The sequence below is a fragment of the Hemitrygon akajei genome, chromosome 2 (assembly GCF_048418815.1).
Source record: "Hemitrygon akajei chromosome 2, sHemAka1.3, whole genome shotgun sequence".
Lineage (NCBI taxonomy): Eukaryota > Metazoa > Chordata > Chondrichthyes > Myliobatiformes > Dasyatidae > Hemitrygon > Hemitrygon akajei.
In genome coordinates, this window is record NC_133125.1 from 195,593,324 (window position 1) to 195,737,502 (window position 144,179).

At 48.9% G+C, this 144,179-nt stretch overlaps 2 protein-coding genes across 2 annotated transcripts; one reads left to right on the plus strand and one right to left on the minus strand.

Annotated features, from left to right (window-relative positions):
- Positions 1 to 10,208: 10,208 nt before the first annotated feature.
- On the minus strand, positions 10,209 to 70,208 carry LOC140721888 (uncharacterized). The gene is made up of 12 exons (XM_073036720.1): positions 69,762 to 70,208; positions 69,589 to 69,684; positions 54,203 to 54,436; positions 53,556 to 53,578; positions 53,350 to 53,468; positions 42,015 to 42,544; positions 23,741 to 24,115; positions 23,567 to 23,662; positions 22,917 to 23,150; positions 21,363 to 21,385; positions 21,148 to 21,266; positions 10,209 to 10,825 (listed from the first exon to the last, which is right to left on the minus strand). The coding sequence occupies exons 1-12, from the start codon at positions 70,170 to 70,172 to the stop codon at positions 10,293 to 10,295; spliced, it is 2,793 nt and encodes a 930-aa protein (XP_072892821.1). The 5' UTR covers positions 70,173 to 70,208; the 3' UTR covers positions 10,209 to 10,292.
- Positions 70,209 to 93,471: 23,263 nt separating this feature from the next.
- LOC140719733 (uncharacterized) lies at positions 93,472 to 110,310 on the plus strand. Its single transcript, XM_073034564.1, has 3 exons — positions 93,472 to 93,930; positions 100,015 to 100,110; positions 106,952 to 110,310. The coding sequence occupies exons 1-3, from the start codon at positions 93,523 to 93,525 to the stop codon at positions 108,044 to 108,046; spliced, it is 1,599 nt and encodes a 532-aa protein (XP_072890665.1). The 5' UTR covers positions 93,472 to 93,522; the 3' UTR covers positions 108,047 to 110,310.
- The last annotated feature ends 33,869 nt before the right edge of the window (positions 110,311 to 144,179 follow it).

Sequence of the window (144,179 nt, forward strand, 5' to 3'; positions counted from 1 at the left end):
GTACACAGAATAACATCAAAACCAAACATACATGGCTATATTTTAAAACAAAAGCAAAATTCCTACTGCCCTTTTACCTGATATTTTGCTGCCATTTTGTTGCTCTGACATTAAAGATCAATGTGCAAATGGAATTGCATCAATATCAAAGTGGGTTGAAAGTACTCCTTCCTAAAAAAAAATTAAACTAGCTCCTATGGAGGGTTTGGGATGCTTGCCTCCAAACTGCTAGACGCATTGAAATGTTTTACAACAGCAGAATTTGAACTCCCCTGCCTATGCTCCAAATCTGTACAGAAACCTTATTGCCCACAAGGATAGGCAAATACAACAGCAAGAACGTAAAACAGCTTTAACACAAGGACAGTATAAGTGACACCACGACAGGGTCCTCTATCCCTTACAAACACACTGGGGCAGGAAAGGTGTAAAAAGGGACCAGCTGTCAGAGGGCAAAGAGGGCAGTCAATTTTATCAAGGAGAGGGCCCTCAAAGAGGGCTAAATCTTATCTACAACAACAGCCAAATCATAGGAGATGAGGGTTGATGTGGGGAGGAAACTGAAGTGGTGCAAACCGCATTTCAACCAAACATCTTATTGTGGTCCACCGAAGACAAGAAAATCATCCTGGTGGAGCTCGCAGTACCAAGGGAGGAAGGGTGCAAGGAAGGCCCGGAATTAGCAGTCCTTACTCCAGGAGCGTAGGGACAAAGGACGGCAGACGTGGCTATTCCCCGTGGAGATCAGCTGTCAAGAGTTCCCGAAAAGGTCGGCATGGAGGTTGCTGTCTGCTCCGGGCCTCGAGTGAAAAGAGAAGGAACAAAGCCGCTCACAGGATGGGGGAGGAAGCAGGAAGAGCCTCTTGCTGGATATGGAGCAGGTGAGAGGAGTTAAGCTGGAAGTCGGGAGCAGTTGGGCAGTAACTTGGCCACCACTGCTGAATTGCCAACTGGAGAGTGCAGTGGTTAACAGTTGAAACACTATGAAGGTTGGTCATCACCTAACGACATCTACCCCTGGAGTATGATCCAAGACCTCTTCAACTTTATATTAAATATTCTATCAATTTGACAAGGTGATGATTACTATGCAACCCTAGCTGCTCATGGTACATTATGATTTTACTATGCTATGTGGAAGTACAATCAAAAATGGATGTGGGTGGCAAATTCATCACATTTCACTGAAATAAACCAATCTGAAAGGATTCATAGTCATTTTCTGGTACTAAACAGCATAGGATTCGACTTGCTCTTAATACCATTAGAACAGGATCTTTACCTAGATACAGTGGGACACATTGGGACAAGTACATTTTGGCCCAATTAAGCAGTTGACCCAATTAGCCAAATTCATGGAAATAGTCAATAAGATGTTAAAAAAAAACAAAATGAGTAACAAATTACGCATTTAAACAGAATACAGAACAAATGTAAATATTACTAGTACTACTACAGTACTATAAAACTGTACAAGTTTGTAATAGTTATCGACAGAGGAATTCACCCAGGTATGTAACGAACAAGATCAGTGCAAACACCTAGAGCTACCAACGATTGCATCGTCAAGATCTTAATTTTCATTGTAAAGATCAAGATGATTGCCGACACCTTCATCATAGTTCCTAACCTGCTGAAATCATTTCATTTTCACTCTAGCCGTTACTGGCACTTTCATGCCTGAATGCTTGAAACCACAGTGAGCCACACAATTGTCTTACTACCTCTTTCTTGCCAATTACTAGTAAGAAAAATTACTGCTTTTGAACAAACACATGCAATTGATATCATTTAAAAACTGTTCCCTCTAAGCACGATATAGTGTCTAATGGCCACTCGGGTATGTGTGACTGAGGCTCTTTAGAACCTATTCAGCAACAGTCTCCTGAACCGATAAAGCTGCAGTCTCGCAAATAAACAAAGGGAATCCTGGCTATTTTCTCAATTAGTTTTTGTCCTTGAAGAGTTGCTTCAAATAAATGGCCATCATGATTAACCAATGACCTAATTAAACAGAATCCACTGTATTTATAATTTACTTTATTCTTATTTTAGGAAATAGTCCTACTATGGTTGTTTCAGCAGCTGTCGAGGAAACAGTCAACAACAACTGACACAGACATGATAGACAGTCAATCTCTTTACGTTCCTGAATGTCAAATTAATGAAATTACATTTACCTGTAAATGATCCATACCCTCCATTCCCTGCCTGTTCATTTCCCTGTTTAAATGCCTGTTTGAACTGAAGAATTTCAGAGCTGTAAACTTTGATAATAAAATGATCCTTTGAACCTCTTAAACATCACGATTGTGTCTGTTTCCACCACTCCCTATTCCGGCTGTTATCCAGGAACAAACCACTCATTGTGGCAGGAAACATTCCTTCAACATCCCGATCCCACTTTGAAACTTTACCCTTCACGTGGTGTCATCAGAGAGATGACACTGACTGGGCCGGTCTCAGAATTAGAAGAACAGTACACATTGGGCAGAATGGCCTGTTCCTGTGCTGTACTGTTCCATGTTCAGTGTTCAAAATATCACAGACAGGGACACAGCAATTTCCTCCCTGGATTCCCACCATGTCAGACGATGCACTGGGTCAGACCCCCAGGTTTATTCAGCTTTATGTGTTTAAGCTGGGCAGCCTCCCTTGTAATGTCAGCATGTTTCAGGACATTATTATTCCCCTCCCGGAATTCCCCAGCTTACGTCGCTTTCTCCACAGTAAATACAGATGAGAAGAATTTATTTCACGAGATGTCAGGGGTAAGTATTTTACACAGAGAGCGGTGAGTGCATGGAATGGTGGAGGCGGAAACAATAGGGTATTTTAAGAGACTCCTGGATGGATACATGCAGCTCAGAAAAATAGAGGGCTATGGGGAAGCCTAGGTAGTTTTAAGGTAAGGACATGTTCAGCACAGCTTTGTGGGCTGAAGGGCCTGGACCGTACTGTAGACTTTCTACAGAATCTTTTGTAGAATCTCCTCTTTCTTATCTGCTGTAGCTATCTCACACCTCCGTTTGGTCTCCTGATTTTCCCCTCTTCATTCCTTCTACTCCCGGATGGATTCACCTGATCCCAGCTGCTTTCATCTGACACACAACTCCATCCTGACCAGATCCTCAGTGACCCTCGTCAGCCAGGGTTCCCTCATCCCTCCAGTCTTGCCATTCACTCTAACAAGGACAGACTGATCCTGAACCCTTCCAAACTCAGTTTCAGAGCCGCTCACTTGCCAGATGTCTGTTTACTTGGGAACATCCTCCATTCATTCCCCGACCCCTTCTATCCTCCCTCAGTTCAGTCTGTTCACTGCTCTGAACATCAGAAATAGCAGCGAGGAAGCTGTTCAGCCCCTCACACCTGCTCTCCCATTGAATAAGATCAAAACCACCTCACTGTGCTCCAGATGCAAAGGACGTGACAGAAGTGGGGGACGGAGAGGAGGGGGAGTTGTGATGTTGATTAGGGAGAACATCACCACAGCACTTAGAGAGATCCTTGTGGGGAACGGCCAGTGAGAGTTTATTGATAGGAGTCAGAAATATGGAGATGGTCACTTTGTTGGGATTGTACTATAGGATCCCAAATGTCAGTAAGAATCAGTAGGGAGAATGCAGATAACTGTGTCATGGTTCCATCTGGTAATTCCCCGCCTTGCTGTTACCTCAGTAATTAGGCCTCAATCCCCTCGTCTAATTTCCAATCATTCCCAGTTCCACTAATTACACAAACCTTACTCAATCAGGCTCGTAAAGCAAGACCTGCCCTTGACAAAGCCATGACTATCCCTAATCAGATTGTGTCTCTCCAAGTGTTCATAAATCCTGCCTCTCAGGATGTTCTCCCACAACCTTCCCACCATTGAAGTAAGATTCACATGGGGCTCCCCAGCACCCAGAAAACCTTCAAAAGGCAATGCCTCAAAAAGGTGGCATCCATCATTCAGGGCCCCCAGCACCGATGGCATGCCCTCTTCTTATTGTTAGCATCAAGGAGAAGGTACGGAGACTGAAGGTACGCAGTCGACATTTCACGAGCAACTTCTTCCCCTCCACCATCAGATTTCTGAGTGGACGATGAACCCATGTACACTTCCTCAGTGTCATTCCCTCCCTCCCTTTTGGCACAATTTATTTGATTTTTTAATAGAAACTACTTACAGTAATGTACATGTTTTATTACTGTGTATTGTAAGGTACTGATGCTGCAAGATGACAGATTTCACAACATGTGCCAGTGATATTAAACCAGATTCTGATTCACAGGAACAGGCTGTCTGGACGAGGTCCCAGGTGAGCTGCCCAACTCGATACTACATTAGTTTGTGTTTGGAGGCTGAGGGTGGTTTTGCTGATTGGAGGCCTGTGACCAGTGCTGAGCCGTGGGTTCAGTGCTGTGTCCATCGTTGTTTGTGATTTATATTAATGTTTGGATGACAATGTAGGTGGCATTGTTAGTCAGTGTGCAAGAGAATATTTGACAGGGAACTGAAGGGCAACACTCTCACACAAAGGCAGTGGGTGTGTATCGAACGAGCTGTCAGAGGAGGAGGTAGTGGCAGGTACAATGACAACATTTAATAGATATATTGACAGTACATGGATAGGAAAGGTTTAGAGCAGGGGTTCACAACCATTTTAATACCATAGACCTCAGGTTGGGAACCCCTGGTTTCCAGGGATCAAGCCAAATACAGACCAATGCCCAGAACAGCATCTTGGTTAGTTTGAAGAAGTAGGGCCGAAGGGCCTGTTCCCCTGCTGTACATCTCAGACACAAACAAACAGAATCAATCTGTCACTCTCCATCAGTCACTTGGGAAACTGGGACATCATGGTCTCCCGATTGTGATGGATTGTGTTCTGTGTGCAGGGCACGGTCTGGACCCAAGCATAGAAATTAAAATATTGCAACACCAGCTGGTATAAATAATGGGATAGGAGTGTGTTTTATTTGTACACAGTCTGAATTTTCAACTGAATTAACACCAATGAAGATTAACATTTCAAAAGAAAATCAGGCAATAATCAGCCGCATACACAAAATGCTGGTGGAACGCAGCAGGAAGAAGCACTGTCGATGTTTCGGGCCGAGACCCTTCGTCAGGACTAACTGAAAGGAAAGATAGTAAGAGATTTGAAAGTAGTGGGGGGAGGGGGAAATCTGAAATGATAGGAGTAGACAGGAGGGGGAGGGATGAAGCTAAGAGCTGGAAAGGTGATCGGCAAAAGGGATACAGAGCTGGAGAAGGGAAAGGATCATGGGACGGGAGGCCTAGGGAGAAAGAAAGGAGGGGAGAACCAGAGGGAGATGGAGAACAGGCAAAATGAAGGGCAGAGAGAGAACAAAAAGGGGAGGGGGGAAAATAAACAAATCAGGGATGGGGTAAGAAGTGGAGGAGGGGCATTAACAGAAGTTAGAGAAGTCAATGTTCATGCCATCAGGTTGGAGGCTACCCAGCCGGTATATAAGGTGTTGTTCCTCCAACCTGAGTGTGGCTTCATCTTGACAGTAGAGGAGGCCATGGATAGACATATCAGAATGGGAATAGGACGTGGAATTAAAATGTGTGGCCACTGGGAGATCCTGCTTTCTCTAGCAGACCGAGCGTAGGTGTTCAGCGAAACGGTCTCCCAGTCTGCGTCGGGTCTCACCAATATATAAAAGGCCACACTGGGAGCACCGGACGCAGTATACCACACCAGCCGACTCACAGGTGAAGTGTCGCCTCACCTGGAAGGACTGTCTGGGGCCACAAATGGTGGTGAGGGAGGAAGTGTAAGGGCAGGTGTAGCAACTCTTACTATCTTTTCTTTCAGTTAGTCCTGACGAAGGGTCTCGGCCCGAAACGTCGACAGTGCTTCTCCCTATAGATGCTGCCTGGCCTGATGTGTTCCACCAGCATTTTGTGTGTGTTGCTTGAATTTCCAGCATCTGCAGATTTCCTAGTGTTTGCTTAATAATCAGCCTGTTAACTTTAAAACAGTTGAGTTTATTCGAAGGGAAATCATTTTGTATGTGGGAGTCCCGATGAGACCACACATGGAACACCCCAGATTCATTCACATCTGGGTGAACGAATGTAGTACATGCCTTCAGACTGAGCTTTCAAACTGAAACACAGAGAAAGAATTGGGAGGGTTGAGAGACTGTGGGTATTTATCGCAAGTGGAATTGATAGATATCTTACTGAAATTATATTCAGCCAGTAATGAATCACATAATTGTATCTTTGTGTGTTTTTCATGAAGAATGAAGATGACATGAGGAGTAAACTGTGAATGACACTGAAACTGGTGACGTGGTGGATAATGAAGATTGTCTAAACTTACAACAGGACCTCAATCAACTGGGAATGTGGGCAAAGGAATGGCAGAAAGAATTCAACACAGAAATGTGAAAAGTGACACATTTTAAGGAGTTAAAACCTGGACAGAATGTACACAGTGGATGTCAGGGCCCTGGGGTGTGTTGTAGAGTAGAAATACCCAGGAGAACAAGTACATAGTTCCTGAGAGTAGAGACACAGGTAGACAGTGTAGTGAAGAAGGGGTCTGGTACGCTGGCCTTCATCGATCGGGGATTAAGTACATGAGATGGTTTGTCGTGTTACAGCTGTACAAGACATTGGGGAGACCACACTCAGAGTACTGGGTGCAGTTCTGGTCACCGAGCTGTAGAAAGGATGACATTCAGCTGGAATGTGTGCAGACAAGATTCACAGGAATGTTACCGGGGCTCAAGGGCTTCAGGAGAATCTGGATCGACCTGGACTGTTTTCCTGAAGCAAAGGAGACTGAGGGTTGACATTATTGTGATTGATGAAATCCTGCAGGGCAGTGATGAGGTCGATGGTCACAGTCTTTCCTCAGGGGAGGGGAGTCTAAAACTAGAGGATATAAATTTAAGCTCAGAGGGTAAAGATTAGCAGGGGACCTGAGTGGCAAATTTTCCACACAGTCAGTGGTCGGTAAATGGGATGAGCTGCCAGAGGAAATGGTAGAGACCGATAGAATTGAAACATTTTTAGGACATTTGGATTGAAAACGTTTAGAGGAATGCTGGCCAAATGCTGTCAAATGGGACGTGCTGAGGAAGCCACCTTGGTTGTCAGGGACATGTTACGTCGAAGGGCCGGTGTGTGTGCTGTCACCTCCATTAGTCTCACTAGGAAGAGTGGAACCTCACATCAGAGCAGGGCTGTACAGGGGGGAAGTCAGGAAGTTTTCCTGCATCCGTGTTTGAGTAATCCCAGTGTATCCGACACCTCACAATCTTCTGCTGCATCAAGATCCCACATTTCAGTGTCAAAGACATTTGCCTGACAATTTCAATAATTGATATTTAAACACCTTTTCACCCTCCTGCTTTACATCTCTATTTATTCCCCAGACCCTTCTATCCTCCCTCTGGTCAGTCTGTACACTGCTCTGAAGAACATCAGAAACCATTACCTGCGTCAAAGGGTATCGGGAGAAGGCAGGGTATGGAGATGGCTGGAAGAATCAGAGCAGCTCATGATTGAATGGCAGAACATTCAATGTGCTTCTATATCTTATGGTCTTAAACTGAATATCTGATTCAATGTAGAGATCCCGGCTCCATTTGTCTCATAAATTAGAGGAACGGCTCCTCATGTTCCACCAGGGTGGCCGGCAACCTGACGGCATCAACATCGATTTCTCAAACTTCTGGTAGTCGCTCCCTCTGTCACTTTTCCTGTTTAATCGTCTCTCTCCTCCAGATCCACCAACCCAATCACCCTAGCTCTTTCCCGTCCTTCCCCACCCTCTCCATCTGCCCATCACCCACACACTCCTCCCCACCCTCTCCATCTGCCCATCCCCCACACACTCCTCCCCACCCTCTCCATCTGCCCGTCCCCCACCCTCTCCATCTGCCCATCACCCACACACTCCTCCCCCACCCTCCCCATCTGCCCATCACCCACACACTCTTCCCCACCCTCTCCATCTGCCCATCACCCACACACTCTTCCCCACCCTCCCCATCTGCCCATCACCCACACACTCCTCCCCACCCTCTCCATCTGCCCATCCCCCACACACTCCTCCCCACCTCTCCATCTGCCCATCACCCACACACTCCTCCCACCCTCTCCATCTGCCCATCACCCACACACTCCTCCCCACCCTCTCCATCTGCCCATCACCACACACTACTCCCCACCTCTCCATCTGCCCATCACCCACACATTCCTCCCCACCCTCCCCATCTGCCCATCACCCACACACTCCTCCCCACCCTCCCCATCTGCTCATCATCCACACACTCCTCGCCACCCTCTCCATCTGCCCATCACCCACACACTCTTCCCCACCCTCCCCATCACCCACACACTCCTCCCCACCCTCTCCATCTGCCCATCCCCCACACACTCCTCCCCACCTCTCCATCTGCCCATCACCCACACACTCCTCCCCACCCTCTCCATCTGCCCATCACCCACACACTCCTCCCCACCCTCTCCATCTGTCCATCACACGCACACTCCTCCCCACCCTCTCCATCTGCCCATCACCCACACACTCATCCCCACCCTCTCCATCTGCCCATCACCCACAAACTCCTCCCCACCTCTCCATCTGCCCATCACCCACACACTCCTCCCCACCTGCCCATCACCCACACACTCCCCCCCACACTCTCCATCTGCCCATCACCCACACACTCCTCCCCACCCTCTCCATCTGCCCATCCCCCACACACTCCTCCCCACCTCTCCATCTGCCCATCACCCACACACTCCTCCCCACCCTCTCCATCTGCCCATCACCCACACACTCCTCCCCACCCTCTCCATCTGTCCATCACACGCACACTCCTCCCCACCCTCTCCATCTGCCCATCACCCACACACTCATCCCCACCCTCTCCATCTGCCCATCACCCACAAACTCCTCCCCACCTCTCCATCTGCCCATCACCCACACACTCCTCCCCACCTGCCCATCACCCACACACTCCCCCCCACACTCTCCATCTGCCCATCACCCACACACTCCTCCCCACCTCTCCATCTGCCCATCCCCCACACACTCCTCCGCCACCCTCTCCATCTGCCCATCCCCCACCCTCTCCACCTGCCCGTCACCCACACACTCCCCCACCCTCTCCATCTGCCCATCCCCCACCCTCTCCATCTGCCCATCACCCACACACTCCTCCCCCACCCTCTCCATCTGCCCATCACCCACAAACTCCTCCCCACCTCTCCATCTGCCCATCACCCACACACTCTTCCCCACCCTCTCCATCTGCCCATCACCCACACACTCATCCCCACCCTCTCCATCTGCCCATCACCCACAAACTCCTCCCCACCTCTCCATCTGCCCATCACCCACACACTCCTCCCCACCTGCCCATCACCCACACACTCCTCCCCACACTCTCTATCTGCCCATCACCCACAAACTCTTCCCCACCTCTCCATCTGCCCATCACCCACACACTCCTCCCCACCTGCCCATCACCCACACACTCCTCCCCACACTCTCCATCTGCCCATCACCCACACACTCCTCCCCACCTTTCCATCTGCCCATCACCCACACACTCCTCCCCACCACTCCATCTGCCCATCACCCACACACTCCTCCCCACCCTCTCCATCTGCCCATCACCCACACAATCCTCCCCACCCTCTCCATCTGCCCATCACCCACACACTCTTCCCCACCCTCCCCATCTGCCCATCACCCACACACTCCTCCCCACGCTCTCCATCTGCCCATCACCCACACAATCCTCCCCACCCTCTCCATCTGCCCATCACCCACACACTCCTCCCCACAGCCCTCCCTTTATTCCAGGCTCCACTTTCCCCTCCTGTGTTCATCCTGTGCCACCCCGTCTCATCTATTATCCCTCACCTGGATCCACCCCTCCCCTGCCCATTTCCCTCCATAGATGTTACCGGACACGGTGGGAGACCCCGGCGCTTTGTGTGTTACCATCACAACATGTCCCGTGTTACCAAGATTCACCCTGACCTCCCTCTCCCAGTCAGCACCCCCACCACTTGCCCCAGTTACCCTGTCAGTCCCGGTGGACTTTAGCACCCGGGGGAGCCGGGGAGCTCAGGACCCGCCGCCCGCGGCTGTTGCTGAATCCGCAGTGTTTCTGTTCCGTTGACGGATGCGGTGAATGAGTTAAAATTAATGGATCGATAATTCTCACATCGTGTTTATTTCACTCTCCGCACATTTATATTTACACTGACTTACTCCTGACTCCGGTCCCGGGACCCGACCCGTTTACAGACCCGGAGCGGAACCGGAGCAGATTCTCAGCCACTGGTTTGTATCCCAAGGCCCGAAGGAAGGATAAAGTTTCTCCGTGAATTTATTCCCAGTGAAGGTGTGGAGATGGGACTTGGTCTCCACGTTGTAAAATGAAACTGTCCCGGACTCGTAACTGAGATAAACTCCCACCCTCCTGGGGATGGGACCGGCAGGGAGACGGGACCGAGGGGAGGAGAAAACCAACATCACGTCATCAATCCGCGCGATGGTCCAGAATCCGGTCTCCGGACTCAGTGTGACCTCTCTCTTCCTGTCCACAGACTCTGCGGCGACTCCCAGACTCCAGCGCCGATTCCCCGTCACCTCCACCTCCCAGTAATGTCTCCCCGATGTGAATCCCTCCGATCCCAGCACACAAGGCCAGTTTGTGAACCTCTTCCCGGTGTCAGGGAGATCCCTCCGGGTCCCGGTCAATCTCACACTCTTCCGATCCTCAGACACCTCGAGCTCCGGATTCGCCGTTTCCACATCCAGGGTGACAGAGACTGGGGGGAGACGCAGAGAATTAGAGAGTCCCCGGGATCGGGGGGAGACTCGGGCAGCGCGGCCCCGGGATCGGGGGGAGACTCGGGCAGCGCGGCCCCGGGGATCGGGGGGAGACTCGGGCACGGCGGCACCGGGATCGGGGGGAGACTCGGGCAGCGCGGCCCCGGGATCGGGTGGGCGACAGGACCCTTTCCCGGGGTTTTAACCAAACACAGCGGATGGATGACCGGCATCTTCCCGGGGTTTTACCGACATGGAGAGCGGATTTTTCCCGATCAATAAACACAAAATTCTGGAGGATCTCAGCGGGTCAAGCAGCATGTGTTAAGGGAGGGTTACAGTCGATGTTTCAACCCGAGATAATACCTCAAAAATGGAAAGAAAAGCGGAGGATAACAGTAGATAGATGAGAGGAATGGGTGGAGCAACAGCTGGATGAGGATGAGGTGAATGAACATTTAAAATGGAGGTGAGGCCGAATTCATTCGTGCTGACCAACTTATTCTATTGGTCTAGTTCCACTTGCCTGTATTTGCCATTACTCCTTCAAAGCTTTCCTACCCACGTACCTGTCCAAGCAACAAATACAAAATGCTGGAGGAACCCAGCAGTCCAGGCCAACATCCACGGAAAAAAGTAAAGTCAACGTTTTGGCAGGACTGGAGAGAAAAGGCTGAGGAGTAGATTTAAAAGGTTGGTGTGGGGAGGGAGAGAGAAACACCAGGTGACAGGTGAAACCTGGAGATCAAGTGTCCCCTCAGATGGAAGGACTGTTTAGGGCCCTGGATGGTAGTGCGAGAGAATGTGTAGAGGCAGGTGTAGCACGTTACCCTTGCAAGGATCAGTGCCAGGATGGAGATCTGTGGGGAGGGACGAACAGAGAAGGGCTTGGTGGTGGGATCTCATTTTGAAGTGGTAGAAGTTTTGGAGAATTATTTGCTGGATGCAGAGTCTGGTGGGATGGTAGATGAGGGCAAGAGGAACCCTATCCCTGGCAAGGTGGCGGAGGATGGGGTAAGAGCAGACGTGCGTGAAATGGAAGAGATACGGTTGAGGGTAGTGTTGACGGTGGAGGAAGGGAAGCCCCTTTCTTTGAAAAAGGAGGACATGTCCTTTGTTGTAGAATGAAAAGCCTCATCCTGAGAGCAGAGACGAAGGAAATGGAGGAATTGAGAGAAGGGGCTGGTGATTTTACAAGTAGTAGGGTGGGATGAGGTATAGTCCAGGTAGCTGTGAGAGACCATTGGTTGATAATACACACTGGTGGATAAGCTGTCACCAGAGATAGGGACAATGAGATCAAGAAAAGGAAGGGATGTATTGGAAATGAACCAGGTGAATTTGAGGGCAGGGTGGAAGGTGGAGGCAAAGTGGATGAAGTTGACGAGTTCAGCATGGGTGCAGGAAGCAGCACCAATGTAGTCATCAGTGTAGTGTAGGAAAAGTGTGGGTGGTCACCAGTGTGGGCTTGGAACATAGACTGTTCCAGATAGGAACAGCTGGGACCCACGTGAGTGCACATGACTCCACCTTTTGTCAAAATGAAGTGGGTGGAGCCAAAGGAAAAATTATTGAGATTGAGGATGTTCCGCTGAGCGGAGGAGAGTAGTGGTGGAGGGGAACTGGTTAGTTCTGGTGTCCAGAAAAAATGGAGAGCTTTGAGGCCTTTCCTGTCCCGATGTCTTTTAAATCATTGTAACTGTACCCACCTCCACGGTTTGCTTTGCAGCCTCCTGAGCTCCAGGAAAAAGACCCAGAATATCCAGCCTCTCCTTATAACCCAAACCCTCCAGTCCCAGTAACATCCTTGTAAATCTGTTTTATACCCTCTCAGTTTAATAACATCCTTTCTGTAGAAAGATCACCAGCACTGTACAGAGTGATCCAAATCATAAAGACAAGAAAGAGTGTGGATGCTGGAACTCCAAAACAACACACACAAAATCTCAAACCGAAACATCAACGGTTAATTCATTTCCAGAGATGCTGCCTGACCTGCTGAGTTCCTCCAACATTTTGTGTGTGTTGCTTGGATTTTCATCATCTGCATATTTTCTCTTGTTTAATTATATAAATGAAAGTATTGAGTACAGGAGATGGGATGTTATGCTGAAGTTGTATGAGATGTTGGAGAGGCATAATTTGGAGTGTTGTGTGCAGTTTTGGTCACCTACCTACAAGAAAGATGTAAAGAAGGATGAAAGAGAACAGAGAATACTTACAGGGATGTTGCTCAGACTGGAGGTCCTGAGTTATAAGGAAAGATCAAACAGGTTAAGACTTTACTCCTTGTAACGTAGAAGACTGAGGGGAGATGAGAGAGGTATACAAAATTATGAGGAGAGTAAATGCAAATGGGGGTAAGAATACAAGTGGAGGTCATGCGTGAGGGTGAAAGGTGAAAAGTTTAAGGGGAACATGAGGGGAAATTTCACTCAGAGGATTGTGAAAAGTGTGGAATGAGGTACCTGTGCAAGTGTAAAATCAATTTCAATGTTTAAGAGAAGTTTGGACAGATACATGGATCGCAGAGGTGGTCATGGTGCAGACTGAAGGGAGTAGGCAGTTTAAATGTGACGGCATGAACTAGATGGGCCAAAGGGCCTGTTTCAGTTCTGTACTTTTCTATCCTCTATGACCCTAGTACAAAGACAAAGTGGTTATTTAGTTAATTGGTCATCGTAAAATGTCCTGTGGTTAGACTAGTGTTGAAGAGCTAGTGTAGTAGGTTAAATGGTCATTGTACATTGCCCCGTGATCAGGCTGGTTTTAAATAGTTGGGGTGCTGGGTGGAGCGGGTCGTTGGTCTGGGACGGCCTGTTTCACACTGTCTCTAAATAAATAAATAACCTCTTCACTGTCCATGAAACCACCAATTTTAGAGTCCTTCACAAACCTACTAAACACGTCACCTACATTCTCTCCAAATCATTCATATGAATGATGAAAAACAGTGGACCCAGCACCGATCCCTGCAGAACAACCACTGGTCACAGGACTCCACCCAGACAACTCTGTATCCTATTCCAGATCGTTCTGTATCCCATGTGATCTAACTCTCTGCTGCCTTGTCAAATCCCTCGCTAAACTCCATGGAGACGATGTCTACTGCACTTTCATCAGCTGTAATTTATTTATTGAGATACAGCACGGAATAGGCCCTTCCGGCCCTTTGACCCCCATCACCCAGTAACCCCTGATTTAATCCGAGCCTGGCCATGGGACAAGTTACAATGACCCCCACCACCCAGCAACCCCTGATTTAATCCGAGCCCGACCATGGGACAAGTTACAATGACCCCCACCACCCAGCAACCCCTGATTTAATCCGAGCCCGACCATGGGACAAGTTACAATGACCCCCACCACCCAGCAACCCCTGATTTAATCCGAGCCCGACCATGGGACAAATTACAATGACCCACACCACCCAGCAACCCCTGATTTAATCTGAGCCCGACCATGGGACAAGTTACAATGACCCCCACCACCCAGCAACCCCTGATTTAATCCCAGCCTGACCATGGGACAAGTTACAATGACCCCCACCACCCAGCATCCCGATTTAATCCGAGCCTGACCATGAGACAAGTTACAATGACCCCCACCACCCAGCAACCCCTGATTTAATCCGAGCCCGACCATGGGACAAGTTACAATGACCCCCACCACCCAGCAACCCCTGATTTAATCCGAGCCTGACCATGGGACAAGTTACAATGACCCCCACCACCCAGCAACCCCTGATTTAATCCCAGCCTGACCATGGGACAAGTTACAATGACTCCCACCACCCAGCAACCCCTGATTTAATCCGAGCCTGACCATGGGACAAGTTACAATGACCCCCACCACCCAGCAACCCCTGCTTTAATCCGAGACTGACCATCGGACAAGTTACAATGACCCCCACCACCCAGCAACCCCTGATTTAATCCGAGCCTGACCATGGGACAAGTTACAATGACCCCCACCACCCAGCAACCCCTGATTCAATCCGAGCCTGACCATCGGACAAGTTACAATGACCCCCAACACCCAGCAACCCCTGATTTAATCCCAGCCTGACCATGGGACAAGTTACAATGACCCCCACCACCAAGCAACCCCTGATTTAATCCCAGCCTGACCATGGGACAAGTTGCAATGACCCCCACCACCCAGCAACCCCTGATTTAATCCCAGCCTGACCATGGGACAAGTTACAATGACCCCCCACCACCCAGCAACCCCAGATTTAATCCGAGCCTGACCATGGGACAAGTTACAATGACCCCCACCACCCAGCAACCCCTGATTTAATCCGAGCCTGACCATGGGACGTTACAATGACCCCCACCACCCAGCAACCCCTGATTTAATCCCAGCCTGACCATGGGACAAGTTACAATGACCCCCACCACCCAGCAACCCCTGATTTAACCCGAGCCTGACCATGGGACAAGTTACAATGACCCCCACCACCCAGCAACCCCTGATTTAACCCGAGCCTGACCATGGGACAAGTTACAATGACCCCCACCACCCAGCAACCCCTGATTCAATCCGAGCCTGACCATGGGACAAGTTACAATGACCCCCAACACCCAGCAACCCCTGATTTAATCCCAGCCTGACCATGGGACAAGTTACAATGACCCCCACCACCCAGCAGCCCCTGATTTAATCCCAGCCTGACCATGGGACAAGTTACAATGACCCCCCCACCACCCAGCAACCCCTGATTTAATCCCAGCCTGACCATGGGACAAGTTACAATGACCCCCCACCACCCAGCAACCCCAGATTTAATCCGAGCCTGACCATGGGACAAGTTAGAATGACCCCCACCACCCAGCAACCCCTGATTTAATCCGAGCCTGACCACGGGACGTTACAATGACCCCCACCACCCAGCAACCCCTGATTTAATCCGAGCCTGACCATGGGACAAGTTACAATGACCCCCACCACCCAGCAACCCCTGATTTAACCCGAGCCTGACCATGGGACAAGTTACAATGACCCCCACCACCCAGCAACCCCTGATTTAATCCCAGCCTGACCATGGGACAAGTTACAATGACCCCCACCACCCAGCAACCCCTGATTCAATCCGAGCCTGACCATGGGACAAGTTACAATGACCCCCAACACCCAGCAACCCCTGATTTAATCCCAGCCTGACCATGGGACAAGTTACAATGACCCCCACCACCCAGCAACCCATGATTTAATCCCAGCCTGACCATGGGACAAGTTACAATGACCCCCACCACCCAGCAACCCCTGATTTAATCCCAGCCTGACCATGGGACAAGTTACAATGACCCCCCACCACCCAGCAACCCCAGATTTAATCCGAGCCTGACCATGGGACAAGTTACAATGACCCCCACCACCCAGCAACCCCTGATTTAATCCGAGCCTGACCATGGGACAAGTTACAATGACACCCACCACCCAGCAACCCCCGATTTAATCCGAGCCTGACCATGGGACAAGTTACAATGACCCCCACCACCCAGCAACCCCTGATTTAATCCGAGCCTGACCATGGGACGTTACAATGACCCCCACCACCCAGCAACCCCTGATTTAATCCGAGCCTGACCATGGGACAAGTTACAATGACCCCCACCACCCAGCAACCCCTGATTTAACCCGAGCCTGACCATGGGACAAGTTACAATGACCCCCACCACCCAGCAACCCCTGATTTAATCCCAGCCTGACCATGGGACAAGTTACAATGACCCCCCACCACCCAGCAACCCCAGATTTAATCCGAGCCTGACCATGGGACAAGTTACAATGACCCCCACCACCCAGCAACCCCTGATTTAATCCCAGCCTGACCATGGGACAAGTTACAATGACCCCCACCACCCAGCATCCCCTGATTTAATCCCAGCCTGACCATGGGACAAGTTACAATGACCCCCACCACCCAGCAACCCCTGATTTAATCCCAGCCTGACCATGGGACAAGTTACAATGACCCCCACCACCCAGCAACCCCTGATTTAATCCGAGCCTGACCATGGGACAAGTTACAATGACCCCCACGACCCAGCATCCCCTGATTTAATCCGAGCCTGACCATGGGACAAGTTACAATGACCCCCACCACCCAGCATCCCGATTTAATCCGAGCCTGACCATGAGACAAGTTACAATGACCCCCACCACACAGCAACCCCTGATTTAATCCCAGCCTGACCATGGAACAAGTTACAATGACCCCCACCACCCAGCAACCCCTGATTTAATCCCAGCCTGACCATGGGACAAGTTACAATGACCCCCACCACCCAGCAATCCCTGATTTAATCCCAGCCTGACCATGGGACAAGTTACAATGACCCCCACCACCCAGCAACCCCTGATTTAATCCAAGCCTGACCATGGGACAAGTTACAATGACCCCCACCACCCAGCAACCCCTGATTTAATCCCAGCCTGACCATGGGACAAGTTACAATGACCCCCACCACCCAGCAACCCCTGATTTAATCCAAGCCTGACCATGGGACAAGTTACAATGACCCCCACCACCCAGCAACCCCTGATTTAATCCGAGCCTGACCATGGGACAAGTTACAATGACCCCCACCACCCAGAAACCCCTGATTTAATCCGAGCCTGACCATGGGACAAGTTACAATGACCCCCACCACCCAGCAACCCCTGATTCAATCCGAGCCTGACCATGGGACAAGTTACAATGACCCCCACCACCCAGCAATCCCTGATTTAATCCCAGCCTGACCATGGGACAAGTTACAATGACCCCCACCACCCAGCAACCCCTGATTCAATCCGAGCCTGACCATGGGACAAGTTACAATGACCCCCACCACCCAGCAATCCCTGATTTAATCCCAGCCTGACCATGGGACAAGTTACAATGACCCCCACCACCCAGCAACCCCTGATTTAATCCGAGCCTGACCATGGGACAAGTTACAATGACCCCCCACCACCCAGCAACCCGATTTAATCCGAGCCTGACCATGGGACAAGTTACAATGACCCCCACCACCCAGCAACCCCTGATTTAATCCCAGCCTGACCATGGGACAAGTTACAATGACCCCCACCACCCAGCAACCCCTGATTTAATCCGAGCCTGACCATGGGACAAGTTACAATGACCCCCACCACCCAGAAACCCCTGATTTAATCCCAGCCTGACCATGGGACAAGTTACAATGACCCCCACCACCCAGCAACCCCTGATTTAATCCGAACCTGACCATGGGACAAGTTACAATGACCCCCACCACCCAGCAACCCCTGATTTAATCCCAGCCTGACCACGGGACGTTACAATGACCCCCACCACCCAGCAACCCCTGATTTAATCCGAGCCTGACCATGGGACAAGTTACAATGACCCCCCACCACCCAGCAACCCCAGATTTAATCCGAGCCTGACCATGGGACAAGTTACAATGACCCCCACCACCCAGCAACCCCTGATTTAATCCGAGCCTAACCACGGGACGTTACAATGACCCCCACCACCCAGCAACCCCTGATTTAATCCGAGCCTGACCATGGGACAAGTTACAATGACCCCCACCACCCAGCAACCCCTGATTTAACCCGAGCCTGACCATGGGACAAGTTACAATGACCCCCACAATCCAGCAACCCCTGTTTTAATCCCAGCCTGACCATGGGACAAGTTACAATGACACCCACCACCCAGCAACCCCTGATTTAATCCGAACCTGACCATGGGACAAGTTACAATGACCCCCACCACCCAGCAACCCCTGATTTAATCCCAGCCTGACCATGGGACTAGTTACAATGACACCCACCACCCAGCAACCCCTGATTTAATCCGAGCCTGACCATGGGACAAGTTACAATGACCCCCACCACCCAGCAACCCCTGATTTAATCCCAGCCTGACCATGGGACAAGTTACAATGACCCCCACCACCCAGAAACCCCTGATTTAATCCCAGCCTGACCATGGGACAAGTTACAATGACCCCCACCACCCAGCAACCCCTGCTTTAATCCGAGCCTGACCATGGGACAAGTTACAATGACCCCCACCACCCAGCAACCCCTGATTTAATCCCAGCCTGACCATGGGACAAGTTACAATGGCCCCCACAATCCAGCAACCCCTGATTTAATCCCAGCCTGACCATGGGACAAGTTACAATGACCCCCCACCACCCAGCAACCCCAGATTTAATCCGAGCCTGACCATGGGACAAGTTACAATGACCCCCACCACCCAGCAACCCCTGATTTAATCCGAGCCTGACCACGGGACGTTACAATGACCCCCACCACCCAGCTACCCCTGATTTAATCCGAGCCTGACCATGGGACAAGTTACAATGACCCCCACCACCCAGCAACCCCTGATTTAACCCGAGCCTGACCATGGGACAAGTTACAATGACCCCCACAATCCAGCAACCCCTGATTTAATCCCAGCCTGACCATGGGACAAGTTACAATGACACCCACCACCCAGCAACCCCTGATTTAATCCGAACCTGACCATGGGACAAGTTACAATGACCCCCACCACCCAGCAACCCCTGATTTAATCCCAGCCTGACCATGGGACTAGTTACAATGACACCCACCACCCAGCAACCCCTGATTTAATCCGAGCCTGACAATGGGATAATTGGATTGTGGGAGGAACTGGAGCAGATAGAGGAAACCCACACGGTCACGGGGAGAATGTACCAGGGAAGTTCAGTCCATAATCCGAATGTCGGTGGTGGGAAAGTTTCTGAGAGACAGGTTCGAACAGCATTTGGAATGACGAGGACTGATCAGGGACAGTCAGCACGGCGTTGTGCATGGAAAATCACGTCTCACAAATTCCAGTTTGTTGAAGAGGTGACAGAGAGGATTGACCAGGACAGGGTGGTAGACATTGTCCACATGAACTTCACCAAGGCCTTTGATGTTGATCACAGACCACACTTGGAGTATTGTGTACATTTCTGGGTCCCGACTCTGGGAAGGATGTCACTACAGGAGGATGTTACCAGGACTGGAGGGCCTGGGGTAAAAGGAGAGACTGGATAAGCTGAGGGTATTTCCCTGGAGCATTGGATGTTGAGGGGGGACCCCTTTTCGAGGTATATAAAATCATGAGGGCAGATGTAAAGTGTATACACATGGTCTCTTTCCGCAGAATAGACTCCAAAAGCAGAGGGTAGAGATTGAAGAGAAAGTTTTTTAAGCGATCTGTGAGGGATGTGGAATTTGCTGCCTGAGGAAGCTACAGAAACAGGTATAATTAAAATATTTTAAAATAAATTTAGACAGGTACACAGATAGGAAATGGTTAGAGGAATATGGGACAAACACACAGAAATGTGTCTGTTTCTCTGGCGATGTGTCCCACTCTGATGGTGCATTTGGATATCTGACTGTGTGTGAGTAAATATCAGTGAGTGTGTGTTCACGTTGAAGGTGAGGGTCACATTGAAGTATTGTATGTTACAGTGTGTCTTCACATGTCCAGTGTGTGTTGGCAATGTGTGACACGTGTGTGAATTGTTCAAGTAAAAAACATTTACTGTGTCTGAAGAGAGAGAATAGTTTCCATGTCACTGAGGGAACGAACAATGTGCGATGCTGAGGCTCTGACTACAGTCTCCCAATCCTTCCTGTGTATGTGTGTGAGGGAGATTTGCCAGACCAGTTATGCTGTGTGGGCTTCTCCCGTCGTTCACCGAGATCAATGCTGATTGTGTGTCCGGGTTCAGTCTGACGATGCTTCAATGTGGTGGTTTGATCACAACAGTGAGACTGGCGAGTCCAGCAGGGGGCAGAGCTGAGTCAATCAGACTGCGGTCACGGACAGGTCAGACAGGGTGAGTGGCCCGAAGGACTGGTGTATTTTTCTGACAATCCCTGTCACCACAGTGATACCAGATTTTATCCCTTTTAATGTCAGTAATGAAACGTTAATTCCAGAGCTACTGTGGCAGGATTCAAGCACATGCATTGACATATTTTTCCAGTATGAATGGGATCAGATAGATAGATAGATAGATACTTTATTCATCCCCATGGGGAAAATTCAACCTTTTTTTCCAATGTCCCATTCAGGATGCAGTGGTTCATCTGACAGTCCCGTGAATTGGTTATATTTTGCCCCAGTGTTGGTGTGTTCAGGGGTCTGACATCTCCAGATGATCATGTGACAGTGATACCTCCCTGCGGGTGGGGTTAGGGCCAGAATAAACCACCTCCCCTTCAGCATATTATTACAGCCAAATGTTGTGTCTAATTATTGATTAATTGTGTCTGAAACAAGAACAAATGAATCTGTATGTTTTACCTCGCTTAATGCCATTAAACGCTTCTCCCAATGCTGTGTCGAACAAATAGGGGTGATAGAATTTTCCAGCCAGTAGGGCACCGTCTGTCACTGACAATGTCTGGGCATCATCACTGCTCCTGTAAATATTATACAGCTGGTTATAAACTGAGCATCAGTGATATTTGAAATATTTTACAAATCCATACAGAGTTTCAGTAAAGACCATGTCCTACCTTCTCTTCTGATGAGCTTCCTCCTGAAATAAATCAAACACAGATCTCAGCTGACTGAGACTGACCATCGGCATCCCAATAGCAGGATTCTGAGACAGGTTATTAAAAGCTGCCGGGAGCTTAGGAGGACGATGGCGCGAACCGGCGACTGCTTTGCTAGCATCTTTGGAAACAGCTCTATTTCTATCTTTCGTATCTCTATTTTTCCCTTTCAGGATTCTTTTGAAGACCCTGACCTGGAGTTACATGCTGCCTTCTGTTCTTTGGGAGAATGAGACCCACTCTCGGGGTCTCACGACTGGCCACTGTTCGATATATCGAGGACACGGCCTAGAAGACTAGCACACCTTCAGAGTTCCAGGATTTCGTGGCTCTGGAAGTGGGCGGACTCGAGGTCGGTGCCTCTGCGGGGGATCGGTGTGTCATGGGAGATGGAAGATCGAAAACAACAAGCTGGCTGATGGGTGAGTGATCCGAGACCCGAGTTGTTTTGGAACAGAGCTTGAGAAAAACAACGCAACAGACTTTCAACATTGTAAATCAGTGAGTTGTTTGTTATGTCTCCCCTCTCGTTGTGAAACGGGTCGCCTCTTCTTCCCTTTTTAGGGAGAGAGAGCCTGTGTTATGTTGAATTACCGGGTGAACGAGTAGACTTTGGGGTACTGCAAGTCTGTGTCTTTACTGACGCTTTGCTGCACGCTTGAGTGCTCAGTGGGGGGTGCTGATGTTTTTTTGCTGGTGGGGGAGGGGGTCGTTGCCTGCTGATGATTATGCATGGGAGGGGGGATCTGGGGGGGCTTTGGGGTTCTAACATTTAACTGTCATTCGTTCTTTGGGGCACTCCTTCATTTTCGTGGATGATTGTGAAGAAAAAGTATTTCAGGATGTATATTGTATACATTTCTCTGACATTAAATGTACCTTCGAAACTTTGAAAACTCCCACTAAACTCACTCCCACTGACACACATGGAGAAAGAGGGACACAGAACCTCGGGAGAAAGTACAAGGAATGTTTATGAAATTTATCCCGTAACTGAGAGGATGAAACTTACAGGAGAGACTGGACAGGTTGTGCATTTTTATCTGGATATGATGTCAGGGAGAATCAGATGCTGGAATTTAACATTCCAAATGGATTTGATTGGGTGGAAGTGGAGAAAATATTTCTGTATTTATGAGCCCAAAAGTCAAAGATAAAACATCATTTGTTTGTTAAGAAATCCCACAAGAAATGTGGTGAAGAGAATATCAGAACCACACTCACAGCCTGTGACCATAACTGGGTGTTACTCTGAGTCTCAGGGGATATTATACGTGGGAATCACAGAAACGAACACCAGCTCAGTGCTCTGATCAGAGTAACTCATTCCCGAGATGATTGCAGACTGTCCTGTGATGTACAGATGTTGTGGGAGGCTGGTTTGGGACAATGACAATCCTGAACAGTCAAGACATTGACATGGTGGAAATCAGTTTACAACTACAGTATTTGAGATAAATTACATCACTTTGTGACTGGGCACTTTTACAGAAACAAACTGAAATCTCTCACCATGAGGAATGTGATATTTTCTTGTTGATCCATTCGTTCCTGTAACTTTGAGATTTCCTCCCGGATAGAATTTAAATTCTCTTGAATCTCTCGAAGATTTTTTTCCATTTGATTCAGAATCCTCTCCTCTTCTTCCCTGAGATCTCGCAGTGCACGCTGCTCTTTCTCAGTGAGAACCCGGCGCAGTTCAGCAAAATGGGATGTGATCTGGGACTGAAGACTGTGTGTCTGTTCCTGTCAATGAAAGGAGAGGCTAGTTTACTATTTGAGGCTATTTTTTGTATTTCCTTCTGACATGGAAGGTAACCATTCAGCCCATTAACGTCTCTGCTGGTTCTCAGAACAATCCCCTCCATCACATTCCCCCATGTCTCCCTGAAACATATACTCCGTCTCTGACCCACTAACTCCGACCTGATTCACAGACCACCCAACGTCACAAGGTTAATTACAGTCGCCAATTTACCGTTCAACCATGCAATGTGGGCTAAAGGAAGGTACTGGTTACGGGGAGAACATGCAAACTCCACGCAGACAGCTCCAGGGGTCAGGATCGAACCCAGGTTACTGGAGCTGCGATATTCTGCTATTCTGCATTAAAGGGAACAAAACTACACAGCGAATTTGTAAATTCTGCTCAGGAGCCTCACCCGAACTCCAGAAATCTTCTCTTTCTGTTGTTGCTCCATTTCCTCGAAGTCCGATTTCTTTTCAGTGAGAGAGACTAAGGAAGATTTAACCCGACCCTGGGAATCAGAGAGTAAACATATTAGACCAAAATATGCAACTAACTAAACAGCTGATCAAAACCTGGTTAGTTTTACCTTGTAGATTTCAACGGCTTCGTTAACCGGCATGAAGTTGTGAGACTTGTGTTCCCGCGCATCTCTACAGATCAGGCAAATCAGTGTCTTGTCCGTCTCACAAAACAACTTCAGGTCTTCCCCATGTTTCTCGCAGTGAAGTTTACTTTCCTCCTCTTTCGGATTCAGGTTTAGTTTTCGAGCTTTCTCAGACAGATTTGCTAAGGCCCGACTGGTCCTGAGGCTGCGGTCTGCAATCTCCTCTCTACATTCCGGGCAGGAGTTTCTCTCCTCCCTTTCCCAACACCGTGTGATACAGGAGCGGCAGAAGTAGTGACCACACTCCAGTGACACCGGATCGGTGAAGAAATCCAGGCAGATGGGACAAATTACCTCCTCGGTTAAACTCTCGACCTGTCCTTTCGAAGCCATGTTAACTCCCGGTACTTCCGGGTTCAGGATCCTTTCACTTTCGGGGAGCTGCTGAACGCCTGCGGTACCGCGGCCCTCCACTAGGGGCGCTGCAGTCTGGGGAATGAATGTTCCTTTTCAGTGAAGCAGGAATCGTGTTCATTTCCACAGCAGCGATCAGAAACACATTGAACAAGTCTAACATAGATAAAGCCGGCGAGAAGAGCTTGGTTCAGTCTACGGCAGAACTGAAAGGGCAAGTCCTGAAAAGAGAGACACAGAGACTGTAAATGCAAGAATCTGGAAGGAAAAGAGAGCTGCTGGAGAAACTCAGAGGGTCCGACAGCATTTGTGGAGGCAAATAGACAGAAGATATTCCGGGTTGAGACAGTCCAGATGAAGGTGCTCGAATCGAATTATCGATTGTCCATTTCCCTCCACAGATGCTGCCTCACCCTCGGTTTTCCTCAAAAACCTCGTTTATTTAGTTTGAGGATCAAAGGAGTCAGACTGAGGTGTAAAAACGGTGATTAATGTAAATTTATAACAACTGTTAAATCAGTTAATGGTATGAAACACGGGATGTGGAGAGAATCTGCTGTGAGGAGACTGATGCTGTGGCGATGACAAAGATGTAGCTGCAGGAATCACCACAGAACTGGACATTGCACGTCACAGTGTGGAAAACATTCAACTCCTGATTTCCATTTCCCTGCTTGATCCGGCCCGGCTCCAAAGGTCTGGTCTCACTTGTTCTGAACAGGGCCCACATGTGGAAATGGTTTCCTTCTGCCTGTCTTCTAAACCCCGTCAGCCCCAGAGAGCAGGGGCACTGGGCTGGAATCTCCACTCACAAACACAAGAGATTCTGCAGATGCTGGAATTCCAGAGCAACACACACAATATCCTGGAGGAACTCAGCCGGTCAGGCAGCATATGGAGAGGAATAAACAGCGTTCAAGGGTCTCGGTCTGAAACGACGACTGTTATCCTCTCCACAGCTGCTGCCTGACCCCCTGAGTTCCTCCAGTATTTTGAGTGTGTTGCTCTGCAATCTCCACGTCGCTGAGTCTGACAGTCTTCATCAGGCAGTGTCCACAACAGCAGCTCGAGGGACAGAGGGACTGGGGGTTGGGTTGTGGGTGTGGGGACCCGTCTTCCACTTAAACACGGTTCAGATGGAACAGCACAGAAAGAACCTGCCAGACAGCGGTGGTGAGTTTCGGGAACAAGTCAGTTTATTCAGACCCTGTTACAGTGAATATCGGGGAACACTTCGAGTGTGATCTCAAAGATACTCCACTGAGTCAATGATCTTACGGGTTCCTGTTAAACAATGGTGACATGTGGATTTCACAAAAAATCATGAGGAATCTATATTTCTCTGTAGTATTTGATCTCAAATTATTTGTCTGTGGTCTCTCTCTATCTCACTGACAGTCATTTCCCAATGCTCTCTGTAATTCACTATTTTCGTTTCTGACCCTGTTTTCCTGCCGTGACTCTCCTTATCTGATGATAAACTCTCCTGCCGTGGTCTGCGATCCAAACTCCACCTGTTTACCTTTGATCCAGAGCTTCACCTTGCTGACTGAACACGTCCACAGTCTAATCACTGACCTGACTGTCATATCATCACCTCTCAGTCACCTTCTCCCTTGGTCTAACTACTACAATTTCCCAAACGGTAAGGCAGCTAGTTTGAATATTTATCAGCTTTCCCAATTCTCATGATTCTCAGAGATTCCTTCCTCAGACATCACTGCCTGACACTGTGTGGTGTGATTGTCACTTGCCTCCTATCAGCCCAGGCCTGGATATTTTCCAGGTCTTGCTGCATTTGTGTTGTGGGCTGCTTCATTACCTGAGGGGCAATTTTATATCAAAGGGGTAAGAGGTCATTACCTGACCTTACGATGGACAGAAGGTCATTGAGGAAGCAGCTGAGGGTGTTTGGGCCGAGGACTCTGTCCTGAGGAGTTCCTGCAGAGATGTCCTGTGGCTGAGATGATCGGCTCCAAACACCACAACCATCTTCTTTGTGCCGGGGATGACACACAGATTCCCACTGATTCCCCCATTATTCCTTCACTTGCACTATTTATTTTATAATTCATAGTGATGTTATGTCTCTGCACTGCACTGCTGCTGAAAGCAACACATTTCACATCATATATAACAGAGATAATTAACCCGATTCTGATTCTGTTTCTGCAGATTAGTCAGGCCCAGTGACCTGTCTGATCCGACCTCTTCATATCATGTGTGTAAACCCTCCCAACACCTCATAATCTCTCCGTTCATCCATTGGGTCACCCCTCCCCACACACACAACTGTAAACACAACTCCTTCCCTCCACAACAGTGAGATCTTACAGAAGGCAGGACTCTCAAGTCAGGCTGCGGCTCCTGCAGGTTGCAATATTTTCTTTCTTTTCAAATCTTTTTATTGCATTATAATCAGTTAACATATCAATAACAATATCAAGAGAACAGGATTACAATAATGGCTATAACACATACAAACATACGTTCCAAATATCACATCCAGAGATGTCCACACGATCTGTTGATAATTGACGCAGGGAGAAGTTCAAAAGATTTGTTCAGAAGAAAAAAAATAAGAAAACAAACATAAAAACCCCCTAAACTGAGCAGAAAACAAAACAAATAAAAGAAAGAAAAACTGGGCTGGCATGATTCGTTAATTAAAATTATTCTGTCCTTGACTCTGTTCCTCCTTCCATAAACGGTTAAGTATTAGGAAAAAGGATTCAAAAAAAAAAGAAAAAAAAATCAACTTAAGTCATATGTATGGAAATATTGAATAAAAGTCTCCCAAGTTTCCTCGAACTTAATCAAAGAATTAACCGTGCCACCCCAATTTTTTTCAAGGTTGAAACAAGCTGTAGTTTGAGAGAACCATTGAAGTGTAGTTGGGGGATCAGAATCTTTCCATTTAAATAAAATGGATCTTCCGGCCATCAGCAGAACAAATGCTATCAAACGGCAGGCTGAAAATGATAAATAACTGGAATCAGTCATTGGTAATCCAAAAATTGCAGTAATAGGATGGAGTTGTAAATCAATATGTAAAACTGCTGAAACAATATGAAGGATGTCTTTCCAATATTTTTTCAAAAGAGAGCAGAACCAAAACATATGGGTTAAAGAAGCAACCTCAGAGTTACATTTGTCACACATAGGATTTATATCAGAATAAAAACGGGCTAGTTTGTCTTTTGACATATATGTTCTATGAATCACTTTAAATTGTATTGAAGTACGTCTAGCACACATTGAAGAAGTATTAACTAATTTAAGAATCTTTTCCCATTCTTCTATGGATATGCTTACTTTAAGTTCCCGTACACATTCATTCTCTACAAATCTCTGGTGAGACCACACTTAATATTGTGTTCATTTCTGGTCACCTCATTATAGGAAGGATGTGGAAGCTATGGAGAGGGTGCAGAGGAGATTTACCAGGATGTTGCCTGGTTTGGAGAACAAGTCATATGAACCAAGGTTTGCAGAGCTGGGACTTTTCTCTTTGGAGCATAGAAGAATGTGAGGGGACTTGATAGAGGTCTACAAGATTATGAGAGGCGTGGATAGTCAGTATCTGTTTCACACGGCACCAATAGCAAACACCAGAATGCATATGTACAAAATTAAGGGAGGGAAGTTTAGGGGAGACATCAGGGGTAAATTTTTTACACAGAGGGATGTGAGTGCCTGGAATGACTTGCCAGGGAAGGTGGTGGAGGCTAAAACATTAGGGGTACTTAAGAGCCTCTTGGACAGGCACATGGATATAAGAAAAATGGAGGGTTATGGGGTAGTGTGGGTTTAGTACTTTTTTTTTTAAGGATTATATGGGTCGGCACAACATGGAAGGCTGAAGGGCCTGTACTGTGCTGTAGTGTTCTATGGTTCTATGGTTCTTTACTTTATCAGATATACCTGAAGAGATTTTCATGATCAAATTGTAGATAGTTTGTATTGCACTCTTTTGTAAGGAATTTAATCTTAAACTTTTTTCCCGTAATTTCAGCTTGATATACCATTGGAAGGGTAGACAAAATAACATTCAAACAATTTCTAATCTGTAGATAACTAAAAAAGTGTGATCTAGGTAAATTGTATTTATTAGATAACTGTTCAAAAGACATAAAACAGTTATCTGTAAATAAATCACGAAAACAGTTCATTCCTTTCATTTTCCAAAGATGAAAGGCTTGATCAATTCAGGATGGTTGAAAAAAAATTAAATAAAAAAGGGCTAGAAAGGGTAAATTTATTCAAATCAAAACATTTATGAAATTGAAACCATATTCATATTGTATTTTTAATTATTGGGCTGGTAATTTGTTTGTTCAATTTAGTAAATACAAAGGGGAGCGAAGCCCCTAAAGTAGACGCCAATGAAAATCCTTGCACAGACTCACATTCAAGATTCAGCCACCTTGGACTTTGGGTCTTATCTAACCCTTGGGTCCAAAATGTTAAATTTCGGATATTAATTGCCCAATAATAAAATCTAAAGTTCGGCATCGCCAAACAACCATCCTTTTTTGATTTCTGTAAATATCTCTTACTCAACCTTGGATTTTTACCCTGCCATATATATGAAGAAATTTTGGAATCAATAATATCAGAAAAAGATTTAGGAATAAATATTGGTACTACCTGAAATAAATAAACTTAGGTAAAACTATCATCTTAATAACATTGATTTGGCCAACTAATGATAAGGACATTGGAGACCATTTAGTTAATAATTGTTTAATATGATCAATTAAAGGTAAGAAATTAGCCTTAAATATTTCCTGATGCTTCTGAGTAATTTTAACCCCTAAATACATAAAGTAATCTGTAGCCAATCTAAATGAAAAAATTCTGTAAATTAAAGTTTGCGTATTTAATGGGAATAACTCACTCTTATCAAAATTTAATTTATAAACAGAAAAGCTACTAAATTGAGCAAGTAACGATATATCTGAAGGAATGGATTTCCCTGGATTAGAAATATGTAATAACAAGTCATCTGCATATAATGATACCTTATGTGTTTCACTGTCCTGCATAATGCCAGATATATTTGGCAAATCTCGAAAAGCAATTGCCAGGGGTTCTAAAGCAATGTCAAATAGTAAAGGACTTAAAGGGCAACCCTGTCTTTAGAAAAGCCTAAAAAAGGGAGATCTCTGACTGTTTGTAACTACAGAGGCCAAAGGAATGTGATATATCAGTTTAATCCAAGATATAAACTTTGGACTAAAATTAAATTTCTCAAGAGCATAAAACAAATATTTCCATTCAATTCTGTCAAATGTCTTCTCGGCATCCAATGAAATAATACATTTTGGAATTTTAGGTGTGGAAGTATATATAATATTCAATAATCTCCTAACATTAAAGTATGAGTAACGATTTTTTATAAATCCTGACTGATCTTCTGAAACAATTTTGGGCAACATGTTTTCCAATCTAATTGTCATTATTTTAGAAAAAAAATTTAAAATCTGCATTCAACAAAGATATTGGTCTGTATGAAGCACATGCAGTAGGGTCTTTATCTTTTTTAAGAATTAAGGAAATGGATGCTTCATAAAAGGATTGTGGTAGTTTTCCTATCAATAAGGCATCTTTAAAAGTTTTACTTAACCAAGGAGAAAGTAAATCAGAAAAATATATTTTAAAAATTCTACAATAAATCCATCCGTACCAGGGGCTTTACCAGAGTTCATTAAAGAAATTGCTTTCTGTATTTCCTCCTCTGTAATCAGTGTATCTAATAGTAAACATTCATCAGATGATAGTTTGGGGATATTCAATTTCCCTAAGAATTCATGCATTGTAGTAGTATCGTCAGGGAATTCTGATTGATATAAAGAGGTATAGAATTCTTGAAAGGATTTATTTATCTCATCATGGTCAACTGTAAAATTGCCATCCTGTTTACAAACTTTAATAATCTGGCATTTAACTGAAACAGTTTTCAATTGATTGGCCAATAATTTCCCCGATTTATCACCATGTACATAAAATTGAGATTTAGTTTTAAGTAACTGGTTTTCAATGGGAGATGTTAATAACAAACTATGTTACATCTGAAGTTCAACCCTCTTTTTATAAAGCTCCAAATTGGGAGTAACTGAATGTTCTTTATCAATTTCTTTTATCTTATAAACCAATATAGACATTTCATTATTGGTTCGCTTTTTTAATCCAGCAGAGTATGAAATAATTTGTCCACGAATATATGCTTTAAAAGTTTCCCATAATATTCCGCTGGAAATTCCTTCAGTAGAGTTAGTTGAAAAGAAAAAAAATGATCTGTTCTTTAATGAAACTAACAAACTTTAAGTCTTGAAGTAAGGTCGAGTTGAACCGCCATTGTCTAGTTCTAAACTTACATCAGCTAATTTAATTGATAATTTCAGAGGTGCATGATCATAAATAGTAATTGCATCATAATCACAAGCAATGACCGATGGTACTAATCAGGAAACAATAAAAATGTAATCAATTCTAGAATAATTGTGATAATCATGAGAGAAAAAAGGAAACTCTTTATCATTAGGTTGTAGAAGCAGCCAAATGTCTGATATTCCAGAGTCCACTAAAAAGAATTAATAAAAAATGCAGATTTGCTTGGTAGGATTTGTTTAACTGAAGACCTATCCATCAAAGGATTCAAACAGCAGTTAAAGTCTCCACCCATTATCAACTTATAATCATTCAAGTTAGGGAGTAATGCAAATAATTTCTTTAAAAATTCAGGATAATCGACATTTGGTGCATACATATTATCCATAACAACTTTTTTATTATAAAGTAGACCAGCGATCAACAAAAATCTACCAGTTGGGACTGAAATTGTCTCATAATGAACGAATGGAATCGAGGAATCAATAAATATAGAAACACCTTTCACCTTTGTGGATGAGTTAGAATGAAACAGCATGCCTCTCCAAAATCTTTAAAAAAAACAGATTGTCCTCCTTCCTCATGTGAGTCTCCTGTGCAAAAATAATTTGAGCTTTCAGTCTATTAATTTTTTTTTTAATTTCCATTTAATTGAATGTTCAAACCATTAGTATTCCATGAAACAAAATTAATAGTCTTACCCATTTTCAATAAGTAAATTATATAATGTATAAAAGGTTAATCCTACTGCAGGGAAGTCATGTTCCCAAAAAAGAAAACCAAGTCAAAAGAGGAACCGGAAATCACGACAGTCAGACATATTTGCAGATGATCTCGAGGGGGAATCGAGATTTCCGGCGGGGGAGCTGGTGAGACCCGAGCTGCAGAAGCTCTCGGTGGTGGGGACACGCCGGGTGGTGGTGAGACCCGAGCTGCAGAAGCTCTCGGTGGTACGGGCACGCCGGGTGGTGGTGAGACCTGAGCTGCAGAAGATCTCGGTGGTACGGGCACGCCGGGTGGTAGTGAGACCTGAGCTGCAGAAGCTCTCGGTGGTACGGGCACGCCGGGTGGTGGTGAGACCCGAGCTGCAGAAGCTCTCGGTGGTACGGGCACGCCGGGTGGTGGTGAGACCCGAGCTGCAGAAGCTCTCGGTGGTACGGGCACGCCGGGAGCTGGTGAGACCCGAGCTGCAGAAGCTCTCGGTGGTACGGGCACGCCGAGTGGTGGTGAGACCCGAGCTGCAGAAGCACTCGGTGGTACGGGCACGCCGGGAGCTGGTGAGACCTGAGCTGCAGAAGCTCTCGGTGGTACGGGCACGCCGGGTGGTGGTGAGACCCGAGCTGCAGAAGCTCTCGGTGGTACGGGCACGCCGGGTGGTGGTGAGACCCGAGCTGCAGAAGCTCTCGGTGGTACGGGCACGCCGGGAGCTGGTGAGACCCGAGCTGCAGAAGCTCTCGGTGGTACGGGCACGCCGAGTGGTGGTGAGACCCGAGCTGCAGAAGCACTCGGTGGTACGGGCACGCCGGGAGCTGGTGAGACCTGAGCTGCAGAAGCTCTCGGTGGTACGGGCACGCCGGGTGGTGGTGAGACCCGAGCTGCAGAAGCTCTCGGTGGTACGGGCACGCCGGGAGCTGGTGAGACCCGAGCTGCAGAAGCTCTCGGTGGTACGGGCACACCGGGAGCTGGTGAGACCCTAGCTGCAGAAGCTCCCGGTGGTACGGGCACGCCGGGTGGTGGTGAGACCCGAGCTGCAGAAGCTCTCGGTGGTACGGGCACGCCGGGTGGTGGTGAGACCCGAGCTGCAGAAGCTCTCGGTGGTACGGGCACGCCGGGTGGTGGTGAGACCCGAGCTGCAGAAGCTCTCGGTGGTACGGGCACGCCGGGTGGTGGTGAGACCCGAGCTGCAGAAGCTCTCGGTGGTACGGGCACGCCGGGAGCTGGTGAGACCCGAGCTGCAGAAGCTCTCGGTGGTACGGGCACGCCGGGTGGTGGTGAGACCCGAGCTGCAGAAGCTCTCGGTGGTACGGGCACGCCGGGTGGTGGTGAGACCCAAGCTGCAGAAGCTCTCGGTGGTACGGGCACGCCGGGTGGTGGTGAGACCCGAGCTGCAGAAGCTCTCGGTGGTACGGGCACGCCGGGTGGTGGTGAGACCCGAGCTGCAGAAGCTCTCGGTGGTACGGGCACGCCGGGAGCTGGTGAGACCCGAGCTGCAGAAGCTCTCGGTGGTACGGGCACGCCGGGAGCTGGTGAGACCCGAGCTGCAGAAGCTCTCGGTGGTACGGGCACGCCGGGTGGTGGTGAGACCCGAGCTGCAGAAGCTCTCGGTGGTACGGGCACGCCGGGTGGTGGTGAGACCCGAGCTGCAGAAGCTCTCGGTGGTACGGGCACGCCGGGTGGTGGTGAGACCCGAGCTGCAGAAGCTCTCGGTGGTACGGGCACGCCGGGAGCTGGTGAGACCCGAGCTGCAGAAGCTCCCGGTGGTGGGGACACGCCGGGTGGTGGTGAGACCCGAGCTGCAGAAGCTCCCGGTGGTACGGGCACGCCGGGTGGTGGTGGTGAGACCCGAGCTGCAGAAGCACTCGGTGGTACGGGCACGCCGGGAGCTGGTGAGACCCGAGCTGCAGAAGCTCTCGGTGGTGGGGACACGCCGGGTGGTGGTGAGACCCGAGCTGCAGAAGCTCTCGGTGGTACGGGCACGCCGGGTGGTGGTGAGACCCGAGCTGCAGAAGCTCTCGGTGGTACGGGCACGCCGGGTGGTGGTGAGACCCGAGCTGCAGAAGCTCTCGGTGGTACGGGCACGCCGGGTGGTGGTGAGACCCGAACTGCAGAAGCTCTCGGTGGTACGGGCACGCCGGGTGGTGGTGAGACCCGAGCTGCAGAAGCTCTCGGTGGTACGGGCACGCCGAGTGGTGGTGAGACCCGAGCTGCAGAAGCTCTCGGTGGTACGGGCACGCCGGGTGGTGGTGAGACCCGAGCTGCAGAAGCTCTCGGTGGTACGGGCACGCCGGGTGGTGGTGAGACCCGAGCTGCAGAAGCTCTCGGTGGTACGGGCACGCAGGGTGGTGGTGGTGGTGGTGAGACCCGAGCTGCAGAAGCTCTCGGTGGTACGGGCACGCAGGGTGGTGGTGGTGGTGAGACCCGAGCTGCAGAAGCTCTCGGTGGTACGGGCACGCCGGGTGGTGGTGAGACACGAGCTGCAGAAGCTCTCGGTGGTACGGGCACGCCGGGTGGTGGTGAGACCCGAGCTACAGAAGCTCTCGGTGGTACGGGCACGCCGGGTGGTGGTGAGACCCGAGCTGCAGAAGCTCTCGGTGGTACGGGCACGCCGGGTGGTGGTGAGACCCGAGCTGCAGAAGCTCTCGGTGGTACGGGCACGCCGGGAGCTGGTGAGACCCGAGCTGCAGAAGCTCTCGGTGGTACGGGCACGCCGGGAGCTGGTGAGACCTGAACTGCAGAAGCTCTCGGTGGTACGGGCACGCCGGGTGGTGGTGAGACCCGAGCTGCAGAAGCTCTCGGTGGTACGGGCACGCCGGGTGGTGGTGAGACCCGAGCTGCAGAAGCTCTCGGTGGTACGGGCACGCAGGGTGGTGGTGGTGAGACCCGAGCTGCAGAAGCTCCCGGTGGTACGGGCACGCCGGGTGGTGGTGAGACCCGAGCTGCAGAAGCTCTCGGTGGTACGGGCACGCCGGGAGCTGGTGAGACCCGAGCTGCAGAAGCTCTCGGTGGTACGGGCACGCCGGGTGGTGGTGAGACCCGAGCTGCAGAAGCTCCCGGTGGTACGGGCACGCCGGGTGGTGGTGAGACCCGAGCTGCAGAAGCTCTCGGTGGTACGGGCACGCCGGGAGCTGGTGAGACCCGAGCTACAGAAGCTCTCGGTGGTACGGGCACACCGGGAGCTGGTGAGACCCGAGCTGCAGAAGCTCTCGGTGGTACGGGCACGCCGGGTGGTGGTGAGACCCGAGCTGCAGAAGCTCTCGGTGGTACGGGCACGCAGGGTGGTGGTGGGACCCGAGCTGCAGAAGCTCTCGGTGGTACGGGCACGCAGGGTGGTGGTGGTGGTGAGACCCGAGCTGCAGAAGCTCTCGGTGGTACGGGCACGCCGGGTGGTGGTGAGACCCGAGCTGCAGAAGCTCTCGGTGGTACGGGCACGCCGGGAGCTGGTGAGACCCGAGCTACAGAAGCTCTCGGTGGTACGGGCACGCTGGGTGGTGGTGAGACCCGAGCTGCAGAAGCTCTCGGTGGTACGGGCACGCCGGGTGGTGGTGAGACCCGAGCTGCAGAAGCTCTCGGTGGTACGGGCACGCCGGGTGGTGGTGAGACCCGAGCTGCAGAAGCTCCCGGTGGTACGGGCACGCCGGGTGGTGGTGAGACCCGAGCTGCAGAAGCTCCCGGTGGTACGGGCACGCCGGGTTGTGGTGAGACCCGAGCTGCAGAAGCTCTCGGTGGTACGGGCACACCGGGTGGTGGTGAGACCCGAGCTGCAGAAGCTCCCGGTGGTACGGGCACGCCGGGTGGTGGTGAGACCCGAGCTGCAGAAGCTCCCGGTGGTACGGGCACGCCGGGTGGTGGTGAGACCCGAGCTGCAGAAGCTCTCGGTGGTACGGGCACGCCGGGTGGTGGTGGGACCCGAGCTGCAGAAGCTCCCGGTGGTACGGGCACGCCGGGTGGTGGTGAGACCCGAGCTGCAGAAGATCTCGGTGGTACAGACACGCCGGGAGCTGGTGAGACCCGAGCTGCAGAAGCTCTCGGTGGTACGGGCACGCAGGGTGGTGGTAGTGAGACCCGAGCTGCAGAAGCTCTCGGTGGTACGGGCACGCAGGGTGGTGGTAGTGAGACCCGAGCTGCAGAAGCTCTCGGTGGTACGGGCACGCCGGGTGGTGGTGAGACCCGAGCTGCAGAAGCTCCCGGTGGTACGGGCACGCCGGGAGCTGGTGAGACCCGAGCTGCAGAAGCTCTCGGTGGTACGGGCACGCCGGGTGGTGGTGAGACCCGAGCTGCAGAAGCTCCCGGTGGTACGGGCACGCCGGGAGCTGGTGAGACCCGAGCTGCAGAAGCTCTCGGTGGTACGGGCACGCCGGGTGGTGGTGAGACCCGAGCTGCAGAAGCTCTCGGTGGTACGGGCACGCCGGGTGGTGGTGAGACCCGAGCTGCAGAAGCTCTCGGTGGTACGGGCACGCCGGGTTGTGGTGAGACCCGAGCTGCAGAAGCTCTCGGTGGTACGGGCACGACGGGTGGTGGTGAGACCCGAGCTGCAGAAGCTCTCGGTGGTACGGGCACGCCGGGAGCTGGTGAGACCCGAGCTGCAGAAGCTCCCGGTGGTACGGGCACGCCGGGTGGTGGTGAGACCCGAGCTGCAGAAGCTCTCGGTGGTACGGGCACGACGGGTGGTGGTGAGACCCGAGCTGCAGAAGCTCTCGGTGGTACGGGCACGCCGGGAGCTGGTGAGACCCGAGCTGCAGAAGCTCTCGGTGGTACGGGCACGCCGGGTGGTGGTGAGACCCGAGCTGCAGAAGCTCTCGGTGGTACGGGCACGCCGGGTGGTGGTGAGACCCGAGCTGCAGAAGCTCTCGGTGGTACGGGCACGCCGGGTGGTGGTGAGACCCGAGCTGCAGAAGCTCTCGGTGGTACGGGCACGCCGGGTGGTGGTGAGACCCGAGCTGCAGAAGCTCTCGGTGGTACGGGCACGCCGGGTGGTGGTGAGACCCGAGCTGCAGAAGCTCTCGGTGGTACGGGCACACCGGGTGGTGGTGAGACCCGAGCTGCAGAAGCTCCCGGTGGTACGGGCACGCCGGGAGCTGGTGAGACCCGAGCTGCAGAAGCTCTCGGTGGTACGGGCACGCCGGGTGGTGGTGAGACCCGAGCTGCAGAAGCTCTCGGTGGTACGGGCACGCCGGGAGCTGGTGAACATCAGGAACAACGTGGAACAGGAGGTCACTTTTAAACGAGGGATGCCCCTGGCGCATTTGTTCCCAGTGACGGTGATGTATAGTGCCCCTGTGAGGCTCACTGGGGGAGGGTCATTAGAAAACAGGGGTAAGTTGACCGCGGGGGCGTTTAACTTTGGGGCCTCGCCTGTGCCGGAGAGTTGGAGAAGATGTTGATGCTGAAAGATGTTTTTTCCCTGGACGAGTTTGACGTGGGCTGTTCCAGGAGCCACACCATCCGGGTGACTGAAGACACCCCGTTCTGAGAAAGGTCGCGGTGACTGGCCCCTGCTGACGTGAAGGATGTACGGCAGCATTTATGTAAGTTGTAAGAAGCTGGGATCATTTCGGAGTCCCACAACCCTTATACGTCCCCGATAGTCATGGCCAGGAAGAAAAATGGGAAGATTCGTATGTGTATGGACTATAGGACCCTAAATAGGCGCACCATCCCTGACCAGTATACGGTCCCCAGGTTCGAAGACGCGCTGGCCTGTCTGAGTGGGGCGAAGTGGTTCAGTGTGTTGGATTTGAGGAGTGGATATTACCAGATCCCGATGAGTAAGGCGGATAAGGAGAAGACGGCCTTTCTATGCCCTCTGGGGTTTTACCAGTTCGAAAGGATGCCCCAAGGCATATCGGAGACCCCTGCCACCTTCCAGAGGATCATGAAGAAGACCGTGGGGGATATGAACCTGCTTGAAGTTCTGGTATATATGGACGACCTGATAGTATTTGGATCCACCTTGGAAGAACACGAAGCGAGGTTAATGAAGGTACTCAACCGGCTGAAGGATGAAGGGTTAAAACTTTCCCTGGACAAGTGCCAGTTTGCCAGACGTCTGTTTTATATGCTGGACATATAATCTCGCGGAATGGAGTAGCTACAAACCCAGCTAAGATCGAAGCGGTGACCACCTGGCCAAGACCCCAGACTGTGAGCGCTCTGTGCTCGTTTTTGGGGTTCTATGGATACTACCGGAGATTCATGAAGGGCTACGCCAAGGTGAGGCATCCCAAAAACCACCTTCTACGTGGCTACACCCGACCCCTGGGACAGAAAGAGAAAGGGAGAGGAGGACGGGAGGCTGGAGCATATTTGAACTCGGCAGAGCCCTTCGGACAGAGATGGGATGACCAATGTGAAGCAGTTGAAGGAGATGCTGACTCAGGTGCCGGTGCTGGCTTTTGCGGACCCCCGATTGCCCTATCTGCTACACACCGATGCCAGTCCGGAGGGTTTACGGGCCGTCTTGTATCAGGATCAGGGGGCTGGGCTGAGGCCGGTAGCGTTTGTCACCCTCCGAGAGGAACTTCCCCACCCACAAGTTGGAGTTTCTGGCGTTGACTTGGGCGGTGGTGGATAAGCTGAGTGGCTATCTCTACAGGGCCAAGTTTGAGGTGAGAACGGACAACAACCCGTTCACCTACATCCTGACCTCAGTGAAACTGGATGCCACCGGTCATCGTTGGTTGGCCGCCCTGTCTGCATATGATTTTAGCCTGAAGTACCGGGCGGGGAGCCGTAATGTTGATGCAGATGCTCTGTCTCAACGGAGGCATGAGGACCTGGAGGGGGACGAGGAGTGGGAGAGCGTTCCTGCCTCTGGGGTGAAGGCCATGTGTCAGTTTGCTATCACCGTGCAGGCCGAGGAAAAGGAGAGGCCAGATCGAGCAGTGGATCCATTGGGGGTGTCCGATGACGTCCTACCCCTAGTTTACTGTGACATGACTGCTCTGAAGACCCCGCAGCTGCCAGAGTTGAGTCCTGGGGAAATTGCAGCTGCTCAGCGAGATGACCCTGGCATTGGCACTATTTGGGACGCAGTTGAGAAGGGGGATGTGGCCCGGGTGGAGAAGACACAACACGGCTCAGTGTTTCTGTTACTGAGAGAGTGGCCTCGGTTGAGGTTAAAATCACCCCCGGACCGACCTCGGCGTTGGCAGCTGGTCCTGCCTGGGAAGTATCGGAGGGTTGTGATGACTCTGGACACTTGGGGGTGGAGAAGACCAATGAGTTGCTCAAGGACCGGTTTTATTGGCCCCGAATGAGGTCAGAGGTCGACGAGTATTGCAAGTCCTGCATACGTTGCATACGCCAGAAGACACTGCCCGGGCAGGCTGCTCCTTTGTCAACTTGCAGAGTGCGGGGCCTTTGGACCTGGTGTGTATGGATTTCCTGGCCATAGAACCCGATGCCAGCAACACGGTGAATGTCTTAGTCATCACGGACCACTACACCAGGTATGCTCAAGCATTCCCCACCAAGGATCAGAGGGTAATTACAGTGGCAAGAGTGCTATGGGAGAAGTATTTTGTGCACTATGGCCTTCCCCGGCAGATACATAGTGACCAGGGACGGGACTTTGAGAGTAAGCTCATCTATGAGTTACTGGGCATGCTGGGGATTGAGAAATCGGGCACCACGCCCTATCACCTGCAGGGCGACCCCCAGCCAGAAATGTTTAATCGGACCCTGCTAGACATGCTCGGGACTCTGGAGATCAGCAAAAAGAGCCGATGGAGTCAACATATTGGACATCTGGTTCACTGTTACAACTGTACACGCAATGACGCTACTGGGTACTCGCCCTATTATCTGATGTTCGGGTGCGAGGCAAGGTTGCCCATTGACCTCTGTTTCGGGACGGCCGCGGATGAAGTGTCGCCGAAGCCTTACTTGAAGTATGTGGCTGATACGCAGAAGGAGCTGCAAAGGGCTTATGAGTTGGCTGGGGAGGCGGCCGCCAAGCAGAATCGGGGATATAAGAAGAGGTATGACCAGAAAGTGAAGTTCTCCCAACTGCTGCTGGGAGACTGAGTCCTCAGAAGGAATTTGGGATTACCTGGGAAGCACAAGCTGGCTGATCGCTGGTCAGGCACGCTCGATGTGGTGGAGAGTCAGTTGTCCAACTTACCGGTTTTCCGAGTGCGGCCCATGGATGGGAAGGGGCCCGTCAAGATTCTCCATCGGAATCACCTGTTGACTCTGGGGCGAGATGTACAGGTAGAGCGGGAGCCCGAGGTGCCGGCTGCACCTACTACCAGGAATTTGCGTCCATACAAGGTGGAGGAAGAGCCCACACCGGGAGAGGCGGGCCTGGACCCAGTCCCTGTGAGGGATACTGACTCGCAAGATTGGTACTTGCTGCCGTTCGCTGATGCCCCCGTGATGGAGGGGGAGGATCCTGGCCCTTCCCCCACTGTTAGACGGGGTAAGGGGGGATAGTGACGGGAGTACCGCAGGGCGTCGGCGGGGAGAATGTGGGGCCTGAGCAAGCGATAGAGGGTTCCAAGGTGACCGCTCGCAGGAGGGTTCGCCTCATAGTTTCCACGAGTCTCCTGTGGTGTCTGAGGTGGAGGAGTTAGAAAAGGGAATGCGCAGGTCGCAGAGAAGTTGGCGCCCTCTCAGATAGGTTGGCCTATGTAGCACCCGGGGAACAGGGTGTGATCTCCACTGTTTTGGGGAGTTATGTCACTGCTTTCTGCACCTGGGTTGGGCTTTGTGTTTTGCAGGAAGCATTGGCCAATTATCTGAGCGTCATGAGGGCATGACGAAATTTGGTAGGGGGAGAATGTAGGGTTCTCAGTACCAGTAACTGTGGTGTTAACTGTTCAGGCTAACAAAATGGCTTCTCTGTATTGTTATAATGAAATGGCTTCTCTGTAAAGCTGTAATGGGTTTCTGTGTCTGGAATGTTAGGGTTTTCACTGCAGATAAGAGGGGAACTAACCAATGGAGAATTGTTATGCTATCTTGCATGTGTAAGCTGAGCGGGAGTTTGCAGTTTTTTTCGGGAGGAGAGTGAGGAGGACGGACGTGTGAGGAGCGGACAGCGGTTCCAGAGCAACGGATACTGGACGTCGGCGGTTCGGACGGTGGCCGAAGGCTCGGAAGGTCGTTGTGGATGGAACCGGAGGCGTGAGCTCCATTGTATTAAAATATTATGTGCACAAATTGATAAACTTACTGAATTGGCACCTTTAGGTTATCTGTTTCTACTAACCCATCACTAAGAAAAAACTATAAAGTTGCAATTATTTACGGTTTTGGTGTGTTGTCTGGTATTTGTGTTGCGAGCGTGCACTGGGGGGGCATTACACCATATTTACACCGATGTATTGCACTATTGGCAGGGCGACGGTGGTTCACCCTAGGCGGGGGGGGGGGGTAAATTGGGGACACGGACGCTACACACTTAATAATAAAAAAACCTACTATAACAATCTTACGTTTGTTGCTACAGTCTGTGATCTCTTTACAAACTTGTTCCTCTAAAACCCTAGGTCTGTTGGGTGGTCTGTAATATAATCCCATTAATGTAGTAAGACCTTTCTTATTTCTCAGCAGCAGTCGACCACACTCCTCCCAGCGCGCTACAGTGTCATAACTCCAGGTGTTGATCCACGCCCTGAGCTCATCCCCCTTTCCTACGATACTTCTTGCATTGATATTTACGCAGCTCAGATACTAGTCACACCATGCTCAGCCTTTTGATTCCTGACTTGGTCTACAGACTTACCAACCACTATCTCAACAACTTCTCCACTAACTGTTCTGGCACTCTGTTCCCATCCCCCTGCAACTCTAGTTTAAACCCCACCATGCAGCATTAACAAACTTTCCCACAAGCATATGAATCCCCTTCTAGTTCAGGTGCAAACAGTCCCTGCTGTACAGGTCCCACCTCCCCTGTAAGACAGCCCAATGATTCAAAAGTTTTATGCCCTCCCCCCTACACCATAGTCACGAGTTAATCCTCCCAGTTCTGGCCTCACTAGCACGTGGCACAGGTAGCAATCCTGAGATCACAGACCTGAAGGTCCTGCCCTTTAACTTGGTACCAAACTCCCAGAACTTCCTGTGCAGAAGCTGTCAATGGTACCTACATGGACCACGACATCTGGCTGTTCACCATCTAACTGAAGAATGCTGACAACTCGATGCGAGATGTCCTGGTCCCTGGCACCGGGAGGCAACATACCATCTGGGATTCTTGTTCTTGCCCACAGAACCTCCTTTATGTTCCCCTAACTGATGAACCCCCTATCACACAGCACAGCTCTTCTCCCGGTTTCCCTTCTGAGTCAGAGGCAGACTCATTGCCAGAGACCCTACGCGGTGACTTTCCTCTGCCAGGTCACCCCCCACAACAGTATCCAAAGTGAAATACCTGCGGCTGAGATGTTCGCTGACACGATGGGAATCTCTGGCGCTTTGTGTGTTACCACCACTACATATCCTATCTTACCAATATTCACCCTGACCTCCCGCTCCCTGTCACCACCTGCCCCAGTTACCCTGTCAGTCCCGGTGGACTTTAGCACCCGGGGGTGCCGGGGAGCTCAGGACCCACCGCCCGCGGCTGCCGCTGAATCCGCAGTGTTTCTGTTCCGTTGACGGATGCGGTGAATGAGTTAAAATTAATGGATCGATAATTCTCACATCGTGTTTATTTCACTCTCCGCACATTTATATTTACACTGACTGACTCCTGACGCCGGTCCCGGACCCGACCCGTTTACAGACCCGGAGCGGAACCGGAGCAGATTCTCAGCCACTCGTTTTTATATCCAGTCGCGAAGAAAGGATAAAGTTTCTCCGTGAATTTATTCCCAGTGAAGGTGTGGAGATGGGACTTGGTCTCCGCATTGTAAAATGAAACTGTCCCGGACTCATAACTGAGATAAACTCCCACTCTCCCGGGGATGGGATCGGCAGGGAGACGGGATTCAGGGGAGCTGAGAACGTTCATCGTGTTATCTTTCCACGCGATGATCCAAAATCCGGTCTCCGGACTCGGTATGACCCGTTCCTTCCTCTCCACAGACTCTGTGGCGACTCCCAGATCCCAGCACTGATTCCTCGTCACCTCCACCTCCCAGTAATGTCTCCCCGATGTGAATCCCTCCGATCCCAGCACACAAATCCAGTATGCAAACCTCTTCCTGGTGTCAGGGAGATTCCTCTGGGTTCCGGTCCGTCTCACACTCTTCTGATCCTCAGACACCTCAAGACACAAAGTCGCTGTTTCCACATCCAGGGTGACAGAGACTGGGGGTAGAAGCAGAGAATTAGAGAGTCCCCTGTGGTGATATCACGTGCAATGATGTGCCAGTAAGTGACTGGACAGAGCACTGAGCATGCGCAGGACTGCTAGAATGTTCCAGCTCATGGCTGGGTTAAGACGTGCTTGTTCATTACTGTAAATAAAAGTTCTCTAATTCTTCCAGAATATGATTCTTCACTGTTAACCCACAATATATTTAAACAGAAGTAACATAACATGGTGTCAGGAGTGGTTCTGGAAGAATAATACGGGAGAATCGAGAATCGAAGGGAAAAAAAAAGAAAAAATTCCAAATTTAAAATGTATAATGAAAGGTTTACCACCCACACCAAAACTTCAGCTGACTGGCAATATAGCTGAGAATTGGAGGATATTCAAGCAATAGTTTGAACTGCACTTATCGGCGATCAATTATGAAGAAAATCATAAAAAAACCAAATCTGCATTTCTGCTCCATGTAATCAGGAATGACGCAGTAGAGATATATAATAATTTTTTTCTTTGAAGATGGAGATGATTTCAATTTAAAGTCAATAATAGATAGATAGATAGATACTTTATTCATCCCCATGGGGAAATTCAACCTTTTTTCCAATGTCCCATACACTTGTTGTAGCAAAAACTAATTACATACAATACTTAACTCAGTAATAATATGATATGCATCTAAATCACTAACACAAAAAGCATTAATAATAGCTTTAAAAAAAAGTTCTTAAGTCCTGGCGGTTGAATTGTAAAGCCTAATGGCATTGGGGAGTATTGACCTCTTCATCCTGTCTGAGGAGCATTTTGTAGACCTAAATGTAATTTAACGTATGAGCGATATTAATTCTTCACATGTGCACAAAGAGCTGCTGAAACAATTGATCAGTATGTTACTGGGTTAAGAAAGCATAGTAGAACATGCGAGTTTGGATTACTCACAGACTCTCTCATTAAAGGTAGAATTGTTTGTGGCATTCGACATAATGCTCTGAGAGAAAGGCTGTTCAGAGAGCAAGATTTAAATTTTGAAAAAGCTTTGGCACTCTGCAAAGCTTCTGAGACCATGACGTTGCAGGCTGAAGAGCTTTTAGTCGAAAACTGCAATGTAAACGTTGTAAAAAAATGCGAATATATCAAGAAATATAATAATACGTCGACAAAACTGACAGAGAGCAAGACGGCATTTGAAAGCAAAAAGTCATGTGATCGCTGTGCGCAGGAACATCGACCAAATCAGTGTATGGCAAAATTTGCAATGTCTGCAGTAAGATTAGTCATTTTTCACACTGTTGTAAAAGTAGAAAGAAGGAAAATAAAATGAAACAAGTAAATGCTGTGATTGAAGATGAACGTGAGGAATTTTATATAGATGTGCTTTGTGAAAATAAACAAAGTAAGAATTCTGGACTATTCCATTGCAAGTGAATCAAAACAATATTCTGTTTAAACTTGATACTGGAGCGCAAGTAAATGTTCTTGCAGAATCTGAGTTTAATGCTTTAAAGCCAAGATTTAAGTTACATCAGACAAATATAAAAGTGACTGGGTATTCAGGTGCAGACATTCCAGTTGAAGGAACACGCGTGGCAAAGGTATCACACAAAAATATTGTGCACACGCTTTCATTTGTGGTCGTGCCAAAAAAACTGTAGAGTCAATTCTGGGTTTATCAGCCTGCGAAAGACTTAATTTGGTGAAAATAATTTTAGTCCTGGGTAGTGACACAGAGTCAGAATAGGACTTCATGACAGAACAGAATTTGATTCCAATGTGGCAAAATTAAAAGAAGTCATAAAGAAAGATCCCAGACCCATCCCCTTGTCACCAGCATCTGACAAAGCATTGCCACCAAAGCCACCAAAGCCAAACTTGCCGGTACAGTACAATACTGATCTGAAGCCAAAGAGTGACAAGAATCAGGATCCAGTTGAAGAAGTGAAAGCACAAGTGAAGGAATTGAGAAGTTTTATTGAAATGATGAAGTCTCAGCATAAAAAAGAGATTACACAGTTAATGAATGAATTAGATGAAGAAAAGAAGATTTGTATTTCGTTACAAATGGGAGTGGAAGGAGTGAAGAAAGATACAGTCCAAACAGAAGGAGTGGTGCTAAGAAGAAATCGCAAAGACCTCAAGAAAGAGCCAATTTCAGAGATTCAGTTACCTGACGCTGACGAGGCAAAACATGTAAATAATAACAAGGAAGCACAAGTTCTGTGTGTACCACTTAGGTCTACCCCTGTTTGTAAAACCACACAGAGACTGATAGAGACTTGCTGAATTATATATTTACTTTGATTAACATTGTTAATTGTTTTTCTTTTTAATGAAAGGAAAATGTGGTGTTATCATGTGCAATGACGTGCCAGGACATGATTGGACAGAGCACTGAGCAGGAGTGCTAGAATACTCCAGCACGTGGTTGGGTTAAGATGGAGACAGATCTCTGGAGACGGCCTATCTACTGATATCTACTATAAGCCTACAGACTCTCACAGCTACCTGGACTATTCCTCTTCCCACCCTGTCTCTTGCAAAAATGCTATCCGCTTCTCACAATTCCTCCGTCTCCGCTGCATCTGCTCTCAGGATGAGGCTTTTCATTCCAGGACGAAGGAGATGTCTTCCTTTTTTAAACAAAGGGGCTTCCCTTCGTCCACCATCAACTCTGCTCTCAAACGCATCTCTCCCATTTCCCGCACATCTACCCTCACCCCATCCACCCGCCACCCCACTCGGGATAGGGTTCCCTTGTCCTCACCTACCACCCCACCAGCCTCCAGGTCCAACGTATAATTCTCTGTAACTTCCGCCACCTTCAACGGGATCCCACTACCAAGAACATCTTTCCTTCCCCCCCCCTTCTGCTTTCTGCAGGGATCGCTCCCTACGCGACTCCCTTGTCCACTCGTCCCCCCCCATCCCTTCCCATCGATCTCCCTCCTGGCACTTATCCTTGTAAATGGAACAAGTGCTACACCTGCCCTTACACTTCCTCCCTCACCACCATTCAGGGCCCCAGACAGTCCTTCCAGGTGAGGCGACACTTCACCTGTGAGTCGGCTGGTGTGGTATACTGCGTCCGGTGCTCCCGGTGCGGCCTTCTATATATTGGTGAGACCCGACGCAGACTGGGAGACCGTTTCGCTGAACACCTACGCACGGACCGCCAGAAAAATCAGGATCTCCCAGTGGCCACACATTTTAATTCCACATCCCATTCCCATTCTAATATGTCTATCCATGGCCTCCTCTACTGTTAAAATGAATCCAAACTCAGGTTGGAGGAACAACACCTTATATACCAGCTGGGTAGCCTCCAACCTGATGGCATGAACATTGACTTCTCTAACTTCCGTTAATGTCCCTCCTCCCCTTCTTACCCCATCCCTGACATATTTAGTTGTTTGCCTGTTCTCCATCTCCCTCTGGAGCTCCCCCCCTTTCTTTCTCCTGAGGCCTCCCATCCTATGATCCTTTCCCTTCTCCAGCTCTGTATCACTTTCGCCAATCACCTTTCCAGCTCTTAGCTTCATCCCACCCCCTCCGGTCTTCTCCTATCATTTCGCATTTCCCCCTCCCCCCACTACTTTCAAATCTCTTACTATCTTTCCTTTCGGTTAGTCCTGACGAAGGGTCTCGGCCCAAAACGTCGACAGCGCTTCTCCCTATAGATGCTGCCTGGCCTGCTGTGTTCCACCAGCATTTTGTGCGTGTTGTTAACTAAAATGTTCCCGAGGTTTTTCCTCTGGGATGGAGAGCGGAGTTTTCCTAGTCAAAACACACAAAATTCTGAAGAAACTCAGTGGTTTAAGCAGCATATGCGGAGGGAGATGGACTGTGGATATTTCACATAATAACATAAGAAATAGGAGCAGGAGTAGGACATCCGGCCCATCGAGCCTGCCCCACCTTTCAATAAGATCATGGCTGATCTGTCCGTAAACTCAGTTCCATCTACCTGCCTTTTCCCCATAACCCTTAATTCCCCTACTATGTAAAACTCTATCTGACTGCATCTTAAATATATTTAGTGAAGAAGCCTCAACTGCTTCCCTGGGCAGAGAATTCCACAGATTTACCACTCTCTGGAAAAAAACGGTTTCTCCTCACCTAGGTTCTAAATCTTCTCCCCGAATCTTGAGGCAATGTCCCCTAGTTCTAGTCTCATCTACCAATGGAAACAACTTTCCTACTTCTATCTTACCTATCTCTTCAATATTTTGTATGCTTCTATAAGATCCCCTCCCATTCTTCTGAATTCCAGAGAGCATAGTCCCAGGCGACTCAATCTCTCCTCATAGGTTAACCCCTTCTTCTCTGGAATCAACGTGGTGAACCTCCTCTGCACTACCTCCAAAGCCAGTATATCCTTCCTCAAGTATGGAGACCAGAACTGCACACAGTACTCCAGGTGTGACCTCACCAGGACCCTGTATAGTTGCAGGATGACCTCCCTGCTCTTGAATTCAATCCCTCTAGCAATGAAGGCCAACATTCTGTTTGTCTTCTTAATAACCTGTTGTACCTGCAAGCCAACTTTTTGTGATTCATGCACAAGCACCCCAAGTCCCTCTACACCACAGCATGCTGCAATCTTTCACCATTTAAGAAAGACGGGAGATAGCAGTGGAAACGGGTGTGAGGAAGGGGCGGAGCAACAACTGGATCCAGAAGAGGATGGGGTGAGTAAACACTGGAAGCATTCAAAGAGGCAAAGCAGGCTTTTCAGCTGAATTCACTCGTGCTGACCATCTTTTTTCAGCGAGCTCGTCCCATTTGCCCATTACTCCTTTAATCCTTTCCTACCCACAGACCAGTTCAAATGTCTTTAAAAATATTGTACCCACCTCTACACTTCCTCTGGCAGCCACCTAAGCTCTAGGGAAAGTTCCCAGCCTATCCAGCCTCTCCTTATAACCCAAGCCCTCCAGTCCTCAATGTCCAACAATTTTAGTGTCCTCCATAAACATACAAAACCTGTCACCTACTTCCACTTCCAAATCATTCATATGAATTGTGAAAAAAAGTGGACCCAGCACCATCACTGCAGAACACCACTGAACAGAGGCCACAACCCAGGCAATTCTGTATCCTACTGGCCAGATCTTATTCTCGCCCATGTGATCTAACTCTCTGGAATATTCTACCATAAGGTACCTTGTCAAATATCTCGCTAAAGTCCATGTAGACAATGTCTACTGCATTTCCATCATTCATTTTCTTCATCCATTGAGAAAGCCAAGCTGGTTATCCCAGATTAGTCCTTGCCCTTCCAAATGATTGGAGATTCTGTCTCTCAGATTCCTCTCCATTAATGTATCCTCCACCAACGTTAGGCTCACTGGTCTGTACTTCCCAGTGTTTGCCCAACAGTCTATCTTGAATAAAGGTTCAACAATAGTTACCCTCCGGTCTTCTGGCCCCTCACCTGTAGCTATTGATGATACACATATTGTGACAAGAGTCCGAGGCGAGGACGGTAAGGACCCAAGTGCTGGAGTGCCGAGTCTAGACTCGATACACGATATCAGACTGAGACGAGAATCCAGAGTCCAGATGACAACTGTGCACCGAATCTTCTTCTTCCACTGACTATTGTGCTAATGGCAGCTTGCACCTATCAGGAAGGTGCATTACCGCCACCTACTGGACTGGAGTATGATTGGAGCTGTCACGAGGATCAGGTCCTGCCCACCAAACCTCTTTTAATTAAAAAGTTCACCAGGGCCTACATGACTGGTGCCAGAATATCCTGCAGCCTAGGCACCACAGATCTACCCATATATTGATTAAACAGCTTCCTACGTTATACCAAATATCTGTGGCACACCATGATCGCATGTTCCACTGTCTCCGGTACCTTAAAAAATTCTTACAACTCATTCCCATACTTACCAACAAGTGCCAAAGTGGAGTGGAGATCTGTGTGTCCGAACCTCAAACTCGCCAACCACGCATCTTTCCTCTTATTCCTTCCCAAATGGCACCTCCTCTGAACTCATAAGCAGGCGTCGATCCCAGGGGATTGTGGGTTTGCATCTCTGGTGGACTGTGTCCTTTCCAGGGCGCAAGCCTGGATGGGAAGATTTGAAGAACCGGATGTTGCCCATGCAGTGGGTTCCCCTCTCCACGTCACTGATGTAGTCCAAGGGAAGGGCAAGCACCGATACAGCTTGGCACCAGTGTTGTCACAGAGGTTGCCAGAGTGAAGTTGTAAACAACATCAAACTGCCTTAGGGACCCGGTTGTGGATTTCTTCCTCGGGGTTTACTCCCGAAGCCTCCCCATTGGGTGGGTACGGCCGCAAGGCAGCGGAGGTTAAAAATCAGAGTTTTCCTTCTCCTGGCTGTCTGATGCTGACAGGCCCCATCTGCCTGAAGCAACTGGTTTTGAGGAGCTAGTGGTCCGCATTTTCCCCTTCCTTTGGCATTGGAAACAGTTCCGCTTGGCCTAGTAGCTAAGCCACACGTGAAGGCCAAGAGTTGGACTTGGTTGTCAGAGGCTGTTAGAGACGCACGCCATTTGGAGCACTTTATAAGTAGTGGGAGCTTATCCCCACTACCACCCCCATCTATGACAACTTCAGAAACCTCCCCTGGACTGACTGAACCAAATTATAATGTCACCTCCCAGTCCCACTGCTATCCCACAAATTCTGCCTTTACTCATCCCAGTCAACCTAGTACAAGATTTAGCTCCATACTTCCCTATATTGACTATATTATCTACCTCTGACTTAGTAAGTCCCTGTTTTGCTCTAACATCTGTCCTGATACACCCAGATGTTCCGGGAACCAACAAAATTGTACTACTATTCCCACTCTCTCCAGAACATACAAATCGTTTACACTTCCATCAACAGATCAGGTCCGCTTCAACGCTTCGTTTCCAAACTCTGCAGTTCCGAAGCAGCGTCTGAGCAGATCACAACTCTTTTTGGTTTAACTTGTTCTACCCATTGCAAACTAATGATAATGGCCATAAATTCTGCTGTATCGACAGATAATCCACCTGTCAGCATTTTCCCTATCTCAACATTAATCCAGGGGATATTTATTCCAGAGCCCACCCATTACTAACTGGGTCAGTAGAACAACCTGTGAAAATAGGCAAAAGGGAAAAATACTGATGCCGTAAGTGACCAGACACCCTCTCACCACCCACAAGACCCTGTCTACCTCACAGTGATGACAAATCTATTTCCACGTCTGGAAATTCCAAATTTGTACTGCTGGCCGGGCCACTGTTGGGCTAATATGCAAATTGACAAGAACATACCGCTACACCTATTCCCTAATTGTCCACACAAAATACTTACCATCTCGGTTAGTATATTCCCAGCAATCCATTAAAAACATTCATGAAAGGGGACGTCCCACACCTTACTATGAAAGTCCCCTTTGCAAGGCTCAAGTTTTCACTCTGCTGGTCAAGAGCCATCTCTCCTAGTTCAACCCCAAGTGCATCTCATGATGTGGTCCGGAATGCTCCACTACAGATTTGAAGTGTCTTGAGCTGTAGGTCATCCCATCAAAATAAAACTGAACGAGCTACCTCCCTGTAAATCACATAGGGTTCTACATTTATATAAATCAACAGGGTTGTTGTGGTGGGAGATTTTAAATTCCCAAATACTGAAGGGGTTAAAATGGGGTGGAGTTTGTGAGGTGTGTTCAGGAAGGTTTCTTAATACAATATGTAGATAAGCCTACAAGGGTAGTCATAGCCAAAGGGTGGTAGTGGGGACGAGCTCCCACTGCTAAACAAATGCTCTTCATGGTGTGCATCTCAAACAGCCTCTGACAGCCAAGTCCAACTCCTGGCCTTCACGTGTGGCATAGTTCTCATGCCCGGCGGAGCTGTTCTCACTGACAGGAGAAGGGGCTAATGCAGACCACTGGCACCTTAAAACCAGTTGCTCTGGGCAGATGGGGCTCGTTAACCATGGAGGGTAGCTCATCTAGGAGAGGGAAAATTCTGATTTCAAACCTCCACTTCCTTGCGGCTATACCCGCTCACGGGAAAGGCTTTGGGAGTAAACCCTGAGGAAAAATCCGGAGGCGGCTGACTGCCGTAACTAGCACCGGCACAGTAACTCCTGCGAAGCTGCTGGCACCAAACTGTGTCGACTTTCGTCGTTCCTTTGGACCTGTCCTCAGCATGGAGAAGGTGGTCCCACTGCATGGACAACAGAAAGATCTCCATATCAAATCTGCCCTGGCTTGCACCCTGGAGAAGTCACTCCCAGTGACTACCAGAGGTGCAGTACCCATGGTGAACCATGCATTGAGTGTGGAAGTTGACACGACCTGTTGCAGCTACAGAAACTTTGGTCTCACTTGGTCTCACAAGAGACTAGAAAGGCAGGACTCTAATGCAGGGTCTCCACCTGAAACTTTGACCATCTATTTGTTTCTGCAGACTCTTCCTGACCTGCTGAGTTCCTCCAACTGCTTGCTTTTGGCTTTGTGGTATTAATGATAATAATAATAAATACATTGTCCCAATAATAATGTCTACAACTGGTATCATCCCAAAGTCACCACGTAATAGCATTAGGAAATTAGGCCTACACAGGAATATTTCTGTAAATCCTCAGAAGGCCACAATACTAAACACCACTAGAATAGTCTGGAAGTTCCTAGCAATTGAGAAATGAGTGTGCTTGGCTGTGCCCGTACCTCAGGCTTTACCAGCTTGAGCTGAGAGAAAAACAGAAGTACAATAATAATAACAAGAATTAACTTACAGAGCACTTTTTGTACAAATGATGTAACTCAAAGTGTTTCACAATGGGATAAAGTGGAGACATGAAACGTGTCAGTTAAACACCAGGTTAAATAAATAGGAGTATTGAGGAAGTGGATACAACAGCAATTTTCAGAGGCGATCCAACAGGCACGTGAACAGGCAGGGAATGGAGGGATGTAGAACATGGGCAGGCAGGTGGAATTAGTTTAATTTGGTCTCATGGACAGCACAGACACACTGAGAAAATACATCATGGAAGCTCCGGTCACAAAGAGTAAGCGATTGAACTCTGAGAAACACCTGGTCACAGCTCTCTGACCTGAGGAGTTTCAGAAACAGAGGAGTATACGGAAGAGGGAAATTTAAGGGCAGAAAGTGAACACATGACCACTCAAGCATTGAGGTAAATGACAATTTTAAGGGGTTCTATATGTATATTAAATGAAAGAGTAACTCGGGAAAGAATTGGTTTCTTTAGAAATAAGCTGGAGCCATGCAAAGGGAAGTGGTTTTAAATTAATATTTCTCATCTGTATTTCCCAGGGAGAAGGACACAGAAACCAAGGAATTCAGGAAAATATGTTCAGGAAATGACATTTTGGAACATATCACATTACAAAAGGAGGTGCTGGTCAATGCAAGTTGGTGTGTCTGGGCTCAGGCTGATAATGATTCAATCTGGTGGTTTGATTACAACAGGGAGACAAGCAAGTCCAGCAGGGGGCAGACCTGAGTCTGGTTTGATTACAACAGGGAGACAAGCAAGTCCAGCAGGGGGCAGAGCTGAGTCTGGTTTGATTACAACAGGGAGACAGGCAAGTCCAGCAGGGGGCAGAGCTGAGTCTGGTTTGATTACAACAGGGAGACAAGCAAGTCCAGCAGGGGGCAGAGCTGAGTCTGGTTTGATTACAACAGGGAGACAAGCAAGTCCAGCAGGGGGCAGAGCTGAGTCTGGTTTGATTACAACAGGGAGACAAGCAAGTCCAGCAGGGGGCAGAGCTGAGTCTGCAGTCACTGACTGGTCTTCCTTACAATACTGGACACCACACTGATACAAGTTTTATTTTATTTCATCTAGAGATACAGTACGGAACAGGCCCAACGAGCCGCACTGAGCAGCAACCCAACTATTTGCCACTGGTCTAATCGCAGGACAGATGGGGCTCGTTAACCACGGATGGTTGCTCATCTAGAAGAGGGAAAATTCTGATTTCAAACCTCCGCTGTCTTGCGGCTATACCCGCTCACGGGAAAGGCTTTGGGAGTAAACCCCAAGGAAAAATCCAGAGTCGGAGTCCCAAAGGCGGCTGACTGCTGTACTCAGCACCGGTACGGCAACTCCTGCGTTCCTTTGGATCTGTCACCAGTATGGGGTGGGGGGGGGCGGGTCCCACCGCATAGGCAACATAAGCATCTCCAAATCAGCTCTGCCCTGGCTTGCACCCTGGAGGAGCCACTGTCAGTGACTACCAGAGGTGCAGTACCCACGGTCGACCACTACCAACGGAGGCCACAGGACAACTTTCAATGCCCAACTAACTTACCAAATGCTTCACCTTTAGACTGTGGGAGGAAACCAGAGCACTCAGAGGAAACCCATGCAGTCAAGGGGAGAACGTACAGATCCTTACATACATTGAACTCGGAATCTGACACCCAGAGCTGGAATAACTTTGCACTAACCACTACACTACAGTGCCTGCCCTTTATTCCCTATAATGTCATTAAATGAATATTAATTCCCCAGATTATGCGGTCAGATTCACACTCGTGTCCTGTCTCGGGTTTGTAGAATCTGGATGGCACCAGGATACAGTGGGACAACTAACAGTCCCGTGTACTGGTTGCACTGTGCCCCTGTGCCGGTGTGTTCAGGGGTCCGATATCTCCAGCTGACTATATGACAGTGATGTTTCCCAGCAGGTGGAACTGAAGCTGGAATAGAACTACAGTTCCCCGTCAGCCCATTGTTACAGACAATCTGTGCTTCTAATTCTAATTAATTGTGTCTCATGAACAAGGACAAATGTATCAGTGTAAGCTTTACCTCGATTAATGTCATCAAGTGTTTCTCTCAATGCTGAGTTCAACAAATAGAAATGATCGAATTTTTCAACCGGAAGAACACCGTCTGTCACTGACAATTGCTGGAAGTCATCACTAGTTCTGCAAATATAAAACTGTTGGTTATAAACTGCAATGTTGAACTAGTTTACAAATCCATACAGAGGTTCAGCAAAGATTATATCTTACCTCGTCTTCTGACAAGCTTCCTCCTGAAATAAATAAAACACAAATCTGAATAGACTGAGACTTACAGTCCTCATCCTGAATTTCACTGAAATCATTGCAAGATGTTGTAAATTCACATTCCTACAGTCACACGCATGTACGAACAACACAGAACGACTTGGTAAATGACAGGGAGTATTTCTGAAAATATAAATAAACAGTGTAGGTTTCCCTCAATTCTCTAATCTAATGGAAAGCGCCTATTGATGATAAATTTGATGTGTGGGTCACATTCTGGAATTGATCCTTTGTTCTCACTGATTGACAGAGAGACCGTCTCACCCATGGTACCAGACACACTCACAGCATGTGACTGGGACTGGATATTAATGTGAGTTTCTGGGATATTTGATATGGGTATTGAGGAAACGATCACCAGTTCAGTGTCATGTTCAGAGTAACTCATTCACAAGGAAGATTGCAGATGGTCCAGTGACATACCAATATTATGGAAGTCCAGTTTTGGGACATCAACAGTCCTGCACTTCCAAAACATCTTTCTGAACTAATTCAGTTTACAACCATTTGTAAATGTCACAGTTACTTCAAATACATTGATTCCAATTTTGTCTACTTTTACAAAAACAAAAAGAAATATAATCTCTCACCTTGAGAAATATCACACTCTCTTTTTGATTCATCTGTTCCTGTAACCTTGAGATCTCCTCCTGAATAGAATTTAAATTCTTTTGAATCTCTCGAAGATTTTTCTCCATTGGATTTAGAATCCTCTCCTCTTCTTCCCTGAGATCTCTGAGTATACGCTGCTCTTTCTCGGTGAGAATCTGGTGCAGTTCAGCAAACTGCGATGTAACGTGGGACTGAAGGATGAGTGACTGTTCCTGTCAAGTGAAAGGTGAAGATTAATTTACTATATCCCTTTGATGTATTTCCTTCTGACATGGGAGGTGTTAGTTCAAATCATCAAACCTATATTGGTTCTCAGAGCGATCCCATTAATCCCATTTCCTCATGTTGTTGTGAACCCATTTCTCCCCCACGTGCCCATTTACTCTGACCTGAGTCACATACCCCATCTTAAGCTCAAAGTTCAATACAAAATTATTATCAAAGTACAGACGTGTCACCATGTACAACCCTGATATTCCTTTTCTTGCAGGTAGTTACGTTAAATACAAGAAACACAACAGAATCAATGAAGGACTGTACCCAACGGGGCGGACAATATCAATGTGCAAAGAAAAAGCAACAAATGTCCAAGTACAAGTAGTAAGAAAAAAATCCATAATAATAAATAAATAAACAAGCAATAAATACAGAGAACATGAGATGAAGAATCTTTGATCTTGAGCCCAGTTCAGTGGGAACAGTTCAGTGTTGGGATGAGTGAAGTTATCCCTACTAGTTCAAGAGCCTGATACTTCAGTGGTAATAACTGTTCCTGAACCTGGTGGTAATGGTTCTGAAGTTCCTGTACCTAGATCCTGAGGGCAGCTGTGAGAAGAGAGCATGGCCTGGATGGTTTGGGACCATGATGAAGGATCCCGTTTTCCTGCTAAAAAGCTCCAAGTAGATGTGTTCAATGAGAGGGATTTACCCGTGATAGACTGGGTCATATCCACTACGTTTTTGTAGGTTTTACTGTACAACAGTACTGGTATTTACATAACAGGCTACGATGCAACCTGTCAATATACAGTCGGCCCTCCTTATCGGCCGGGGATTGGTTCCGGGACCCCCTGCGGATACCAAAATTCGCGGATGCTCAAGTCGCTTATTTAACATGTATCAGTGCAGTGGTCTTTAGGACCCAGTGGAACCCTGGACTTTACTTAACGTGTCTCCGTGCGGTGGACATTAAGACCTGGCGTCGCAGCTCTGAATCTGCAGTGTTTCTGTTGACGAAAATAATCACGATCGCGATCGAAAATAAAGTGGAAGTAATAAAGCGATTGGAAAGAGGTGAAATGCCATCGGTCATTGGAAAAGCGTTAAGCTACAGTCGGTCAACGATCAGGACAATTTTAATGGAGCATATGAAAGGCCCTGCCCCAATGAAAGCTACAATTATTACTAAGCAACGCAGTGGTTAAATTATTGAAATACATATGCTTCTTAAGTGTTTTATATGCATAGAAAGGTAAAATATGTACTATATAATAAGGAAAATGTTTGACTAACTGACGCTAAATAATAGCAGATGTACCTGTTCCAACTTCAAATCCAACTTAAAGACAGACTCAAGAATGGAACTCATTCATAACCCAGGGACTGCCTGTACTTTTAAGTCATTTCTAGATTACTTATAATACCTAATACAAGGTAAATGCTATGTAAATAGCTGTTATACTGTATTGTTTAGGGAATAATGACAAACATAGAAACATAGAAAATAGGTGCAGGAGTAGGCCATTCGGCCCTTCGAGCCTGCACCGCCATTCAGTATGATCATGGCTGATCATCCAACTCAGAACCCTGTACCTGCTTTCTCTCCATACCCCCGATCCCTTTAGCCACAAGGGCCATATCTAACTTCCTCTTAAATATAGCCAATGAACCGGCCTCAACTGTTTCCTGCAGCAGAGAATTCCACAGATTCACCACTCTCTGTGTGAAGAAGTTTCTCCTCATCTCGGTCCTAAAAGGCTTCCCCTTTATCCTTAAACTGTAACCCCTCGTTCTGGACTTCCCCAACATCGGAAACTATCTTCCTGCATCTAGCTTGTCCAATCCCTTTAGAATATTATACATTTCAATAAGATCCCCCCTCAACCTTCTAAATTCCAGTGAGTATAAGCCTAGTCAATCCAGTCTTTCTTCATATGAAAGTCCTGCCATCCCAGGAATCAATCTGGTGAACCTTCTCTGTACTCCCTCTATGGCAAGAATGTCTTTCCTCAGATTAGGGGACCAAAATCTGAGGAATTTTTCAGATTTTTCAGACAAGAAAAATTAGTCTGTGCATGCTCAAGCAACGAGTGCTGGAGCGAGAACTTCCGGGTTTTCCTGATCCGCGGTTGGTTGAATCCGCGCTTATGGAATCTGCGGATAAGGAGGGCCGACTGCAGTCTGTACCACACACCTATAGAAATTGGTCACAGTTCTAGACGTCATGAAGAATATTCACAAACTTCCAAGAAACCAAAGGTGTTGACGTGCTTTCTTTGCAATGGCACTTACATGCTAGGCCCAGAATAGATCCTCTGAAAAAATAGTAACACCAAGGAATTTAATGTTGCTGACCCTCTCCTCCTCTGATATGCCAATGAGGAATGGCTTCTGTAACTCTGGTTTCTTCCTGCTGAAATCAATGTTTTCCTTGGTCTTGCTGACATTGAGTGAGAGGTTGTTGTTAAGACACCACTCAGCCATACATTCCATGTCCCTCCAATAACTTGGTTTGTCACCACCCTTCATTTGGCCAGTGACTGTGGTGTTATCAGCAAACTTAATTATGGCATTGGAGTTGTACTTCGCCTCCCAGTCATAATCTGAGTAGAGCAGGGGGCTAATACATAACGTTGTGGTGTTCCTGCACTGAGGGAAATGGTGGAGATGTTTTGGTGGAGTCAATCTGAATTGACTGGGGTCTGAAAATTGAAGATCCAGTTGCACAAGGAGGCATTGAGAGCCAGGACATGAATTTTATTGATTAGTTTTGAGGGGCCGAGCTGTAGGCAGTGAAGAGCATCCTCACGTACACTGCCGATAAAAGGTATTCATCCCCCTTGGAAGAACTTCATGGTTTATTGTTTTTCAACATTGAATCACAGTGGATTTAATTTGTTTTTTCTGACACTATGCAACAGAAAAAGACTCCTTCGTGTCAAAGTGAAGACAGATCCGTACAAAGTGGTCTAAATTAATTATCAGTATAGAACACAAAATCATTGATTGCATACGTATCCACCCCCTTTAAGTCAGTATTTAGGAGGTGTAACATTGGCAGCAATTGCAGCCTCGAGTCTGTGTGGATAGGCCTCTACCAGCCTTGCACATCTGGACACATTCCATTTCTTCCCCATTCTTCGTTACAAAACTACTCAAGCTCTGACAGATTGCATGAAGTTCGTGAGTGAACAGTCCTATTCAAGTCCAGCCATAAATTCTCGGTTGGATTGATGTCTGGACTCTGACCTGGCCAATCCTGGACATTAACTTTGTTGTTTTTAAGCCGTTCCTGTGTATGCTTGGGGCCATACTCTCACTGGAAAACAACACTTCTCCCAAGTTGCTGTTTTCTTGCAGACTGTATCAGGATTTCCCCCTGGGTGGATTTCCTGGCATTTGGCTGCATTCAGTTTACCCTCTACCTTCACAAGCCTTCCAGGGCCTGCTGCGGTGAAGCAGCCTCACAGCATGATGCAGCCACCACACTTCACAGTAGCGATGGTGTGTTTTTGATGATGGGCGGTATTTGCCTACACCAAACATAGCGTTTAGTCTGATGGCCAAAAAGCTCAATTTTAGTTTCATCAGACCATAGAATCTTCTCCCACATGCCTTCTGGCAAACTCAAGGGGAGATTTCCTGTGAGTTTTTTTCCCCACAGTGGCTTTTACTTTGCCCCTTTCCCATAAAGCTGTGACTGGTGAAGCACCCGGGCGACAGTTGTTGTATGTGCAGTCTCTCCCATCTCAGCCACTGAAGCTTGTAACTTGCCAGACCAGAATATTGCTGATCTGATACATCCAGGTTTCTGGGTAGGGAAAATTCTGAATTATTTTGTAGGGACAACTAATATACAATTGTTTTTATAAAGTCTGCGATAGCTGTGATTTACTCATTCAGATTGTCTGTTGAGTCTTTGAACACGGCCCAGTCTACCGACTTTAGCAATCGTGCAGCCACTCCTCAGCCTCCCACATGTACCTCAATGTTGTCCTTATCTCTGGAATCTTGCTCTTTACCCTCTGCCTGGATGCAGATCAGAGGAGGTCAAGTGATAGAATTTTCCGAAATGCAGTCCAGGCTTCGAATGGTAAGCTTTCCTCATCGTAGTGTGACAGGGGGCAAGAGGGCAAGAGTGTTGAGACCCCTGGGGCTGTAAGTGATATGTTAATGATAATCAGGCAGAGTCTTCTTCACAAAAGGCTAAATGAAATCCCCGAGGAAAGTCCTCAGGATAGGCTGTCGCCTGTTCGTTAATTGTGGATCCTTTGGGAGGCTGAAGGGGTGATAGGTAGGACAGATAGTCCTAGGACAGGAGTCGGAGGAGCAGACAACAGAGTAGTGAGAGATAGTGTAGGAAGGCTTTGGCTCAATGGGGCTCCGGTGATAACGGGTCGAGGCCAGTTAGGTTATCTGTTTAAAATAAAGACAGAGAGTATGTGTGCGAGGCCGGTTTTCTGTGCTCCATGTCAGATATGGAAGGTCCTAGAGACTCCCGGACTCCCAGACAACCACATCTGCACCAGGTGTGTCGATCTGCAGCTCAGAGACCGCTTTAGGGAACTGGAGATGCAGCGCAATGACCTTTGTCTGGTCAGGGAGAGTGAGGAGGTGATAGAGAGGAGCCATAGGCAGGTAGTCACTCTGTGACCACAGGAGACAGAGAAGTGGGTAACAGTCAGGAGAGGGAAGGGCAAGCAGGTACTGGAGAGTACCCCAGTGGCTGTTCCCCTTAACAGTAAGTACTCCTGCTTAAGTACTATTGGCGGGGGCAGCCTACCTGGGGGAAGCAACAGTGGTTGTACCTCTGGCACAGAGTCTGGCCCTGTGGCTCAGAAGGGTAGGGAAAGGAAGACGATGGTAACAGTGATAGGGGATTCTATAGTCAGGGGGTCAGACAGGCGATTCCGTGGACGCAGGAAAGAAATACGGATTGTAGTTTGCCTCCCAGGTGCCAGGGTCCAGGAAGTTTCGAATCGCGTTCATGATATCTTGAGGTGGTAAGGAAAACAGCCAGAGGTTGTGGTACATATTGGTACCAACAACATGGGTAGGAAAAGGGAGGAGGTCCTGAAAAAAGACTACAGGGAGTTAGGAAAGAAACTGAGAAGCAGCACCTCAAAGGTAGTAATCTCGGGATTACTGCCTGTGCCACGTGACAGTGAGTATAGGAATAGAATGAAGTGGAGGATAAATGTGTGGCTGACAGATTGGAGCAGGGATTCAGATTTCTGGATCATTGGGACCTCTTCCGGGGCAGTTGTGACCTGTACAAAAAGGACAGGTTGCACTTGAATCCGAGGATGACCAATATCCTGGCAGGGAAGTTTACAAAGGCTATTGGGGAAGAGTTTAAACTAGAATTGCTGGTGGGGGGGGGGGGGGGCGTGGGAACCAAATTGAAGTGACAGAGGAAAGGGAGGTTGGATCACAAATACAGAAAGCTTGGAGACAGTGCGAAGGAGAGGATAGGCAGGTGATAGAGAAGGGTCACACTCAGTCCGATGGTTTGAGATGTGTCTATTTTAATGCGAGGAGTATTATGAATAAGGCGGATGAGCTTAGAGCATGGATCAGCATTTGGATCTATGATGTTGTGGCCATTACAGAGACTTGGAAGGTGCAGGGGCAAGAATGGCTACTTCAAATGCCAGTCTTCATAAAGGATAGGAAGGGAAGCAAAAGAAGTGGGGGCAGGGCATTGTTGATCAAGATGTATCACAGCTGCAGAAAAGGAGGAAGTCATCAAGGGGTTGTCTACGGAGCCTGTGGGTGGAAGTTAGGAACAGGCAGAGGTTGATAAATCGACTGGGTGTTTTTTATAGACCACCCAATAGTAACAGGGACCCAAGAGCAGAGAGGGAGATAGATTCTGGGAAGGATTCATAATTACAGGGTTGTTGTGGTGGGAGATTTTAATTTCCCAAATGTTGACTGGCATCTCTATGGTGTGAGGTGTTTAGATGGCGTGGAGTTAGTTAGGTGTGTTCAGGAAGGTTTCTTGACACAATATGTAGATAAGCCTACAAGGGGAGAGGCTGTACTTGATTTGGTATTGGGAACTGAACCTGGTCAGGTGTAAAGTCTCTCAGTGGGAGAGCGTTCTGGAGATAGTGATCACAATTCTATCTCCTTTACCGTAGCATTGGAGAGGGATAGGAAGAGACAAGTTAGGGCAATGTTTAATTGGAGTAAAGGGAAATATGAGGCTATCAGGCAGGAGCTTGGAAGCATAACTTAAAAACAGATGTTCTCATGGAAAGGTACTGAAGAAATGTGGCAAATGTTCAGGGGATATTTGCGTGGGGTTCTGAGTAGGTATGTTCCAGTGAGACATGTAAAGGATGGTAGGGTACAAGATCCTTGGTGCACAAAGGCTGTTGTATATTTAATCAAGAAGTAACGCTTACAAAAGGTTCAAAAAACTAGGTAATAATATGAATCTAGAACATTATAAAGCTAGCAGGAAGGAACTTAAGAATGAAATTAGGAGAGCCAGAAGGTTGCCATGAGAAGGCCTTGGTGGACAGGGTTAAGGAAAACCCCAAGGCATTCTACAAGTATGTGAAGAGCAAGAGGATAAGATGTGAGAGATTAGGACCAATCAAGTGTGACAGTGGAAAAGTGTGTATGGAACCAGAGGAGGTACTTAATGGAACACGTCAGTATTCACTACGGAAAAGGATCTTGGCGATTGTAGGGATGACTTGCAGTGAACTGAAAAGCTAGAGAATGTAGATATTAAGAAAGAGACTGTGCTGGAGCTTTTGGAAACCATCAAGTTGGATAAGTCAACGGGACCAGATGGGATGTACCCCAGGCTAATGTGGGAAGCAAGGGAGGAGATTGCTGAGCCTCTGTGCATAATCAATGAGAGGTTCTGGAACATTGGAGGCTGTTGGATGTTGTTCCCTTATTCAAGAAAGGGAGCAGGGATAGCCCAGGAAATTATAGGCCAGTGAGTCTTACTTCAGTGGTTGGTAAGTTGATGGAGAAGATCCTGAGAGGCAGGATTTATGCATATTTGGAGAGGCATAATATGATTAGGAATAGTCAGCATGGCTTTGTGAAGGGCAGGTCATGCCTTACGAACCTGATTGAATTTTTTGAGGATGTGACTAAGCACTTTGATGAAGGTAAAGCCATAGATGTAGTGTCTAGGGATTTCAGCAAGGCATTTGATAAAGTACCCCATGCAAGGCTTATTGAGAAAGTAAGGAGGCATGGGAACCAAGGGGATATTGCTTTGTGGATCCAGAACTGGCTTGCCCACAGAAGGCAAAGAGTATCATGGACTGGTCCGTGAAGTCCGCGTTCCGGTTCAGGGTCCGGTCCGTGGATGCCGGACTCCAGGTCTTCCGGCTGTCTCTTGTTTCATTTGGGCTTAATCATAGCACCAGATGCTCATCTTGGGGCTGGGATTAAGTGGCCCTGGGTTCCAGTGTAGGTGCTGGTCTGTCTTGTCAGTATCCTGTCCTTGCCTCTGTTGGGTAAACCAGGCGGTCTTTGCCGTTACCCTGAGGCTGGACTGTTACCCTCCCTTCCCCTTCTTTTTGTAGCCCTTGGCTGGAGCCTTGCCTGCTACCTTTCACGTGGAGCATTGCCTGCTACCTTTCACCTGGAGCCTCGCCTGCTACCTTTCACCTGGAGCCTCACCTGTGTCCTCACAGTCAAGTTCTACTACTAGAGCAGGACCGGAGCCTTGCTGTGTCTAGATAAGGAACCATCTTTCGTTGTTTGGAACTGTCTCTTTGTGTCCTTGCCTTCGCTAGGTAGGTCTGGCCATTTGCTGCTACCTTGTGTTGGGAACAGTCTTGTCGTGTTCAGATTTCTGTGTATGAGACCCGGCCCTACGTCCTATTCCCAAGGAGGGGTCCCGGCTCCCAAGACCAAGGCTCTATGTTCCGCATTCCTGTCTCCCAAGACCAAGGCTCTGAGTTCCGCATTCCTGTCTCCCAAGACCAAGGCTCTGAGTTCCGCGTGCCTGTCTCCCAAGACCAAGGCTCTGTGTTCTGCATTCCTGTCTCCCAAGACCAAGGCTCTGTGTTCCGCATTCCTGTCTCCCAAGACCAAGGCTCTGAGTTCCGCATTCCTGTCTCCCAAGACCAAGGCTCTGAGTTCCGCGTGCCTGTCTCCCAAGACCAAGGCTCTGTGTTCCGCGTTCCTGTCTCCCAAGACCAAGGCTCTGAGTTCCACGTGCCTGTCTCCCAAGACCAAGGCTCTGTGTTCCGCATTCCTGTCTCCCAAGACCAAGGCTCTGAGTTCTGCATTCCTGTCTCCCAAGACCAAGGCTCTGAGTTCCGCATTCCTGTCTCCCAAGACCAAGGCTCTGAGTTCCGCGTGCCTGTCTCCCAAGACCAAGGCTCTGAGTTCCGCGTGCCTGTCTCCCAAGACCAAGGCTCTGAGTTCTGCATTCCTGTCTCCCAAGACCAAGGCTCTGAGTTCTGCATTCCTGTCTCCCAAGACCAAGGCTCTGAGTTCCGCATTCCTGTCTCCTCAGACCAAGGCTCTGTGTTCCGCGTGCCTGTCTCCCAAGACCAAGGATCTATGTTCTGCATTCCTGTCTCCCAAGACCAAGGCTCTGTGTTCCGCGTGCCTGTCTCCCAAGACCAAGGCTCTGAGTTCCGCATTCCAGTCTCCCAAGACCAAGGCTCTGAGTTCCGCGTGCCTGTCTCCCAAGACCAAGGCTCTGAGTTCCGCACTCCTGTCTCCCAAGACCAAGGATCTATGTTCTGCATTCCTGTCTCCCAAGACCAAGGCTCTGTGTTCCGCGTGCCTGTCTCCCAAGACCAAGGCTCTGAGTTCCGCATTCCTGTCTCCCAAGACCAAGGATCTATGTTCTGCATTCCTGTCTCCCAAGACCAAGGCTCTGTGTTCCGCGTGCCTGTCTCCCAAGACCAAGGATCTATGTTCTGCATTCCTGTCTCCCAAGACCAAGGCTCTGTGTTCCGCGTTCCCGTCTCCCAAGACCAAGGCTCTGAGTTCCGCATTCCTGTCTCCCAAGACCAAGGCTCTGAGTTCCGCGTGCCTGTCTCCCAAGACCAAGGCTCTGAGTTCCGCATTCCTGTCTCCCAAGACCAAGGCTCCGAGTTCCGCATTCCTGTCTCACAAGACCAAGGCTCTGAGTTCCGCATTCCTGTCTCCCAAGACCAAGGCTCTGAGTTCCGCATTCCTGTCTCCCAAGACCAAGGCTCCGAGTTCCGCATTCCTGTCTCACAAGACCAAGGCTCTGAGTTCCGCATTCCTGTCTCCCAAGACCAAGGCTCTGTGTTCCGCGTGCCTGTCTCCCAAGACCAAGGCTCTGTGTTCCGCGTGCCTGTCTCCTAAGACCAAGGCTCTGAGATCCGCGTGCCTGTCTCCCAAGACCAAGGCTCTGAGTTCCGCATTCCTGTCTCCTAAGATCAAGGCTCTGAGTTCCGCATTCCTGTCTCCTAAGACCAAGGCTCTGAGTTCCGCATTCCTGTCTCCCAAGACCAAGGCTCTGTGTTCCGCGTGCCTGTCTCCCAAGACCAAGGCTCTGAGTTCCGCGTTCCCGTCTCCCAAGACCAAGGCTCTGAGTTCCGCGTTCCCGTCTCCCAAGACCAAGGCTCTGTGTTCCACGTTCCCGTCTCCCAAGACCAAGGCTCTGTGTTCCACGTTCCCGTCTCCCAAGACCAAGGCTTTGAGTTCTGCATTCCTGTCTCCCAAGACCAAGGCTCTGTGTTCCACGTTCCCGTCTCCCAAGACCAAGGCTTTGAGTTCTGCATTCCTGTCTCCCAAGACCAAGGCTCTGAGTTCCGCGTGCCTGTCTCCCAAGACCAAGGCTCTGAGTTCCGCGTGCCTGTCTCCCAAGACCAAGGCTCTGAGTTCCGCGTGCCTGTCTCCCAAGACCAAGGCTCTGTGTTCCGCGTGCCTGTCTCCCAAGACCAAGGCTCCGAGTTCCGCATTCCTGTCTCCCAAGACCAAGGCTCTGAGTTCCGCGTGCCTGTCTCCCAAGACCAAGGCTCTGAGTTCCGCGTGCCTGTCTCCCAAGACCAAGGCTCTGAGTTCCGCGTGCCTGTCTCCCAAGACCAAGGCTCTGAGTTCCGCATTCCTGTCTCCCAAGACCAAGGCTCTATGTTCTGCGTTCCTGTCTTCCAAGACCAAGGCTCTGAGTTCCGCATTCCTGTCTCCCAAGACCAAGGCTCTGTGTTCCGCGTGCCTGTCTCCCAAGACCAAGGCTCTGAGTTCCGCGTTCCCGTCTCCCAAGACCAAGGCTCTGTGTTCCACGTTCCCGTCTCCCAAGACCAAGGCTCTGTGTTCCACGTTCCCGTCTCCCAAGACCAAGGCTCTGTGTTCCACGTTCCCGTCTCCCAAGACCAAGGCTCTGAGTTCCACGTTCCCGTCTCCCAAGACCAAGGCTCTGAGTTCCGCGTTCCCGTCTCCCAAGACCAAGGCTCTGAGTTCCGCGTGCCCGTCTCCCAAGACCAAGGCTCTGAGTTCCGCATTCCTGTCTCCCAAGACCAAGGCTCTGAGTTCCGCATTCCTGTCTCCCAAGACCAAGGCTCTGTGTTCTGCATTCCTGTCTCCCAAGACCAAGGCTCTGTGTTCCGCGTTCCTGTCTCCCAAGACCAAGGCTCTGAGTTCCGCGTTCCTGTCTCCCAAGACCAAGGCTCTGAGTTCCGCATTCCTGTCTCCCAAGACCAAGGCTCTGAGTTCCGCATTCCTGTCTCCCAAGACCAAGGCTCTGAGTTCTGCATTCCTGTCTCCCAAGACCAAGGCTCTGTGTTCCGCGTGCCTGTCTCCCAAGACCAAGGCTCTGAGTTCCGCGTGCCTGTCTCCTAAGACCAAGGCTCTGAGTTCCGCATTCCTGTCTCCCAAGACCAAGGCTCTGAGTTCCGCGTGCCTTTCTCCCAAGACCAAGGCTCTACGTACTGCATTCCTGTCTCCCAAGACCAAGGCTCTGTGTTCCGCGTGCCTGTCTCCCAAGACCAAGGCTCTGAGTTCCGCATTCCTGTCTCCCAAGACCAAGGCTCTGTGTTCCGCATTCCTGTCTCCCAAGACCAAGGCTCTGAGTTCCGCGTGCCTGTCTCCTAAGACCAAGGCTCCGAGTTCCGCATTCCTGTCTCCCAAGACCAAGGCTCTGTGTTCCGCATTCCTGTCTCCCAAGACCAAGGCTCTGAGTTCCGCGTGCCTGTCTCCCAAGACCAAGGATCTATGTTCTGCATTCCTGTCTCCCAAGACCAAGGCTCTGAGTTCCGCATTCCTGTCTCCCAAGACCAAGGTTGTGTGTTCCAGTCTCCCAAGTCTGAGTCTGAGCTTCATGTCCTCATCCAGCCCAGGAGTCCCACGTCCTGCCCCCATGTCCAGCCCTGTTGCCTTGCCACGTCTTGTCCTCACCTAGATCTGGAGTCCGAGCCCGTGTCAGGACCCAGGTTCCAGGTCCCTGTCCAGTCTCTGGCTCGGAGTCCTTGTCCAGGTTCCAAGTTCCTAGTTCCTCATCCAGGTCCCGCTTTCCTAGTTTATTCCTAGCCCAGGCCCTGTAACCTAGTCCCGTCCAGTGCCTGTGTCTTGTCCAGTGTCATTTCTTTCCCACTTCCCTTGCTTGCTTGACACACCTAGTCCTGTCCCTAGTACTTCAGTGTCGGTGTCTTGCATTTGGGTCTGCTCTGAATGCCCACCTTATGACAAAGAGTGGTTGTTGATGGGTCATATGCTGCATGGAGGCCTTGTGACCAGTGGTGTGCCTTGGGGATCTGTTCTGAGACCTTACTCTTTATGTGATTTTTATAAATGACCTGGATGAGGAAGTGGAAGGATTAGAAACTTTGCTGATGACACAAAGTTGGTGGTGTTGTGGATAGTGTGGAGGGCTGTCACAGGTTACAATGGGACACTGATAGGATGCAAAACTGGGCTGAGAAGGGGCAAATGGAGTTCAATCCAGATAAGTGTAAGGTGGTTCATTTTGGTAGGTTAGATATGATGACAGAATATGGTATTAATGGTAAGACTCTTGGCAGTGTGGAAGATCAGAGGGATCTTGGGGTCCAAGTTCATAAGACACTCAAAGCTGCTGTGCAGGTTGACTCCGTGGTTTTTTAAATATATTTTTTTAATCCAATTTTTAAGATAATTACATAGAATGAATAGTACATTAGAATAACAGAGTATAATAGCAGCTCTCCCCCCTCCCCTTAACCCTTCCCCCCTTAACATCCCCATCTGAAAAAAAAAAGAAAAAGAAAGAAGACAGAACGAACGAACGAAAGACTGCCACATGCTCCATGGAGTTGAAAATAACTTTAATATATATATTTATTTATTTATTTCCCCAAAGGGCTAATAACTTCATCTTCAAAGGGCCTATATATTTAATCCTATCTTTTGTAAATAAGGATGCCAAAATTTCAGAAATATATCATATTCATTTCTTAAATTATAAGTAATTTTTCCAAGTGGAATGCAGCTAAAAATTTCACTATTCCAATGGTCCATAGTTAAGTATGAATCTGATTTCCAAGTAACTGCAATAGCCTTTTTGGCTACTGCCAATGCAATTTTTATAAAAAAAATTTCTGACATTTGTTCAATTTAAGTTTCGGTTTTATCCCTTCAGTATCACCTAGTAAAAATAATATTGGGTTATGTGGACGTTGTATTCCAATGATTTGTTCCAAGAAAACTCTTAAATTTATCCAAAAAGGTTGAATTTAAAAACGTGACCAAGTAGAATGTAAAAAAGTACCAATTTCTTGATTACATCGAAAACATTGATCAGATAAATTTGGGTTCAATCTATTTATTTTTTGTTTGGTGTAATATATAACTGATGTAAAAATTTGTACTAATCTAAGTCGGACATTTATTGTATTTGTCATACTGTTAAGGCATAGTCTTGACCAACTTATTTCATCAATTTTGATATTGATGAAATTGGGAAAAAAGAGAAAGAGAACCAGACTAAAATAATAGATAGGGATGGGGGTAAGGGGGGGGCAGGGGTATCAACGGAGGTCTGTGAGATGGATGTTCATGCCGGCAGGTAGGAGGCTACCAAGGCGGGAGATAAGGTATTGCTCCATCGATCAGCGTGCGGCCGCATGTCACAGACATGGGGAACTCTTTGACCACAAATCCATTAGTTTCAAAGTAAAAATGCAAGGAGATATGTCTGGTCCACAGGATCAGATTCAAAATTGGAAAAAGGCCAGTTTTGATGGTATCAGAATGATCAACAAATGTGGATACGGACACCCTGTTTTCCAGCAAAGCTGTACTTAGAAAGTGGGAGGTTTTCAAAAGGAACATTTTGAGAGTACAAAACTTGTATGCACCTGTCAGAATAAAATTCAAAGATAACAAGTGCAGGGAACCTTGGTTTTTGAGGGATATTGAGGCCTTGGTTAAGAGAAAATAGGAGGTGCATAGCAGCTATAAGCAAACAGGAACAACTGAAGTGCTGATGGAGTGCAAGAAATGCAAGAGAACATTTAAAAAAAAATCAGGAAGGCAAAAAGCAGGGATGAAATTGCTCTAGCAGGCAAGGTGAAGGCGAACCCAAGGGAATCTACAGGTTTGTTGAGAGCAAAAGGATTGCCCTGGACCCGACAGGAAACTAGTGCCGAAATTGCCAGGATCCCAGCAGAGGGGTTATTAGAACAGCATTAGTGTCAGAAGAGGTACCAGAAGTTTAGAGAATATCCAATGTTGTCCCACTATTTATAAACGGCTCTGAACAGAAACCAGGAAATGATAGGCCGGTGAGTCTGACATCAGTTGTGGAAAAGCCCTTGGAATGTTTTCTAATGAACCTGATATAGGTATTTGGATTGACATGCCTTCTTGTGTGGTAGGTCATGGCTAACCAAACTTTTTCTGGGAACTAACCAGGAAGGTGGGCAGTGTAAATTGTTGACATGGATTTTAGTCAGGCATTTGACAAGGTCATGCATGGGAGGTTGATCAAGAAGGTTCAGTCACTCAGCATTCATGATGAGTAATACATTGGGTTAAACACTGGCTTTGTGAGAGAAGCCAGAGCGTGGTAGTAGAGTGTTGCCTTTCTGACTGGAGGACTGTGATGAGTGGTGTGCCGCAGGGATTGGTGCTGGGTCTTATGGTTGTTTGTCTTCTATTTCAATGATCTGGATGATAATGTGGTTAACTGGATGAGCAAATGTGCAGATGACCCCACGATTGGGAGTGTAGTGGACAGTGAGGACAGCTATCATGACTTGTAGAGGGACCTGCATCAGCTGGGAAATAGGCTGAAAAATGGCAGATGAAATCTAATGTAAATTAGATGAAATCTAAAGTGCAAGGTTTTACACTTCAGTAGGACCAACCAGCAATGGTCCTACATGGTGAATGTAGGACACTGAGGGGTCTGGTAGAACAAAGGGATCTGGGAATACAACCCCATAATTCGTTGAAAGTAGTGTCCCAGGTAGATAAGGTCCAATGGAAGCTTCTGGCACATTCACCTTCATAAATTAATGATCTGAGTAGATGAGATGGGATGTTATGCTGAAGATTAGAAGACATTTTTTGCGGCATAATTTGGAGTACTGTGTGCAATTTTAGTCACCTATCTACAGGAAAGATTAAATGTCTCATAATTAAATTATGAGAGGTATAGGTAGAGTAAGTACAAGGAGGCTCTTGCCACTGAGGTTGGGTCGGAATACAACTAGAAGTCATGGCTTCTGGGTGAAAAGTGAGAAATTGAACCTTCGTCCAATTAAACGTTCCATAATTACATGTTTGACAGCTTTATCTGCAGAGTGCTTCAGAAGATTAAAAAATTGCAAATTAATTAAAACGTTTGAAAAGTGCGATGTTTAAAAGGAAATTACAGACTACAGTTTGCTGTGAGAGTACATTTAGAAGAAGTACATTTAGAAGTTTTGTCAGCAGCCCGCAGAACTTTGCTGAGGTTCACTGGTACCATCTTTGAAGAAGTCAACACGGTTAATTACAGGAAACAATTAACCATTCAAACAACTTGTCCCTGGGACGTGACTGAAACTATGTGGTCACAGGGAGAACATGCAAACTGCACACAGACAGCACCAGATGTCAGATTGAACCCAGGTCATTGGAGCGGCGATATTTAGCTACTCTACACTAAAGGGAACAAACCTACACAACAGGATTGTAAATTCAGCTCAGGAAGGCTTACCCGAACTCCGGAAATCTTCTCATTCTGTTGCTGCTCCATTTCCTCAAAGTCTGCTTTGCTTTTTGTGAGAGAGTCGAAGGAAGATTTAACCCGATCCTGGGAATTAGACTGAATGTATTAGACACAATACATGGCACAACAGAAACAGACGAGCGAAAGTGGTTTGTTTTTACCTTGTAGACTTGAACGGCTTCCTTAACCGGCATGAAGTTGTGAGACTTGTGTTCCCGCGCAGTCGCACAGATCAGGCAGATCAGCGTCTTGTCCGTCTCACAAAACAGCTTCAGTTCTTCCTCATGTTCCTCGCAGTAACGTTTATTTCCCTTCTCTTTCGGATTCAGGTTTAGTTTTCGAGTTTTCTCAGACAGATTTGCTAAGGCCCGATTGACCCTGAGGGTGCGGTCCGCAATCTCCTCTCTACATTCCGGGCAGGAGTTTCTCTCCTCCCTTTCCCAACACCGTGTGATACAGGAGCGGCAGTAGTTGTGTCCACAATCCAGGGTGACAGGTTCAGTGAAGAAATCCAGGCAGATGGGACAAATTACCTCCTCGGTTAAACTCTCGGCCTGTTCTTTCGAAGCCATGTTAACTCCCAGTACTTCCTGGTTCAGGGTCCATTCACTTTCGGGGAGCTGCTGAATCCCTGCAGTTCCGACACTGTCCACTAGAGGCGCCGAGTTTCAGTGATGAACGGTCCCGCTGGAGCAGCTCGGCCCGAAATGCCCACTGTACTCTTCTCCATAGATGCTCCCTGGCCCGCTGAGTTCCTCCATCACATGAAGCGAGGTTAGCAGTGATGCACCATCAATAACTCACTCTGAGACGTAAAAGCGAGGTATCGGCTTTTATTGACTGGAAGGAGGAACAAGCAGTGAGTGACATTCTGGAGACTGAGCGGCCGGGCTCAGACCTCCATCACCATGAAGCAAGGTTACCAGAGCTGGGGCTTTTCTCTTTGAAGCGTAGAAGAATGAGAGGGGACTTGATAGAGGTCTACAAGATTATGAGAGGCATAGATAGGGTGAATAGTCAGTACCTATTTCACACGGCACCAATAGCAAACACCAGAATGCATATGTACAAAATTAAGGGAGGGAAGTTTAGGGGAGACAACAGGGGTAAGTTTTTTACACAGAGGGTTGTGAGTGCCTGGAATGACTTGCCAGGGATGGTGGTGGAGGCTAAAACATTAGGGGTATTTAAGAGCCTCTTGGACAAGCACATGGATGAAAGAAAACAGACAGATAGACAGACATACTTTATTGATCCTGAGGGAAATTAGGTTTCGTTACAGTCACACCAAGCAAGAATAGTGTAGAAATATTGCAATATTATAAAAACAGAAATAATTTAATAATAATAACTAAAAAAAGTAAAAATGGAGAGTTATGGGGTAGTGTGGGTTTAGTATTTTCTTTTAAAGGATTATATGGGTCAGCACAATATGGAGGGCTGAAGGGCCTGTACTGTGCCGTGGAGTTCTATGGTTCTATTTTGTGTGTTCTATTTCAGTTCTATTATGGTTCTATTTTGAACAAACATCATGTTGGTGCAAGTGTTCAAGGTGAAGGAATCGGAGCCATTTCTACATCCGGGTGGGATCAGAAACACAGCGAACAAGTCAGAATGTAAAAGAAACAGAGAAGAGGCTGGCTCATTGTAAGACAGGTCTGAAAGGGACAATTCCTGAAAAGCGAGACAGTTTTCAGATGAAGGATCTCGACCAGAATTGTTGGCTGTCGATTTCCCTCCGAAGGTCCTGCCTGACCCGCTGATTGCCTTCTGTTAATTTTTAACAGGACCAAGGAGAGTCAGGCTACATCCAGACTAGACCGGATAATTTTGAAAATGCCGGTTTTGCGTAAAAACGTTAGGCGTCCACACTATGCATTTCTAAAAATATCTCTATCCACATTGAAACGGAGACTTTGGCGAATCTCCTCCTACTGGGCATGTGCAGGAGACATCTACTGAAAACAAGCGACATGTTTGGCGTGGAATCTCACTGTGAAAGTGCGTGTTTGTGTAGTTAGAGACGATAAAAATTTAAAACGACAGACAGCTGTTGCCTCTCGCGCAGGAGAACTTATAAGTAAAAATAACAAATACTAGAGCGTATGGCAGTAATCAACAGGGAGTTTACGGACAGGTTGACCCGGCTGACGACGAACATTGAAAAACTGACTAACTCTGTTGCATTAATCAAGAACCTTGTTAAATGTATAAATGCTTTAATGTCTGCATCAGTGTTATCTTGTATTTCCATACAATGTTACATTAGGCTGTTACACATCTATTGTCAGAGAAGTACTTGCATAAATAGGTAAACCACCTTCATACGAGCAAGAACAGAAAATGGCAAAGTGAGTACAGTATACTTATTTATTCAGTAAGTTATGGGTCAAAGTATTTGGTGAGTACATTTCTAACTCTTCTGGCTTCAGACTCGTTGCCGTCTGTTCTGAAATTGTTAGGTTGCGTTCAAGAAAACAATGAAATAGCGTGCTGCCGTCTGATAGCATTTTCAGAAGTCTCCGGTTACCCCATCCACACTGATCTGCCCGAGCAGCATTTTCAAAAATACCCACCCTGGAAAGTGTTTCTGAAAAACACCGGTTTCGTTGGACAAAAATGCCATTTTAGTGTGGACGAAGGGTAAAAACGAAGAGAAAAAGCTTCAGTTACGGATTTATCCGGTGTAGTGTGGATGTAGCCTCAGACTCAGTGTGTTAAACAGTGGTTAAGTGTAAACTTACAGTAACTATTAAATAAGTTAATGCCATGAAACTGGGGGTGTTGAGAGAATATTGTGTTGTGAGGAGACAGATGCCGGGGGCAATGACCGAGTTGTGGCTGCAGGAGAAAGCACAGGACTGGACATTATACATCACAGGGCGGAAAACATTCGGTGTTGCGGTGAAGTCCTGATTTCTACGGCCCATCATATGAAGCAGTTTCCTGACTTCACCCATGCCCGGCCCGGCCCCAATTAAAGGTCCGGTCTTGTTCGAGACTGTGCCCACACATGGACATCGTTTCCCTCGGCCTGTTCTTTGAACCTCTTCATCTCCAGAGAACAGGCTTCCCCAATTGCCGCCCAGCTGATCATCAGGGGGGTTCCACAACAGCGGATGCTTCCACGACGGGTCGAGGCTGAGTGGTGTGGGGCGCAGACTCCCGCTTATTTTTCATCATTAACAGACGATAATCTATTCGTAATAATATAATTTACAAGGACAAACCACTCCATGCCTTTTCATTCCGTACAGACATGGTCAATGTTTCCCAGACTGTTCTGGAACTGTTGCCATTCATGTGACACTTTGCGTTTTTATATTAAATACTACGATCATTCAGGGACTTCCAGACCCTACCAGACCCCTCCATCTCCAGTCGGAGAAGAACCCTACAACGTGGTCCTCCCCCACCGAGCCCTCGCGATGGCGGCACCGAGCTTCACTGCGACCCTCAGCACGTACTCCTGTGGTCTGGAATGTGCAAGTTGTCGGATTTCTTCCACGGAAATCTCAATATTCTGGGAAACCAACAAGTTTCGGGATGACCAAAGAGCATCTTTTTCCGAGTTGATGATCTGTCAGCAACACTTGATGTTTATCTCCGTGTGCGTCCCCAGCCACAGATCAGAGAGTTCTTAGTCACCCGGCGACACAGGCCATTTCATATTCTGCCAGACCTTTTTTGCAAACCCACAGTCCACAAAGAGATGGGTAACCGTCTCGTCCCCACTACAGCCATCCCGTGGGCAGCGGGTTTTGATGATAATGTTCTGGGCGGACCCTCTCAGCCTCTTGGTGCTTGTTGGTTAGTCCTATTGGTGAGGCCTGCGATGAGGCCTATTGGTGAGGCCTGCGATGAGGCCTATTGGTGAGGCCTGCGATGAGGCCAAAAGGATTGAACACCTGATGACTAGGTTGTTTTCGGTTATCAACATAGAACGCCACCCACGGTCTCAATTTATGTTTTTGCTTCTGTAATGAGTACTGAACAGACCTGATCGAAATGGGGTCCAGAGTTAACCCCTCCCCCCCTTTTGGGAACTATGCTGCTAATGAGAGAGGGATGAAGAACAGAGCGAGAGACATCTGCTACTGATAAGAGAGTGAGGGAGAGACAGTTGATTTATGTATCATGGCTCTTCACTGATTATTTACCTTTCACTACAAGGACGTTTCTTTGCTCGTTAACATTCCTGAGGAGACAGCAGGAGTGGCCTAGTTTGATGGACATGGACATATTGAGTTGATGGATGGCTGATACCCCGTCAGTGGGGGATAAAAGACGGGTCTGGGGAGACACCCTCAGACACACCAGTGGACACTGAAAGAGTGTTGTGCACCCACAGGAAGGTGAGTGAACAACCTCTCCAGTTTCAATCTCAGGACCAAAATCTAACACCTTCCTTAGAATCAATGGCTGACCAGCCCCAGTATCTCTCCAGATCCGCACTGGAACTGGGGTTTCTCCTTCCTTCACAGACACAGTCCCTTCCGAGATAAACTTCTCATGCCTCTCTCGGGCTCTATCTAGCTTCGCCTCCCTCACCGACCTGCCGACCGGCTCAATGCAACCAGTCGGGATTGCTGTTTTCCCTTTCCCTGTCTCCTTCTTTGGACCCATGCACTTAGATGCGATATGATCAGCTTTTCTAGAATTATAACACGTAAAGCTGGGAAAATTCCTGCCAGCCTGTTTTTCCTCCTCCTTGCCTTTTCCTGCAGTCCCCTGCTTATTCTCAGATTCAGCCAGTGGGCTTTCTCTACCGTCCCTACTATTCCTGTGGTAGCTCTTACTTGGGGGAAATATTATCTTGTGGGTTAAGGCATACTCGTCTGCCAACTTGGCAGTCGCAGACAGAGTCTCTGACTCCTGCTCGTCCAAGTACATCTTCATACCTTCAGGGATACAACCTTTGAACTGCTCAATCAGCATTAACTGCAGCAGTTTGTCCTACTCTCCAATGACCCCTTTTGAGGCGCACCAGCGCTCACAATATATTTGCATCTCACGGGCGAACTCTAAATACGTGCAGTTCCACGGCTTTCTCAAGTTCCGGAACTTCTGCCGGTATGCCTCTGGCACCAACTCGTAACTCCTTAGTATAGCCCTTTTTACCTCATCATAATCTTTAGACTCATCCATATCCAATGCCGAATATGCTTGCTGAGCCTTCCCCCTAAGTACACTCTGTAACAGAACAGCCCATTTCCCCTTAGGCCAGTTCTGATTCACAGCCACTTTCTCGAAATGGAGGAAGAACCTATCGACATCCATCTCCTCGAATGGGGGTACCAACTGAATCTCCTGACCAATCTTGAACCCTGTATTTTGGTCTGGTACCTGCTCCCTTCCCTGCCTTGCTTTTAACCTTTCCTTTTCCAGCTCAAACTGCCTCTCTTTCTGTTCCTTCTCAGCCTCCAGCTCCCTTACTCGAAGCTCATTCTCTCTCCCTCTCCCTCTCCCCCCACCCCCCACTTTCTTTCTCCTCAGCCAACCTTAATTTTTCCATCTGTAACTGAAGCTCACTCTTCGTTTGTTTCCTCTCAGGGAACAGTTCCAATACGTCCGACGGGAACACACCTTTAGATACATAATGCACAGCTATTGCCCTCTGTATTTCCAACTTTCTCATCGCCGGTTTCACCGCCGAGAGATTCAGTCGTTTCGCAACGCTCACCAATTCCGCCTTCCTGGCATCCTCCAATGCCCCCAAAGTCGGGTCTTTTAAAAATTTGTCAATCTCCATCTCTGCTGGTTTCCCGTCTGGTTATCCACACAACCAGATCAGATAAGGGACTTCTATCCCGATTTACCGGCCCCCCCCCCCCCAATTTTGTAATCAAATCCTGAAGATGAAGCCCTAGTTTGTTATGTACCCCGTAACTGGGGGTCAGACCAGCAGAAATAGAAGAATCCGTTGGAGTCTGGTGGTATTATAACCAAAGGTGTTTATTAGTAAGATAAGCAAAACAATACCAATAATACAAATATACATATAAAACAGGTTAGCAATACTAAACCCAAAAGTGCAGGAATAACAATAAGCAATAATAAACAAGCTCTATCAATGTCTAGGGGTAAAGGACTTGTCATGGAGGAGTATAGAGTTCAGTTCAGTTCATGCGTGCTGAGGTAGTAATGGTTGTTGTGTTGTAATCGTTGGAGGGAGAGAGAGAGAGACAGAGCGAGCGAGATGTAACAGCAACTGTTGCAGCAGGCAAGCCTTTTTGTGGCTTTCTTAATCCGTCGTATCGTTCTGGCCATTCAGTTATGACCCCTCTGTCATTCAGCTAGACCGTTCTTCTGTGGTGGACTCGTCACTCTGGCATGAGTGGACACACACACAAGTCCCCACCGGTCCTGCCGTCACACTGTGAGCTTTGTGACTGATCTCCCGACTCGGTCCTCCAAGCCCCCACCTTCCTGTGGGTGCACAACACTCGGTCAGTGTCCATTGGTGTGTCTGAGGGTGTCTTCCCAGACCTGTCTTTTATCCCCACTGACGGGGTATCAGCCATCCATCAAGTCAAAATGACCATGTTCATCAAATCAGGCCACTCCTGCTGTCTCCTTAGGAATGTTAACGAGCAAAGTAACGTCCTTGTAGCGAAAGGTAAGCAATCCAAGAAAAAGCCATAATACATAAATGTGTCTCTCTCCCTCTTATCTGTAGCAGACGTCCCTGCCTCTGTGCTTCATCTCTCTCTCTCATTAGCAGCATAGCAACAGCAATAGTTCATAGTTCTCGGGGGGGAGGGGGGAGGAAATGGTTAACTCTGCACCCCATTTCCATTAGGTCTGTTCAGCACTCACAACAGCAGCAATTGCAGCCTCGAGTCTGTGTGGATAGGCCTCTACCAGCCTTGCACATCTGGACACATTCCATTTCTTCCCCATTCTTCTTTACAAAACTACTCAAGCTCTGACAGATTGCATGAAGTTCGTGAGTGAACAGTCCTATTCAAGTCCAGCCATAAATTCTCGGTTGGATTGATGTCTGGACTCTGACCTGGCCAATCCTGGATATTAACTTTGTTGTTTTTAAGCCGTTCCTGTGTAGCTTTGGCTCAATGCTTGGGGCCATACTCTCACTGGAAAACAACACTTCTCCCAAGTTGCAGTTTTCTTGCAGACTGCATCAGGATTTCCCCCTGGGTGGATTTCAATAGACAATAGGTGCAGAAGTAGACCATTCGGCCCTTCAAGCCTGCACCGCCATTTTGAGATCATGGCTGATCATCTACTATCAATACCCGGTTCCTGCCTTGTCCCCATATCCCTTGATTTCCCTATCCATAAGATACCTGTCTAGCTCCTTTTTGAAGGCATCCAGAGAATTGGCCTCCACTGCCTTCCGAGGCAGTGCATTCCAGACCCCCACAACTCTCTGGGAGAAGAAGTTTTTCCTTAACTCTGTCCTAAATGACCTACCCCTTACTCTCAAACCATGCCCTCTGGTACTGGACTCTCCCAGCATCTGGAATATATTTCCTGCCTCTATCTTGTCCAATCCCTTAATAATCTTATATGTTGCAATCAGATCCCCTCTCAATCTCCTTAATTCCAGCGTGTACAAGCCCAGTCTCTCTAACCTCTCTGCGTAAGACAGTCCTGACATCCCAGGAATTAACCTTGTGAATCTGCGCTGCACTTCCTCTACAGCCAGGATGTCCTTCCTTAACCCTGGAGACCAAAACTGTACACAATACTCCAGGTGTGGTCTCACCAGGGCTCTGTACAAATGCAAAAGGATTTCCTTGCTCTTGTACTCAATTCCCTTTGTAATAAAGGCCAACATTCCATTAGCCTTCTTCACTGCCTGCTGCACTTGCTCATTCACCTTCAGTGACTGATGAACAAGGACTCCGAGATCTCTTTGTATTACTCCCTTACCTAACTCTACACCGTTCAGATAATAATCTGCCTTCCTGTTCTTACTCCCAAAGTGGATAACCTCATACTTATTCACATTAAACGTCATCTGCCAAGTATCTGCCCACTCACCCAGCCTATCCAAGTCACCCTGAATTCTCCTAACATCCTCATCACATGTCACACTGCCACCCAGCTTAGTATCATCAGCAAACTTGCTGATGTTATTCTCAATGCCTTCATCTAAATCGTTGTTGTAAATCGTAAACAGCTGTGGTCCCAATACTGAGCCCTGTGGCACCCCACTAGTCACCACCTGCCATTCCGAGAAACACCCATTCACCGCTACCGTTTGCTTTCTACCTGCCAACCAGTTTTCTATCCATGTCAATATCTTCCCCCCCAATGCCATGAGCTCTGATTTTACCCACCAGTCTCCTGTGTGGGACCTTATCAAATGCCTTCTGAAAATCGAGGTACACTACATCCACTGGATCTCCCTTGTCTAACTTCCTGGTTACATCCTCGAAAAACTCCAACAGATTAGTCAATCCCTTGGTAAATCCATGCTGGCTCGGCCCAATCCTAGCACTGCTATCTAGATATGCCACTATTTCATCTTTAATAATGGACTCTAGCATCTTCCCCACTACTGATGTTAGGCTGACAGGGTGATAGTTCTCTGTTTTTTCCCTCCCTCCTTTCTTAAAAAGTGGGATAACATTAGCCATTCTCCAATCCTCAGGAACTGATCCTGAATCTAAGGAACATTGGAAAATGATTACCAATGCATCCGCAATTTCCAGAGCTACCTCCTTTAGTACCCTAGGATGCAAACCATCTGGACCTGGGGATTTGTTAGCCTTCAGTACTCATCACCGTTTCCTTCCTAATGTCAATCTGTTTCAGTTCCATTCGCCTTCTTCACCACTGACTCAACCTGGAGGTTAACCTTAAGAGTATCCTGCATGAGGACTCCCAAGTCCCGTTGCATCTCAGAACTTTTAATTTTCTCCCCATTTAAATAATAGTCTGACCGTTTATTTCTTCTACCAAAGTGCATGACCATACACTTTCTGACATTGTAATTCATCTGCCACTTCTTTGCCCATTCCCCCAATCTATCCAAGTCTCTCCGCAGACTCTCTGTTTCTTCAGCACTACCGGCCCCTCCACCTATCTTTGTATCACCAGAAAACTTAGCCACAAAGCCATCTATTCTACAATCCAAATTGTTGATATACAATGTAAAAAGAAGCGGCCCCAACACGGACCCCTGTGGAACACCACTAGTAACCGGCAGCCAACCAGAATGGGATCCCTTTATTCCCACTCTCTGTTTCCTGCCAGTCAGCCAACGCTCTATCCACGTATGTAACTTTCCCGTAATTCCATGGGCTCTTATCATGTTTAGCGGCCTCATGTGCGGCACCTTGTCAAAGGCCTTCTGAAAATCCAAATACACAACATCCACTGCATCTCCCTTGTCTAGTCTACTTGTAATTTCCTCAAAAAATTGCAATAGGTTTGTCAGGCAGGATTTTCCTTTAAGGAAACCATGCTGAGATCTGCCTATCTTGTCATATGCCTCCAGGTACTCCGTAACCTCATCCTTGACAATCGACTCCAACAACTTCCCAACCACAAATGTCAAGCTAACAGGTCTATAATTTTCTTTTTGCTTCCTTGACCCCTTCTTAAATAGCAGAGTGACATTTGCAATCTTCCAGTCCTCCGGAACCATGGCAAAATCATTGCTAATGCTTCCACAATCTCCACAGCTACATCCTTCAGAACATGCATTCCATCTGGTCCAGGTGATTTATCTACCCTTAGACTATACAGCTTCCTAAGTACTTTCTCTGTTGTAATTGTGACTGTGCATACTTCTCTTCCCTGACACCCGTGTGTCCAGTATACTGTTGATGTCTTCCTCAGTGAAGACTGATGCAAAATACGCGTTCAGTTCCTCGCATTGGACAACTCCCATTACAATTTCTCCTGCATCATTTTCTATCAGTCCTATATCTACTCTCACCTGTCTTTTACTTTCTATATACTTGAAAAAGCTTTTAGTATCCTCTTTGATATTATTTGCTAGCTTCCTTTCATAGTTCATTTTTTCCCCTCTTAATGACCTTCTTAGTTTCCTTTTGAAAGGTTTTAAAAACTTCCCAATCCTCTGTCTTCCCACTAATTATTGCTTCCTTAAATGCCCTCTCCTTTGCTTTTACTTTGGCTTTGGCTTCTCTTGTCAGCCACGGTTGCATCCTTTTTCCATTTGAAAATTTCTTCTTTTTTGGAATATATCTTTTTTTAATTTCGAGGAGGAAGTCTGAGAATCGGAGCGGGAGTGCGCCGGGAGCCATTTTGATTTTTTCTTTTTCTCATCGGGGTTAAGACTGCGCAGGCGTGTGACGGCGGGCAGTGAAGCGTGGAAGATTTAAAAGGAACACAGCCTTATACAGCGGGCAGCGGAGTGAGCCGGGAGCAGGGTGAAGGCTTAAGGGCTTTGGCTCAACGGGCGTAGGCGGAAACGGCAAAGCATGGCAGGTTTAGGTTTCAGTTTTTCCTGTTGTTTGAGGAAAGGGGAAGTATGAGTGTGGGGGCAGCTTGTTGTTCTCGGTGTCGGATGTGGGAGGTCCTGGAGTCTCCTAGCTTCCCAGACGCCCACATCTGCGCCAGGAGCATCGAGCTGCAGCTCCTAAGGGACCGTGTTAGGGAACTGGAGCTGCAGATCGATGACCTTCATCTGTTCAGGGAGGGTGAGGAGTTACAGGCAGGTGGTCACACCAGGGCCACGGAAGACAGACAAGTGGGTCACGGTTAGGAGGGGGAAGGGGAAGAGTCAGGTACTAGAGAATACCCCAGTGACTGTATCCCTTGACAATAAGTACTCCTGTTTGAGTACTGTTGGGGGAGACAGCCTACCTGGGGGAAGCAACAGTGGCCATGCCTCCGGCACAGAGTCCGGCCCTGTAGCTCAGAAGGGTAGGGAAAGGAAGAGGAAGGCAGTAGTAATAGGGGACTCAATAGTTAAGGAGTCAGATAGGAGATTCTGTGGACGCAGTCAGGAGACCCAGATGGTAGTTTGCCTCCCTGGTGCCAGGGTACGGGATGTTTCTGATCACATCCATTATATCCTGAAGTGGGAGGGTGAGGAGCCAGAGGTTGTGGTACATATAGGTACAAATAACATAGGTAGGAAAAGGGAAGAGGTCCTGAACAGAGAATATAGGGAGTTAGGAAGGGAGTTGAGAAGAAGGACCGCAAAGGTAGTAATCTTGGGATTACTGCCTGTGCCACGTGGCAGTGACAATAGGAATGGAATGAGGTGGAGGATAAATGTATGGCTGAGGGATTGGAGCAGAGGGCAGGGATTCAAGTTTCTGGATCATTGGGACCTTTTTTGGGGCAGGTGTGATCTGTACAAAAAGGACGGGTTGCATTTGAATCCTAGGGGGACCAATTTCTTGGTGGGGAGATTTGCGAAGGCTGCTGGGGAGACTTTAAACTAGAATTGTTGGGGCTGGGAATCAAATTGAAGAAACTAGGAGAGAGGTTAGTTCACAAATAGAGAAAGCTAGTAGACAGTGTGTGAGGGAGGATAGGCAGGTGACAGAGAAGGGGAGTGCTCAGACCGAAGATGTAGGAGAGAAGGAAGAAAAAAATAATAAAGTTGCTTGCACAGTTAGGGATAAACATAGAGTGGAAGGTGGACAGTTTCTTAAATGCATTTATTAAAATGCATTTTAATGCTAGGAGAATTGTAAGAAAGGTGGATGAGCTTAGAGCATGGATTGATACCTAGAAATATGATTTTGTAGCTATTAGTGAAACATGGTTGCAGGAGGGGGGGGTGACTGCAACTAAATATTCCTGGATTTAGTTGCTTCAGTTGTGATAGAATTGGAGGGGCAAGAGGGGGAGGTGATACATTGCTTGTAAAATATTACAGCGGTGCTTTGGCAGGATAGATTAGAGGGCTCATCTAGGGATGCTATTTGAGTGGAATTGAGGAATGGGAAAGGTGTAGTAACACTTATAGGGGTGTATTACAGACCACCAAATGGGCAGCGAGAATTGGAGGAGCAAATTTGTAAGGAGATACCAGATATTTGTAGTAAGCACAAGGTTGTGATTGTGGGAGATTTTAATTTTCCACACTTAGACTGGGAAGCCCATTCTGGAAAAGGGCTGGATGGTTTGAAGTTTGTAAAATGTGCACAGGATAGTTTTTTGCAGCAATACATAAAGGTACCAACTAGAGAAGGGACAGTGTTGGATCTCCTGTTAGGGAATGAGATAGGTCAGGTGACGGGCGTATGTGTTGGGGAGCACTTCGGGTCCAGTGATCACAATGCCATTAATTTATGGAGAAGGATAGGACTGGACCTAGGGTTGAGATTTTTGATTGGAAAAAGGCTAACTTTGAGGAGATGCAAAAAGGATTTAGAAGGAGTGGATTAGGACAATTTGTTTATGGGAAGGATGTAATAGAGAAGTGGAGGTAATTTAAAGGTGAAATTTTAAGGGTACAGAATGTTCCTGTTAGGCTGAAAGGAAAGGTTAAAAGTTTGAGAGAGCCATGGTTTTCAAGGGACATTGGAAATTTGGTTCGGAAAAAGAGAGAGATCTACAATAAATATAGGCAGCATAGAGTAAATGAGGTGCTTGAGGAATATAAAGAATGTAAAAAGAATCTTAAGAAAGAAATTAGAGAAGCTAAAAGAGGATATGAGGCTGCTTTGGCAAATAAGATGAAAATAAATCTGAAGGGTTTCCACAGTTATATTAATAGCAAAAGGATAGTGAGGGATAAAATTGGTCCCTTTTACAGCTATGTGTGGAGCTGAAAGAGATGGGGGAGATTCTGAACAATTTCTTTTCTTCACTGTTCACTAAGGAGAAGGATATTGACTTGTGTAAGGTAAGGGAAACAAGTAGGGTGTTTATGGAAACTATGATGATTAAAGAAGAGGAAGTACTCACGCTTTTGAAGAATATAAATGTGGATATGTCTCTGGGTCCTGACAGGATATTCTCTGGGACCTTGAGGGAAGTTAGTGTAGAAATAGCACGGGCTCTGACAGAAATATTTTTCAAATGTCATTAGAAACAGGGATGGTGCTGGAGGATTGGCGTATTGCTTATGTGGTTCCATTGTTTAAAAAGGGTTCTAAGAGTAAACTTAGCAATTATCGGCCTGTAAGTTTGACGTCAGTGGTGGGTAAATTAATGGAAAGTATTCTTATAGATGGTATATGTAATTATATGGATAGATAGGGTCTGATTAGTAACAGTCAACATGGATTTGTGCATGGAAGGTCATGTTTGACAAATCTTATTGAATTTTTTGAAGAGGTTACTAGGAAAATTGATGAGGGTAAAGCAGTTAATGTTGTCTATATGGACTTCAGTAAGGCCTTTTAACAAGGATCCGCATGGAATGTTAGTTAGGAAGGTTCAATCGTTAGGTATTAATATTGAAGTAGTAAAATAGATTCGACAGTGTTGGATGGGAGATGCCAGAGAGTAGTGGTGGATAACTGTTTGTCAGGTTGGAGGCCGGTGATTAGTGGTGTGCCTCAGGGATCTGTACTGGGTCCAATGTTGTTTGTCTTATACATTAATGATCTGGATGATGGGGTGGTAAATTGGATTAGTAAGTATGCAGATGATACTAAGATAGGTGGCGTTGTGGATAATGAAGTAGGTTTTCAAAGCTTGCAGAGAGATTTAGGCCAGTTAGAGGAGTGGGCTGAACGATGGCAGATGGAATTTAATGCTGATAAGTGTGAGGTGCTACATTTTGGTAGGACTAATCAAAATAGGACATACATGGTAAATGGTAGGGCATTGAAGAATGCAGTAGTACAGAGTGATCTAGGAATAATGGTGCATAGTTCCCTGAAGGTGGAATCTCATGTCAATAGGGTGGTGAAGAAAGCTTTTGGTATGCTGGCCTTTATAAATCAGAGCATTGAGTATCGGAGTTGGGATGTAATGTTAAAATTGTACAAGACATTGGTCAGGCCAAATTTGGAGTATTATGTACAGTTCTGGTCACCGAATTATAGGAAAGATGTCAACAAAATAGAGTACAGAGAAGATTTACTAGAATGTTACCTGGGTTTCTGCAGCTAAGTTACAGAGAAAGCCTGAACAAGTTAGGTCTTTATTCTTCGGAGCGTAGAAGGTTGAGGGGGGACGATAGAGGTATTTAAAATTATGAGGGGGATAGATAAAGTTGATGTGGATAGGCTTTTTCCATTGACAGTAGGGGAGATTCAAACAAGAGGACATGAGTTGAGAGTTAAGGGGCAAAAATTTAGGGGTAACACGAGGGGGAACTTCTTTACTCAGAGAGTGATAACTGTGTGGAATGAGCTTCCAGTAGAAGTGGTAGAAGCAACTTCGATTCTGTCATTTGAAAAAAAAATTGGATAGGTATATGGACAGGAAAGGAATGGAGGGTTATGGGCTGAGTGTAGGTAGGTGGGACTAGGTGAGAGTAAGTGTTCAGCACGGACTAGAAGGGCCGAGATGGCCTGTTTCTGTGCTGTAATTGTTATGTGGTTATATGGTTATCTGTCTTGCACCTTCCTCACTTCTCGCATAAACTCCAGCCACTGCTGCTCTGCCGTCCTTCCCACTCGTGTCCCTTTCCAGTCAACTTTGGCTAGTTCCTCTCTCATGCCACTGTAATTTCCTTTACTCCACTGAAATACCGACACATCGGATTTTGGCTTCTCTTTCTCAAATTTCACAGTGAACTCGATCATGTTATGATCACTGCCTCCTAAGGGTTCCTTCATCTCAATCTCTCTAATCACCTCTGGTACATTACACAACACCCAATCCAGTACAGCCGATCTCCTAGTGGGCTCAACAACAAGCTGTTCTAAAAAGCCATCTTGTAGACATTCAACGAATTCTCTCACCTGAGATCCAGTGCCGACCTGATTTTCCCAATCCACTCGCATGTTAAAATCCCCCACAATTATCATAACACTGCCCTTCTGGCAAGCCTTTTCTATTTCCTGCTGTAATTTGTAGTCCACATCACTGCAGCTGTTTGGATGCCTGTATATAACTGCCATCAGGGTCCTTTTACCCTTGCGATTTCTTAGCTCAACCCATAAAGTTTCTGCACCTTCTGATCCTATGTCACCACTTTCTAATGATTTGATATCATTTCTTGCCAATAAAGCCACACCACCCCTCTGCCTACCTGCCTACCCTTCTGATACATCGTGTATCCTTGGACATTCAGCTCCCAGAGACATGCATCCTTTAGCCACGTCTCAGTGATGGCCACAATATCATACCTGCCAATCTGTAGTTGTACGGCAAGATCATCCACTTTATTCCTTATGCTGCGTGCATTTAACTATAACACCTTAAGTCTAGTACAGGCATGGGCAAACTACGGCCCGCGGGCCATATGTGGCCGTTAAGCTTTTTAATCCGGCCCGCAGAACTTGATGAAATTATATTAATAAACCTTGTTAACACCTCAGATCCATCCTGAGAATCGCCACAACAAAACTAAATCCAGACTTTGATGCGCTGGCTAAAAAGGGAGACCTACAACACTGTTCCCACTGAAATTAAAAATGTTTCTTCGTTGTGTTATGTAAAAAATGCATTTGAAAATATTTTTTTCAATAAGCCTTACATGTTACATGTCATTTCTGTTAAGTGATGGACATGAGTAGTGCGCAGGTGCACGTACGTTCTCAAAATAAAAAATGCGCTCCAGATCAAATAACGCACTCCGCATACTGGCGCGCTATCACTGTTCTGTCCTTGTGCTGGTCGTTGTTGAGTTTTGGCACAGGGGACAATTGAATAAGAAGGAGCAGGACAAGTAGACCTGCATCTCCTACCGTTTTTGAAATAAAGACAGTCAGGAGGAGAGTGATGATGATAATATCTTGAAGGATAACAGAATTTTCAGTGCTTTAAAATAATAACTGTTACTATTAAAAAAAGCTGTATTTTATTCATTTAATTTTCAGTGTTTTAAAAGTCATTTCAATAAATAGCTAAATACCATGGGACTTCCAAGACAGATATTTTGTTGTAATGCATTTGTTCATTTTCAATTGAAATTAAAGCACATGTTTTCTACATATCCCATGATATTTTATTTTCTCTTATGAGGTGTATTACCAAAACACTCCGTCCATCTGCTCCTGGTCCGGCCCCCCTGTCAAATTTTAGAACCCTTTGTGGCCCACAAGTCAAAAAGTTTGCCCACCCCTGGTCTAGTATGTGGTACTTTTTGTTTTGATTGCACTGCAACTTTATTGCACTGCAACTCATCCCAATAGCTGCAAATTTGCCCCATCACCTGCCTGTCCTTCCTGACATCTTTACTACTCCTTATCTTAGATTTATTTCTGTTTTCCCCTTCCTCCGCTCTATCATTCCGGTTCCCATCCCCCTGCCAAATTAGTTTAAACACTCCCTAACAGCTCTATTAAACCTTCCCTCCAGGATATTGGTCCCTTCAGGTTCAGGTGTAACCCGTCCTTTTTGAACAGGTCATTCATCCCCCAGAAGAGATACCGATGATCCAAGGCTAAGGACAACACCTGTTCCTCCAAGTGAGACTGGGATTGTCGGCACGAGGTTATCTGCCTCATTGTCTCCATAACTTCACTGAGAAATGATTCCATTGCCTGTAGCTTATGTCCTACCTGCCCAATGAATCTCATGGCCAAGTTCAGTTGCTCTCTCTCTGCTGTTTGAGACATGCAGTCATCAGAGATTTGGATATGGCCCCAGTGCGGAGTGAGAGACACTGAAGCGTGTCGATAGTTCACAGACTTTAATATGAACAGTGTTAAAGGGAAAATAAAACAATAAATTAGGCCAAACAGAGCCGTTAACTAAAACTCTCAAAAGGAAAATGAAGCCTACACTGCGGAGGAAAAGAACATCAAAACATAAAACGAATACCACTAGTCTTCGGAGCCATTTGATTTGGAAGTCCAATAACTCAGGGAAGGCCGAATACAAAACAGCAGCGAAGCTCTGTCCATGTCTCGGCAAGCACTATGACGACAATAATGGAGTTAAATGCTACCATGATAAAATAATAATTACCTGACACTTGCAAATTCACAAGCGCAATTGCCATATCGACTGTGCCACTGAATCTGTGGTAGTGACCCTGTGCTCAGTTCTGGCCGCCTCACTACAAGAAGAATGTGGAAACCATAGAAAGGGTGCAGAGGAGACTTACAAGGATGTTGCCTGGATTGAGGAGCATGCCTTATGACAATAGGAGGTAGAGTGACCTGATAGAGGTGTATAAGATGATGAGAGGCATTGATCGTATCATAGGCTTTTCCCCAGGACTGAAATGGCTAACATGAGAGGGCACAGTTTTAAGGTGCTTGGAAGTAGGTACAGAGTAGATGTCGGGGGTGAGTTTTTTTTGCACAGAGAGTGGTGAGTGCGTGGAGTGGGCTGCTGGCAACAGTGATGGAGGCGGATATGATAGGGTCTTTTAAGAGACTCGCGGATAGGTATACAGAGCTTGGAAAATAGAGGACTATGGGTAATGCTAGGTAAGTTCTATAGTAAGGACGTGTTTGGTATAGCTATGTGGGCCGAAGGGCCTGGTATGTGCTGTAGGCTTTCGATGTTTCTATGTTTAAATTTATTATTAAATTAGTAAAGGTTACCATAGACAACCTTGAGATTCGTTTTCTTACAGACACTTACACAAAAACATGGAAATACAATAGAATTCTCCGGAGTACAATAGATTTATATTTCTCGCATAGATTGAGGAGTGAAAGGGGAAATATTTAAAAGGGACATCGTTTTCACCCAGAGGGTGGTAAATATATGGACCGAGCTGCCAGAGGAAGTGGTTGAGACAGGTGTAATACCATCATTTAATAAGTAATTGTGTAGAACATGGAGGGACGGGACTTCTAGAGATAAAGGGCCAAAAGCAGGGATTTGGGACGGACTGGGTGGGGACCGTGGTTGGAACGAACTCACCCATTCACAGCGCCAGTATTGTTCCGACTATCCATGTACCTGTCCAAATGCCTGTCTGCACAGACGAGGCTATAATGCACTGTATGGGGTGGGGGTGGGGGAAACCAATGGTCGGCCGTTGTGAATGGGTGGCGTCCCAAAGTCATTACAAACGGCTAATATGCAGTTTGAAAAATACAACAATTGACGCACCAATCAGCTCCCGACCGATAGTGCTGTGTATGTCTCCTGAACTTGGCAAATTTTCCACTACTCAAATCTTCTCCTTACGTTACCCTTCCTTCAGACCCGACTTCTGATCCTGGGTATCTTTGTGTGGCCCATTCCTTAAGGGTCCGAAGAATAGCTTAACCCTGTTTGCGCTTAAGCTAAAAAACACTTCCCCATCAACAGAGCTTGTCAACCGAGTTCCTGTGCAACGCATGTCCTGCGTTTATTTTTAATACCTTCTCCCTCAGTTTCTCGGTTTCCCTTGCCCAAGAGCAGTTGGCAAAGCTCCCACCCCCACCCGGACTCGGCCGAGCGATGGTTCATTAGGTGGCAAGTGCTGGAATCGGCTGTCCGATCAGCGTCCAGTTCCCCTTCTCCAGCTGCGCGTTACACTGTCTTTTTCCTTAACACTTCCTGTGGAGCAGAAATGCGAGTGAGTGGCGACATTTTCTCATTTAACGGTGTATGTTGGGGGTCGGGATTGGGTGGACAGAAAGCATATTTTTATTCAACCATTCTCACGTGGACCTTCGACCCGCTGTTTACGCACTTGCCCTCTGAAACAGCCACCAGTTAGAAACATGGAAAACCTACAGCACAATACAGACCTTTCGGCCCACAAAGCTGTGCCGGAACATGTCCCTGCCTTATAAATTACGAGGCTTAACCAAAGCCCTCTATTTTTCTAAGCTCCATGTACCTATCCAAAAGTCTCTTAAAAGACCCTATTGTATCCGCCTCCACCACCGTTGCTGGCAGTCCATTCCACGCACTCACCACTCTCTGAGTAAAAAACTCACCCCTGATATCTCCTCTGTACCTGCTCCCCAGCACCTTAAACCTGTGTCCTCTTGTGTTAGCCATTTCAGCCCTGGGAAAAAGCCTCTGACTATCAACACGATCAATGCCTCTCATCATCTTATACACCTCTCTCAGGTCACATCTCATCCTCTGTCATTCCAAGGACAAAAGGCTGAGTTCACTCAACCTATTCTCATAAGGCCTGTTCCCCAATCCAGACAATATCCTTGTAAATCTCCTCTGCACCCTTTCTATGGTTTCCACATCCTTCCTGTAGTGATGCGACCAAAACTGAGCACAGTACTCCAAGTGGGGTCTGACCGGGGTCCTATATAGTGGCAACATTACCTCTCAGCTCCTAAACTCAATCCCACGATTGATGAAGGCTAATACACCATACACCTTCTTAACCACAGAGTCAACCTGTGCAGCTGCTTTAAGTGCCCTATGGACTCAGACCCCAAGATCCCTCTGATCCTCCACACTGCAAAGAGTCTTAACATTAATACTATATTCTGCCATCATATTTGACCTACCAAAATTAACCACTTCACACTTATCTGGATTGAACATCTGCCACTTCTCAGCCTAGTTTTGCATCCTATCCATGTCCCGCTGTAACCTCCGACAGCCCTCCACTCTATCCACAACACCTCCAACCTTTGTGTCATCAGCAAACCTACTAACCCATCCCTCCACTTCTTCATCCAAGTCATTTATAAAAATTACAAAGAGTAGGAGTCACAGAACAGATCCCTGAGGCACTCCACTGGTGACTGACTTCCATGCAGAATATGACCTGTTTACAACCACTCTTTGCCTTCTGTGGGCAAGCCAGTTCTGGATCCACAAAGCAATGCCCCTTTGTTTTCTCAGTAAGCCTTGCATGGGGTACCTTATCAAATGCCTTGCTGAAATCCATATACACTACATCTTCTGCTCCACCTTCATCAATGTGTTTAGTGAATCCTAAAAAAATCAGGCCCGTAAGGCACGAGTTATGCTGTGACTGATGGTTGTCAGGGGATTTCTCCCATCTGCTTCTCAAAGACTTCACTGCAACATGTTCTTTGGTCATACAAATTCAAGAGAGACCAGTCATCTCATCTATATCCGGCTTCCCATCAAAGCACGGCTGATCCAATTGAAATGTCAACTCTGTATCTTTGCTCTTTGTGAAGTAATCTTTCAAGCCCCGCCCTCACGCCGCTTATCAGTGATCTTCCTCTGTTTTCGAAATATTGAAAGACTCTCTTTCCAGTGCCATTTGTAAAGAGATTTCAAAAACTAAAATCTCAGGAGAAACAGCTCATTAACCTCAGTTCTTCTGTTTTACATTCTCACGAGAGAATCATCTCTCCACGTTAAACTTGGCTAAATTCCTCCGGCTCTTAAATACTTCTGTCGAGTCCGTCTCGGTCTCTTATCTGTCTTTCTCTCGATTCCAGTCTCTTCCTCCATCTCCATCTCTATCCGTCTCTGCTTCCGTCTCTCTCCCTGCATCTCGCCATTTCTCTCTTTCCAGTCTGTTCCTGAGCTGCATTTTGTATTTTAAAAATGAACTCTATTCATAATAAAGCATGTACAAAAGACAAAACATGGTGGAAAAATTGTTTTACATCATATGGTCAATATATTCAGTCATGTTAACACTATATACTATATAAAACATTACCACTCAGGTTGCCCCGTGGACGATGCACCGAGTGCGGTAACGAAAAGAGTCTCGACTGTGGTCCTTCCCCACAGGCTGCATTGAAATTTACTGCGTCGCGAAGCTCGTCCTCCTGCAGCCTGGGATATACTAGTCGGCAACGTTCCCTTACGAATACCTCGCTGTGCTGGAAGACCAACTGGTTTCGGGCAGACCAAAGAGTGTCTCTCACTGAGTTGATGATCTTCCAGCAGCAGTGTCGGTGCTGAATGACTCAATGACACTGATCTCCGGAAACAGGAACATCAGTACTGAGGGCGGCAGGTTACATGTCTTGTTTTGATAGGGAGGCTAAAATGTTGCAATCCTGGCCTTACTTGAGGGTCCTGCATTCAGTAATATTCCACGTTGTGGAAGAAGGGAGTTGGGTTCAGAGTTGTACAGGTGAGGAGGGGTAGAGGGAATCGGAAGGGTGGACGGAGAGAACATCGGAGTGTTGGGAGGGCGTCCTGTACAAAGTTGGAAGAGGTTGGATCAGACGGGTCACGAGGAGCTCGTCATGGATTATGCGTGCATGTCACATGAATGGCAGCAGTTCCAGAACAGTCTGGGAAACATTGACCATGTCTGTACAGAATGGAATTTACAAGGTTTATCCTTGTAAATTATATTATGAATAGATTATCGTCTGTTAATGATAAAAAATAAGCGGGAGACTGCGCCCCACACCACTCAGCCTCGACCCGTCGTGGAATCAGCCGCTGTTGTGGAACCCCCCTGATGATCAGCTGGGCGGCAATTGGGGAAGCCTGTTCTCTGGAGATGAAGAGGTTCAAAGAACAGGCCGAGGGAAACGATGTCTACGTGTGGGCACAGTCTCGAACAAGACCGGACCTTTAATTGGGGCCGGGCCGGGCCGGGCCGGGCATGGGTGAAGTCAGGAAACTGCTTCATATGATGGACAGTAGAAATCAGGACTTCACCGCAACACCGAATGTTTTCCGCCCTGTGATGTATAATGTCCAGTCCTGTGCTTTCTCCTGCAGCCACATCTCGGTCATTGCCCCTGGCATCTGTCTCCTCACAACACAATATTCTCTCAACACCCCCAGTTTCATGGCATTAATAGTTGTTGTAAGTTTACACAACCACTGTTTTACACACTGAGTCTGAGGCTACATCCACACTACACCGGATAAATCCGTAACTGAAGCTTTTTCTCTTCGTTTTTACCCTTCGTCCACACTAAAACGGTGTTTTCGTCCAACGAAACCGGTGTTTTTCAGAAACACTTTCCAGGGTGGGTATTTTTGAAAACGCTGCTCGGGCAGATCAGTGTGGACGGGGTAACCGGAGACTTCTGAAAATGCTATCAGACGGCAGCACGCTATTTCATTGTTTTCTTGAATGCAACCTAACAATTTCAGAACAGACGGCAACGAAACTGAAGCCAGAAGAGTTAGAAATGTACTCACCAAATACTTTGACCCATAACTTACTTAATAAATAGGTATATTCACTTTGCCCTGTTTTCTGTCCTTGCTCGTATGAAGGTGGTTTACCTATTTATGCAAGTACTTCTCTGACAATAGATGTGTAACAGCCTAATGAAACATCGTATGGAAATACAAGATAACACTGATGCAGACATGTTTTATACATTTAACAAGGAGCTTGATTAATGCAACAAAGTTAGTCAGTTTTTCAATGTTCGTCGTCAGCCGGGTCAACCTGTCCGTAAACTCCCTGTTGATTACTGCCATACGCTCTAGTATTTGTTTTTTTTTTACTTTTAAGTTCTCCTGCGTGAGGGTCAACAGCTTCCTGTTGTTTTAAATTTTTCTCATCTGTAACTACACAAACACGCACTTTCACAGTGAGATTCCACACCAAACATGTCGCTTGTTTTCAGTAGATGTGTCCTGCACATGCCCAGTAGGAGGAGATTTGCCAAAGTCTCCGTTTCAATGTGGATAGAGATATTTTTAGAAATGCATAGTGTGGACGCCTAACGTTTTTACGCAAAACCGGCATTTTCAAAACTATCCGGTCTAGTGTGGATGTAGCCTGACTCTCCTTGGTTCTGTTAAAAATTAACAGAAGGCAATCAGCGGGTCAGGCAGGACCTTCGGAGGGAAATCGACAGCCAACGATTCTGGTCGAGATCCTTCATCTGAAAACTGTCTCGCTTTGCAGGAATTGTCCCTTTGAGACCTGTCTTACAATGAGCCAGCCTCTTCTCTGTTTCTTTTACATTCTGACTTGTTCGCTGTGTTTCTGATCCCACCCGGATGTAGAAATGGCTCCGATTCCTTCACCTTGAACACTTGCACCAACATGATGTTTGTTCAAAATAGAACCATAATAGAACTGAAATAGAACACACAAAATAGAACCATAGAACTCCACGGCACAGTACAGGCCCTTCAGCCCTCCATATTGTGCTGACCCATATGATCCTTTAAAAAAGTACTAAACCCACACTACCCCATAACCCTCCATTTTTACTTTTTTACTTATTATTATTAAATTATTTATGGTTTTTTAATATTGCAATATTTCTACACTATTCTTGGTTGGTGTGACGGTAACAAAACCCAATTTCCCACAGGATCAATAAAGTATGTCTGTCTATCTGTCTGTTTTCTTTCATCCATGTACCTGTCCAAGAGGCTCTTAAATACCCCTAATGTTTTAGCCTCCACCACCATCCCTGGCAGGTCATTCCAGGCACTTACAACCCTCTGCGTAAAAAACTTACCCCAGATGTCTCCCCTAAACTTCCCTCCCTTAATTTTGTACATATGCATTCTGGTGTTTGCTATTGGTGCCGTGTGAAACAGATACTGACTACCCCTGCCTCTCATAATCTTGTAGACCTCTATCAAGTCCCTCTCATTCTTCTACGCTCCAAAGAGAAAAGTCCCAGCTCTGCTTGTGGTGAACTACATTTACCTGTCTGGACATGCCCCCCTGCTGACTGCTCCTGTGGCTCCTCCCACAGACCCCGGTATAAAGGTGATGGAAGTCTGAGCCCGGCCGCTCAGTCTCCAGAATGTCACTCACTGCTTGTTCCTCCTTCCAGTCAATAAAAGCCGATACCTCGCTTTTACGTCTCAGAGTGAGTTATTGATGGTGCATCACTGCTAACCTCGCTTCATGTGATGGAGGAACTCAGCGGGCCAGGGAGCATCTATGGAGAAGAGTACAGTGGGCATTTCGGGCCGAGCTGCTCCAGCGGGACCGTTCATCACTGAAACTCGGCGCCTCTAGTGGACAGTGTCGGAACTGCAGGGATTCAGCAGCTCCCCGGAAGTGAAAGCAGTCTGAATCTGGAAGTGCCGGGAGTTAACATGGCTTCGAAAGAACAGGCCGAGAGTTTAACCGAGGAGGTAATTTGTCCCGTCTGCCTGGATTTCTTCACTGAACCTGTCACCCTGGATTGTGGACACAACTTCTGCCGCTCCTGCATCACACGGTGTTGGGAAAGGCAGGAGAAAATCTGCCCGGAATGTCGAGAGGAGATTGCAGACCGCACCCTCAGGGTCAATCGGGCCTTGGCAAATCTGTCTGAGAAAACTCGAAAACTAAACCTGAATCCGAAAGAGAAGGGAAGTAAACGTTACTGCGAGGAACATGGGGAAGAACTGAAGCTGTTTTGTGAGACGGACGAGACACTGATCTGCCTGATCTGTGCGACTGCACGGGAACACAAGTCTCACAGCTTCATGCTGGTTAACGAAGCCGTTCAAGTCTACAAGGTAAAAACAAACCACTTTCGCTCGTCTGTTTCTCTTTTCAATCTCTTTATTATAATTAATAATATTATGAACAAAATACAATTGATATATTAATAAAGGGATTACAAACATACAAATTCCCATTACACATGAAAGAATACATAAGCAATGATTACAGTATAAATGAGTTTCCCAAAACATGGACCATACAGTATATGTATGAACAAGGTAAATCTAGGTATTTCATAATATATGATATAAAAAAACAGGAAAAAAATGATTGCAAAATTGACTAAACTACTAATCTAATAACTAATGAAGAAGAAAAAAGAAGCAAAAAAAAACTAAAAAGGAAAAAAAAGGCTGTTTATAATATCTCACAAGAATACATAATCATCAGTGTTGTCAACTCCGATCCTCTCAATATAAATAAGATTAAAGGTGGAAAATCCAATAAGCTTGGAACAGGGTCATATTGCATCATATGAAAATATTGAATAAATGGTCTCCATATCTCTTCAAATTTAATAGAGGTATCGAATACACCACTTCTAATTTTTTCTAAATTTAAACATAACATAGTTTGAGAAAGCCAATGAAATACAGTGGGAGGATTAATTTCCTTCCAATTCAACAAAATAGATCTTCTAGCCATCAAAGTGAGAAATGCAATCATTCGACAGGCGGAAGAAGATAAATGAAGTGAGTCCATCATTGGTAAACCAAAAATTGTGGTAATAGGATGGGGTTGTAAATCGATGTTCAGTACCGCAATATCTTTCCAATATTTTTTCAAAAGCGGACATGACCAAAACATATGAGTTAAAGACACAATTTCAAATTGACATCTATCACAAATAGGGTTTATATAAGAATAAAAATGAGCTAATTTATCCTTGGACATATGGGCCCTATGTACGACCTTAAATTGTATTAATGAATATTTGGCACATATAGATGATGTATTAACTAATTGAAGAATTCTATCCCAATTCTCAATAGGAATAATAAGATTAAGCTCTCTTTCCTAATCATTTTTTTGTCTTATAAAGGGGCTCTGAACGTATCTTCATAATTATATTATAAAGTTTTGATATAAGCCCTTTTTGAAAAGGGTTTAATTCGAACAAACTCTCCAAAATATCTGAAGAGACAAAATTTGGAAACATAGGAAGTACCGTACTTAAAAAATGCCTAACCTGTAAATATCTAAAAAAATGAAATCTAAGCAAATTATATTTATTAGATAATTGCTCAAAAGACATAAAACAATTGTCCGAAAATAAATCAGAAAATCTTAGTAAACCCTTAGTTTTCCAAGCCAAAAAATCTTGATCTATAATTGAAGGGTGGAAAAAAACAATTAGATACAATAGGAATATTTAAAACGAATTGAGTCAACCCGAAAAATATTCGAAATTGAAACCATATACATAAGGAATATTTAACTATTGGGTTGTCAATTCGTTTCGGCAATTTAGAAAGAGCAAAAGGGAGAGAAGTCCCTAAAATAGAACCCAGAGCATAACCTGGTACTGATTTAATTTCCAAACTCACCCAATGAGGGCCAAAAGAACCATCCCAGTCTTTCAACCAACATAACAAATATCTAATATTAACTGCCCAATAATAAAATCTGAAATTAGGTAATGCCAACCCACCTTTCTTCTTTGTCTTCTGTAAGTATATTTTACCTAACCTGGGATTTTTATTCTGCCATATATATGAGGAAATTTTTGAATCAGCATTAGTAAAAAAAAGATTTCGGAATAAAAATTGGTACCGCTTGAAAAATATATAAAAACTTAGGTAAAATAACCATCTTAATAGCATTAATCCTACCTATCATAGATAAAGATAATGGTGACCACTTAGTAAACAAGCCTTTAATCTGATCAATTAAGGGTAAAAAATTAAACCTAAATAATTCTTTATGGTTTTTTATGATTTTAATCCCTAAGTAAGTAAAAGAGTCATTAACTAATTTAAAAGGTAAATTTCCATAACTCAGGACCTGTCTATTCAAAGGAAACAATTCACTCTTATTAAGATTTAACTTATACCCAGAAAACTCACTAAATTGAGCCAACAATGATAGAACTGCTGGAATAGATTTCTCAGGGTTAGAAATGAATAATAATAAATCATCTGCATACAAAGATACCTTATGAATATCTGTCCCACGATTAATACCCGAAATATTCTGTGATTCTCTGATAGCAATTGCCAAAGGTTCTAAAGCAATGTTAAATAGTAATGGGCTAAGAGGACAACCTTGTCTGGTGCCCCGAAATAAACGAAAAAAGGGAGATCTTTGATTATTAGTAAACACCGAGGCTACTGGAGTGTGATAAATCAGTTTAATCCAAGAAATGAATGTCGGACTAAAATTAAACTTCTCCAACACATAAAATAAGTAAGGCCATTCAACTCTATCAAATGCTTTCTCCGCATCTAATGAAATAACACATTCTGAAGTGCTATGTGAAGGAGTATAAACAATATTCAGTAATCTCCTAACATTGAAAAAAGAATAGCGATTTTTAATAAAACCGGTTTGATCTTCCGAAATAATTTGGGGTAATACCTTCTCCAGCCTGGAAGCCAGTAACTTGGAAAAGATCTTGGAGTCCACATTCAATAAAGATATTGGTCTATAGGATGCACAGTCAGTAGGGTCTTTATCTTTCTTCAGTATTAAAGAAATGGAAGCTCTATAAAAAGATTGTGGCAAATTCCCCAATCTAATTGCTTCTTCAAAAACCCTGCATAACCAAGGAGAAAGAGTAGTGGAAAAACATTTTAAAAATTCTACTGTATACCCATCTGGACCTGGTGCTTTCCCAGAATTCATTGAGGAAATAACCCCTTTAATTTCTGCATCCGTAATCGAAGTATCTAATATTGAAAGATCATCGGATGATAATTTTGGAAAATTCAATTTCCCAAGGAAATCACACATGGTATTATGATCCTGAGGGAATTCAGATTGATACAGGGAGGTATAAAAGTCTTGAAATGACTTATTTATCTCATCATGGTTAACTATCAAATCCCCATTCTGCTGACGAATCTTAGTGATTTGACGTTTAACCAAAACATTCTTCAACTGACTAGCTAACAGTTTACCCGATTTATCACTATGTATATAAAAATCAGATCTGGTTTTCATTAATTGATTTTCAATCAGAGATGTAAGTAATAAACTATGTTCCATTTGAAGTTCAACCCTTTGTTTGTAAAGCTCCTTACTAGGAGTGATCGAATATTTCTTGTCAATCTCTTTAATTTTATCAACCAATAAAAGAGTTTCCTTCTTAATGCATTTTCTCAGACCAACGGAGTAAGAGATAATCTGTCCACGTATATACGCTTTAAAAGTGTCCCAAAGTGTTCCGCAAGAAATATCATCCGTGGAATTAGTTGAAAAGAAGAAATCGATCTGCTCCTTCATAAATTTAATAAAGTCCGGATCTTGCAATAAGGTAGAGTCAAATCGCCATTGTCTAACATTAGAAGCTGTATCCATAAATTTAATAGAAAGTTTTAATGGAGCATGGTCAGAGATAGCTATAATATCATAATTACAACCAATTACCGAAGGAATAAAACAAGAGTCAATAAAAAAATAATCAATTCTCGAATAGGAATGATAAACATGTGAGAAAAAAGAAAACTCTTTGTCGTTAGGATGCCGAAATCTCCAAATATCAAAAATTCCATTATCAGTCAAAAAGGAGTTAATACAAGTGGCCGACTTATTGGGTAAAGTCTGAATAGATATAGATTTGTCCATCAAAGGATTTAAACAACAATTAAAGTCACCACCCATTATTAACTTATATTCATTTAGATTAGGTAAAGAAGTAAATAAGGACTTAAAAAAATCAGGACAATCCACATTTGGAGCATAAACATTAACCATAGCAACCTTTTATTACAAAGTAAACCCGTAATTAACAAAAATCTACCATTCGGATCTGAAAGGATATCGTGTTGAACAAATGCAATAGAGGAGTCAATAAAAATTGAAACTCCCTTAACTTTGGCATTCGAATTTGAATGATACTGTTGACCCCGCCAAGACCTAAAAAAGCGATATTTGTCCTCCTTCCTCACATGAGTTTCTTGTACAAAAATGATATGAGCATTAAGTCTTTGGAATACTTTGAAAATCTTCTTTCGTTTAATCGGATGGTTTAAACCGTTAGTATTCCAAGACACAAAATTAATGGTCTGAGCCATGCTTCTAAAGTCAACCCATTGGTATAGAAAAGGTTAACCAAATTATAAACTCATGCACCCGGAAGAGGAACAAAAATAAAGAGCGGTTCCGGAAGTGACGCCATCGTAGACATATTTGTAGTTCAGAAACAGCCCAAATGAAAAAACTAAAACAAACTGGTAAAAGAAAAAGAAAATTAGAAAACAGACCAACCCCCACCCCCACAAGAAAAAGAAAAAAAGCCAAAATATGGCTAGAAAAAGGAAAAAATGAGACTAATTCTACCCCCATATCAGCAGAAGACCACTCCGTATATAAAGGATATATATTTAAAAAAACTACCCCGACTTTAAAATTATAATCACTAAACTAAAAACCACGCTTCTTAATATACTTAGTTGTAAAAAAAAGAATATAATCACTAAAAGCTTATAAATCGGGTTATAACCCAAACAAATCAAGAAATATTTAAACTATGATAAGCGATGCATTATAGGAAGAAGACGAGAAAAGAAAAAATAACGCCATCTTAAACAAAACCAAGAATATTTTTCCAAAAAACCACCATCTTAATAAAAAAGAATTTCCCTTCGAAAGGTTAAAAATATACCTTCGAGGGAATAATAATAAAAAATAATAGTCAAAAATATAGTATAATGGTTAAAGTGTATAAAACAGAGCGATTAATATAACGAAAACACACTTTAACTTAAATATAAAGTATAGGATAAACCTACACCAATAACCAGAGACTAACTCTGGTTTAAGGAATCGAAAACCATCTTACACGATCAGAATCACTCATTTATTAGGGATTAGTGTCTATGGCTGTAGGGAAGTTCTCCTCCAGATACTTTCTCGCTTCAGATGTAGAAAGGAAAACCTGGCGTGGAGCATTCGACGGAGAGATTCTAAGCTTCGCAGGGTATAAGAGCACAGGTTTTAGATTTTTCTCATAACATAACATCAGAGGTTTAAAAAGAAGCCTTTTCTTCATAACTTCAGGACTAAAATCTTCAACCAAACGGAAGTGGTACTCTTGAAATTTAATCATTCCATCCCGCCGAGCCACACGAATAAGTTGTTCTTTGTCGTGTATATAGTGAAACCGGACAATTACAACCAAGGGTTTAGCTGGAGCACTCGATGAACGACGCCAAAGTCTATGTGCTCGATCAAGTAACGGGGGATTCTCTGGGAAAACCGACGGGAACGCATCTTTTAACAGTTGAGCAAAATATTTCGAAGGATCGCCTTTTTCTATGCCGTCTGGGAGACCAAGTATACGTAGGTTCTGTCTTCTGGACCGATTCTCAAAGTCGACACTCTTGGCTTTAAGTGTTTCCACCAGTTTAATGGTCGAAATTAAATCCTGTTGCAATTTTTCAATTGTCAAATCTCGTTTCCGAGCTTGCAGAGACGCAATAAGAACTTGCTGCTAATTACTGAATCCGTCTTAACCATATAATCTTGAAAAGCCTTTATATCTTGTTTAAAAACTTCTTGTAGTTCATCGAATTTTTTATCCAAAACCTCCATAAACAATTCATAAGTTAATTCACTGTGTTGCGGATGAGCTTGCTTCTTTCCATTACCGTTCGGGTTGCGCCCAGGTTCTCGTCCTTTAGATCTAAGAGCCATTTCTGTTTGCATATCTTCAAAAATTCACAATAAACTCTTAACGATAAGCCCAAGAAAATAGCAAGAATCTTTTGGTGTAGGTAAAAATAAGTTGGATAAGGGTGATCAAAGGTTAAAAAAAGTAAAGGTTATGGAGCGAATCTAAAACAGTACTCACTCCATGAGCGTCTCCCGCTGAATCCCGCTCGTCTGTTTCTGTTGTGCCATGTATTGTCTAATACATTCAGTCTAATTCCCAGGGTCGGGTTAAATCTTCCTTCGACTCTCTCACAAAAAGCAAAGCAGACTTTGCGGAAATGGAGCAGCAACAGAAGGAGAAGATTTCCGTAGTTCGGGTAAGGCTTCCTGAGCTGAATTTTTGATATTGTTGTGTAGGTTTGTTCCTTTAGAGTAGAATAGCTAAGTATCGCCGCTCCAATGACCTAGGTTCAATCTGACATCTGGTGCTGTCTGTGTGCAGTTTGCATGTTCTCCCTGTGACCACATAGTTTCAGTCACGTCCCAGGGACAAGTTGTTTGAATGGTTAATTGTTTCCTGTAATTAACCGTGTTGACTTCTTCAAAGATGGTACCAGTGAACCTCAGCAAAGTTCTGCGGGCTGCTGACAAAACTTCTAAATGTACTCTCACAGCAAACTGTAGTCTGTAATTTCCTTTTAAACATCGCACTTTTCAAACGTTTTAATTAATTTGCAATTTTTTAATCTTCTGAAGCACTCTGCAGATAAAGCTGTCAAACATGTAATTATGGAACGTTTAATTGGACGAAGGTTCAATTTCTCACTTTTCACCCAGAAGCCATGACTTCTAGTTGTATTCCGACCCAACCTCAGTGGCAAGAGCCTCCTTGCACTTACTCTACCTATACCTCTCATAATTTAATTATGAGACATTTAATCTTTCCTGTAGATAGGTGACTAAAATTGCACACAGTACTCCAAATTATGCCGCAAAAATGTCTTCTAATCTTCAGTATAACATCCCATCTCCTGTACTCAAATCATTAATTTATGAAGGTGAATGTGCCAGAAGCTTCCATTGGACCTTATCTACCTGGGACACTACTTTCAACGAATTATGGGGTTGTATTCCCAGATCCCTTTGTTCTACCAGACCCCTCAGTGTCCTACATTCACCATGTAGGACCATTGCTGGTTGGTCCTACTGAAGTGTAAAACCTTGTACTTGTCTGCATTAGATTTCATCTGCCATTTTTCAGCCTATTTCCCAGCTGATGCAGGTCCCTCTACAAGTCATGATAGCAGTCCTCACTGTCCACTACACTCCCAATCGTGGGGTCATCTGCGCACTTGCTGATCCAGTTAACCACATTATCATCCAGATCATTGAAATAGAAGACAAACAACCATAAGACCCAGCACCAATCCCTGCGGCACACCACTCATCAGTCCTCCAGTCAGAAAGGCAACACTCTACTACCACGCTCTGGCTTCTCTCACAAAGCCAGTGTTTAACCCAATGTATTACTCATCATGAATGCTGAGTGACTGAACCTTCTTGATCAACCTCCCATGCGTGACCTTGTCAAGTGCCTGACTAAAATCCATGTCAACAATTTACACTGCCCACCTTCCTGGTTAGTTCCCAGAAAAAGTTTGGTTAGCCATGACCTACCACACAAGAAGGCATGTCAATCCAAATACCTATATCAGGTTCATTAGAAAACATTCCAAGGGCTTTTCCACAACTGATGTCAGACTCACCGGCCTATCATTTCCTGGTTTCTGTTCAGAGCCGTTTATAAATAGTGGGACAACATTGGATATTCTCTAAACTTCTGGTACCTCTTCTGACACTAATGCTGTTCTAATAACCCCTCTGCTGGGATCCTGGCAATTTCGGCACTAGCTTCCTGTTGGGTCCAGGGCAATCCTTTTGCTCTCAACAAACCTGTAGATTCCCTTGGGTTCGCCTTCACCTTGTCTGCTAGAGCAATTTCATCCCTGATTTTTGCCTTTCTGATATTTTTTTTTAAATGTTCTCTTGCATTTCTTGCACTCCATCAGCACTTCAGTTGTTCCTGTTTGCTTATAGCTGCTATACACCTCCTATTTTCTCTTAACCAAGGCCTCAATATCCCTCAAAAACCAAGGTTCCCTGCACTTGTTATCTTTGAATTTTATTCTGACAGGTGCATACAAGTTTTGTACTCTCAAAATGTTCCTTTTGAAAACCTCCCACTTTCTAAGTACAGCTTTACTGGAAAACAGGGTGTCCGTATCCACATTTGTTGATCATTCTGATACCATCAAAACTGGCCTTTTTCCAATTTTGAATCTGATCCTGTGGACCAGACATATCTCCTTGCATTTTTACTTTGAAACTAGGATTTGTGGTCAAATGATCCAAAGTGTTCCCCTACACAAACTTCTGTCACCTGCCCCGTCTGATTCCCTAACAGCAGATCCAGAATTGCATGCTGTCTTGTCAGGACTTCTGCATACTAATGAAAGAAACTTACTTGAACACATTTGACAAACCCTGTCCCATCTAATCCTTTTACTGTATGGGATTCTGGAAAGGTGATGAACTGAGAGCTTGGATACATACATGGAATTATGATGTAGTGGCCATTACAGAGACTTGGCTGGCACCAGGGCAGGAATGGATTCTTAATATTCCTGGATTTCAGTGACTTAAAAGGGATAGAGAGTGGGGGAAAAAGTGGAGGAGGGGTGGCATTACTGGTCAGGGATACTATTACAGCTGCAGAAAGGGTGGGTAATGTAGCAGGATCCTCTTTTGAGTCAGTATGGGTGGAAATCAGGAACAGGAAGGGAGCAGTTACTCTACTGGGGGTGTTCTATAGGCCCCCTGGTAGCAGTAGCGATACCGAGGAGCAGATTGGGAGACAGATTTTGGAAAGGTGCAAAAATAACAGGGTTGTTATCATGGGTGACTTTAACTTCCCTAATATTGATTGGCACTTGATTCGTTCCAAAGATTTAGATGGGGCAGAGTTTGTTAAGTGTGTCCAGGATGGATTCCTGTCACAGTATGTTGACAGGCCGACTAGGGGGAATGCCATACTAGATCTAGTATTAGGTAAGGAACTGGGTCAGTTCACAGATCTGTCAGTGGGTGAGCATCTGGGGGACAGTGATCACCACTCCCTGGCCTTTAGCATTATCATGGAAAAGGATAGAATCAGAGAGGACAGGAACATTTTTAACTGGGGAAGGACAAATTATGAGGCTATAAGGCTAGAACTTGCGGGTGTGAATTGGGATGGTGCTTTTGCAGGGAAATGTACTATGGACATGTGGTCGATGTTAAAGGATCTCTTGCAGGATGTTAGGGATAAATTTGTCCCGGTGAGGAAGATAAAGAATAGTAGGGTGAAGGAACCATGGGTGACAAGTGAGGTGGAAAATCTAGTCAGGTGGAAGAGGGCAGCATACATGAGGTTTAGGAAGCAAGAATCAGATGGGTCTATTGAGGAATATAGGGTAGCAAGAAAGGAGCTTAAGAAGGGGCTGAGAAGAGCAAGAAGGGGGCATGAGAAGGCTTTGGCAAGTAGGGTAAAGGAAAACCTCAAGGCATTCTTCAACTATGTGAATAACAAAAGGATGACAGGAGTGAAGGTAGGACCGATTAGAGATAAAAGTGGGAAGATGTGCCTGGAGGCTGTGGAAGTGAGTGAGGTCCTCAATGAATACTTTTCTTCGGTATTCACCACTGAGAGGGAACTTGATGATGGTGAGGACAATATGAGTGAGGTTGATGTTCTGGAGCATGTTGATATTAAGGGAGAGGAGGTGTTGGAGTTGTTAAAATACATTAGGATGGATAGGTCCCCGTGCCCTGACGGAATATTCCCCAGGCTGCTCCTCGAGGCGAGGTGAGTGATTGCTGAAACTCTGGCTAGGATCTTTATGTCCTGGTTGTCCTTGGGAATGGTACTGGAGGATTGGGGGCAGGCGAATGTTGTCCCCTTGTTGAAAAAAGGTAGTAGGGATAGTCCAGGTAATTATAGACCAGTGAGCCTTACGCCTGTGGTGGGAAAGCTGTTGGAAAAGATTTAGAAATAGGATCTATGGGCATTTAGAGAATCCTGGTCTGATCAGGGACAGTCAGCATGGCTTTGTGAAGGGCAGATCGTGCCTAACAAGCCTGATAGAGTTCTTTGAGGAGGTGACCAGGCATATAGATGAGGGTAGTGCAGTGGATGTGGTCTACATGGATTTTAGTAAGGCATTTGACAAGGTTCCACACAGTAGAGTTATTCATAAAGTCAGAAGGCTTGGGATCCAGGGAAGTTTGGCCAGGTGGATTCAGAATTGGCTTGCCTGCAGAAGGCAGAGGGTTGGGGTGGAGGGAGTACATTCAGATTGGAGGGTTGTGACTAGTGGTTTCCCACAAGGAGCTGTTCTGGGACCTCTACTTTTCATGATTTTTATTAACGACCTGGATGTGGGGGTAGAAGGGTGGATTGGCAAGTTTGCAGACGACACAAAGGTTGGTGATGTTGTAGATAGTGTCGAGGATTGTCAAAGATTGCAGAGAAAGATTGATAGGATGCAGAAGTGGGCTGAGAAGTGGCAGATGGCGTTCAACCCGGAGAAGTGTGAGGTGGTACACTTTGGAAGGACAGACTCCAAGGCAGAGTACAAAGTAAATGGCAGGATACTTGGTAGTGTGGAGGAGCAGAGGGATCTGGGGTTACCTGTCCACAGATCCCTGAAAGTTGCCTCACAGGTAGATAGGGTAGTTAAGAAAGCTTATGGCGTGTTAGCTTTCATAAGTCGAGGGATAGAGTTTAAGAGATGTGATGTAACGATGCAGCTCTATAAAACTCTAGTTAGGCCACACATGGAGTACTGTGTCCAGTTCTGGTCGCCTCAGTATAGGAAGGACGTGGAAGCATTGGAAAAGGTACAGAGGAGATTTACCAGGATGCTGCCTGGTTTAGAGAGTATACATGATCAGAGATTAAGGGAGCTAGGGCTTTACTCTTTGGAGAGAAGGAGGGTGAGAGGAGACACGATAGAGGTGTACAAGATATTAAGAGGAATAGACAGAGTGAACAGCCAGCGCCTCTTCCCCAGGGCACCACTGCTCAGTACAAGAGGACATGGCTTTAAGGTAAGGGGAGGGAAGTTCAAGGGGGATATTAGAGGAAGGTTTTTCACTCAGAGTTGTTGGTGCGTGGAATGCACTGCCTGAGTCAGTGGTGGGGGCAGATACACTAGTGAAGTTTAAGAGACTACTAGACAGGTATATGGAGGAATTTAAGGTGGAGGGGGTTATATGGGAGGCAGGGTTTGAGTGTCAGCACAACATTGTGGGCCGAAGGGCCTGTAATGTGCTATACTGTTCTATGTTCTATATTCCCAGTCAATGTGGAAAGTTAAAATCACCTGCTACAATAACCTTGTGTTTCTTTCAACAGATCTCTTTACAAATTTGTTCCTGTAAATCTCTCCCTCAGACTATTGGGTGATCTTTAATATATCCCTATTGACATGTTCGTACCTTTATAATATCTCAGTTCTACCCCTAACAGCTCACTAGCTGAGTTCCCTAGTCTGTTCTGATGGAGCACTGCCCTGATATGTTCACTGATGAGGAATGCCACCCCTCCTTTAATTCCTCCCACTCTGTCATGTCTAAAACAGCAGAACTCTGGAATACTGAGCTGCCAGTCCTTTCCCTCTTGCAATTGTCTCACTGATGGTGACAAAGTCATAATTCCTGGTGTTGATCCATGCCCTGAGCTCAATGTCGAAAGTGTCTAAAGAGTTTATGCCCTCCCTCCTACAGCAAATTCTTGGCCATGTGTTAAACTGAATAATCTTCCTACTTCTGGCCTCACTAGCACGTGACATGTGATTCCTGAGATCACAACCCTGGAGGTCCTGCCCTTTAAGTTAGCACCTAACTCCCAGAACTCCCTTTGCAGAATCTCGCCATTCATCCTACCCATGTCATTGGTACTGACATGAACCACAACTTCTGGCTGTTCACCCTCTAAGAAGAATGCTGAGGCCTCTATCTGAGATGTCCCAGGCCCTGGCACCCAGGCAGGAACTTAGCATCTGGGAATCTCGTTCTCACCCACAGAACCTCCTGTCCGTTCCCCTAACTAACGAATCCCTTATCACCACAGCATGCATCTTGTCCTTCCTTCTCTCTGAAGGACAGAGCCAGACTCAGTGCCAAAGACCCAACCACTATGACTTTCTTCTGTTAAATCAACAGCCCCACCCACCCACCCAGCAGCCTCCAAAGTGATTTACCCGTTGTTAATGGGGTTGGCCACAGGGGTACTCTGCACTGGCTCCTTAAAGCCTTTCCTCATCCTGACTGTCAGTCATTTGCCTGTGTCCTGTACCTTGGGTGTATCTACCTCTCTAAAGAGAAACATAGAAAACCTACAGCACAATACAGGCCCTTCGGCCCACAAAGCTGAGCCGAATATATTCCTACCTATGCTTTACCCACAGCCCTCTATTTTTCTAAGCTCCATGTAGCCATCCAGAAGTCTCCTAAAAAGACCCTATCGTTTGCTCCTTTATCACTGCCGCTGGCAGCCCATTCCACGCACTCACCACTCTCTGCGTAAAAAAAACTTACCCCGACATCTCCTCTGTACCTACTTCCAAGCACCTTAAAACTATGCCCTTTCGTGCCAGCCATTTCAGCCCTGGGGAAAAGCCTCCGACTATCCACGTGATCAATGACGCTCATTGTCTTGTACACTTCTATCAAGTCACCTCTCATCCTTCGTCGCTCCAAGGAGAAAAGGCCGAGTTCGCTCAACCTATTCTCAAAAGGCATGCTCCCCAAACCAGGCAAAATCCTTGTAAATCTCCTCTGCACCCTTTCTATGGTTTCCACGTCTGTCCGATAGTGAGGCGAACAGAACTGAGCACAGTACTCCAAGTGGAGTCTGACCAGGGTTCTATGCAGCTGTAACATTACCTCTCGGCTCTTAAACTCAATCCCACGATTGATGAAGGCCAATGCACCGTACGCCTTCTTAACCATGAGTCGGGGGACGTCATGTGATGACGTAGGATCGAGACGTGGAAACCCAGCTCTCCCGTTTAAAAACTAGTAAAATAAAGTTTAAGTGAAGAAGAGTTAATAAATACTTTCAAAAAATTACTGATGAACAACTCAGGACTATTTTTAGATATGTCTCCTAAACAGAAACAGAAGAGAACTACTACTTTGAAGACAGCGCGAGTTGGCAAAGAAAGAGGGCCGACCATTAAAATGGAACATGGTACTCAAGTTGGATCTCTTCCCGGCGAAGTACCGGAACAGGAGACTGCGACAACGTCAACAGCCTCCAAGAAGAAACAGCAGGAACTGCACATGCGTGAAGAAGCAGGCATGCGCAAACAGAAGCAAACAAAACTACAAGTCCCAGCTGTGATTGAAAGTGAAAGTGGAACAGAATTAGAATCAGACTCTCTGGAGAACACAGATGAGGAAAAAGAGGAAGAAGAAGAACCGGAAGAATTTAAAACTGGAAGACTTCCTGGAGCCAAAAGAAAAATCCTGAGACAAATAACGCATGAAATAAAAGCAATAAAAGAAACAAAAACAGATATTAAAAATATGAAGATCAGGCTTGATAAGGTTGTGGAAAAACAGAAGAAAGCAGCTAAGAAAGTTAAAAAGTTGGAAGAAAAAACGGGAGACACCATTGAAAGAGTGGATAAGATGGAAGATAATATCCTTACCTGGACATCAGAAAGTAAACGGCTGTTGGAAAAAGTGGATGTGCTTGAAAATTTTAACAGAGAAAAAAATATTAAGATTGTTGGTCTTAAAGAAGGTATAGAGGGAGAAGATCCAATAAAATTCTTTCAAAAATGGATCCCTGAAACTTTGGAAATGGAAGAGGGAAGCCAGTTAATTGAAATCGAATGGGCTCATAGAGCTTTAAGACCAAAGCCCCAACAAGATCAAAATCCACGATCAATCTTGATAAAATGTTTAAGATATCAAGATAAAGAAAGGATCTTGAAGGCAGCTGCTCAAGGTGCCAGAAAGAGAAATGGGCCATTGATGATAGAAGGGAAAAGAGTTCTTTTCTATCCTGATATAAGTTATGACCTTTTGAAGAGGAGGAAGGAATTTAACCCAGTGAAAAAAGTCTTATGGGAGAAAGGTTATCAATTTATACTGCGCTACCCGGCAACATTGATGATCCTTTTGGATGATGAAGAAAGAAGATTTTTTACTGATCATTGGAAAGCGGAGGAGTTTGTACAAGGACTTCCAAATATTCGTTAGACGCAGTAAAGAGTTTATGGAAGCGAAATGGATTAATAATGAAGACTGAGCTAAGGAATGGATTTGATGGATATTTAAGAGTAGAAGAATATACAAATATACTTCAATTAGGGAGTAGGGATATTAATTTTTTTTCTTCACTTACATATATCTTTTTTTATTACGGGGAGCTGGGGGAGCTTCTGATCGATTGCTGCGGGATTCACGTGTGTAATCATGGAGATTTCTATTCACTCACAATATTAGTAGGTGGGTATTTTGTTATCTTTTTCTTTACTATATATTTTTCTTTTTTTTCTTTTTTTGCCTGGATGATTGGTGGGGAGACACATAGCAACATGGAGAATTTTAAAGAGATTCCCCAAGGTACTATGAGAGCTGAGATATTACGTATTGTTATAGACTAGAGTAACCTTGTTAAAAATAATGACTAATCTATTGAATTTTTAAAGTTTTAATGTTAATGGACTGGTGAAAAGAAAAAGAATTTTAACATATATTAAGAAAATGAAAGTAGATATAGCATTTTTGCAGCAAACACATTTAACAGAGATAGAACATCAGAAATTAAAGAGGGTTTGGGTTGGAAGTGTTATTGCAGCTTCATTTAATTCAAAGGCAAGGGGAGTTGCAATTTTGGTTAATAAAACCTTACCAATTAAAATACAAAATGTACTAATTGATTCCACGGGGTGATATGTAATTACCGTAGATTCCGTACTACAGAGCGCACCTGATTAAAAGACGCAGGCTCTAATTTTAGAAAGAAAATCAATTTTGTACTTGTACAAGCCGCACCAGATTTTAGGCCGCAGGTGTCCCACGTTGTAATATGAGATATTTACACAGAAAGATATTACACGTGAGGATTTTTTAACTTTTAATTAAATCCGTATGGTAACATAAACAAATACATATTGCAAATGCTTTTTTTCGAACAGTGCCTGTAACACGGCTACTTTTAAATATACATACGTATCGGTAACACACAAATTACGTTGCGTATACTTTTTTACTGAACAGTGCACGAACAACATTTCAATATCTCCTAAAGACTGGTAAAAAAAATATATATACTGCAGCCTACCAGGAAAAGTTATTGATCGCCTTTAACTTAAAAGCAGCGTTCTCGCGCGGGTCTAATGCCGCTCGCCCCCACCTTCCCGTTTATCGCAAACCGGTATTTCCCACAAGACGCAGCGAAACCGGATGTGACGTCATAGCATCCCGGGATGTAGTACAGAAAACAAATATAGTTAAAACACTTCTAACTTTAACTAGAAAATACTAACAAATGAATTACTAAGCGAAAATATTATAAACTAAATAACTGCCATAAAGGCAGCACAATGCTTTTCTTCGAGTGTTTTCCATGTTGATGAGGGTGAGTACAAATGACTGATTTACAATAATTTAATTGTGAAAGTGCGCTTGATTTATCGTACAATTTCATTGGACCTCTGTGAACTACTCATCAATTTTATTGGTCTACTGTTACGAGGCAAAATGTTTTTGGCGGCATGAAAAAAAACCATGCATTAGCCGCACCGTAGTAAAAACCGCAGTGTTCAAAGCTGTTCAAAGCGTGGGAAAAAAGTAGCGGCTTATAATCCGGCATCTACGGTATACATTGTCAAATCTTTTCGGAATTATGGACTCTTATGGATGTTTATGCACCAGATAAAAATGATGCAAAATTCATACAAGAAACTTTTTTAAATTTGGCCGACGCACATGATAAAATATTAATAGGTGGAGACTTTAACTTTTGTCTGAGAATGTGAAGAGGATAAGGGGTACGTGTAGAAGGGGTGGGCAAAGGATAAATGTAGCAGAATATGTAGACAGGACCAGGGAGAGGATACGTCAATGGGGAAGTGTAGGAGAACAGGGAAGAGGAAGCTAAAATAAAATGCCAGATAGCATGCGGCAACCACAAAGAAGAGGAACCTTGCGACCACAAGACAATGTGTTTGGCAAAGTATTTTGAGCTATATACCTATTTCGAGTGTTTTGCTTGCTTCCATACCCATTCTAAGTGTTACGCTTGCGTCTATGCTTATTCCGAGTATTTCGCGTGCTTAGCTATGCAATAGCCAATCAATTGATAAATTTGAATCTGTAACCATATATGCGAATGTAGTACCCTGCTTTTGGGTATAAGTATGACCTTTGTAAACCGACAAATTGGGAGTTGGCTACCTTACGCCCGAAGTGAGTGGGGCTGCAAACTCCTCTCTGAATAAAAACCATTTCAGAGGTAATTTCGTGTCTCTGGTGTTTTTCCTCAAGTGAGCAGGTTAATAATCCCGTGACCCCACTACCCACCCAGACACCACAGCCCAACACCTCCAACCCTTTAATACACCCCCATAAACCCTACGCCTCTCCCCACTAGGGAGCCAGGTTCACCTCACATCAACACAAACATCCCCACTCCTACCCTTTACCCTAACCCTAACTTCCAATGGACCACGCACCCCAACTAAACCAGACAGCACCTCGAATAACCCAAACCACACCACACAAGAGGGGCTTACATAATGGCCCTTTAACCTATCCCTAAACCTAACACCTTCAACCCTGCTACACACCCCCATAAACCCAAGCCATCAAAGAGCCAGGTCTACCTAATATTACCAACAGTTAGACTCCCAGTCTGGTTCTTCCCCCCCCCCCCCCCACTGCAATGGGACCCCCACCCGCAATACCATTGGCCACCCTACCCCAGCTCCCTTCACCTGGAGTCCTCAACCCCCATTACCCAAACCTTCCCCCAGGCCTGTCCTGCCCCAGAATTAGCTACTGCACAACCCCCAAATCACAGCACCTAGTCCCTACAAGAAAACCCCAAATCTAAATCCAAAGCACTGTCCATAAACAATAACTCCACCATTTTAACTTAAACTCCAGAATGGAGGTTAACGAGGAGGAAGATCCCAATAAAGGCAAGTCGGGGACCGAGATGATGACAACGTGGGCCAAAACAAAGTGGCAGGGTAAAGTGTACAGCATCTTCAGTACAAGATCCAAAAACACTAGAGGGTTATTTTGCCCACTGCCCGCGTACATGCATTTCAGGTAGACGTGTAGTTCAGGTAGTTCTAGATAGGTCAATTAAGGTTGTTACAAAATCAAAAGTAGTAAAACTAATTTTATCATTGATGAAAGATTTAAATTTGATTGATATATGGGAAGAATTAATCCAAGAGAAAGAGATTATTCATTTTATTCAAATAGACATAAAACTTATTCAAGTTTGATTTTTTCTTATTATCAATGAATATTCAGGACAGAGTGAAAACTGTGGAATATGAAGCGAGAATATTGTCAGATCATTCCCCTTTGATAATGACAATGATAATGATGGATAAAGAGAAACTGATTTATAGATGGAGATTTAATTCAATATTATTAAAATGTCAAGATTTTTGTGACTTTATAGAAAAACAGATTCATTTTTTTTGGATACAAACTCACATTCAGTTGAAGATAAATTCATATGGGAAGCGATGAAAGCATATTTGAGGGGCCAGATAATAAGGTATACTTCTAAAATTAAGAAGGAATATATGGTAGAAATAGATCAATTAGAAAAAGAGATTACAAAATTAGAAAAAGAATCTCAAAGATATATGACAGAAGAAAAACAAAGACAACTTGTCAATAAGAAACGACAATATGATACGCTGCAGACATACCGAACAAAAAAAGCAATTATTAGAACTAAACAGAGATATTATGAATTAGGTGAAAGATCACATAAGATTCTTGCTTGGCAGTTGAAAACAGAGCAGGCTTCCAAAACAATAAATGCAATTAGAACAAGTGCAAATAAAATCACTTATAAACCTGTAGAAATGAATGAAACCTTCAAAAATTTTTATTCTGAATTATATCAATCAGAATCACAAAATGAGGTTGTTGAGATAGAAAGATTTTTATCACAAATAACTCTTCCAAAATTGAATTCGGAAGAACAGAAAGGATTAGATATGCCTTTTACATTAAAAGAGGTTGAAGAAGCTCTAGGATCGCTCCAGAGTAATAAATCTCCAGGAGAAGATGGCTTTCTGCTTGAATTTTATCAAAAATTTAGAGACTTATTAATCCCTCCCTTTATGGAGTTAATACCTCAAGTGGAAAGAACACATAAACTTCCAGAATCTTTTTCGACAGCGATTTTAACAGTATTGCCAAAAGAAGATAGAGATCCTTTAAAACCAACATCATATAGGCCTATTTCTTTGTTGAATATGGATTATAAAATAATAACAAAAATTTTATCGAATAGATTATCTAAATATTTACCAAAATTAATACATATGGATCAAACAGGCTTTATTAAAAATAGACAATCGGCAGACAATGTAACTCGGTTACTTAGCATAATTCATTTGGCACAAAAGAGGGAGGAAATGAGCGTGGCAGTTGCTTTGGATGCAGAAAAAGCATTTGATAGATTGGAATGGGACTTTATTTAGGGTATTGGAAAATTAGGGTTAGGAAAATCTTTTATAAACTGGATTAAAATCTTAAATACTAATCCCAAAGCTAAAATAGTGACATATGACCAAATTTCAACATCATTCCCGTTAACAAGGTCAACTAGACAAGGCTGCCATTATCACCTGCCCTATTTGTATTGGCGATAGAACCATTAGCTGAATTAATTAGAACTGATTCAGATCTTACGGGTTTTAGAGTCAACCGAGAGGAATATAAGATAAATCTATTTGCTGATGATGTTCTGATTTATCTAACAAACCCATTGCATTTGTTACATAAATTATCTTTTAGATTGGAAGAATATGGGAAAATATCAGGGTATAAAGTAAACTGGGATAAAAATGAAGTTTTACCCCTTACTAAAGGAGATTATAGTCAATGTCGATTAGTAACTCAATTTAGATGGCCGATAAATAGTATAAAATATTTAAGTATAAGAATTGATAACAACATAAAGAATTTATATAAATTAAATTATTTACCATTGTTGAGAAAAATTCAAGAAGATCTTGATAAATGGATGATGTTACCAATAACATTAGTAGGCAGAGTAAATGCTGTAAAAATGAATATATTTCTTAGATTACAGTATTTATTTCAAACATTATCAATACAACTACCGCAGAAGTTCTTTCAAGAGCTGAATAAATGTGTGAGGAAGTTTCTTTGGAAAGGTAAGATGTCAAGAATATCGTTGGAAAAATTGACATGTAAATTTAACCTAAGAGGGTTACAACTCCCAAATTTTAAGAATTACTATAAAGCAAATGAACTTAGATTTATTGCATCTTTTTTTGATGAAGATAAACCGGCATGGATTAGAATAGAGTTCGATAAGATAGGAGAAAATATACCAGAAAGTTTTATATATAAATGGGAATCCAGATGGATACGGGACAAGAAAGAATCTCTTATATTAAAACATTTCATTGATTTATGGAAATAGATAAATGTTGATGATGAGATAAAGAAATCTTTATTAGCAAAGAGACTTATAATTCAAAATAAACTCATTCCTTTTACAATGGATAACCAACTTTTATATAGCTGGTTTCAAAAAGGGATTTGATATATAGGTAACTCCTCCATAACTTCCGCCACCTCCTACGTGATCCCACCACCAGCCACATCTTCCCTTCCCCCCCACGCTCGGCTTTCCGCAGGGATCGCTCCCTATGCGACTCCCTTGTCCATTCATCGCCCCCCCCCCATCCCTCCCCACTGAACTCCCTCCGGGCACTCATCCCTGCAAACGGAAGAAGTGCTACAGCTGCCCCCACACTTATTCCCTCACCCTCTCCTTCTGACCATCACCCACACACTCCTCCCCACCTCCCTCTCCATCTTCCCATCAGCCACACACTCCTCCCCACCCTCTCCATCTACCCATCACTCACACACTCCTCCCCCACCCTCTCCATCTTCCCATCACCCACACACTCCTCCCCACCCTCTCCATCTGCCCGTCACCCACACACTCCTCCCCACCCTCTCCATCCGCCTATCACCCACACACTCCTCCCACACCCTCTCCATCTTCCCATCACCCACACACCCCTCCCCCACCCTCTCCATCTGCCCATCACCCACACTCTCCTCCCCACCCTCTCCATCTGCCCATCACCCACACACTCCTCCCCCACCCTCTGCATCTACCCATCACTCACACACTCCTCCCCCACCCTCTCCATCTTCCCATCACCCACACACTCCTCCCCACCTCTCCATCCGCCCATCACTCACACACTCCTCCCCACCCTCCCTCTCCATCTTCCCATCAGCCACACACTCCTCCCCACCCTCTCCATCTACCCATCACTCACACACTCCTCCCCCACCCTCTCCATCTTCCCATCACCCACACACTCCTCCCCACCCTCTCCATCTGCCCGTAACCCACACACTCCTCCCCACCCTCTCCATCTGCCTATCACCCACACACTCCTCCCACACCCTCTCCATCTTCCCATCACCCACACACCCCTCCCCCACCCTCTCCATCTGCCCATCACTCACACACTCCTCCCCCACCCTCTCCATCTGCCCATCACCCACGCTCTCCTCCCCACCCTCTCCATCTGCCCATCACCCACACACTCCTCCCCCACCCTCTGCATCTACCCATCACTCACACACTCCTCCCCCACCCTCTCCATCTTCCCATCACCCACACACTCCTCCCCACCTCTCCATCCGCCCATCACTCACACACTCCTCCCCACCCTCCCTATTTGCCCATCACCCACACACTCCTCCCCATCTCCCTCTCCATCTTCCCATTACCAACACACTCCTCCCCACCCACTCCATCTGCCCATCACCCAAACAACCCTACCCACCCTCTCCATCTTCCCATTACCCACACAATCCACCCCACCCTCTCCATCTGCCCATCACCCACACAATCCTCCCCATCTCCCTCTCCATCTTCCCATTACCAACACACTCCTCCCCACCCACTCCATCTGCCCATCACCCACACAACCCTACCCACCCTCTCCATCTTCCCATTACCCACACATTCCTCCCCACCCTCTCCATCTTCCCATTACCCACACACTCCTCCCCCACCCTCTCCTTCTTCCCATTACTCACACACTCTTCCCCAACCCTCTCCATCTGCCCATCACCCACACACTCCTCCCCACCCTCTCCATCTGCCCATCACCCACACACTCCTCCCCCACCCCTACATCTTCCCATCACCCACACACTCCTCCCCAACCTCTCCATCTTCCCATCACCCACACACTCCTCCCTCACCCTCTCCATCTCCCATCACCCACACACTCCTCCCCAACCTCTCCATCTGCCCATCCCCCACACAATACACCCCACCCTCTCCATCTGCCCATCACCCACACACTCCTCCCCCACCCCTCCATCTTCCCACCACCCACACACTCCTCCCCACCCTCTCCATCTGCCCATCACCCACACACTCCTCCCCACCCTCTCATCTCCCCATCACCCATACACTCCTCCACCACCCTCTCCATCTGCCCATCACCCACACACTCCTCCCCACCTCCCTCTCGATCTTCCCATCACCCACACACTCCTCCCCCACCCTCTCCATTTGCCCATCACTCACACACTCCTCCCCTACCCTCTCCATCTTCCCATCACCCACACTCCTCCCCCACTATCTCCATCTTCCCATCAACCACACACTCTTCCCCAACCCTCTTCATCTGCCCATCACCCACACACTCCTCCCCACCCTCTCAATCTGCCCATCACCCACAATATCCACCCACACCCCTCCATCTTCCCATCACCCACACACTCCTCCCCAACCTCTCCATCTTCCCATCACCCACACACTCCTCCCCCACCCTCTCCATCTCCCATCACCCACACACTCCTCCCCAACCTCTCCATCTGCCCATCCCCCACACAATCCTCCCCACCCTCTCCATCTGCCCATCACCCACACACTCCTCCCCCACCCCTCCATCTTCCCATCACCCACACACTCCTCCCCACCCTCTCCATCTGCCCATCACCCACACACTCCTCCCCACCCTCTCCATCTCCCCATCACCCACACACTCCTCCCCACCTCTCCATCTGCCCATCACCCATACACTCCTCCACCACCCTCTCCATCTGCCCATCACCCACACACTCCTCCCCACCTCCCCCTCGATCTTCCCATCACCCACACACTCCTTCCCCACCCTCTCCATTTGCCCATCACTCACACACTCCTCCCCTACCCTCTCCATCTTCCCATCACCCACACTCCTCCCCCACCCTCTCCATCTTCCCATCACCCACACACTCCTCCCCACCTCCCTCTCCATCTGCCCATCACCCACACACTCCTCCCCCACCCTCTCCATCTTCCCATCACCCACACACTCCTCCCCACCCTCTCCATTTGCCCATCACTCTCACACTCCTCCCCTACCCTCTCCATCTTTTCATCACCCACACACTCCTCCCCCACCCTCTCCATCTGCCCATCACCCACACACTCCTCCCCCACCCTCTCCATCTTCCCATCACCCGCACACTCCTCCCCCACCCTCTCCATCTTTTCATCACCCACACACTCCTCCCCACCTCCCTCTCCATCTTCCCATCACCCACACTCCTCCCCCACCCTCTCCATCTTCCCACCACCCACACACTCCTCCCCACCCTCTCCATCTGCCCATCACCCACACTCCTCCCCACCCTCTCCATCATCCCATCACCCACACACTCCTCCCCCACCCTCTCCATCTTCCCATCACCCACACACTCTTCCCCACCCTCTCCATCTGCCCATCACCCACACACTCCTCCCCACCCTCCCTATTTGCCCATCACCCACACACTCCTCCCCATCTCCCTCTCCATCTTCCCATTACCAACACACTCCTCCCCACCCACTCCATCTGCCCATCACCCAAACAACCCTACCCACCCTCTCCATCTTCCCATTACCCACACAATCCACCCCACCCTCTCCATCTGCCCATCACCCACACAATCCTCCATATCTCCCTCTCCATCTTCCCATTACCAACACACTCCTCCCCACCCACTCCATCTGCCCATCACCCACACAACCCTACCCACCCTCTCCATCTTCCCATTACCCACACATTCCTCCCCACCCTCTCCATCTTCCCATTACCCACACACTCCTCCCCCACCCTCTCCTTCTTCCCATTACTCACACACTCTTCCCCAACCCTCTCCATCTGCCCATCACCCACACACTCCTCCCAACCCTCTCCATCTGCCCATCACCCACACACTCCTCCCCCACCCCTACATCTTCCCATCACCCACACACTCCTCCCCAACCTCTCCATCTTCCCATCACCCACACACTCCTCCCTCACCCTCTCCATCTCCCATCACCCACACACTCCTCCCCAACCTCTCCATCTGCCCATCCCCCACACAATACTCCCCACCCTCTCATCTCCCCATCACCCATACACTCCTCCACCACCCTCTCCATCTGCCCATCACCCACACACTCCTCCCCACCTCCCTCTCGATCTTCCCATCACCCACACACTCCTCCCCCACCCTCTCCATTTGCCCATCACTCACACACTCCTCCCCTACCCTCTCCATCTTCCCATCACCCACACTCCTCCCCCACTATCTCCATCTTCCCATCAACCACACACTCTTCCCCAACCCTCTCCATCTGCCCATCACCCACACACTCCTCCCCACCCTCTCCATCTGCCCATCACCCACAATATCCACCCACACCCCTCCATCTTCCCATCACCCACACACTCCTCCCCAACCTCTCCATCTTCCCATCACCCACACACTCCTCCCCCACCCTCTCCATCTCCCATCACCCACACACTCCTCCCCAACCTCTCCATCTGCCCATCCCCCACACAATCCTCCCCACCCTCTCCATCTGCCCATCACCCACACACTCCTCCCCGACCCCTCCATCTTCCCATCACCCACACACTCCTCCCCACCCTCTCCATCTGCCCATCACCCACACACTCCTCCCCACCCTCTCCATCTCCCCATCACCCACACACTCCTCCCCACCTCTCCATCTGCCCATCACCCATACACTCCTCCACCACCCTCTCCATCTGCCCATCACCCACACACTCCTCCCCACCTCCCCCTCGATCTTCCCATCACCCACACACTCCTTCCCCACCCTCTCCATTTGCCCATCACTCACACACTCCTCCCCTACCCTCTCCATCTTCCCATCACCCACACTCCTCCCCCACCCTCTCCATCTTCCCATCACCCACACACTCCTCCCCACCTCCCTCTCCATCTGCCCATCACCCACACACTCCTCCCCCACCCTCTCCATCTTCCCATCACCCACACACTCCTCCCCACCCTCTCCATTTGCCCATCACTCACACACTCCTCCCCTACCCTCTCCATCTTTTCATCACCCACACACTCCTCCCCCACCCTCTCCATCTGCCCATCACCCACACACTCCTCCCCCACCCTCTCCATCTTCCCATCACCCGCACACTCCTCCCCCACCCTCTCCATCTTTTCATCACCCACACACTCCTCCCCACCTTCCTCTCCATCTTCCCATCACCCACACTCCTCCCCCACCCTCTCCATCTTCCCACCACCCACACACTCCTCCCCACCCTCTCCATCTGCCCATCACCCACACTCCTCCCCACCCTCTCCATCATCCCATCACCCACACACTCCTCCCCCACCCTCTCCATCTTCCCATCACCCACACACTCTTCCCCACCCTCTCCATCTGCCCATCACCCACACACTCCTCCCCACCCTCCCTATTTGCCCATCACCCACACACTCCTCCCCATCTCCCTCTCCATCTTCCCATTACCAACACACTCCTCCCCACCCACTCCATCTGCCCATCACCCAAACAACCCTACCCACCCTCTCCATCTTCCCATTACCCACACAATCCACCCCACCCTCTCCATCTGCCCATCACCCACACAATCCTCCCCATCTCCCTCTCCATCTTCCCATTACCAACACACTCCTCCCCACCCACTCCATCTGCCCATCACCCACACAACCCTACCCACCCTCTCCATCTTCCCATTACCCACACATTCCTCCCCACCCTCTCCATCTTCCCATTACCCACACACTCCTCCCCCACCCTCTCCTTCTTCCCATTACTCACACACTCTTCCCCAACCCTCTCCATCTGCCCATCACCCACACACTCCTCCCCACCCTCTCCATCTGCCCATCACCCACACACTCCTCCCCCACCCCTACATCTTCCCATCACCCACACACTCCTCCCCAACCTCTCCATCTTCCCATCACCCACACACTCCTCCCTCACCCTCTCCATCTCCCATCACCCACACACTCCTCCCCAACCTCTCCATCTGCCCATCCCCCACACAATACTCCCCACCCTCTCATCTCCCCATCACCCATACACTCCTCCACCACCCTCTCCATCTGCCCATCACCCACACACTCCTCCCCACCTCCCTCTCGATCTTCCCATCACCCACACACTCCTCCCCCACCCTCTCCATTTGCCCATCACTCACACACTCCTCCCCTACCCTCTCCATCTTCCCATCACCCACACTCCTCCCCCACTATCTCCATCTTCCCATCAACCACACACTCTTCCCCAACCCTCTCCATCTGCCCATCACCCACACACTCCTCCCCACCCTCTCCATCTGCCCATCACCCACAATATCCACCCACACCCCTCCATCTTCCCATCACCCACACACTCCTCCCCAACCTCTCCATCTTCCCATCACCCACACACTCCTCCCCCACCCTCTCCATCTCCCATCACCCACACACTCCTCCCCAACCTCTCCATCTGCCCATCCCCCACACAATCCTCCCCACCCTCTCCATCTGCCCATCACCCACACACTCCTCCCCCACCCCTCCATCTTCCCATCACCCACACACTCCTCCCCACCCTCTCCATCTGCCCATCACCCACACACTCCTCCCCACCCTCTCCATCTCCCCATCACCCACACACTCCTCCCCACCTCTCCATCTGCCCATCACCCATACACTCCTCCACCACCCTCTCCATCTGCCCATCACCCACACACTCCTCCCCACCTCCCTCTCCATCTGCCCATCACCCACACACTCCTCCCCCACCCTCTCCATCTTCCCATCACCCACACACTCCTCCCCACCCTCTCCATTTGCCCATCACTCACACACTCCTCCCCTACCCTCTCCATCTTTTCATCACCCACACACTCCTCCCCCACCCTCTCCTTCTGCCCATCACCCACACACTCCTCCCCCACCCTCTCCATCTTCCCATCACCCGCACACTCCTCCCCCACCCTCTCCATCTTTTCATCACCCACACACTCCTCCCCACCTCCCTCTCCATCTTCCCATCACCCACACTCCTCCCCCACCCTCTCCATCTTCCCACCACCCACACACTCCTCCCCACCCCCTCCATCTGCCCATCACCCACACTCCTCCCCACCCTCTCCATCATCCCATCACCCACACACTCCTCCCCCACCCTCTCCATCTTCCCATCACCCACACACTCTTCCCCACCCTCTCCATCTGCCCATCACCCACACACTCCTCCCCACCCTCCCTATTTGCCCATCACCCACACACTCCTCCCCATCTCCCTCTCCATCTTCCCATTACCAACACACTCCTCCCCACCCACTCCATCTGCCCATCACCCAAACAACCCTACCCACCCTCTCCATCTTCCCATTACCCACACAATCCACCCCACCCTCTCCATCTGCCCATCACCCACACAATCCTCCCCATCTCCCTCTCCATCTTCCCATTACCAACACACTCCTCCCCACCCACTCCATCTGCCCATCACCCACACAACCCTACCCACCCTCTCCATCTTCCCATTACCCACACATTCCTCCCCACCCTCTCCATCTTCCCATTACCCACACACTCCTCCCCCACCCTCTCCTTCTTCCCATTACTCACACACTCTTCCCCAACCCTCTCCATCTGCCCATCACCCACACACTCCTCCCCACCCTCTCCATCTGCCCATCACCCACACACTCCTCCCCCACCCCTACATCTTCCCATCACCCACACACTCCTCCCCAACCTCTCCATCTTCCCATCACCCACACACTCCTCCCTCACCCTCTCCATCTCCCATCACCCACACACTCCTCCCCAACCTCTCCATCTGCCCATCCCCCACACAATACTCCCCACCCTCTCCATCTTCCCATCACCCGCACACTCCTCCCCCACCCTCTCCATCTTTTCATCACCCACACACTCCTCCCCACCTCCCTCTCCATCTTCCCATCACCCACACTCCTCCCCCACCCTCTCCATCTTCCCACCACCCACACACTCCTCCCCACCCTCTCCATCTGCCCATCACCCACACTCCTCCCCACCCTCTCCATCATCCCATCACCCACACACTCCTCCCCCACCCTCTCCATCTTCCCATCACCCACACACTCTTCCCCACCCTCTCCATCTGCCCATCACCCACACACTCCTCCCCACCCTCCCTATTTGCCCATCACCCACACACTCCTCCCCATCTCCCTCTCCATCTTCCCATTACCAACACACTCCTCCCCACCCACTCCATCTGCCCATCACCCAAACAACCCTACCCACCCTCTCCATCTTCCCATTACCCACACAATCCACCCCACCCTCTCCATCTGCCCATCACCCACACAATCCTCCATATCTCCCTCTCCATCTTCCCATTACCAACACACTCCTCCCCACCCACTCCATCTGCCCATCACCCACACAACCCTACCCACCCTCTCCATCTTCCCATTACCCACACATTCCTCCCCACCCTCTCCATCTTCCCATTACCCACACACTCCTCCCCCACCCTCTCCTTCTTCCCATTACTCACACACTCTTCCCCAACCCTCTCCATCTGCCCATCACCCACACACTCCTCCCAACCCTCTCCATCTGCCCATCACCCACACACTCCTCCCCCACCCCTACATCTTCCCATCACCCACACACTCCTCCCCAACCTCTCCATCTTCCCATCACCCACACACTCCTCCCTCACCCTCTCCATCTCCCATCACCCACACACTCCTCCCCAACCTCTCCATCTGCCCATCCCCCACACAATACTCCCCACCCTCTCATCTCCCCATCACCCATACACTCCTCCACCACCCTCTCCATCTGCCCATCACCCACACACTCCTCCCCACCTCCCTCTCGATCTTCCCATCACCCACACACTCCTCCCCCACCCTCTCCATTTGCCCATCACTCACACACTCCTCCCCTACCCTCTCCATCTTCCCATCACCCACACTCCTCCCCCACTATCTCCATCTTCCCATCAACCACACACTCTTCCCCAACCCTCTCCATCTGCCCATCACCCACACACTCCTCCCCACCCTCTCCATCTGCCCATCACCCACAATATCCACCCACACCCCTCCATCTTCCCATCACCCACACACTCCTCCCCAACCTCTCCATCTTCCCATCACCCACACACTCCTCCCCCACCCTCTCCATCTCCCATCACCCACACACTCCTCCCCAACCTCTCCATCTGCCCATCCCCCACACAATCCTCCCCACCCTCTCCATCTGCCCATCACCCACACACTCCTCCCCGACCCCTCCATCTTCCCATCACCCACACACTCCTCCCCACCCTCTCCATCTGCCCATCACCCACACACTCCTCCCCACCCTCTCCATCTCCCCATCACCCACACACTCCTCCCCACCTCTCCATCTGCCCATCACCCATACACTCCTCCACCACCCTCTCCATCTGCCCATCACCCACACACTCCTCCCCACCTCCCCCTCGATCTTCCCATCACCCACACACTCCTTCCCCACCCTCTCCATTTGCCCATCACTCACACACTCCTCCCCTACCCTCTCCATCTTCCCATCACCCACACTCCTCCCCCACCCTCTCCATCTTCCCATCACCCACACACTCCTCCCCACCTCCCTCTCCATCTGCCCATCACCCACACACTCCTCCCCCACCCTCTCCATCTTCCCATCACCCACACACTCCTCCCCACCCTCTCCATTTGCCCATCACTCACACACTCCTCCCCTACCCTCTCCATCTTTTCATCACCCACACACTCCTCCCCCACCCTCTCCATCTGCCCATCACCCACACACTCCTCCCCCACCCTCTCCATCTTCCCATCACCCGCACACTCCTCCCCCACCCTCTCCATCTTTTCATCACCCACACACTCCTCCCCACCTCCCTCTCCATCTTCCCATCACCCACACTCCTCCCCCACCCTCTCCATCTTCCCACCACCCACACACTCCTCCCCACCCTCTCCATCTGCCCATCACCCACACTCCTCCCCACCCTCTCCATCATCCCATCACCCACACACTCCTCCCCCACCCTCTCCATCTTCCCATCACCCACACACTCTTCCCCACCCTCTCCATCTGCCCATCACCCACACACTCCTCCCCACCCTCCCTATTTGCCCATCACCCACACACTCCTCCCCATCTCCCTCTCCATCTTCCCATTACCAACACACTCCTCCCCACCCACTCCATCTGCCCATCACCCAAACAACCCTACCCACCCTCTCCATCTTCCCATTACCCACACAATCCACCCCACCCTCTCCATCTGCCCATCACCCACACAATCCTCCCCATCTCCCTCTCCATCTTCCCATTACCAACACACTCCTCCCCACCCACTCCATCTGCCCATCACCCACACAACCCTACCCACCCTCTCCATCTTCCCATTACCCACACATTCCTCCCCACCCTCTCCATCTTCCCATTACCCACACACTCCTCCCCCACCCTCTCCTTCTTCCCATTACTCACACACTCTTCCCCAACCCTCTCCATCTGCCCATCACCCACACACTCCTCCCCACCCTCTCCATCTGCCCATCACCCACACACTCCTCCCCCACCCCTACATCTTCCCATCACCCACACACTCCTCCCCAACCTCTCCATCTTCCCATCACCCACACACTCCTCCCTCACCCTCTCCATCTCCCATCACCCACACACTCCTCCCCAACCTCTCCATCTGCCCATCCCCCACACAATACTCCCCACCCTCTCATCTCCCCATCACCCATACACTCCTCCACCACCCTCTCCATCTGCCCATCACCCACACACTCCTCCCCACCTCCCTCTCGATCTTCCCATCACCCACACACTCCTCCCCCACCCTCTCCATTTGCCCATCACTCACACACTCCTCCCCTACCCTCTCCATCTTCCCATCACCCACACTCCTCCCCCACTATCTCCATCTTCCCATCAACCACACACTCTTCCCCAACCCTCTCCATCTGCCCATCACCCACACACTCCTCCCCACCCTCTCCATCTGCCCATCACCCACAATATCCACCCACACCCCTCCATCTTCCCATCACCCACACACTCCTCCCCAACCTCTCCATCTTCCCATCACCCACACACTCCTCCCCCACCCTCTCCATCTCCCATCACCCACACACTCCTCCCCAACCTCTCCATCTGCCCATCCCCCACACAATCCTCCCCACCCTCTCCATCTGCCCATCACCCACACACTCCTCCCCCACCCCTCCATCTTCCCATCACCCACACACTCCTCCCCACCCTCTCCATCTGCCCATCACCCACACACTCCTCCCCACCCTCTCCATCTCCCCATCACCCACACACTCCTCCCCACCTCTCCATCTGCCCATCACCCATACACTCCTCCACCACCCTCTCCATCTGCCCATCACCCACACACTCCTCCCCACCTCCCTCTCCATCTGCCCATCACCCACACACTCCTCCCCCACCCTCTCCATCTTCCCATCACCCACACACTCCTCCCCACCCTCTCCATTTGCCCATCACTCACACACTCCTCCCCTACCCTCTCCATCTTTTCATCACCCACACACTCCTCCCCCACCCTCTCCTTCTGCCCATCACCCACACACTCCTCCCCCACCCTCTCCATCTTCCCATCACCCGCACACTCCTCCCCCACCCTCTCCATCTTTTCATCACCCACACACTCCTCCCCACCTCCCTCTCCATCTTCCCATCACCCACACTCCTCCCCCACCCTCTCCATCTTCCCACCACCCACACACTCCTCCCCACCCTCTCCATCTGCCCATCACCCACACTCCTCCCCACCCTCTCCATCATCCCATCACCCACACACTCCTCCCCCACCCTCTCCATCTTCCCATCACCCACACACTCTTCCCCACCCTCTCCATCTGCCCATCACCCACACACTCCTCCCCACCCTCCCTATTTGCCCATCACCCACACACTCCTCCCCATCTCCCTCTCCATCTTCCCATTACCAACACACTCCTCCCCACCCACTCCATCTGCCCATCACCCAAACAACCCTACCCACCCTCTCCATCTTCCCATTACCCACACAATCCACCCCACCCTCTCCATCTGCCCATCACCCACACAATCCTCCCCATCTCCCTCTCCATCTTCCCATTACCAACACACTCCTCCCCACCCACTCCATCTGCCCATCACCCACACAACCCTACCCACCCTCTCCATCTTCCCATTACCCACACATTCCTCCCCACCCTCTCCATCTTCCCATTACCCACACACTCCTCCCCCACCCTCTCCTTCTTCCCATTACTCACACACTCTTCCCCAACCCTCTCCATCTGCCCATCACCCACACACTCCTCCCCACCCTCTCCATCTGCCCATCACCCACACACTCCTCCCCCACCCCTACATCTTCCCATCACCCACACACTCCTCCCCAACCTCTCCATCTTCCCATCACCCACACACTCCTCCCTCACCCTCTCCATCTCCCATCACCCACACACTCCTCCCCAACCTCTCCATCTGCCCATCCCCCACACAATACTCCCCACCCTCTCCATCTGCCCATCACCCACACACTCCTCCCCCACCCCTCCATCTTCCCACCACCCACACACTCCTCCCCACCCTCTCCATCTGCCCATCACCCACACACTCCTCCCCACCCTCTCATCTCCCCATCACCCATACACTCCTCCACCACCCTCTCCATCTGCCCATCACCCACACACTCCTCCCCACCTCCCTCTCGATCTTCCCATCACCCACACACTCCTCCCCCACCCTCTCCATTTGCCCATCACTCACACACTCCTCCCCTACCCTCTCCATCTTCCCATCACCCACACTCCTCCCCCACTATCTCCATCTTCCCATCAACCACACACTCTTCCCCAACCCTCTCCATCTGCCCATCACCCACACACTCCTCCCCACCCTCTCCATCTGCCCATCACCCACAATATCCACCCACACCCCTCCATCTTCCCATCACCCACACACTCCTCCCCAACCTCTCCATCTTCCCATCACCCACACACTCCTCCCCAACCTCTCCATCTGCCCATCCCCCACACAATCCTCCCCACCCTCTCCATCTGCCCATCACCCACACACTCCTCCCCCACCCCTCCATCTTCCCATCACCCACACACTCCTCCCCACCCTCTCCATCTGCCCATCACCCACACACTCCTCCCCACCTCTCCATCTGCCCATCACCCATACACTCCTCCACCACCCTCTCCATCTGCCCATCACCCACACACTCCTCCCCACCTCCCCCTCGATCTTCCCATCACCCACACACTCCTTCCCCACCCTCTCCATTTGCCCATCACTCACACACTCCTCCCCTACCCTCTCCATCTTCCCATCACCCACACACTCCTCCCCCACCCTCTCCATCTTCCCATCACCCACACACCTCCTCCCCACCCTCCTCCATTTGCCCATCACTCACACACACTCCTCCCCTACCCTCTCCATCTTTTCATCACCCACACACTCCTCCCCCACCCTCTCCATCTGCCCATCACCCACACACTCCTCCCCCACCCTCTCCATCTTCCCATCACCCGCACACTCCTCCCCCACCCTCTCCATCTTTTCATCACCCACACACTCCTCCCCACCTCCCTCTCCATCTTCCCATCACCCACACTCCTCCCCCACCCTCTCCATCTTCCCACCACCCACACACTCCTTCCCCCACCCTCTCCATCTGCCCATCACCCACACTCCTCCCCACCCTCTCCATCATCCCATCACCCACACACTCCTCCCCCACCCTCTCCATCTTCCCATCACCCACACACTCTTCCCCACCCTCCTCCATCTGCCCATCACCCACACACTCCTCCCCACCCTCTCCATCTGCCCATCACCCACACACTCTTTCCCACCCCTCTCCATCTGCCCATCAACCACACACTCCTCCCCACACTCTCCATCTGCCCATTACCCACACACTCCACCCCACCCTCTCCATCTGCCCATCACCGACACACTCCTCCCCACCTCCCTCTCCATCTGCCCATCCCCCACACACTCCTCCCCACCCCTCTCCAACTGCCCATCACCCACACACTCCTCCCCACCCTCTCCATATTTTCATCACCCACACTCCTCCCCACCCTCTCCATCTGCCCATCCCGCACACTCCTCCCCACACTCTCCATCTTTTCATCACCCACACTCCTCCCCCACCCTCTCCATCTGCCCATCGCCCACACACTCTTCCCCCACCCTCTCCATCTTCCCGTCAACCACACACTCCTCCCCACCCTCTCCATCTTCCCGTCACCTTCACACTCCTCCCCACCCCGCACCATCTGCCCATCACTCACACACTCCTGCCCACACTCTCCATCTGCCCATCACCCACACTCCTCCCCCACCCTCTCCATCTTTTCATCAACCACACTCCTCCCCCCACCCTCTCCATCTTCCCGTCAAACCACACACTCCTCCCCACCCCTCTCCATCTTCCCGTCAACCACAAACTCCTCCCCACCCTCTCCATCTGCCCATCACTCACACACTCCTCCCCACAGTCTCCATCTGCCCATCACCCACACAGTCCCCCCCCACCCTCTCCATCTGCCCATCACCCAACACTCTCCTCCCCACCTCTCCATCTGCCCATCACCCACACTCCTCCCCCCCACCCTCTCCATCTTCCGTCAACCACAAACTCCTCCCCCACCCTCTCCATCTGCCCATCACCCACACTCTCCTCCCCACCCTCTCCATCTGCCCATCACCCACACTCCTCCCCCACCCTCTCCATCTTCCCGTCAACCACACACTCCTCCCCACCCTCTCCATCTTCCCGTCACCTTCACACTCCTCCCCACCCGCACCATCTGCCCATCACTCACACACTCCTCCCCACAGTCTCCATCTGCCCATCACCCACACTCCTCCCCCACACTCTCCATCTGCCCATCACTCACACACTCCTCCCCCACCCCTCTCCATCTGCCCATCACCCACACTCTCCTCCCCACCCTCTCCATCTGCCATCACCCCACAACACTCCTCCCCCACCCTCTGCATCTACCCATCACTCACACACTCCTCCCCCACCCTCTCCATCTTCCCGTCAACCACAAACTCCTCCCCACCCTCTCCATCTTCCCATCACCCACACACTCCTCCCCACCTCTCCATCCGCCCATCACTCACACACTCCTCCCCACCCTCCCTATTTGCCCATCACCCACACACTCCTCCCCATCTCCCTCTCCATCTTCCCATTACCAACACACTCCTCCCCACCCACTCCATCTGCCCATCACCCAAACAACCCTACCCACCCTCTCCATCTTCCCATTACCCACACAATCCACCCCACCCTCTCCATCTGCCCATCACCCACACAATCCTCCCCATCTCCCTCTCCATCTTCCCATTACCAACACACTCCTCCCCACCCACTCCATCTGCCCATCACCCACACAACCCTACCCACCCTCTCCATCTTCCCATTACCCACACATTCCTCCCCACCCTCTCCATCTTCCCATTACCCACACACTCCTCCCCCACCCTCTCCTTCTTCCCATTACTCACACACTCTTCCAAAACCCTCTCCATCTGCCCATCACCCACACACTCCTCCCCCACCCCTACATCTTCCCATCACCCACACACTCCTCCCCAACCTCTCCATCTTCCCATCACCCACACACTCCTCCCTCACCCTCTCCATCTCCCATCACCCACACACTCCTCCCCAACCTCTCCATCTGCCCATCCCCCACACAATACTCCCCACCCTCTCCATCTGCCCACCACCCATACACTCCTCCACCACCCTCTCCATCTGCCCATCACCCACACACTCCTCCCCACCTCCCTCTCGATCTTCCCATCACCCACACACTCCTCCCCCACCCTCTCCATTTGCCCATCACTCACACACTCCTCCCCTACCCTCTCCATCTTCCCATCACCCACACTCCTCCGCCACCATCTCCATCTTCCCATCAACCACACACTCTTCCCCAACCCTCTCCATCTGCCCATCACCCACACACTCCTCCCCACCCTCTCCATCTGCCCATCACCCACAAAATCCTCCACCACCCCTCCATCTTCCCATCACCCACACACTCCTCCCCAACCTCTCCATCTTCCCATCACCCACACACTCCTCCCCCACCCTCTCCATCTCCCATCACCCACACACTCCTCACCAACCTCTCCATCTGCCCATCCCCCACACAATCCTCCCCACCCTCTCCATCTGCCCATCGCCCACACACTCCTCCCCCACCCTCTCCATCTTCCCGTCAACCACACACTCCTCCCCACCCTCTCCATCTTCCCGTCACCTTCACACTCCTCCCCACCCGCACCATCTGCCCATCACTCACACACTCCTCCCCACACTCTCCATCTGCCCATCACCCACACTCCTCCCCCACCCTCTCCATCTTTTCATCACCCACACTCCTCCCCCACCCTCTCCATCTTCCCGTCAACCACACACTCCTCCCCACCCTCTCCATCTTCCCGTCACCTTCACACTCCTCCCCACCCTCTCCATCTGCCCATCACTCACACACTCCTCCCCACCCTCTCCATCTGACCATCACCCACACACTCCTCCCCACCCTCTCCATCTGCCCATCACTCACACACTCCTCCCCCACACTCTCCATCTGCCCATCACCCACACTCTCCTCCCCACCCTCTCCATCTGCCCATCACCCACACTCCTCCCCCACCCTCTCCATCTTCCCGTCAACCACACACTCCTCCCCACCCTATCCATCTTCCCGTCACCTTCACACTCCTCCCCACCCGCACCATCTGCCCATCACCCACACACTCCTCCCCCACCCTCTCCATCTACCCATCACTCACACACTCCTCCCCCACCCTCTCCATCTTCCCATCACCCACACACTCCTCCCCACCTCTCCATCCGCCCATCACTCACACACTCCTCCCCACCCTCCCTATTTGCCCATCACCCACACACTCCTCCCCATCTCCCTCTCCATCTTCCCATTACCAACACACTCCTCCCCACCCACTCCATCTGCCCATCACCCAAACAACCCTACCCACCCTCTCCATCTTCCCATTGCCCACACAATCCACCCCACCCTCTCCATCTGCCCATCACCCACACAATCCTCCCCATCTCCCTCTCCATCTTCCCATTACCAACACACTACTCCCCACCCACTCCATCTGCCCATCACCCACACAACCCTACCCACCCTCTCCATCTTCCCATTACCCACACATTCCTCCCCACCCTCTCCATCTGCCCATCACCCACACACTCCTCCCCCACCCCTACATCTTCCCCTCACCCACACACTCCTCCCCAACCTCTCCATCTTCCCATCACCCACACACTCCTCCCTCACCCTCTCCATCTCCCATCACCCACACACTCCTCCCCAACCTCTCCATCTGCCCATCCCCCACACAATACTCCCCACCCTCTCCATCTGCCCACCACCCATACACTCCTCCACCACCCTCTCCATCTGCCCATCACCCACACACTCCTCCCCACCTCCCTCTCCATCTTCCCATTACCAACACACTCCTCCCCACCCACTCCATCTGCCCATCACCCAAACAACCCTACCCACCCTCTCCATCTTCCCATTACCCACACAATCCACCCCACCCTCTCCATCTGCCCATCACCCACACAATCCTCCCCATCTCCCTCTCCATCTTCCCATTACCAACACACTCCTCCCCACCCACTCCATCTGCCCATCACCCACACAACCCTACCCACCCTCTCCATCTTCCCATTACCCACACATTCCTCCCCACCCTCTCCATCTTCCCATTACCCACACACTCCTCCCCCACCCTCTCCTTCTTCCCATTACTCACACACTCTTCCCCAACCCTCTCCATCTGCCCATCACCCACACACTCCTCCCCACCCTCTCCATCTGCCCATCACCCACACACTCCTCCCCCACCCCTACATCTTCCCATCACCCACACACTCCTCCCCAACCTCTCCATCTTCCCATCACCCACACACTCCTCCCTCACCCTCTCCATCTCCCATCACCCACACACTCCTCCCCAACCTCTCCATCTGCCCATCCCCCACACAATACTCCCCACCCTCTCCATCTGCCCATCACCCACACACTCCTCCCCCACCCCTCCATCTTCCCACCACCCACACACTCCTCCCCACCCTCTCCATCTGCCCATCACCCACACACTCCTCCCCACCCTCTCATCTCCCCATCACCCATACACTCCTCCACCACCCTCTCCATCTGCCCATCACCCACACACTCCTCCCCACCTCCCTCTCGATCTTCCCATCACCCACACACTCCTCCCCCACCCTCTCCATTTGCCCATCACTCACACACTCCTCCCCTACCCTCTCCATCTTCCCATCACCCACACTCCTCCCCCACTATCTCCATCTTCCCATCAACCACACACTCTTCCCCAACCCTCTCCATCTGCCCATCACCCACACACTCCTCCCCACCCTCTCCATCTGCCCATCACCCACAATATCCACCCACACCCCTCCATCTTCCCATCACCCACACACTCCTCCCCAACCTCTCCATCTTCCCATCACCCACACACTCCTCCCCAACCTCTCCATCTGCCCATCCCCCACACAATCCTCCCCACCCTCTCCATCTGCCCATCACCCACACACTCCTCCCCCACCCCTCCATCTTCCCATCACCCACACACTCCTCCCCACCCTCTCCATCTGCCCATCACCCACACACTCCTCCCCACCTCTCCATCTGCCCATCACCCATACACTCCTCCACCACCCTCTCCATCTGCCCATCACCCACACACTCCTCCCCACCTCCCCCTCGATCTTCCCATCACCCACACACTCCTTCCCCACCCTCTCCATTTGCCCATCACTCACACACTCCTCCCCTACCCTCTCCATCTTCCCATCACCCACACACTCCTCCCCCACCCTCTCCATCTTCCCATCACCCACACACTCCTCCCCACCCTCTCCATTTGCCCATCACTCACACACTCCTCCCCTACCCTCTCCATCTTTTCATCACCCACACACTCCTCCCCCACCCTCTCCATCTGCCCATCACCCACACACTCCTCCCCCACCCTCTCCATCTTCCCATCACCCGCACACTCCTCCCCCACCCTCTCCATCTTTTCATCACCCACACACTCCTCCCCACCTCCCTCTCCATCTTCCCATCACCCACACTCCTCCCCCACCCTCTCCATCTTCCCACCACCCACACACTCCTCCCCACCCTCTCCATCTGCCCATCACCCACACTCCTCCCCACCCTCTCCATCATCCCATCACCCACACACTCCTCCCCCACCCTCTCCATCTTCCCATCACCCACACACTCTTCCCCACCCTCTCCATCTGCCCATCACCCACACACTCCTCCCCACCCTCTCCATCTGCCCATCACCCACACACTCTTCCCCACCCTCTCCATCTGCCCATCAACCACACACTCCTCCCCACACTCTCCATCTGCCCATTACCCACACACTCCACCCCACCCTCTCCATCTGCCCATCACCGACACACTCCTCCCCACCTCCCTCTCCATCTGCCCATCCCCCACACACTCCTCCCCACCCTCTCCAACTGCCCATCACCCACACACTCCTCCCCACCCTCTCCATATTTTCATCACCCACACTCCTCCCCACCCTCTCCATCTGCCCATCCCGCACACTCCTCCCCACACTCTCCATCTTTTCATCACCCACACTCCTCCCCCACCCTCTCCATCTGCCCATCGCCCACACACTCTTCCCCCACCCTCTCCATCTTCCCGTCAACCACACACTCCTCCCCACCCTCTCCATCTTCCCGTCACCTTCACACTCCTCCCCACCCGCACCATCTGCCCATCACTCACACACTCCTGCCCACACTCTCCATCTGCCCATCACCCACACTCCTCCCCCACCCTCTCCATCTTTTCATCAACCACACTCCTCCCCCACCCTCTCCATCTTCCCGTCAACCACACACTCCTCCCCACCCTCTCCATCTTCCCGTCAACCACAAACTCCTCCCCACCCTCTCCATCTGCCCATCACTCACACACTCCTCCCCACAGTCTCCATCTGCCCATCACCCACACAGTCCCCCCCCACCCTCTCCATCTGCCCATCACCCACACTCTCCTCCCCACCCTCTCCATCTGCCCATCACCCACACTCCTCCCCCACCCTCTCCATCTTCCCGTCAACCACACACTCCTCCCCACCCTCTCCATCTTCCCGTCACCTTCACACTCCTCCCCACCCGCACCATCTGCCCATCACTCACACACTCCTCCCCACAGTCTCCATCTGCCCATCACCCACACTCCTCCCCCACACTCTCCATCTGCCCATCACTCACACACTCCTCCCCCACCCTCTCCATCTGCCCATCACCCACACTCTCCTCCCCACCCTCTCCATCTGCCCATCACCCACACACTCCTCCCCCACCCTCTGCATCTACCCATCACTCACACACTCCTCCCCCACCCTCTCCATCTTCCCGTCAACCACAAACTCCTCCCCACCCTCTCCATCTTCCCATCACCCACACACTCCTCCCCACCTCTCCATCCGCCCATCACTCACACACTCCTCCCCACCCTCCCTATTTGCCCATCACCCACACACTCCTCCCCATCTCCCTCTCCATCTTCCCATTACCAACACACTCCTCCCCACCCACTCCATCTGCCCATCACCCAAACAACCCTACCCACCCTCTCCATCTTCCCATTACCCACACAATCCACCCCACCCTCTCCATCTGCCCATCACCCACACAATCCTCCCCATCTCCCTCTCCATCTTCCCATTACCAACACACTCCTCCCCACCCACTCCATCTGCCCATCACCCACACAACCCTACCCACCCTCTCCATCTTCCCATTACCCACACATTCCTCCCCACCCTCTCCATCTTCCCATTACCCACACACTCCTCCCCCACCCTCTCCTTCTTCCCATTACTCACACACTCTTCCAAAACCCTCTCCATCTGCCCATCACCCACACACTCCTCCCCCACCCCTACATCTTCCCATCACCCACACACTCCTCCCCAACCTCTCCATCTTCCCATCACCCACACACTCCTCCCTCACCCTCTCCATCTCCCATCACCCACACACTCCTCCCCAACCTCTCCATCTGCCCATCCCCCACACAATACTCCCCACCCTCTCCATCTGCCCACCACCCATACACTCCTCCACCACCCTCTCCATCTGCCCATCACCCACACACTCCTCCCCACCTCCCTCTCGATCTTCCCATCACCCACACACTCCTCCCCCACCCTCTCCATTTGCCCATCACTCACACACTCCTCCCCTACCCTCTCCATCTTCCCATCACCCACACTCCTCCGCCACCATCTCCATCTTCCCATCAACCACACACTCTTCCCCAACCCTCTCCATCTGCCCATCACCCACACACTCCTCCCCACCCTCTCCATCTGCCCATCACCCACAAAATCCTCCACCACCCCTCCATCTTCCCATCACCCACACACTCCTCCCCAACCTCTCCATCTTCCCATCACCCACACACTCCTCCCCCACCCTCTCCATCTCCCATCACCCACACACTCCTCACCAACCTCTCCATCTGCCCATCCCCCACACAATCCTCCCCACCCTCTCCATCTGCCCATCGCCCACACACTCCTCCCCCACCCTCTCCATCTTCCCGTCAACCACACACTCCTCCCCACCCTCTCCATCTTCCCGTCACCTTCACACTCCTCCCCACCCGCACCATCTGCCCATCACTCACACACTCCTCCCCACACTCTCCATCTGCCCATCACCCACACTCCTCCCCCACCCTCTCCATCTTTTCATCACCCACACTCCTCCCCCATCCTCTCCATCTTCCCGTCAACCACACACTCCTCCCCACCCTCTCCATCTTCCCGTCACCTTCACACTCCTCCCCACCCTCTCCATCTGCCCATCACTCACACACTCCTCCCCACCCTCTCCATCTGACCATCACCCACACACTCCTCCCCACCCTCTCCATCTGCCCATCACTCACACACTCCTCCCCCACACTCTCCATCTGCCCATCACCCACACTCTCCTCCCCACCCTCTCCATCTGCCCATCACCCACACTCCTCCCCCACCCTCTCCATCTTCCCGTCAACCACACACTCCTCCCCACCCTATCCATCTTCCCGTCACCTTCACACTCCTCCCCACCCGCACCATCTGCCCATCACCCACACACTCCTCCCCCACCCTCTCCATCTACCCATCACTCACACACTCCTCCCCCACCCTCTCCATCTTCCCATCACCCACACACTCCTCCCCACCTCTCCATCCGCCCATCACTCACACACTCCTCCCCACCCTCCCTATTTGCCCATCACCCACACACTCCTCCCCATCTCCCTCTCCATCTTCCCATTACCAACACACTCCTCCCCACCCACTCCATCTGCCCATCACCCAAACAACCCTACCCACCCTCTCCATCTTCCCATTGCCCACACAATCCACCCCACCCTCTCCATCTGCCCATCACCCACACAATCCTCCCCATCTCCCTCTCCATCTTCCCATTACCAACACACTACTCCCCACCCACTCCATCTGCCCATCACCCACACAACCCTACCCACCCTCTCCATCTTCCCATTACCCACACATTCCTCCCCACCCTCTCCATCTGCCCATCACCCACACACTCCTCCCCCACCCCTACATCTTCCCCTCACCCACACACTCCTCCCCAACCTCTCCATCTTCCCATCACCCACACACTCCTCCCTCACCCTCTCCATCTCCCATCACCCACACACTCCTCCCCAACCTCTCCATCTGCCCATCCCCCACACAATACTCCCCACCCTCTCCATCTGCCCACCACCCATACACTCCTCCACCACCCTCTCCATCTGCCCATCACCCACACACTCCTCCCCACCTCCCTCTCGATCTTCCCATCACCCACACACTCCTCCCCCACCCTCTCCATTTGCCCATCAACCACACACTCTTCCCCAACCCTCTCCATCTGCCCATCACCCACACACTCCTCCCCACCCTCTCCATCTGCCCATCACCCACAATATCCTCCCCACCCCTCCATCTTCCCATCACCCACACACTCCTCCCCAACCTCTCCATCTTCCCATCACCCACACACTCCTCCCCCACCCTCTCCATCTCCCATCACCCACACACTCCTCCCCAACCTCTCCATCTGCCCATCCCCCACACAATCCTCCCCAACCTCTCCATCTGCCCATCACCCACACACTCCTCCCCCACCCCTCCATCTTCCCATCACCCACACACTCCTCCCCACCCTCTCCATCTGCCCATCACCCACACACTCCTCCCCACCCTCTCCATCTCCCCATCACCCACACACTCCTCCCCACCTCTCCATCTGCCCATCACCCATACACTCCTCCACCACCCTCTCCATCTGCCCATCACCCACACACTCCTCCCCACCTCCCCCTCGATCTTCCCATCACCCACACACTCCTCCCCCACCCTCTCCATTTGCCCATCACTCACACACTCCTCCCCTACCATCTCCATCTTCCCATCACCCACACTCCTCCCCCACCCTCTCCATCTTCCCATGACCCACACATTCCTCCCCCACCCTCTCCATCTTCCCATCACCCACACACTCCTCCCCCACCCTCTCCAACTGCCCATCACCCACACACTCCTCCCCCACCCTCTCCATCTTCCCATCACCCGCACACTCCTCCCCCACCCTCTCCATCTTTTCATCACCCACACACTCCTCCCCACCTCCCTCTCCATCTTCCCATCACCCACACTCCTCCCCCACCCTCTCCATCTTCCCACCACCCACACACTCCTCCCCACCCTCTCCATCTGCCCATCACCTACACTCCTCCCCACCCTCTCCATCTTCCCATCACCCACACTCGTCCCCCACCCTCTCCATCTTCCCATCACCCACACACTCCTCCCCCACCCTCTCCATCTTCCCATCACCCACACACTCCTCCCCACCCTCTCCATCTGCCCATCACCCACACTCCTCCCCACCCTCTCCATCATCCCATCACCCACACACTCCTCCCCCACCCTCTCCATCTTCCCATCACCCACACACTCTTCCCCACCCTCTCCATCTGCCCATCACCCACACACTCCTCCCCACCCTCTCCATCTGCCCATCACCCACACACTCTTCCTCACCCTCTCCATCTGCCCATCACCCACACACTCCTCCCCACACTCTCCATCTGCCCATCACCCACACACTCCACCCCACCCTCTCCATCGGCCCATCACCGACACACTCCTCCCCACCTCCCTCTCCATCTGCCCATCCCCCACACACCCCTCCCCACCCTCTCCAACTGCCCATCACCCACACACTCCTCCCCACCCTCTCCATATTTTCATCACCCACACTCCTCCCCACCCTCTCCATCTGCCCATCCCGCACACTCCTCCCCACACTCTCCATCTTTTCATCACCCACACTCCTCCCCCACCCTCTCCATCTGCCCATCGCCCACACACTCCTCCCCCACCCTCTCCATCTGCCCATCACCCATACACTCCTCCCCCACCCTCTCCATCTTTTCATCACCCACACTCCTCCCCCACCCTCTCCATCTTCCCGTCACCTTCACACTCCTCCCCACCCGCACCATCTGCCCATCACTCACACACTCCTCCCCACCCTCTCCATCTCCCCATCACCCACACACTCCTCCCCACCTCTCCATCTGCCCATCACCCATACACTCCTCCACCACCCTCTCCATCTGCCCATCACCCACACGCTCCTCCCCACCTCCCTCTCGATCTTCCCATCACCCACACACTCCTCCCCCACCCTCTCCATTTGCCCATCACTCACACACTCCTCCCCTACCCTCTCCATCTTCCCATCACCCACACTCCTCCCCCACCCTCTCCATCTTCCCATCACCCACACACTCCTCCCCCACCCTCTCCATCTTCCCATCACCCACACACTCCTCCCCCACCCTCTCCATCTGCCCATCGCCCACACACTCCTCCCTCAACCTCTCCATCTTCCCATCACCCACACACTCCTCCCCCACCCTCTCCATCTTTTCATCACCCACACACTCCTCCCCACCTCCCTCTCCATCTTCCCATCACCCACACTCCTCCCCCAACCTCTCCTTCTTCCCACAACCCAAACACTCCTCCCCACCCTCTCCATCTGCCCATCACCCACACTCCTCCCCACCCTCTCCATCATCCCATCACCCACACACTCCTCCCCACCCTCTCCATCTGCCCATCACCCACACACTCCTCCCCACACTCTCCATCTGCCCATCACCCACACACTCCTCCCCACCCTCTCCATCTGCCCATCACCCACACACTCCTCCCCACACTCTCCATCTGCCCATCACCCACACACTCCTCCCCCACCCTCTCCATCTTCCCATCACCCACACACTCCTCCCCACCCTCTCCATCTGCCCATCAGCCACACACTCCTCCCCACACTCTCCATCTGCCCATCACCCACACACTCCACCCCACCCTCTCCATCTGCCCATCACCCACACACTCCTCCCCACCCTCTCCATCTGCCAATCACCCACACACTCCTCCCCACCCTCTCCATCTGCCCATCCCCCACACACTCCTCCCCACCCTCTCCATATTTTCATCACCCACACTCCTCCCCACCCTGTCCATCTGCCCATCACCCACACTCCTCCCCACCCTCCCATTCTGCCCATCACCCACAAACTCCTCCCCACCCTCTCCATATTTTCATCACCCACACTCCTCCCCACCCTGTCCATCTGCCCATCCCGCACACTCCTCCCCACACTCTCCATCTGCCCATCACCCACACAATCCTCCCCCACCCCTTCATCTTCCCATCAACCACACACTCCTCCCCACCCTCTCCATCTGCCCATCACCCACACAATCCTCCCCCACCTCTCCATCTTCCCATTACCCACACTCCTCCCCCACCCTCTCCATCTCCCCATCACCCACACACTCCTCCCCACCCTCTCCATCTTCCCATCACCCACACACTCCTCCCCCACCCTCTCCATTTTCCCATCACCCACACACTCCTCCCTTCCCTCTCCATCTGCCCATCACCCACATACTCCTCCCCACTCTCTATCTGCCCATCACCCACACACTCCTCCCCACCTCCCTCTCCATCTTCCCATCACCCACACTCCTCCCCCAACCTCTCCTTCTTCCCACAACCCAAACACTCCTCCCCACCCTCTCCATCTGCCCATCACCCACACTCCTCCCCACCCTCTCCATCATCCCATCACCCACACACTCCTCCCCACCCTCTCCATCTGCCCATCACCCACACACTCCTCCCCACACTCTCCATCTGCCCATCACCCACACACTCCTCCCCACCCTCTCCATCTGCCCATCACCCACACACTCCTCCCCACACTCTCCATCTGCCCATCACCCACACACTCCTCCCCCACCCTCTCCATCTTCCCATCACCCACACACTCCTCCCCACTCTCTCCATCTGCCCATCAGCCACACACTCCTCCCCACACTCTCCATCTGCCCATCACCCACACACTCCACCCCACCCTCTCCATCTGCCCATCACCCACACACTCCTCCCCACCCTCTCCATCTGCCAATCACCCACACACTCCTCCCCACCCTCTCCATCTGCCCATCCCCCACACACTCCTCCCCACCCTCTCCATATTTTCATCACCCACACTCCTCCCCACCCTGTCCATCTGCCCATCACCCACACTCCTCCCCACCCTCCCATTCTGCCCATCACCCACAAACTCCTCCCCACCCTCTCCATATTTTCATCACCCACACTCCTCCCCACCCTGTCCATCTGCCCATCCCGCACACTCCTCCCCACACTCTCCATCTGCCCATCACCCACACAATCCTCCCCCACCCCTTCATCTTCCCATCAACCACACACTCCTCCCCACCCTCTCCATCTGCCCATCACCCACACAATCCTCCCCCACCTCTCCATCTTCCCATTACCCACACTCCTCCCCCACCCTCTCCATCTCCCCATCACCCACACACTCCTCCCCACCCTCTCCATCTTCCCATCACCCACACACTCCTCCCCCACCCTCTCCATTTTCCCATCACCCACACACTCCTCCCTTCCCTCTCCATCTGCCCATCACCCACATACTCCTCCCCACTCTCTATCTGCCCATCACCCACACACTCCTCCCCACCTCCCTCTTCATCTCCCCATCACCCACACACTCCTCCCCATCTTCCCATTACCAACACACTCCTCCCCACCCTCTCCATCTGCTCATCACCCACACACTCCTCCACACCCTCTCCATCTGCCCATCACCCACACAATCCACCCCACCCTCTCCATCTGCCCAGCACCACACACACTCATCCCCACCCTCTCCATCTGCCCATCACCCACACACTGCACCCCACCCTCTCCATCTGCCCATCACCCACACACTGCACCCCACCCTCTCCATCTGCCCATCACCCACACAATCCTCCCCATCTCCCTCTCCATCTGCCCATCACTCACACACTCCTCCCCACCCTCTCTAACTTCCCATTACCCACACACTCCTCCCCCACCCTCTCCATCTGCCCATTACCCACACACTCCTCCCCACCCTCTCCATCTGCCCATCACCCACACACTCCTCTGCACCCTCTCCATCTGCCCATTACCCACACACTCCTCTGCACCCTCTCCATCTGCCCATCAGCCACACACTCCTCCCCAGCCACTCCATCTGCCCATCACCCACACACCCCTCCCCACCCACTCCATCGTCCTATCACCCACACACTCCTCCCCACCCTCTCCATCTGCCCATCACCCACACACTCCTCCCCACCCTCTCCATCTGCCCATCACCCACACACTCCTCCCCCACCCCTCGATCATCCCATCACCCACACACTCCTCCCCACCCTCTCCATCTGCCCATCACCCACAATATCCTCCCCCACCCCTCCATCTTCCCATCACCCACACACTCCTCCCCAACCTCTCCATCTTCCCATCACCCACACACTCCTCCCCCACCCTCTGTATCTCCCATCACCCACACACTCCTCCCCAACCTCGCCATCTTCCCATCACCCACACACTCCTCCCCACCCTCTCCATCTGCCCATCACCCACACACTCCTCCCCACCCTCTCCATCTCCCCATCACCCATACACTCCTCCCCAACCTCGCCATCTTCCCATCACCCACACACTCCTCCCCACCCTCTCCATCTGCCCATCACCCACACACTCCTCCCCACCTCCCTCTCGATCTTCCCATCACCCACACACTCCTCCCCCACCCTCTCCATTTGCCCATCACTCACACACTCCTCCCCACCTCTCCATCTGCCCATCACCCACACACTCCTCCCCACCATCTCCATCTCCCCATCACCCACACACTCCTCCCCACCCTCTCCATCTGCCCATCACCCATACACTCCTCCCCAACCTCGCCATCTTCCCATCACCCACACACTCCTCCCCACCTCTCCATCTGCCCATCACCCACATACTCCTCCCCACTCTCCATCTGCCCATCACCCACACACTCCTCCCCACCCTCTCCATCTGCCTATCACCCACACACTCCTCCCCACCTCCCTCTCCACCTGCCCATCACCCACACACTCCTCCCCACCTCCCTCTTCATCTGCCCATCACCCACACAGTCCTCCACACCCTCTCCATCTGCCCATCACCCACACAATCCACCCCACCCTCTCCATCTGCCCAGCACCACACACACTCATCCCCACCCTCTCCATCTGCCCATCACCCACACACTGCACCCCACCCTCTCCATCTGCCCATCACCCACACACTGCACCCCACCCTCTCCATCTGCCCATCACCCACACAATCCTCCCCATCTCCCTCTCCATCTGCCCATCACCCACACAATCCTCCCCATCTCCCTCTCCATCTGCCCATCACTCACACACTCCTCCCCACCCTCTCTAACTTCCCATTACCCACACACTCCTCCCCACCCTCTCCATCTTCCCACCCACACACTCCTCTGCACCCTCTCCATCTGCACCTTACCCACACACTCCTCTGCACCCTCTCCATCTGCCCATCAGCCACACACTCCTCCCCAGCCACTCCATCTGCCCATCACCCACACACCCCTCCCCACCCTCTCCATCGTCCTATCACCCACACAGTCCTCCCCACCCTCTCCATCTGCCCATCACCCACACACTCCTCCCCACCCTCTCCATCTGCCCATCACCCACACACTCCTCCCCCACCCCTCCATCTTCCCATCACCCACACACTCCTCCCCACCCTCTCCATCTGCCCATCACCCACAATATCCTCCCCCACCCCTCCATCTTCCCATCACCAACACACTCCTCCCCAACCTCTCCATCTTCCCATCACCCACACACTCCTCCCCCACCCTCTCCATCTGCCCATCACCCACACACTCCTCCCCACCCTCTCCATCTGCCCATCACCCATACACTCCTCCACCACCCTCTCCATCTGCCCATCACCCACACACTCCTCCCCACCTCCCTCTCGATCTTCCCATCACCCACACAATCCTCCCCCACCCTCTCCATCTCCCATCACCCACACACTCCTCCCCAACCACTCCATCTGCCCATCCCCCACACACTCCTCCACCACCCTCTCCATCTGCCCATCACCCACACACTCCTCCCCACCTCCCTCTCGATCTTCCCATCACCCACACACTCCTCCCCACCCTCTCCATCTGCCCATCACCCACACACTCCTCCCCACCCTCTCCATCTCCCCATCACCCACACACTCCTCCCCACCTCTCCAACTGCCCATCACCCACACACTCCTCCCCACCTCCCTCTCGATCTTCCCATCACCCACACATTCCTCCCCCACCCTCTCCATTTGCCCATCACTCACACACTCCTCCCCCACCCTCTCCATCTGCCCATCACCCACATACTCCTCCCCACCTCCCTCTTCATCTGCCAATCACCCACACACTCCTCCCCATCTTCCCATTACCAACACACTCCTCCCCACCTCTCCATCTGCCCATCACCCACACAGTCCTCCACACCCTCTCCATCTGCCCATCACCCACACAATCCACCCCACCCTCTCCATCTGCCCATCCCCCACACAATCCTCCCCACCCTCTCCATCTGCCCATCACCCACACACTCCTCACCCACCCCTCCATCTTCCCATCACCCACACACTCCTCCCCACCCTCTCCATCTGCCCATCACCCACACACTCCTCCCCACCCTCTCCATCTCCCCATCACCCACACACTCCTCCCCACCTCTCCATCTGCCCATCACCCACACACTCCTCCCCACCTCCCTCTCGATCTTCCCATCACCCACACATTCCTCCCCCACCCTCTCCATTTGCCCATCACTCACACACTCCTCCCCCACCCCCTCCATCTGCCCATCACCCACATACTCCTCCCCACCTCCCTCTTCATCTGCCAATCACCCACACACTCCTCCCCATCTTCCCATTACCAACACACTCCTCCCCACCTCTCCATCTGCCCATCACCCACACAGTCCTCCACACACTCTCCATCTGCCCATCACCCAAACAATCCACCCCACCCTCTCCATCTGCCCAGCACCACACACACTCATCCCCACCCTCTCCATCTGCCCATCACCCACACACTGCACCCCACCCTCTCCATCTGCCCATCACCCACACACTGCACCCCACCCTCTCCAT

Bases quoted from the DNA above. Each gene is read 5' to 3' on its own strand.
- LOC140721888 (XM_073036720.1), bottom strand. From the start codon at position 70,172: ATGGCTTCGAAAGAACAGGCCGAGAGTTTAACCGAGGAGGTAATTTGT. The intron at 53,469-53,555 runs GTAAGATATAAT...TTATATTTGCAG, and splicing joins GAAGCTTGTCAGAAGACGAG to AACTAGTGATGACTTCCAGC. The intron at 42,545-53,349 runs GTAAAGCTTACA...TTCTACCCCCAG, and splicing joins ACTTGATGACATTAATCGAG to TCTCTGTCACCCTGGATGTG.
- LOC140719733 (XM_073034564.1), top strand. From the start codon at position 93,523: ATGGCTTCGAAAGAACAGGCCGAGAGTTTAACCGAGGAGGTAATTTGT. The intron at 93,931-100,014 runs GTAAAAACAAAC...TCTAATTCCCAG, and splicing joins AAGCCGTTCAAGTCTACAAG to GGTCGGGTTAAATCTTCCTT. The intron at 100,111-106,951 runs GTAAGGCTTCCT...TCTCCTAAACAG, and splicing joins AGAAGATTTCCGTAGTTCGG to AAACAGAAGAGAACTACTAC.